The sequence below is a fragment of the Phocoena sinus genome, chromosome 18 (genome assembly GCF_008692025.1).
Source record: "Phocoena sinus isolate mPhoSin1 chromosome 18, mPhoSin1.pri, whole genome shotgun sequence".
NCBI classification, from domain to species: domain Eukaryota; kingdom Metazoa; phylum Chordata; class Mammalia; order Artiodactyla; family Phocoenidae; genus Phocoena; species Phocoena sinus.
In genome coordinates this window covers 15,472,633-15,616,811 of record NC_045780.1, presented here as the reverse complement: position 1 = coordinate 15,616,811, position 144,179 = coordinate 15,472,633, and the positions used below count along the sequence as shown (strand labels likewise).

The window sequence follows — 144,179 nt, the reverse complement described above, 5'->3', positions numbered from 1 at the left end:
AATGCTTTCGGTTTTTCACCATTGAGAATGATGTTTGCTGTGGGCTTGTCATATATGGCCTTTATTATGTTGAGATAGGTTCCCTCTGTGCCCACTCTCTGGAGAGTTTTTATCATAAATGGGTGTTGAATTTTGTCAGAAGCTTTTTCTGCATCTACTGAGATGATCATATGGTTTTTATTCTTCAGTTTGTTAATATGGTGTATCACATTGATTGATTTGCGTATATTGAAGAATCCTTGCATCCCTGGGATAAATCCCACTTGATCATGGTGTATGATCCTTTTAATGTGTTGTTGGATTCTGTTTGCTAGTATTTTGTTGAGGAATTTTGCATCTGTGTTCATCAGTGATATTGGTCTGTAATTTTCTTTTCATAGTATCTTTGTCTGGTTTTGGTATCAGGGTGATGGTGGCCTTGTAGAATTAGTTTCAGAGTGTTCCTTCCTCTGCAATTTTTTGGAGGAGTTTGAGAAGGGTGGGTGTTAGGTCTCTTCTAAATGTTTGATAGAATTCACCTGTGAAGCTGTCTGGTCCTTGGCTTTTTTTGTTGGAAGATTTTTAATCACAGTTTCAATTTCATTGCTTGTGATTGGTCTGTTCATATTTTCTATTTCTTCCTGGTTCAGTCTTGGAAGGTTGTATCTTTCTAAGAATTTTCCATTTCTTCCAGGTTGTTCATTTTATTGGCATAGAGTTGCTTGTACTAGTCTCTTAGGATGCTTTGTATTTCTGTGGTGTCCATTGTAACTTCTCCTTTTTCATTTCTAATTTTATTGATTTGAGTCCTCTCTCTCTTTTTCTTGATGAGTCTGGCTAAGAGTTCATCAATTTTGTTTATCTTCTAAAGGAACCAGCTTTTAATTTTATTGATCTTTGCTGTTGTTTTCTTTGTTTCTATTTCATTTATTTCTGCTCTGATCTTTATGATTTCTTTCCTTCTACTAACTTCGGGTTTTGTTTGTTCTTTTTTTCTCTACTTCCTTTAGGTGTAAGGTTAGATTGTTTATTTGAGATTTTTCTTGTTTCTTGAGGTAGGATTGTATTGCTATAAACTTCCCTCTTAGAACTGCTTTTGCTACATCCCATAGGTTTGGATTGTCGTGTTTTTGTTGTCATTTGTCTCTAGGTATTTTTTGATTTCCTCTTTGAGTTCTTCAGTGATCTCTTGGTTATTTAGTAACATATTGTTTAGCCTCCATGTGTTTGTGTTTTTTATGTTGTTTTCCCTGTAATTTATTTCTAATCTCATAGTGTTGTGGTCGGAAAAGATGCTTGATATGATTTCAGTTTACTTAAATTTACTGAGGCTTGATTTGTGACCCAAGCTGTGATCTATCCTGGAAAATGTTCCATGTGCTCTTGAGAATAAAGTGTAATCTGCTGTTTTTGGATGGAATGTCCTATAAATATCAATTAAATCTATCTGGTCTATTGTGTCATTGAAAGCTTGTGTTTCCTTATTAATTTTCTGTCTGGATGATCTGTCCATTGGTGTGAGGTGTTAAAGTCCCCCACTATTATTGTGTTACTGTCGATTTCCTCTTTTATAGCTGTTAGCAGTTGCCTTATGTATTTAGGTGCTCCTATGTTGGGTGCATATATATTTATAATTGTCATATCTTCTTCTTGGATTGATCCCTTGATCATCATGTAGTGTCCTTCTTTGTCTCTTGTAACATTCTTTATTTTTAAGTATTTTATCTGATGTGAGTATTGCTACTCTAGCTTTCTTCTGATTTCCTTTTGCATGGAATATCTTCTTCCATCCCCTCACTTTCAGTCTGTATGTGTCCCTGGGTCTAAAGTTGATCTCTTGTAGACAGCATATATATGGATCTTGTTTTTGTATCCATTCAGTGAGACTGTGTCTTTTGGTTGTAGCATTTAATCCATTCACTTAAGGTAATTACTGATATGTATGTTCCTATTACCATTTTCTTAATTGTTTTGGATTTGTTTTTGTAGGTCCTTTTCTTCTCTTGTTTTTCCCACCTAGAGAGGTTCCTGTAGCATTTGTTGTAGAGCTGGTTTGGTGGTGCTGAATTCTGTTACCTTTTGCTTATGGGTAAAGCTTCTGATTTCTCCACGAAATCTGAATGAGATCCTTGCTGGGCAGAGTAATCTTGGTTGTAGGTTCTTCCCTTTCATCACTTTAAATATATCGTGCCACTCCCTTCTGGCTTGTAGAGTTTCTGCTGAGAAATCAGCTGTTAACCTTATGGGAGTTCCCTTGTATGTTATTTGTCATTTTTCCCTTGTTGCTTTTAATAATTTTTCTTTGTCCTTAATTTTTGTCAATTTAATTACTATGTGTCTCAGCGTGTTTCTCCTTGGGTTTATGCTGCCTGGGACTCTCTGCGCTTCCTGGACTTGGGTGGCTATTTCCTTTCCCATGTTAGGGAAGTTTTTGACAATAATCTCTTCAAATATTTTTTCAGGTCCTTTCTCTCTCTCTTCTCCTTCTGGGACCCCTATAATGCTAATGTTGGTGCATTTAATGTTGTCCCAGAGGGCTCTTAGGCTGTCTTCATTTCTTTTCATTGTATTTTCTTTATTCTGTTCTGTGACAGTGAGTTCCACCATTCTGTCTTCCAGGTCACTTATCTGTTCTTCTGCCTCAGTTATTCTGCTATTGATTCCTTCTAGTATGTTTTTCATTTCAGTTATTGTATTGTTCATCTCTGTTTGTTTGTTCTTTATTTCTTCTAGGTGTTTGTTCTTTAATTCTTCTAGCTCTTTGTTAAACATTTCTTGCATTTCCTCGATCTTTGCCTCCATTTTTTTTCCAAGGTCCTGGATCATCTTCACTAACACTATTCTGACTTCTTTTTCTGGAAGGTTGCCTATCTCCACTTCATTTAGTTGTTTTTCTGGGTCTTATGTTGTTCCTTCTTCTGGTCCATAGCCCTCTGCCTTTTCATCTTGTCTATCTTTCTGTGAATGTGGTTTTCATTCCACAGGCTGTAGGATTATAGTTCTTCTTGCTTCTGCTGTCTGCCCTTTGGTGGATGAGGCTATCTAAGAGGCTTGTGCAAACTTCCTTATGGGAGGGACTGGTGTTGAGTAGAGCTGGGTGTTGCTCTGGTGCTTAGAGCTCAGTAAAACTTTACTCTGCTTGTCTGCTGATGGGTGGGGCTGGGTTCCCTCCCTGTTGACTATTTGGCCTGAGGCGATCCAGCACTGGAGGCCACAGGCTCTTTGGTGGGGCCACTGGTGGGCTCCAGGAGGGCTCATGCCAAGGAGTACTCCCCAGAACTTTGCTGCCAGTGTCCTTATCCCCATGGTGAGCCACAGCCACTCCCCACCTCTGCAGGAGACCCTCCAACACTAGCAGGTAGGTCTGGTTCAGTCTCCTATGGGGTCACTGCTCCTTCCCCCTGGGTCCCAATGTGCACACTACTTTGTGTGTGCCCTCCAAGAGTGGAGTCTCTGTTTCCCACAGTGCTGTTGAAGTCCTGCAGTCAAATCCTGCTAGTCTTCAAAGACTGATTCTGTCGAGGTTCCTCCGACCGTTGCCAGGCCCCCAGGTTGGGAAGCCTTATGTTGGGCTCAGAACCTTCACTCCAGTAGGTGGACTTCTGTGGTATAAGTGTTCTCCAGTTTGTGAGTCACCCACCCAGCAGTTACAGGATTTGATTTTATTGTGATTGCACCCCTCGTACGGTCTCATTGCAGCTTCTCCTTTGTCTTTGGATGTGGGGCATCTTTTTTGGTGAGTTCCAGTGTCTTCTTGTTGATGTTTGTTCAGCAGTTAGTTGTGATTCCGGTGCTTTCGCGGGAGGGAGTAAGCGCACGTCCTTCTCTGCCATCTTGAACCAATCTCCTCCTACATCTGCCTCTCTGATGCATGGCTTCTGGAGTGGTGTCTAAAGGAAGCTTACCCCCAAAAGAGCTCACAACAAATTTATTCACTGTATTCCCTACTAACAGATTCACGACTAACATTAGTGCGGTGTGTGGCCTGGTTCATTCATCGAGATGCCCTCTTCAGCCTGCCTTTGTGTGGGGTACAGTCTGACTCCCACCTGCTCAGCCCTCAGGCTATGTCTACTGGCTCCCTGGGATGTTCCAACCAGCAGTGTGAACATTAGCTTATCCTTTGGATTTGTTTTCTAGTTCTTTCTGGTCCTCTTACTATTTTTGTCTCAGTCTAGCTCTTAAAAATATGCTTTCTGTTGTAGTGTATTTAGATTTTTCAGTAGCAGCATTTTTAGATATTCTGTACTGGGAAAAGTGACTCTGAATGTTTACTCCTCAGTATTGCCATCAATTATCTGAAATGCTCTTCTCTAATATTACTGTGAAACAGCTTGGATTCATGAAGACATAAATACATCACCCAACAGCAAAAGGGATTCAGGCTAGTAAGGAATGGTGGGCGTTACTGCTTTGCAGAGGCATACATTAACTAGCGCAATGCTTCTTAAAGTGTCTGGGAATCATAATCTTCTGGGGAACTAGTTTAAAATGCAAATCCTAATTCCTAGCCTCCTTGAGATTGAGATACAGTAGATCCAGGGTGGAACCCAGGAATCCCCATTTGAAACAAGCACCCCCAAATGCTTCTGATACAAGTGGACAGCTGATCCACTTTTGAAAAACATGAAACTAGCAGAAGGTTGGGGAAAGCATATTAATATGGAGAGAGAACTATAGAAATTACATCCATGGACTTCAGGAGATGCTTGCTCTTTGGGAGGCAAGAGCACGGACTTTGGAACCAGACCAACTGATCTGAATCTTGTTCCATACTAATTATCCATCCAACCTTGAGTAGGAGTTGAAAACTCCTATGTGTACCTTGGTTTCCTTACATTAGGTGAAGCTAATAATACCCTTCACATAAGGTTGGTGTAAGGATTGAATGTGATAACAGAATAGAACATCTTGTAGACTTTTTGCTAAAGAAAGCTTTTAAATGCATGCATTTATTTCTACTCATGCTGAAATCACACCAAATGATAATAAAGGAATACAACAAGGCATATACACTTAAGGACAAGCAGAATGGGAGGAGCCAACAGTAAACAAGAAATGTTGTCAGAGTTTGGAGACAAAAAAATGGATGGAGGCAGAGCAGACAGTTGAATGGTCCTCATCACTTGACCCTAGTATGACCCTATTGGTTGTTTATAGGCAGTGTCCATTCAGCGCTCATGCTCTCCTAGTGGTTGAGTATTTTCATGGTCACCCCTGGATGGAGGAACAGTAGTTGACTTGATAAGCTGGAAGTTGAACCTAAGTGCCTGAGGAGAGTGAGGCCAATAGGAAGAAGCCGATTTGCTCCAGAGAACACTGGAAAAGCTTAGGATTTGGCAGTACCAAACACCATGCAGAGCAGGGGTGAAGAATAGGGGCTAAAAATGGAGACAGGCTAAAAAATGTGTTGGGGCAGATTAGACTCAAAATTAGACTTCTTAACTACAAATCTGAAGTTAATAAGACAATGAAACAACTATTGAAAACGTAGAGGAAAAAAAGTTTTTCAATGAAGTATTCTATATCAAATTAAATATCAATCAAGACATTTTCAGACATAAAAGGTCTAAAATGTTTTATTTCCTATGATTTCTATCTCAAGAAGTTACTGGATAATGTGCTTTATGAAATGGGCAAGTAAACCAGGATAAAGGAAGACACATAAGGGCAGGAAATGAAGACTCCAATATCGAAGAGAAACAGAAGGAATTCCCAATAGATGCAGAAGGGAAGTGCCAGGACAACTGTGCATAAGGCCTTGATTGGAGCAGGACAATAGACAGCTCTGGGAAAAAGTCCCCTCAGCCCCGAAAAATGGAATTGATAGATCATCTGATACATTTGACCATGAGAAAAATAATATTAAGAGAGATTTTACAATGATTTTGAGAGTTTGGAAATAACAATTGTAAATACATTGAAAACTTAAACAAGGCAATTAATAACTCCAGGAAAAACAAAATTTGCACAAAAAACCCCATTGTGATCATAGGCCTCTTTGGCTCAGTAGTAAACAAAATTGTCATATACCTTACTGAGAGCATGGGGGAAAGAAATGAAGGAAGTGAGGCTGAATTCTCATTGTCCATAATAGGAAGTTAGTAAAATGCTGTCTGAAATAGAGAAATCAAGAAATAGTAGCATAAGGATTTTATTTATAATTTTGGATGTAAATATTAGAAGATATTTAAATGAACTGAGGTCGTTTCCTCTCGGGAACAGGGTGGCACTAGAGAAGGGTGAAACGGGATTCTGTTCTTCATTAGAAGTCTTGTAGTACTATTTGCTTTTTTTAAAAAAATTAATTTATTTATTGGCTGTGTTGGGTCTTCGCTGCTGTTCGCAGGCTCTGTCTAGTTGCGGTGAGTAGGGGGCTACTCTTCGTTGCGGTGCGTGGGCTTCTCATTGTGGTGGCTTCTCTTGTTGCAGAGCATGGGCTCTAGGCGCGTGGGCTTCAGTAGTTGTGGCACACGGGCTCAGTAGTTGTGGCTCACGGGCTCTAGAGTGCAGACTCGGTAGTTGTGGTGCACGGGCTTAGTTGCTCCGAGCCATGTGGGATCTTCCCGGACCAGAGCTCAAACCCGTGTCCCCTGCATTGGCAGGCGGATTCTTAACCACTGTGCCACCAGGGAAGCCCATACTATTTGATTTTTAAAATTTGTGTACAAGTATGACTTTAACGACAGTGATTAATTTAAAATATAAATGCTCTTCATATATAGATATACATATACAGTGCTTGTCACTGGTAAATACTCATTAGTTGGTAATTATTTTTATTGTTTGTGGTGAACTGTAGGTGAGAACTAGGGCACCCTCAGAGGCTTCTCCAGAATTTCTCTAGGAGAGATTCAGAGACAGCAATCAGATTGACAGGTGGGGGTAATGGGTTGAATTATGGTTCCAAAAATATATGCCCCAGTCCTAGCCCACATATCTGTGAATGTGACCTTACATGGAAGTAGGGTCTTTGCAGATGTATAATAATTAAATTAAGGATCTCATGATGAAATCATTCTGAATTTCAGGTGCACCCTAAATCCAATGATGAATGGCCTTATAAGGAACAAAAGAAGGAGAAGAACAGAGAGATACAGAAGAGAAGGCCACGTGAAGATGGAGGCAGAGACTGGAGTGATGCGTCTACAAACCAACAAACACTAAGAATTTCCAGCAGCCACCAGCTAGGTGAGATGCAGACTCTCCCGCAGAGACTCCAGAAGGAATCCACCATCACCAGCATCTTGATTTTAGACTTCTGGCTTCCAGAACTGTGAGAGAGTAAATTTCTGTTGTTTTAAGACACTCAGTTTGTGGGAACTTATTACAGCAGCCCTAGAAAACTAACTCAGTGAGGTTAGCAGATAGGTCTGGAACTTCATTTGTAGAGCACGCATCTTATTCTTTAGATTGTATATTTTGGGGGAATTTGATGGGGTCAGTGTAGGAGATTATGGGGGTGACTAAAGCCTCCTTATACTACCCTTGGGCACTGCCACTGGTAGATCCCGGTTGGATGAGCCAATGAAATAAATGTGTTTTATTATTTTTTCCAGCTTTATTGAAATATAATTGACATATAACACTGTATAAGTTTAAGATGTACAAGTGTTGATTTGAAATGCTTATTGCAAAATGATTACCACCATGGAATTAGCTAACACCTGCATCACATCACATAATGATCATTTCTTTTTTGTGGTGAGAACATTTGCAATCTACTTTATTAGCAACTGTCAAGTATATAATAGAGTATTATTAACTATAATCACCATGCTGTACCTTAGATCCTCAGAACTTACTCATCCTGTAACTGGTATTTTGTACCCTTTGACCAACACCTCCTTTCCCCCCACCCCCCTTCAGCCCCTGGTCATCACCATTCTAGTCTGTTTCTATGAGTTCAGGTTTTTTAGATTCCACATATAAGTGATATCATATACTATCTGTCTTTCTCTGCCTGACCTATTTCACTGTAAAAAAAAAATTGTATTTTAAAGTGATTTCAGATGCATACGTTCGTGTTATGAAATGTATTTTGGGGACAGCAGCATTTCTATACCACTATGTGGTAAAGGGCTTGAATGTTTCCCTATTTCATCAAAGAGGCAGATGTGAAACCAAGAGAAGAAATAGGTCTCCTCTGAGCCCATCCTTTTAGAAAACTTAATGAGACTTGGCTACAATAAGGTATCATTCATTGACATTCCACTTCTCTGTTTTAGAACTGGCTTCCTAATCCTTGAAATTAAATGAGTAATCTCTTTTTCCGTCCTATTCTTTGCTTTTTTAATTTACCTTTTCTCCTTAGTCTCATTTCTTTTAGCTGTCCTGGCCACACCTTTAATGACTCACAGAAAATTAGCCCACACCAAAAAAATGGTAAACTTAAGATTTCAAAAATAGTGCTTGGAAATTTTCTTGAAATTTTGATCTATTTTTTTTTAACATAGAAATTCATTTGATAGATGCCGTGAGTTCAAATTCTGTTTCCGAATGTCTCAAATAAGCCCATGTTTCTCCATCTCTAGCCCGACTAAGGCCATGCCCATCTCTCCAAAACCTTGCTCAGGAGATGTGTCTGCTTCTTCCTTTATATACTTCCATCTCTTCCCTTGAAACAATGGACAGTGTAAATTGGTCTCCTAAAATCATTAGTTGGGTGCACTTATCTTAAGATAAAATCTACCTTTTTTTTTTTTTGGCTGAGCAGCTTGTGGGGTCTTAGTTCCCCGGACCCTCGACAGTGAAAGCACAGAGTCCTAACCACTGGACCACCAGGGAATTCCCAAATCTAGCATTCTTAATGCAGCCTACTAAACCCTGCATAATCTGACCCCTGCCATCTTCACAGCCTCGTCCTCTACTATTGAGTTGGCCAAAAGGTTCGTTCGTTTTTTTCCCGTAAGATGGCTCTAGTAGTGCTTGGTTGTCTTTAAATTCATTTGAAACAATTTTGTTACATTGTACTGTGACAGCTGCCATATCAGCAACATGCATTAAAAAAAACATCAAAAGTGGTGAATTTTTGTGTAGCCGTTTTAATGTTGAAGACGGACGGAAAACAACATTTTTGGCATATTATGCTTTATTATTCCAAGAAAGGTAAAAATGCAACTGAAACGCAAAAAAAGCTTTGTGCAGTGTATGGAGAAGGTGCTGTGACTGAGCGAACGTGTCAAAAGTGCTTTGCGAAGTTTTGTGCTGGAGATTTCTTGCTGGATGATGTTCCACGGTCAGGTAGACCAGTTGAAGTTGACGGCGATCAAATCGAGACATTAATGGAGAACAATCAATGTTATACCACTCGGGAGATAGCCGACATACTCAAAATATCCAAATCAAGCACTGAAAATCATTTGCACCAGCTTGGTTATGTTCATCACTTTGATGTTTGGGCTCCCCATTAGTTAACCAAAAAAAACCTTTATGACCGTGTTTCCGCATGCGATTCTCTACTTAAACATAATGAAAACATTCCATTTTTTTTAAAAATAAATTTATTTATTTATTTTTGGCTGTGTTGGGTCTTCGTTTCTGTGCGAGGGCTTTCTCCAGTTACGGCGAGCGGGGGCCACTCTTCATCACGGTGCGCAGGCCTCTCTCTCACTGTCGTGGCCTCTCCCGTTGCGGAGCACAGGCTCCAGATGCAAAGGCTCAGTAGTTGTGGCTCACGGGCCTAGTTGCTCCGCGGCATGTGGGATCTTCCCAGACCAGGGCTCGAATCCATGTCCCCTGCATTGGCAGGCAGATTCCCAACCACTGCGCCACCAGGGAAGCCCGAAAACATTCCATTTTTAAAACAAATTGTGGGGCTTCCCTGGTGGTGCAGTGGTTGAGAATCTGCCTGCTAGTGCAGGGGACACGGGTTCGAGCCCTGGTCTGGGAGGATCCCATATGCCGCAGAGCAACTGGGCCCGTGAGCCACAACTACTGAGCCGGCGCGTCTGGAGCCTGTGCTCCGCAGCAAGAGAGGCCACGATAGTGAGAGGCCCACGCACCGCGATGAAGAGTGGCGCCCGCTTGCCACAACTAGAGAAAGCCCTCGCACAGAAACGAAGACCCAACACAGCAAAAATAAATTAATTAATTAATAAACTCCTACCCGCAACATCCCCCAAAAAACAAAATCAAATTGTGATGGGCGATGAAAAGTGGATACTGTACAATAATGTGGAACGGAGGAGATCGTGGGGCAAGTGAAATGAACCGCTACGAACCACACCAAAGGACGGTCTTCATCCAAAGAAGGTGATGCTGTGTATATGGTGGGATTGGAAGGGAGTCCTCTATTACGAACTCCTTCCGGAAAACCAAACGATTAATTCCAACAAGTACTGCTCCCGATTAGACCACCTGGAAGCCGCACTCAACGAAAAGCGCCTGGAATTAGTCAACAGAAAACACATAATCTTCCATCAGGATAACGCAAGACCACATATTTCTTTGATGAGGAGGCAAAAACTGTTACAGCTTGGCTGGGAAGTTCTGATCCCTCCACTGTATTCACCAGACATTGCGCCTTTGGATTTCCATTTATTTCCGTCTTTACAAAATTCTCTTAATGGAGAAAATTTCAATTCCCAGAAGACTGTAAAAGGCACCTGGAACAGTTCTTTGCTCAAAAAGATAAAAAGTTTTGGGAAGATGGAATTATGAAGTTGCCCGAAAAATGGCAGAAAGTAGGGGGATAAAACAGTGAATACGTTGTTCAATGAAGTTCTTGGTAAAAATGAAAAACGTATCTTTTATTTTTACTTAAAAACCAAAGGAACTTTTTGGTCCACCCAATACTATTCCCTTCATACGTTATGCTCCAGCCACATGGCTTTCACTTCGCTCCTCTAATACATCAACTATTTTCCTCCTAAGGCCTTTGCATGTGCTGTTCCTTTTACTTAGTATGCTCTTTTCTCCAATCTTTTCTTTCTTCTGTAACTATAGCTACATTTCACTTGCTTTCTTTATAGATTAACTCTAGAAATTAAAAACCAATCAATAACATTTAAGAAATGATTATGTATATGTAAGTTATTATAAAAACAAGTAGTAAGATTGGGCCTATTAAAAAAAAATTCCACTCTTAGGTATTTATCCAAGAGAAATAAAAACATATGTCCACAAATGACTTATACTTAAATATTTTTAGGGCTCTATTTATAATAGCACCAAGCTGGAAAGAAACCAAATTCTGTCAACAGAAGAATGGACAAACAGATTGAGTTATATTTGTGTAATAGACTACTACTCAACAATAAAAAAAAACAAGCCACTAGTGCATGCAACAACTTGAGCCTCCAAAACATTTTATTAAACAAAAGAAGCCAGACATAGAAGAGGATATATTGTATGATTCCATTTATGAAAAGTTCGAGGGCAGGTAAATAAATACTGTAGCAACAGAAATGAGAACAACCACTGTCTTTGGGGGTGTGTGGTGGGGCAGGGAGAGGCATTGTCTTGAAAGAGAGCAAAGGAACTTCTGAGGTGATGGGACTGCTCTGTATCTTGCTTTGAGTAATGGGGTTACACAGGTATACACATCTGTCAAAACACACTATACACTGAAGCTATGTGCATTTTATTGTGTATGAAACACACCGTAATTAAAGAACAATGCAATCTTATATTTTTGTAATCTAGCTGCTCAAAGAGACTTGTCAATAATCAAGTCCAATGCTTCATTTTATTTTCTTTCTAGCTTCTTTCACCTCTTCTGAATCACACTCAAATGTCATGTATGTTAATAACGTGAGAGGTTATCAGGCCTCCCTCCAGATCCATAGACTTATTTTACCCGTGGCATTATGGTTCCAGACATCTCATCCCCACACCTACATCAGATCAGAAGTAGCTGAAAAGTACACTGGAAGGCACACTGGTAATAGTGACACCCTGACAATGAAGGAGAAAAAGAAAAACTAGAAGTATGACGTAAGATGGGACTTCCCTTATAGTTCAGTGGCTAAGACTCCATGCTTCCACTGCAGGAGCCGTGGGTTTGATCCCTGGTCAGGGAAACTAAGATCCCACATGCTAGCGTGGCATGGTCAAAAAAAAAAAAAAAAAAAAAAGTATGACCTAAGACTCCAAAAAGAGTGTGAACCTGGAATAAATGAAACAAAATCAGACTATGGTATACATTTCCTTAGCTGTAGGGCATCACATTTTATAATAGGGTTCATCTGGAAACGTTAAGTCGTATGCAGTATATTCTATTTTAAAAGCAAAGAAGGGTAAATACACGAACATTTCAAATCATATTTTTGTTTTGGCACACGAAGGGATAAATTTTAGGATAGCCAGGTAAATCCAGTCAGGAATGAAAGCCACTCCCTGCTAGAACAAGGACTGGTGGCAAAGGAGCCACCTTTGGGCAAATGGCTAGTGTTAAACCACTTGGTGGAGCCCCAGGCAACCGAGAGGGTCATGTAATCCCAATAAGCTCTGATTTGACACCATTACCACCAACATGGAATTTCCTGAACGCTGTAAGGAGGCTGAGAAATGCTGCAAGAATGTGCTTTGTCTGGGCCACATGGTTGTGAAAACTCCATAGGTGAAGACCCATGAAAGTGTCGTGCTAGCTCTTCTGAACGTAAATCATTCTAAATGGGCTCGTAGAGCGCTTTCTGAGTAATTTCCACTCTACAGAGATTTGATTGCAGAAAACTTCCGGTAAACTTAAAACAAAACTCAGTTTCCTATAACACTTAGAAAGTGTACCAAGCTGGGCACTTGTACCAGGGCAAGTGTACCAAGTATTAAAAACACTGGGTTTGGGGCTTCCCTGGTGGCGCAGTGGTTGAGAGTCCGCCTGCCGATGCAGGGGACGTGGGTTCGTGCCCTGGTCCGGGAAGATCCCACATGCCGCTGAGCGGCTGGGCCCGTGAGCCATGGCCGCTGAGCCTGCGCGTCCGGAGCCTGTGCTCCACAACAGTGAGAGGCCCGCGTAAAAAAAACACAAACAAAAAAAACTGGGTTTTTGTTCTATTGAGGGAGACCCTTGATGAGTAGTAGAACTTTGAAATTTCCGAAAAAAAAAAAAGGTAGATAAAGAAGATGGACATTTCTGATCATCAGTGACTAAACAAAACCTTGCTGAACTTGGAAAGTATAAAGAAAGAGGGAATACCTCCTAGCTTGAGGTATTGTATCCTTGAGTTCAGATTCATGCTTGAATTGGATGCCATGTATCCTCAGGGATGAAGGGCCCACGGGAGAATGAGAAAAGTGAGGGGAATGCTGCTGGAAGGAGAGAACATGGAATGTCCTAGTGGTCAAGAGGAATGCGTTTGTGGGTGTGTGGGAGGATATCAAGGGAAAAGAACACTGAGAAGCTGATTTGTTTTGTAACTGCCAAAGCATTCCTGGGACGTTCTTCCTAGATGCTGGGATTAGAGAGGTGGGAACTTTCAACAATATGTTTCTCCAAGTACAAGCATTAAAAGAATTTTTTTGGCAGATGTATTTTTTAATTCGAAAAAGAAAATGGTGACATTAAGGCAACTTTGAAACAAAATGACTTCTCATAATTCCACTACTCTTTAACAGCTAATATTCTATGTCTGTGTTTTCTTCTAGACTAAAACTCTCTTTCTTTAGCAATACTTTTGGGCGAGTAAGTTTCCTCTTGGCATGATCTCTATTGAAGCAGCTTCTGACCCCTAACAAGCTGGGAACAATCCTCCAGTCCTGTATCATTCTGCTTTAAATTGGAAACTTGAACTGCAGAGGGGAATTACCTGCAATTATCATTTCACGGCTGTTTGTAAGATTCCCCCCTTTCAACATCTGCTGCATGTGGTCTGTGGAAGTAAAGGAAGTCAAGCACTGTGGGTAAGAAAGCAATTCTGTAGCTCCTCTAGAATGGGTTTAGGGAACATCCATTCTAACTCTCTGTTTAGTAAGAGAAATGAGGCCCAGAAAAGGCCACGGAGCTAGTAAACGCTGTAGCTGAGATTGGACTCAAGCTCTTAAAAAACCAAAACATTTAAATTTTAAATAACTTTAGATCTATAGAAAAACATTTAAAATAGCACAGAGAGAGTTCAAGTCTACCCTCATCCAGCTCCCCCTAATGTTAACAATTACACAACCATAGTTCGGTTATCAAAACCAGAAAATTAACATGGATACAATACTATTAATTAAACTACACACCTTATTTGAATTTCATCAGTTTTCCCTTTAGTATCTTTTTGTCTGTCATTCTGGGATCCAGTCCAGAATCTCACATTGCATTTAATCATTATGTCTCCTTAGTTTCTTCCAATCTGGGAGAGTTGCTCAATCTTTGTCTTCCATGACCTTGAAACTTCTGAAGCGTACTGGCCAGGTATTTTGTAGAATGTCTCTCAATTGGGGTTTGTGTGAGGCTTCCCCACGATTAGATTGTGGTTGTATATTTTTGGCAAGAATAACACAGGGAAAGTGTCCTTCTCAGTGCATTATAAGAGAAAATACACAATGTTGGTATGCCCTATTACTGGTGATATTATCCTTGATCACTTGGTTAAGGTGGTATCTGTCCGGTTTCTCCACTTTTCCCTTTGTAACTGATGAATATTTTAGCAGATATTCATTGAGACTGTGCTAATATCCTAATTTTCCTCAAACTTTCCATCAATGGATCTTGCCTGCAGCAATTATTGCCTGCAGGATCTTGCCTGCAGCAATTATTATTGTGATGTTTACCTAGTAGTGATTTTGTCATAGATAGATGGATAGACATAGATATAGATATGTATGGACTCATGGATATTTATTTAATCCTATGGACAATAACCCCATATTATCATTATTTACTTTGTCGCTCAAATTGTTCCAGCTTTGGCCATTGGGTACTCACTCCTTGAGGTTGACTCCTATATCCTTTTGTCAGGCCTCGTCATTGTGGGCATTCTGAATTTTCTGACACAAGACTTTCCAGGCTCGATTAGATTCTCCCTACCCCAGCCCTAGAATCAACCACTTCTGTGAGGAACCCTCTGAACCAAGACCTTTAGATATAAACCCCTCATGCCCCTTCCACCAGCTCATGTTATATCTTAAACACTTTTGACTTGAACCTTTTGCACACTTTTCTGAGAAATATACTCTACGGGTAGGTGAAGTTTGTATTGGTTGGGTTTGGTCCAGTCATTCAGCATCGCTTTGTGGTTACTCCCGATGCTTCTCTGTCCACTTTAATTGTCCGCAGGGATGATCCAGGCATGAGGTGGCAGGAGGGTGAGAAGACAGAGAAGTGGACTGGAGTGTAGATAAGGGGATAATGCGGATAGAGATGAAGATATGGAGAGGGAGCCTGGGAGACTCAAATATACACATCTAAATTTTTCCTGCTTCACGACTACACAAATAAAACAGACATACCCACACACACACACAAATTTCAAAAAAAGGAAGTTAGAAATTTTGAAGTTTTTTTTTTTTTTGAAGTTTTAATTTAAGTTTTCTAGTACTTGATCCACTCTGCCTGTGGGGAAGGTGCTCTGTGACTTTGGCTTCTCTTCCTTCTCTCTCTTTCTCTCTCCCGTTGCCTCTAGCAGCTGTCCAGGCTGATTTATAGGGTCATAGCAAGTCAGCTTCCGGCTGAGTCTCACACGCTCATTGAGTATGTGTTATTACACTCCCTGTGTTAGGGGATGGATAAAGTTACCCATAAGGATGTTAACCGAAAACAGAGCTAAGTTTGCAGTGGACATTAAGAGGCACACTGGAAACAGAAACTTGAAAATCCTAGGTTTCTAATCCTTTGCCTGAAATAATAGGACTTAAAAAACAACTTAGAAAACTATTCCTAATAGATGAATACGTATCATGTTGTAAATACCTGCAGTAAAGCCCATGTTCCATTCCAAGACTCAAGAACACTGAAGGGTAGCGGCTGCAGTTTCTTGGGGTTTGGTATGAGTGTGGGATTGTTTTTCCTGCTATCTGAATAGTTATTCTATTTTTTTAATTTGTAACTTTCTACAAACGACACTACACTTTTTTCTACATACTTGTCCCTGGGTGTGCGTGTGTGAAGGACAGAGAGATTGAAAGAGGAGAAGGAGAGAGAGGGAGAAGAAGAGGGAGAGCGAGAGACATGACACACTAGTTTCTTACTGTTACAGGAAATTTAATACATGTCAGCACAAATCTGAGACTGACTCATTTGGCAGGAAGAACAAATCCACACACCACAGTAAACAGAGAATGAGGTGAGATCTCAAGAATAGGGGAAGGGTGGGGAGGCACTCTACAATTTAAGATATGAATAGAGGTGCTTTATTAAAATTATTTTCAGTTTCTGATAGTCACGTTGAATTTTTATCCTGACCTCCACAGGACTTGTCTTAAATGGTTTAGGAAATTTCATCCTTCCCTCTGATAGCTCAATCATTTAGCCATCGAGTCCAACGTATCCTACCTCTTGTGCATCTTGTAGGCCACACCATCTCCTTTCTGTCCCCACGTGTACTCACTTGGTTCGGGCCTTCACCGAGTTTTGTCTAGACTATTGCTCAAGTTTTCTTTCCATCTTTGAATGTCTCTGAATTATTCACCCCTTAAAACTCATTCCAGGCATCTCTTCCTACCCCATCAGGGCTAGCTATTTTCTTGATGCCACCACTGAACCTTGTGTTAACTCATTCTATTATTCTGCTCCAAATGGATTGTAACTTCTACTGTATATACTCATTTCCCTACTAGACCAAGGCTGTGGGCTCCTTGAGGAATGGGATTGTGTCTACGTTCCCAGTGGGGTTTATTTCTATATCCCCAATGCCTGGCAGTGTTGGGCACACTCGGTGCTTGATAAATGCTTGGTCAGTGAATGAAAAAAATAAACAAATGACCAGGTGAATAAATGAAGGAGTCCACTCAGTTCACCAATGAACTATTTTTAACTAGTAAACCCCTCACTGTCAACCCCAAGCAAATGTTTCTCCCTGGAGCTGACAATTCATAACAAGTCATATGATGGAAGATTATATCCTTTAAGATGACATCTACAGGCAATAGTTTCTCCTCTACAGCTAGCGGTCTTCTCAAGATAAGTTATTTTTACTTTTTTGAAGGCATTTGTAATTATTATGCCTCATATCGCCATCTAGTGAAGCAAACTGGTAATACAGCAATTAAGCTATCTATGCATGAATGTGAGAAACACACTTGTGAAAAATCATTTATAGAAAATGATCCTTCCTTCTCCAGGTTCAAAAACCTTCAGTGATGTCTACTTTGTACTTTCTAGAGTTCAGCAACTTTTTTCTTGCCAAAATAACTTATTTCTAGATATCTGAATGGTGTCATGCCACTGGAAAATAATGTGGATATATGGAAAACATTTACAGCAAGCCTGTGTTTCACGGCCTTTAAATCAAAGAGCCACTGATATTTATTAACACAGAATGCTCTTTTAGATATGTTATAGAATAAAATTTTTTGTGCTCGCTTCGGCAGCACATATACTAGAATAAAATTTTTGTAAGCTATACAAACAATCCCAGCAATTTAATTTAATTAATATTTATCGAGTGTATTTTAGTGATCAAAATGTGCTTCAAAGTAAGTATCATTTCACTGTGATACCCATCTTTGTAAAGCTTAAAAATAAATACTATAACAAAATACTGTATTGTTTAAATATCTGTCTTTTTTTATTCCTAACATCTTTATTGGAGTATAATTGCTTTACAATGTTGTATTAGTTTCTGCTGTTGTCTGTCTTTTATCTATCTATCTAGACTGTAAAGAAAAGCAAGGGGGTCATGAACATAAAAACCTTCAGAAGAATGGTCACCTCAATGGAGAGACAAGGGGAATGAATAAGAGGAGAACCCCCAGTAGCTTCCACAGGATTAGAAATGTTTTTGTTCTATGTGAGGTCATGGATTTTTATTTTATTGCTTGCTTCATAATTTAGATGCATATATTTTTGATCCAGTAACCCCGCTTTTTAGAATTCTTCTGGTAGAAACAAAGCACCAGTATACAAGTATATGCATTTAAAAAAGGGAGAAGAAAGAAAGAAAAAGCAAAATAAAGAAATGAATACAGTTACCACATAAGCTTCATGTATACTCTACTTTTGGACTCATATTCGTTTTTCATAAAAGCAAAATTTGATCATAAATATGATAAGCATTATCATATGATATGCTTCAATAAAAACTATTTTTTAAAACTTAAAAAGACCTTTCAGTGATATTTTAATAAACATATAGTTTGTTATAAATAGATACATATGCATAATTATAATAAGGTTATTATGCTAATAAAAGAACATTGACAAAGTGGAGAAAGTCTGATAGCATAAAAAACAAGTAAATGAATTACAATGCTTTCATATGGGGATTTAAGAACATGTTTTCTAGTATTTTCTTCAGCCTAAAACTTTAGTATGTTTTGGTAGCTGTTCCCCGAACAATATTTTATCTTATTTATTTTATTTTTACTTTTTAAGGTTTTTATATATCTTTATTTTTATTGAGGTATAGTTGGTGTACAATATTATAGGAGTTTCAGGTGTACAACATAGTGATTCAATTTTTAAAGGTTATATACTTCATTTATAATTATTATAAAATATGGGTTATAGTCCCTGTGTTGTACAATATATCCTTGTAGCTTATTCATTTTATGCATAGTAGTATGTACCTCTCATTGCCCCTCCCCACTTCTTTCTCCCCACTGGTAAGCACTAGTTTGTTCTCTATATCTGTGAGTCTATTTCTTTTGTGTTATGTTCACCAGTTTGTTTTATGCTTTGGATTCCACATATAAGTGATATCACATAGTATTTGTCTTTCTCTGTCTGACTTGTTTCACTAAGCATAATATTCTCCAAGTCCATCCATGTTGCTGCAAATTCCATTATTTTCTTTTATGGCTGAGTGGTATTCCATTGTATATATGTGCCATATCTTCTCTCTCCATTCATCTGTTGATGGACACTTAGGATGCTTCTGTATCTTGGCTATTATAAATAATGCTCCTATGAACATTGGGATGCATGTATCTTTTTGAGTTAGTGGTTGTTGTGTTGTTGTTTTTTTTTTTTGTCTTCTTTGGATATACACCCAGGAGTGGAATTTCTGGATCATATTGTAGTTCTCTTTTTGAATGTGGTGTAAATTCAAATTTCAGCATGAGAGTACAGCTGATTACAAAACACTGGGGAAGATTATCAAAATTAAAATTATTAATGTTTTTAAATCCAATGCCAGCAGAGACAGACTGATTTGCTTGTTGGTTCACTCTGCCCCACCTATAGATTTTTCCAAGTTTATCTTTTCAACCAAATATATAGCCAGTTGGAGTGCCTGGATTTATGTGTAGGTCTCATTGAGCTGCCCACTTTGTCAGGTTCAGATCCTGTTACTTGGTTAACCAAGAAAACTCTATGTTCCCAGGAATATGTCAGACCTTTTCAAAGTCCTCTCTTGACATCTTATTTCACAGCTTTCTTTTTTTTTTTACAAAGTATTATGGTTAGCCTATTGTTTTCCCCAACTCCTATCTACCACTTCAGTCAGCCACAATGTTGACCAACAAAACTCTAGATTTTTGGTTTTGGCAAACTTCCAGGGCATCCCTTGTTTCTGTGTTGGTTTATCACTTTAGTTTCAGTGCTAAAGTGTGTGAGTGTGTGTGTGTGTGACGATTTAGTGCTTCCCTTACTTTCTTGTGAATTTAGCAATGTATTTAAAAGTACATTTGGAAGTAATATCAGTAAAACTGGCAGAGACCTCCAAAAACTCTTCCCTTCATAAAAGCAGAAGAACACTGGCAAAAATGGTCAGAATCAACTTTTTCAGAACTCTGGAAACTAACCAAAGTCTTACAGCAATCTGCAGAGCATTTATTCGAGAACATAGGCTGAATTTTGATGAGAACGGTGAGCTTTGGGGTCCTCTAACTTGCCCTATTCCTAGTCACACCCTCCTCAGCCCCATAGGAGCCTTGAAAACCAACATCTGCAATCCCGGTGTTGACCTAAAATAGACTGCCAGCTATTTCTCCAGCAAAAATGGGTTTATATGGGGTCAACAGAAATGTGCGATTCAGGGTCTGCAACCATGGCGAGCCATTTGCAAGTTCCCACACAGCAAGGGAAAGAGAACTTTTTGTAGAGTAGAAATGGAAGCTGGGAGAGCTGTAGTGAGAAAAAAGAAAAAAAAAAAAAAAATCCATGCTTTTCACTGGTTGAGTCCTTGCCAGGAAAGGAAAGGAGGTCTTTCTTCTTCTTGTTGGGCATGAGAGCGCCCCCTTCTGGTCTCCTGACTATTTAATTGAGGTTTCTGTTGATTAATTCTTTACCTTTTCCCCTTTTGATCAAGCTCTTTCTCTGAAAGCATCACTGATCAAGAGTCAGGTTTTCCAGTTTCAGTGGCTTTTTATCTCTCAGTGCCAGGAAGGACCTTTCCTGGGGGTAGTGTCTCATGTGGGAGAGAAAGTGTACAGATTGGAAACCTACTGAGGTTACACTGGGATAACAAGGCGGGATGGGAGAGAGCAACTCTCAGCACTTTTTTCTTTAATTTATTTTTTTATTGATAGATTTTTTAATTGTATCATGTTTTTTACATCTTTATTGGAGTTTAATTGCTTTACAATGTTTTATTAGTTTCTGCTGTATAACAAAGTGAATCAGCTATACGTATACATACATCCCCATATCCCCTCCCTCTTGCGTCTCCCTCCCACCCTCCCTCAAGCACTTGTAATCTAAAGTTTATATGTTATCAAGATCATAGACATTGGAGAGCCTCTGAAGCATTACATCATCATCAAAGGTTTAGTGACAAACTTCCAACAGCCCTGGTTTGGATATCTTTACTTCCAGGTCACCAGATGATGTGCAGGTCCAGTTGGGGTTTGGTGCTTTCTTTAGGTGTGTCATGTGAATCGTAAGAGTCTATTCCCTAGAGTCTGGTGGCACAAGGATTGGTTAGTAGTACCTGATGGGGGCCTTTTCAGAGAGGTTAAATGGAGTCTTTCTGGAAGTATCTTTTCCAATTGAAGAAATCTCCAGTTTATAAGCTGTGATGCTCGAGGGCTTCATCTCCCAAGAGTGCACTGTGAAAAGATGGCTCTACAAAACATGGTTTTTTTTTAAATAGAAGCAATTAGGCCTTTGTAATATTGGTGTATCTCTCCTTTTGTCAGTTGTGGGTCAAAAGAGGCAAAAGCCAGTGCATTGGGCATCCTGTGACTATTTCAAAGGGTGAGAGTTCATGAGTTCCAGTAGGGGTGAATCTAAGATCAACAAGGTATTTGGAGGGCCTCTCCAAGACTCAGGTTTTGCCAGTTGAGTCTTAATAACGTCATTAGTGCTTTTGACTAAACCAGAGGATTGAGGGCGGCAAGTGCAGAGAAAGTGTTGTAAACCTGGCCAAATAGCACAGACTTGTTGAAGTATCTGACAAGTAAAATGGGTTCCTCGATCACTGTGAAGTTTGAGGAGCTCCCCAGATAGGAACAACCTTTTCCAGAAGGACTTTAGCCACAGAAGAGGCAGTAGCATGTCTGCAAGGGAAGGCTTCAGTCCAGTGTGAAAACATGCAGACCGTGACTAAAACATATTTATATGCATGAGACAGGAAGTTGTGTGGAATCCGTTTGCCAGACCCCACAGCATCCGTTAGGCAGTTTCAAATGCCCAGGAACAGTACAAACAGGCTTCTGTGAGTTAGATTTAGGACAAGTGGGACAAGCGATGTAGGCATTTTTGTGGTCTTGTTAATGTTTCCCCGCCAATATTGATTCATGAAGGCTATCATTTTGTCAGTAGACCAATGGTTTAAAGCATGAACTGTGGTGAGGTGTGGGAATTTTAGAGTCTCTCGCAGGACTGGGTTGTTATTTGGTCCAAACCAGAACTTTCTCTTTTTATCAAACCAACAGTTGTTGAATTTCCGGTCTTGTTTTTCCTTTTCTGAGGCCAATTTTTGGGCTTCTCTAGCCAGGTTTCCTAAGTTATCATTTGTGGAAATAGCCCTTTTGATCATGACAGAGGTTTGACTGCTGTTGGTTCCTTTAAGGACAGCATGCCTTGCAGTAATGTCAGTAAGATGATTTTCTTTAGCTTCCAGAAAGTCAAGTTTAGAATGCCCTGGAATCTTAATGATAGCTAAAGCAAGCAAGTAAAATTATTGCACCCAAGAATTCCTAAACATAGGGGGCTTTTATTGGCATTGGAATTAAGGAAGTCACATTGCTTACACAACATTCCGAAATCAGGAGCCGTTCTGAAAGCATATTTACTATCAGTATAAACATTGGCAGTTTTGCTCTTGGCTAAAGTGCAGGCCTGTATAAGAGCATATAGTTCAGCCTGTTGGGTCAAAGTAGCCATAGGTAAGTGTGCTGCCTCAACAATATCGAAAGGAGTTGCGCTAGCAATACTCAGCCCAATGTTTGCCATTGTCACCGTTTAAGCAAGAACCATCAGTGAGCCATGAGAAGTCAGCGTTACCCAAAGGAATTGCCTGCGGATCACCACGAGGAGTCAGGAGGTGACCCATCGGCATTAAGCAGTCAGGAGGGACTTTGTCGGGGACAGAGGGGAGAATGGCAGCAGGGTTAAGGTTATTGCCATGTAGAAGTGTCATGTGAGGAGAGTAAATGAAAGGACTTCATAGGAAGTGAGCGACTGGCTGAGAAATGTTGAGTATGAGAATTCAGGAGGGCTTTTACTGCGTGAGGTGCAAAAGTGGTTAAAGGGGATCCCACAACGATATTCTCAGTGGTCTTAACCGAAAGGGCAGTGGCTGTAAGGCAAGAGGGGGTATCCCAGTGTCACAGGGTCAAGTTGCTGGCTATAATAGTCAATGGAGTACCCCAAAGGCATTACATTACTTTTCTTATACGAAAAAGGAAAAAGGGAATCTGAAAATTGGGATGCCCAAGGGCAGATGGGTTCATCAAACTCTCCTATAAGGCCTTAAAGGCTATGTTTATGGTTTTTCCCATAAAATTGGGTCAGTGTTGTTACTATTTAGTAAAACATACTAAAGAGGTTAGGCTATAAGAAGGAAATTCGGAATCTAATTTTAGCAATAACCAACTAGCTTTGGTGCTTTTAGTTTGGGGTTTTAGGAAACTTAGGACAACATGAAATCTATCTGGATCTGGGTGTAGCCCTTGTTCTGATAGTAGATGCCCTAAATATCTAAACTGGGTTTGGGCAAACTGTAATTTTTCCTTGCTGACCTTATGTCCCTTTAAGGCTAAAAGCTTTAGCAGGTGGCTGCTGTCTTCCTGTGAAGGGGCTTGAGAAGGAGAGCAGAGAAGCAGATCATCCACATATTGCAACTAAGTGGAACCTCTCGGGAATTTTTTATCATCAAGATCAGCCTTCAGGATTTGTAAGAAGTAAGTAGAACTCTCAGTAAACTCTGAAATATTACTGTGCAGGTGAATTTTTCTTCTTCCCAAGTGAGGGGAAAAGGTATTGGCTAGTTTCATCAACTGGAATACTAAAGAATGCACTGCATAAATCAATTTCAGTAAAGAATGTGCTTCCTGTAGGAATGGATGTTAGCAATATATGAGGGTTAAGAACAACAGGGTGTTCAGGGATAACAATGTTTTTTCTTGTTCAGAAGTCCTAGACAAACCCCCACCCTCGCCCTTAGGTTTTCTCACAGGGGCAATAGGAGTAATACAGGGATTAGTAAAAGGGATAATGAGACCTTGAGCCTGTAATCTTCTATTATGGGCTTTATGCCTTGAAGGGCTTCTTTACTTATACACTCTTGATTAATTCTGGGAACAGGTTTTGAGAGATCTCTCTGAATCTTGATGGGAGGTGCACTGTGAATTTTGCCAATATCAGTGGAGATTTTGCCTGTAAGGAGGGTGGTAGCTGATTCAATAGGGACAAATGATTAGTGTTTCCAGGATCAGCTGTAGACAGAGCAAATAAAAGATGTCACAGGGTCATTTAATTCATCTGATTGGCTGCTTTGATGCCTACTGTTAAATTCTAGAATTTCCCCACCCCACCCCCAATTCTCTCCTGGTGGTCCTGTGGTTAAGACTCGGGCTTTCCCTGCTGTGGACCTGGGTTTGATCCCTGGTCTGGGAACTCAGATCCCACCAGCCACAGTGTGGCCAAAAAAGAAAAAAAAAAAGAATTATTCCCCCCTTCTGAGAGAAGGAAATTCTGGCATGATACTTCTTTAAGGAGTCACAGCCTTACAAATGCATAGGGGTGAAGGAACTAAGGAGAAAAGGGTGTGTGTCTCTCAAAGGGCCTAAACAAAAGGAAATAGGTTCAGAGACAGAAGCATCTTGAGGTTCATTAGAGGTCCCTGCTGTTTGAACTGTTCTAGTACTCCAAGGCAGGGGCTGCTGCTTTATAGCAGTGGGGTTGATAACCAAGAGTGTGAATCTGATGTCACTTAGGACTGGAGGAGATTCAGCCCCAATCTGGAGAAATGTTTCTCCAAGCCAGTTAGAGAGAGGATTGGAAAAAGCCCCCGTAGTTCCTCAGAGCCCCCTCACTGAGAATTGAGAGCCTGTTCAAAGGCTGCTTAGAGGGCTGCAGGTGCTTGAAGAGCTCAAATTGCCAAGTCTCTTTTCCAATGTCTCTGCAAAAATAACAGAAACTAGGAGGGTTTTGCTTTTCAATTGCTGGAGTTGAAGATTAAGAATCTTGGTGATCTTCCTTTTAGGTGACTCATCTAGCACGCAAGAGAACTGCTTTGCCAGATTAATTAAATTTGGAGTGGACATAGTTTCCCATTTCATCCTGGTCCATTTTACTAGAAGGAAAAGGTCCTGGTTTAGCCTGTAAATAAATACAGAGTTAAAAGCTACCTGAGTGGAATCAACATCTGAAGGAAGATCAGAATTTTCATTTAAAATAATCTGAAATTGACCGTAATAGTCATGAACAGGCTTCTCAGATTTTTGTGTGCAAGGCTGAATTGTGTTCCCATCAACAGGCTTCGGAAAACCCTAGAAATTACCCTAGGAAGCCACCTAGCGATTGTTGAGCCTGATCATATAAATTAGCAGGCTGGTTTTGAAGCTGAAAGTAATCATCAGTTAGATCCATTACACCTGTAATGATCAAGCTCCCTTTAATTGTTTTTACAAAAACGTGCAGGTCCTCGAGTAGCCTGAACAATAAGAGGTTGGCCTGAGTTGTTTTTCAGGAGCTTGGAGTCAGCTGTGTCCAGTTTGAGCTCCAGCTGGTTAAGACCACCGACCCTCCAACTGAGCATGCTCGGTGACCTTTTGACATCAGAAGGCAGGAAAACGCCATCCTCAGAGCATGCTAATACCACTATTTTCTGAGCATGCGTACTGGGAAGAAGCCGGTAGCTTAGGTGTATCTACGCAGAAAGAAGATCACCTCACCTTTTTCTTATTTCCAATTAGCTTTCCCCATGCTCCCCACGCCTTAGTTTTAGCCCATAAATACCCCTAGCTTCCAGGCTTTTGCGGAGGTGGTTTTCAGACTTGTTCTCTTGTCTTCCTGCTTGGCTGCCTTGTGAATAAACCCCTTCGCTGCTGCAAACTTCGGCGTCTCAGCATTTGGCTTGCTGCATGTTGGGCAAACAAACCTGATTCGGTAACGCTTTTCCAGTTGTATTTTTAGGTACCTTTCAGGATTTTCCCAATTAGCAGTCTTTATTCAGTGTTGGGACTGGCCTTTGCCGACCAGCATATGGACTAGCTGATACAAGTCAGAGAAAGTAGGCTGATAAGTTGAGTATCAATATGAAATTCCTCAGCAAATCTGTGAGGCTCTTCAGTTACTTTGGGGAAAATCTGTGACTATGGCTCAAAGTTCAGCTTTAGCTCAGAGAATAGAAGAAATTAAGGGTTTAGGCTCGGGATCCTCAGTAGGTTTAATTTATTATTTTTTTTTGCCGTACGTGGGTCTCTCACTGTTGCGGCCTCTCCCGCTGCGGAGCACAGGCTCCGGAGGCGCAGGCTCAGCGGCCATGGCTCACGGGCCCAGCCGCTCCGCGGCATGTGGGATCTTCCCGGACCGGGGCACGAACCCGTGTCCCCTGCATCGGCAGGCGGACTCTCAACCACTGCGCCACCAGGGAAGCCCAAAATGAATGTTTGTTAATTTACAACTAATACTTGATTGTTTCTTCTCAATCCTATGAATTGATACCTTGAGTAAAATCATTTTGTTTCCTCCTCATTCCTGTATCAACCTTGCTTATTTTACTTAAAGTTAATATTAGCCAGAAAATATTCAGCCCTCTGGTCATTCTCTCCAGCCTATAGGGGAAGCCAAAAGCTCAATGTAACCTTTTTTAGAATCAAAATATGTAACAAGCATCCCCTCCATTAGATGCAAAAGAAAAAGTAACAGGGGAGACAGTCTGCCCTGAGATGATTATCCTGGGCTCTTTGGTCTTCATACCCCACCCCTGTCCTTAAGGAGAACAGCGTCTTTTTTTTGTTTTAATTATTTTTTACCTGTTTATTGGAGTATAATTGCTTTACAGTGGTGTGTTAGTTTCTGCTTTATAACAAAGTGAATCAGTTATACATATGTTCCCATATCTCCTCCCTCTTGCATCTACCTCCCTCCCACCCTCCCTATCCCACCCCTCTAGGTGGTCACAAAGCACCGAGCTGATCTCCCTGTGCTATGCGGCTGCTTCCCACTAGCTAGCTATTTTACGTTTGGTGGTGTATATATGTCCGTGCCACAGCTTACCCTTCCTCCTCCCCTTATCAGCGTCTGTTTTTAAGTCCTTGCAGCCTGGAACCAAGTTCATTGTATTCCCCACTCTGGTACATCTCGGGACCACCTGGAATCTGTTGTTTAGTGTTGCTATGGACACGGAGTTCTTATTCTAGTGTTGGCTTGTTAGCAGCACCAGGTAAAGACCTAGGGTGGAGGCCTCTGGCCAAGGACGTCCCGTCCCATCCCATCCTCTGCCGTTTATGTCGCTCATGTTGCCCTTTCACCCTCACAGAGTGAGAAGAGTATAACGTTTTAGAGGGACAGCTGGAGGGTGTGGGGAGGAGGAAGGAGGGGGAGAAGGGACCGGAAGGGGGTCTTCGGACCCCGTAGACAGGAAGGTTTGCCTTGTGCTCAGCTGTGGGGAGCCCTAATTAACGCTCCTCTCCCCTCCGGCTGATCCTGCAGAGCCCCGTCACCATCAGGGCATGGGGACGTGGGACATGGAGGGGGAGGGGGCACTAGGCCGATGTAGGACCAACTAGCGGTAACTTTGTGGCTGGCCAGGACCTGGGCCGAGATTTCACTTAACGGGCTTGATTTGGGGAAATTAAAAATAAAGAATGGAAAAGAAAGAAGGAAAAGGCATTATCCTGAAAGGCAGCGGGAGAGAAAACGGCTGTCAGGATCTTGAGGAAAGTTTGCTCCCGCTTAGGAAAGGCTGTACCCGAGTCACAAAATGCGCCCCACTGCCCCGCAGCCCCTTCCGAGAGGCAGCGCCTCTGCCCTTGTTAAAGCAGCCTTGCCTGCAGATAAGTGGGTCCAGGGCTTGCAGGGAGGGGGCCCAAGAACCCGGCTGTGCCGTGGCCGCCCTGGCTCTCGGGTCCACCCCGCCCCTGGAACACAGGCGGTACCTCTGAGCTTTGGGCTTCCTACTCCCACTTCCTACTCCCATGAGCTGGTATGCCTCGAAGGTATGGGATTCACAGGTGGCTGGGCCCCAAGTCCAAAACTCAGAATCAACATTTATGCCCAAATGGGTGTTTTTGAAAAAAAAAAAAATTGTTTTCTATTTCTTTTCAAATTTCTCTCCTTGCCCGGAATTTAGGGGCTGGTGGCACATTTCTGCCTGTCTCACGTGGACGTAGTATTACTGCTTGTTACGTTGGCAATCTACTTGGCACTGTGTTACTGTCCAGTGACTTCCAGTTTTCATCCATGAAATCTGCTCTATGAAATGCTGAGGGTCACATCTCTGAGCTTCCCCGGTTCTTTCATGTATTCTGCAGAGAATACTTCAGGATGGAAATATCCTAAGTCACTATGATGATGTAAAATTGGTTTGCAGTGGGTTTTGTTTCACTTCCTGGGTCCTGTCTGGCAAGTGGGTAATCTTTAGAGAGTCCTGTGCTTGAGCTAAACTTGAATTTTATTGAGCACAAGAAATGTTTTTCTCTTTCTTGAGCTAAAATGCATGTTTCACAGGATTGATAAAATTGCAGATTTTATGTTTGTGGAGTCAAGACTTTGGAAATGCTGATCCAGATGTGTGACTTTCTAACTGGGGGGACATCATATGTGTTTTAAGCGTATCGAATATATAATGCATACATGCTTTTCCTTTTCTTAGATTAATTGTAGATTAAATTCAAGAACAAAACAAACCATGCAGAGATTAAAGAAGAGTTCTTTATGTGCCTGGTTCATGCCTCAAAAAAATAAGTAAGTGATAAGATTCAAATTTACTGAATTTTAAGCATAATTCTCAGCCTTGGTTAACAGAATGGAGGGAATACACGTGTACCTTCTTTCATAATAAATGTAAGCTGTATGCAAATGAATTAGCAAACTCCAAATTTAAAGCCCTTGTTTTATGCCTGTAATTTCCTTAAATACTACAGGTTAGGCAGTATGTCAGTAATAGTATGCATGTGACAGTCATGGTCCCTTTAAACTTGTCCTTTAGCAGTGGCCGGTTGCCCTAATGGAGGATGTTCTGTCCATGGGCGGTGACCACTTTCTAGGGACGGCCACTACAAGGGCTTCAGTTGTCACATCTCCGTCAACACCTGAAATGTTGCTAATTACCACAGTGAAGATCACAAATGCATTTTTATTAGTGAGATTAGTGGTTTACAAATCGGCATGATGGATATTAGAAATACAAAAATATTCAAGATCTGTGAACTGGTGAAAATAAATAATAGTAACTATCTCGAGGAATGTAATGAGGACCAACTGAAGTAGTATTTGTGAAGCATTAGCACAATGCCTGGCCCTTAGTAAAGACCATTTAAATGTTTGTAAGGTGAAAGATCACTTTGTGATATTTCTTTAATATTGGAAATTTTATCCTTATTTTTTTCAGCTTTTTCTTTTCCATTTTTTTCTCATTTATTCTCAGATGTCTATAATCCAGATTTTTTTTTATTGGAGTATAATTGCTTTACAGTGGTGTGTTAGTTTCTGCTTTATAACGAAGTGAATTAGTTATACGTGTTCCCATATCTCTTCCCTCTTGTGAATCCAGATGTTAGATATGATTTTATGCTCCATATCAATTGGCTTTTCCTTTGTATGTTCGCCCTCTATATTCTTTTTTTTTTTTAAATAAATTTATTTTTGGCTGTGTTGGGTCTTCGTTGCTGCACGCGGGCTTTCTTTGTTGTGGCGACCAGGGGCTACTCTTTGTTGCGGTGTGTGGGCTTATTTCGGTGGCTTCTCTTGTTGCAGAGCACAGGCTCTAGGCACGTGGGCTTCAGTAGTTGTGGCTTGTGGGCTCTAGAGTGCAGGCTCAGTAGTTGTGGCACACAGGCTTAGTTGCTCTGCAGCATGTGGGATATTCCTGGACCAGGGCTCAACCCGTGTCCCCTGCATTAACAGGCGGATTCTTAACCACTGCGCCACCAGGGAAGCCCTCTCTATTCTTTTCTACTATTTTCTGGGAGAGTTTCTCAGTCTCATCTTCCAACTCTAATTTGCTTTCCACATGTACCCAAACTACTCTTTATCCCATGAATGGATTCTTTATTTCAACAATTATACTTTTAAACTTAAGATTTCCTCTTGGGTTTTTTCCTTATGGTTTCTTATTCTCATTTCATGTTACTAACATCTTCTCATGTATCATTAAGTGTGCTTCTCATGTGTATTTAAAAATCTTACTACAGTAATCAAGACAGTATGGTACTGACACAAAAATAGAAATATAGATCAATGGAACAGGATAGAAAGCCCAGAGATAAACCCACGCACATATGGTCACCTAATCTATGACAAAGGAGGCTAGAATATACAATGGAGAAAAGACAGCCTCTTCAACAAGTGGTGCTGGGAAAACTGGACAGCTACATGTAAAAGAATGAAATTAGAACACTCCCTAACACCATACACAAACCCTCAAAATGGATTAAAGACCTAAACGTAAGGCCAGGCACTATAAAACTCTTAGAGAAAAACATAGGAAGAACACACTTTGACATAAATCATAGCAAGATCCTTTTTGACCCACCTCCTAAAGTAATGAGCATAAAAACAAAATAAACAAATGGGACCTAATTAAACTTAAAAGCTTTGGCACAGCAAAGAAAACTATAAACAGAACAAAAAGACAACCCCTCAGAATGGGAGAAAATACTTGCAAATGAAGCAAACAACAAAGGATTAATCTCCAAAATATACAAGCGACTCATGCAGCTCAATATCAAAAACAACCCAATCCAAAAATGGGCAGAAGATCTAAACAGACATTTCTCTAAAGAAGCCATACAGATGTTTTGTTCATCTCTGTTTGATTTTTCTTTAATTCTTCTAGGTCTTTGTTAAACATTTCTTGCATCTTCTCGATCTTTGCCTCCATTCTTTTTCCGAGGTCCTGGATCATCTTCACTATCACTATTCTGAATTCTTTTTCTGGAAGGTTGCCCATCTCCACTTAATTTAGTTGTTTTTCTGGGGTTTTATCTTGTTCCTTCATCTGGTACATAGCCCTCTGCCTTTTCATTTTGTCTATCTTTCTGTGAACGTGGTTTTCATTCCCTAGGCTGCAGGACTGTAGTTCTTCTTGCTTCTGCTGTCTGCCTTCCAGTGGATGAGGCTATCTAAGAGGCTTGTGCAGGCTTCCTAATGGGAGGGACTGGTGGTGGGTGGAGCTCAGTAAAACTTTGCTTGTCTGCTGATGGGTGGGGCTGAGTTTCCTCCCTGTTGATTGTTTGGCCTGAGGCGATCCAGCACTGGAGGCTACAGGCTCTTTGGTGGGGCTAATGGTGGGCTCCAAGAGGGCTCATGCTAAGGAGTGATTCCCAGAACTTCTCCTGCCAGTGTCCTTGTCCCCACAGTGAGCCACAGCCACCCCCCACGTCTGCAGGAGACCCTCCAACACTAGCAGGTAGGTCTGGTTCAGTCTTCCCAGGGGTTACTGCTCCTTCCCCTGGGTCCCGACGTGCACACTACCTTGTGTGTGCCCTCCAAGAGTGGAGTCTCTGTTTCCCCCAGTCCTGTTGAGGTCCTGCAATCAAATCCCACTAGCCTTCAAAGTCTGATTCTCTAGGAATTCCTCCTCCTGTTGCTGGACCCCCAGGTTGGGAAGCCTCACTTGGGGCTCAGAACCTTCACTGCAGTGGGTGGACTTCTGTGGTATAAGTGTTCTCCAGTTTGTGAGTCACCCACCCAGCAGTTATGGGATTTGATTTTACTGTGATTGCACCCCTCCTACTGTCTCACTGTGGCTTCTCCTTTGTCTTTGGATGTGAGGTATCTTTTTTGGTGAGTTCCAGTGTCTTCCTGTGGATGATTGTTCAGCAGTTAGCTGTGATTCTGGTGTTCTCGAAAGAGGGAGTCATTTTGTTTACTTTTGGTTCAGTGATTAGTTAGGAATCAACGTTTCTATAAAGAAGACATACAGATGGCCAAGAGGCACATGAAAAGCTGCTCAGCGTCACTAATTATTAGAGAAATGCAAATCAAAACCACACCGAGGTATCACACAGGTCAGAATGGCCATCACCAAAAAATCTACAAACAATGCTGGAGAGGGTGTGGAGAAAAGGGAACCCTCTTGCACAGTTGGTGGGAATGTAAATTGATAGAGCCACTATGGAGAACAGTATGGAGATTCCTTAAGAAACTAAAAATGGAACTACCATATGACCTAGCAATTCCACTATGGGGCATAGACCCAGAGAAAACCATAATTCAAAAAGACATATGTGCCCCAATATTCATTGCAGCACTCTTTATAATAGCCAGGATATGGAAGCAACCTAAATGTCCATCAGCAGAGGAATGGGTAAAGAAGGTGAGGAACATATATGCAGTGGAATATTACTCAGCCATGAAAAGGATCAAAATTGGGTCATTTGTAGAGACATAGATGGACCTAGAGACTGTCATACAGATTGAAGTAAGTCAGAAGGAGAAAAACAAATATTGTATGTTAATGCATACATGTGGAATCTGAAAAAATTGGTGTAGATAATCTTATTACAAAGCAGAAATAGAGACACAGACGTAGAGAACAAATGTATGGATACCAAGGGGGAAAGCGGGGGTGGGATGAATTGGGAGATTTAATTGACATATATACACTCTTGATACTCTGTGTAAAGAAGATAACTAACAAGAACCTACTGTATAGCCCTGGGGACTCTACTCAGTGTTCTGTGGTGACCTAAATGAGAAGGAAATCCAAAAAAGAGGGGCTGTATGTATACATATAGCTGATTCACTTTGCTGTACAGTAGAAACTAACACAATATTGTAAAGCAACTCTACTCCACTAAAAAGGTTTTTTTAATTAGAAAAAATATCTTAGTCATTGTGTTGCAATGGTTCTGCTTCAGATGGTATATGATGTTCAGTTTGTTGTATTTTTCAGGAGTCGTACTCCTCAGGTATCTATTTTGACTTGTGAGTTCACATTCCTTGTGCCCATTGGCCCCTCTGTGGTAACTTGCATTAGGAAAGAGCTGAAGGTTGGGGACCGTCTCAGCATAATTATTAATAGCGCATTCTTTTTTTTTTTTTTTTTTTTTGCGGTACGCGGGCCTCTCACTGTTGTGGCCTCTCCCGTTGCGGAGCACAGGCTCCGGACGCGCAGGCTCAGCGGCCATGGCTCACGGGCCCAGCCGCTCCGCGGCATGTGGGATCTTCCCGGACCGGGGCACGAACTCGTGTCCCCTGCATCGGCAGGCGGACTCTCAACCACTGCGCCACCGGGGAAGCCCAGCAGCACATTCTTGTCACTTTCAAACGTATCCTGGCTTGGATGACATATTATAATGTCACTCTTGTTGAAAGCTAAGATCCAGGGTGTGTTTTCCTCAGTAAGTTTAACATAAGTGGAGGTGATGAGCCTGGGCACAGAGAGTCTCAGGAACCATGAAACACTGTGACCAGGCAAATCCTCTGATCAGGGTGTCGCCTTTCAGCTCCTGGGCAAGGCAGCATTGGGGGAGACAGTCACCCTAGGTTGTCACCTGGGGCTTTGGAGATGGGGCGTGGATGAGTGAAGGCCCAAGGATCGCTCTTCAGCCCTTTCCTGTTTTCATCAGCTAACCTGATCCTACCCTAACTTTATCCTAACTACATCTGGGTAGTTGCTACTGGGTTCTACTGAAGAGGCACTTAATGTCTCCAAGCAACTCAAGGGAAAGGCAGGAACCGAACTTAAAATTTCCCCTCCCACTGAGCCCCTCCAGGCTGCCCTGGGCAGCCCTTTTCCTCAGTCTGTCCACCAGTTAAGGGTCGACTCTTTAGAGTCTTCCAGTTTTGTGTTATTTCTTGGAATCCATACTTCCATTCGTCTTTTATAGTTTTGGGAGGAAGGCTATTTCTCATCTTGGATAGGAACCCAAGATTTCCCAGGGAATTACTCTGAGAATGGCAGGCCGCCTAAAAACCAATAATATTTGTGAAATGGTGAATATTCAGCATGATCTTATGAGGTTGACGGATGCAAAGTGCATTTTTATGTGTCTTATTTTACAGCTGAGGAAATTGAGTTGTAGAGAGATTAAATTATCCAAGCCAGTGATTTGGTGGTGGGGAGTCTTGGTTTTGGATAATATAACCAAATATCTTTGAAATAAATTCAGAGAAAAATAACAAGGAATCATTCTAAACATGCTCTACTTCTAGTTGAGAAAAAAAGTTTAAAATATTATATAGGCCGCCCTTGATCTACCTACCTGTTTCCTCTCTACTGAATGATGACCAGTGACTAGTCCTTGGCGTTGGAATATTCGTTGTTCTGGCATTTTGGTTTTTTTTTTTTTTCCTGTAACCCTTCATCCACCTCCTCGTCCCTATACTCTCGGCTCTTTCGTGTTTCCCAAATTGATTCCAGAGTGTGTGCATGGTTGGCAAAATGGGGAAGGAGAAAGGAGGTTTAATAATGAATGCTACGTCTCCTTTGCTTCTTTCCCTCGCTCTCCAGTGGATTCACAAACACACACACAGCCCAGAGGCTGTCTCAGAGAGCCCAGTGCTGTACTCAAACGGTTTGTTTAGGTTTTTCCCATATTCATGATTTTACTTTTCATGTCTTGAAATTCTATTGGGAAAAAGAAACTAATTGCCTTCCAAACTGTCTGACGTATTTTTTGTATGATTTTTACTCTTTGGCAGAGTTATGGATGCCTCTTTAGTTATGGATGCCTCTGACGACGTTGAAAAGGGGTGAGTTGACTGATATGGGTGGTGAAAGGTATCGGGAGCACTGACCGCAAAGGGAGGTCTCTTTCCATGAGAGACTGGAAGCTTCTATAGGTAACTTTCTTTTGGGGTCTAGATGGAAAAAAGAAGAGGTCATAAGTGGGAGAATCCTTACTCATAGTCTCTTTGTGACCTTTACTAACTAGTAGCCAGAACTCTTAGGAAACTGTCAGAATGTCTGTGTGTGTCTCTGCTAGCATGGGCCAGGAAAGGAGGAAGGATGGGGCAGAAGAGAGCAGCCCTGCTCCATCTCGGCTCTGGCCCTCACCCTCCAGAGCTCTGCTACCATCTAAAGCTGGTGTCCCAACTGTAAACCCACCATCATATTGGAGAGAGCCCCTGCGTCGGGCTTGTTGTTCTTTGAACCAAACTGAGGAACAGCAAAGGAGTACACAGTACAAGAAAAGTAGGGCTGCAGGGGAGGGAAGGATAACCAGGAAGTTAGAAGGGGCTGGAAGTTTGTAGATCTACAGGCTGAAGTTGAATTTTGAAGTAAATGCGACCTCAGTGCAGTTACACATGAGAGTTAGGTTTAGAAATCAAGAATTGTACTTTTCTGGGTTTGTCAGTCTCCTTGGACGGGCGTAAGGTCTTCATTACAACTAATAAAGCCCTATTTCTTGGGAAAATTGAAATACTGATTGCCAAATAAGTAACTTCCATGTAGATTTTTAGGGTCCAACCAGTTTAAAAATTGAAGGCTACTTGTAACTAATTAACTCTATGAAGTCATTTGGAGTTTGATCGTGTGTTTTTAATTCCTTAGAAATGACCCATATGAAGTGACATCAGGAATCTGTGACGGAGCCACCTGTGAAAGGTGAGGTGTATACTGAGGGGTGGGGGGCCAGGGGAAGTGAAGTGGAGAAATTTAGTCTCGGGATTATCCATGGCAATGCAGAATTTTCTGGACAGCGATCTAAAATTCTTTCTAAAAACATAGGAATTTTTACTATGAGTTGTTATGTTTACTATGTTTTTTAGATTCAAGGAATCCTTACTGTTCAGATAAACTCTTTATATCACTATTCCATACAGAATATCACTAATGATAAATTTCTGCATACTAGTGAAGTAAAATAGAACAATTCTTGAGGGTCCATGGTGGTAATAAAGATGTTAACTTTGTTAATTCATATGATAAGTCAGTGTGAAGTTTGAAAGGAGGGAACTGTTGGTGGATCTCTTATCATTGGGAAGATAGGGTTTATACTGACACATGAAGAAAAGGGAAAACTATGGAAAGTAAAGATATAGTGGCACTGAACAGCACCTTCAATCAACTAGACCTAATTGACATTTATAGAAGAGCTCATGTAACAAGAGCAGAATATATATTCTTCTCAAGCTCACATGAAACATTCACCAGTATAGATCACATTCTGGGACATAAAACACACCTTAGCAAATTTAAAAGAGTAGGAATCATACAAAATTTGCTGTCAGACCACAATAGAGTTAAAGTACAAGTCAGTAACAGAAAGATAGCTCGGAAGTCCCCAAATCCTTGAAGGTTAAACGGTGTACTTCTCAATAACACATGGGTCAAAGTAGAAGTCTCAAGAGAAACTTTAAAGTCTTTTGAACTAAATGAAAATGGAAATACAAACTATCAAAAATTGTAGGATGCAGCAAAAGCAGTGCTTAGAGGGAAATTTACAGCCTTGAATGCATATATTAAAGAAAGATCTAAAATCAATAAGCTTCCAGCTTAGGAAACAAAAGGGAAAAAAGACCAATATAAACCTAAAAAAGCAGAAGAAAAGAGATAATAAAAGAGCAGAAATCAATGAAATTGAAGACAAGAAAACAATAGAGAAAATCAACAAAGCCAAAAGCTTGTTCTTTGAAAAGATCAATAAAATTGATATCTGTTTGGCCAGGCTAACAGGAACAAGAGTCAGAAGACACAAATTGCTAATGTCAGAAATGAAATGGGGGTTATCATGACTGATCATATGGACATTGAAGGGATAATAAAGGAATATTATGAACAACTCCAAGCCCACAAAGTTGATAGCTTACATGAAGTGGAGTAATGCTTTAAAAGGTACTACCAAAACTCCTACAAGGAGGAATAGATCATCTGAATAGACCTGTATGTGTTAAAGAAATGGAACCAATAATTAAACCTTCCAAAACAGACACTAGGCCTAGGTGGTTTCACTGGTCAATGGTCAACGTTCCACCAAACACTTAAGGAGGAAATGATGTCAATTTTCTAAACGGTTCCAGAGAATAAAAGCAGAGAGACCACTTCCTAACTCATTCTCTGAAGTCAGCATTACCATAAACCAGACAAAAATGTTACCAAAAACTAAAAGCACAGAACATAGAAGCAAACATTCTAAACAAAATACTGGCCAATTGAATCCTACACTGCATGTAAGAAATTATATACCCAGACCAAGTGGGATTTATCTCAGATAGGCAAGGCCAGTTCAATACTTGAAAATTGGTCAGTGTAATCCATTATATCAACAGGCTAAAGAAGAAAAATTGATGGATGCAGAAAAAGCATTTGGCAAAATCTAACACTCATTCATGATTTAAAAAAAAAAAAACTTGGCAAACAAGGAATGGAGGGCAATGTTCTCAACTTGATAAAGAACAGCCATAAACCCCCTACAGCTAGCATCATACTTGATGGTGAGAAACTCGAAGCTTTTCTGTGAAGACCAGGTACAAGGCAAGGATGTCCCCCCAACATCACTCCTTTTCAACATCATACTGTAAATCCTAAGAGGGATTATAGTAATGAGCAATGAGAAGGCAATAAAAGTATGCAGATTGCAATGGAAACAATTAATGAAGAAAATCCAACAGAATCAATTAAAAAAAAAATGGGCTTATTAAGCTTCTGTCCTGTAACCTTGTATAACTGCATAATATACAAAAGCTGATAACTTCCCCATACGCCAATAATGAACAGGAGGAATTTGAAATTAGAAGGACACCACCATTTAAATTAGGACCCCCAAAATAGATTTATACCTAAGTATTTATCCAACAAAATGTACAAGATCTATATGAGGAAAATAAGAAATTCTTATGAATGAAATTAATGAACTAAATAAATGGCAGAGACTTTGCGTTCATGTGTAGGAAGCCTCAATGTTGTAAAGATGTTGAATTCTTTCAAATTGTAGATTCAATGCGATCTGAATCAGAATCCCAGAAAGTTATTTTGGGGATATTGGCAAACTGATTCTAAAGTTTATATGGGAAGGCAAAAGACCCAGAATAGCCAACACACTATTGAGGAAGAGTAAAGTCAGAGGACTGACAAGACCCAACTTAAGTCTTAGTGTAAAGCTACAGTAATCAAGACATGTGGTGATGGTTAAAGAATAAACAAATAGATCAAAGGAATAGAATAGAGAACCCAGAAACTGGCCCACACAAATATAGACAACTGGTCTTTGATGAAGGAGCAAAGGTACGACAGTGGAGAAAGGATAGTTTTTCAACAAATCATGCTGGAACAACTGGACATCCACATGCAAAAAATAATCTGGACACAGATCTTACATGCTTCACAAAAATTATATCACAGACCTAAACATAAAATGCAAATCTCTAAAACTCCTAGAAGGTAACACAGGAGAAAAGGTGGATGACCTTTAGTTTAGTAATGACTTTTAGATACAACACCAAAATCAAGATGACGAAAGAAAAGTGATAACTTGAACTTCATTTGAATTAAAAACTTCTGCTTTGTGAAAGATCTTGTTAAGAGAATGAGAAGACAAGTCAGCCACAGACTAGTAGAAATTATTTGCAAAAGACACATCTGATAATGGACGGCTATCCAAGTTAAACAAAGAACTCTTAAAACTCATCAGAAAATGAATTATCCAATTAAAAAAATGGGCAAAAGATGTGAACAGACACCTCACCAAAGAAAATACACAGGTGGCAAATAAGCATATGAGAAGATGCTCAACATCACATGTCACTCAAGAATTGCAAATTAAAACAAATTTTATTGCATGCCTCTTAAAATGGTCAAAATCTGGGACACTGACCACACCAAATGACGGTGAGGGTGTGGACAGCAGGAAACTTCATTCACTGCTGGTGGCAGTGCAAACTGGTGCAGCCACTTTGGAAGGCAGTTTGGCAGTGTCTTACAAAGCAAAATGTAGTCTTGCCATATGATTCAGAAATTATGCTCCAAATGCTTTGGAAACTTGTCTACACAAACACCTGCACACAACTATTTTAGCAGCTTTACTGATAATTGCCAAAATCTGGAAGCAACCAAGATGTCATAGATGAATAGAAAAACAAACTGTGATAGCTATATATAATGGAAAATTATTCCACAATTAAAAGAAATGAGCTATCAAGCCATATAAAGAAACAGAGGAACCTTAAACGCATAAGTGCTAAGTGAAATAAATCAGTCTGAAAAGGCTACATACTATGTGATTCCAACTATATGACACCTGTGGCAAAGGTAAAACTATAGAGACAGTAAAAAATATTAGGAGTCGGGATTGGGGGGGCAGAGGGATGAATAGGCAGAGCATAGGAGATGCTTAGGGCAGGGCAACAATTCAGTATGATGCTGTAATGGTGGATACATGGCATTATGCATTTGGCAAAATCAGTAGACCTGTACAACACAAAGGGTGAACACCAGTTTCAGCTATGGACATTAGTTAACAATAACAGATCGATATTGGTTCATCAGTTGTAACAGATGTACCAGACGAATGCAAGATATTAATAATAGGAGAAACTGTTAGGGAGAAGGAGGTATATGGAACTCGCTCTATTTCCTGCTTAATTTTTCTATAAACCTAAACTTGTTCTAAAAAATAATTTTTAAAAATTTACAACCACAAAGGAGTATCACCTCATGCCTGTTAGAATGGCATTGTTGGGCTTCCCTGGTGGCACAGTGGTTAAGAATCCGCCTGCCAATGCAGGGGACACAGGTTCAAGCCCTGGTCCAGGAAGATCCCACATGCTGTGGAGCAACTAAGCCCATGCGCCACAACTACTGAGCCTGCGCTCTAGAGCCCGCGAGCCACAACTACTGAAGCCCACACGCCTAGAGCCCGTGCTTCCCGACAAGAGAAGCCACTGCAATGAGAAGCCCGCGCGCTGCAACGAAGAGTAGACCCCGTTCACCACAACTAGAGAAAACCCGCGTGCAGCTACAAAGACCCAACGCAGCCAAAAAAATAAATATAAATAAAATAAATTTAAAAAATATGTATGTATAGAATGGCATTGTCAGAAAAATAAAAAATAACAAGTGTTGACAAGGATGTGGAGAAAAGGGAAGGCTTGTGCACTGTTGGTAGGAATGTAAATTGTTACAGCCACTATGAAAAACCCTATGGAAATTTCTCAAAAAATTAAAAATAGAATTGTTATATGATCCAGCAATTCCGCTTCTGGGTATTTATCTGAAGAAAATGAAAACACTAACTTGAAAAGACATTTGCACCCCCGTGTTCATTGCATTATTTCCAGTAGCCAAGACATGGCGACAACGTGTCCGTTGACCAATGAATGGATAAAGAAGTTGTGGTATATATGTATACAATGGAATATATTCAGTCATAAAAAAAAGAATGAAATCTTGCTATTTGCAACAGCATGGGTAGAACTTGTGGACATTTACGCTAAGTGAAATAAGTTAGAGAAAGATAAATATCATATGAGCTCACTTGTATGTGAAATCTTAAAAGAAAAAAAGGTCATAAGAGAAAAGATTGGTGGTTTCCAGAAATGGGGGGTGAGGGCTGCGTAGCGGGTGGGTGAAATGGGTGAGGGAAGTCAAAAGGTACAAACTTCCAGTTATAGAATAAGTCACCCTGGGGATGTAATGTACAGCATGGTGACTATAGTGAGTAATACTAATAATACTGTATGAGGGATGGTACCTGCAAACTACAGTTGAATTTGAAATAATTGCAAACACAAAAACCAGTTACACCTTGGGATTAGGTTCAGAAGTAAAGAAATGCTTTTAAATCTTGATCCAGTAAGGATTCTTTTACAGGCCTAGGAATTTCATTGCCACCATGTAAAGCCACATTTCTAGGGTAAAATGAAATACTTATTTCCAAATAACCAAATTACGCATGAATTTGTAATTTTCAATTCATAATTGAAAATTTGTTTCTCTCTCTACAACTTAGCTAATTTGAATGAAAAAAGTAAGTCTATGAAATCGCATATGATGTTTCTGTACATTTTAATCCTTAAGCTATGAGCTGAATGAATTGATATCTGTAACCAGTAAGGAAGCCATCACTGAAAAGTGAGATTATATACAGATAGATAGATATGTAAAGATGCACACACAGAGATATTTAATACTAAGTTTCTTGTATGCTTTTTCTAAAATGTTGGCATGTTCTGTATGTAACATTCTTTTTTTTGATCTAGTTGGATAAAAGAGAAACAGATCAGAAGAGGGAGACTTATTCCCATCTGAGTGACTAGTAGCCAAAACTCTTAGAAACCTGTTAGATTGCCTGTGTGAGACTCTGCTAGAATGGGTTGTATTAGTTTGCTAGAGCTGCTGTAACAAAATATCACAAATCTAGTGGTTTAAACAACAAAAATTTGTCTCAATCCTCAAGGCTAGAAGTTGGTATCAGGATGTTGGCAGGGTTGGTTTCTTCTGAGAGCTGTGAGGAAGAATCTCTTCCGTGCCTCCCTCCTAGCTTCTGGTGGCTGCTGTCAATCACTCCAATCTCTGCTTTCAACTTCACATGGCATTCTTTACTTTTGTGTAAGGACATCAGTCATACTGGATTAGGAACCCACCCTAACCAGTAGGACCACATCTTGACTAATTACTTCTGCAGCAATGCTACTTTCCATAAGGTCACATTCTGAGTTAAAGGGGATAAGACTTCACCGTATGAATTTTAGTGGGACGGTGTTCAGCCTACAATGTGGGACAAATGAGGAGAGATTCATATTTGGAAACAAGGGGAAGGCTAGCAGTGGCCTGGGAAGAGATGAGCCCTCAACAGAAGGGAATGGAGCTAACAGACCCTAGATCTGTCCCACACCCTCCAGTGCTCTGCCACTACGTAAGGGTCCTCAAACCCAAACCCATGATGGCAGTGGAAGTGGCTGGAGCCATCACTGCCTCAGGCCTGCAGTTGTTGACCCTGTGTGAGGGATCAACATTATGTAGTGTCCTTCCTTGTCTCTTGTAACATTCTTTATTTTAAAGTCTATTTTATCTGAGTATTGCTACTCCAGCTTTCTTTTGATTCCCATTTGCATGGAATATCTTTTTCCATCCCCTCACTTTCAGTCTGAATGTGTCCCTAGGTCTGAAGTGGGTCTCTTGTAGACAGCATATATATGGATCTTGTTTTTGTATCCATTCAGCGAGACTGTGTCTTTTGGTTGGAGCATTTAATCCATTCACATTTAAGGTAATTATGGATATGTATGTTCCTATGACCATTTTCTTAATTGTTTTGGATTTGTTTTTGTAGATCCTTTTCTTCTCTTGTGTTTCCCACTTAGAGAAGTTCCTTTAGCATTTGTTGTAGAGCTGGTTTGTTGGTGCTGAATTCTCTTAGCTTTTGCTTGTCTGTAAAGCTTCAGATTTCTCCGTCGAATCTGAATGAGATCCTTGCTGGGTAGAACAATCTTGGTTGTAGGTTCTTCCCTTTCATCACTTTAAGTATATCATGCCACTGCCTTCTGGCTTGTAGAGTTTCTGCTGAGAAAACAGCTGTTAACCTTATGGGAGTTCCCTTGTATGTTATTTGTTGTTTCTCCCTTGCTGCTTTCAATAAATTTTCTTTGTCTTTAATTTTTGCCAATTTGATTACTACGTGTCTCGGCGTGTTTCTCCTTGGGTTTATCCTGTATGGGACTCTCTGTGCTTCCTGGACTTGGGTGGCTATTTCCTTTCCCATGTTAGGGAAGTTTTTAACTATAATCTCTTCATTTATTTTCTCTGGTCCTTTCTCTCTTCTCCTTCTGGGACCCCATATAATGCGAATGTTGTTGCGTTTAATGTTGTCCCAGAGGTCTCTTAGGCTGTCTTCTTTTTTTTTTATTCTTTTTTCTGTATTCTGTTCTGCAGCAGTGAATTCTACCATTCTGTCTTCCAGGTCACTTATCCGTTCTTCTGCCTCAGTTATTCTGCTATTGATTCCTTCTAGTGTATTTTTCATTTCAGTTATTGTGTTGTTCATCTCTGTTTTGTTCTTTAATTCTTCTAGATCTTTGTTAAACATTTCTTGCATCTTCTCGATCTTTGCCTCCATTCTTTTTCCGAGGTCCTGGGTCATCTTCACTATCACTATTCTGAATTCTTTTTCTGGAAGGTTGCCCATCTCCACTTCATTTAGTTGTTTTTCTGGGTTTCATCTTGTTACTTCATCTGGTACATAGCCCTCTGCCTTTTCATCTTGTCTGTCTTTCTGTCAGTGTGGTTTTGTTCCACAGGCTGCAGGATTGTAGTTCTTTCTTCTGCTGTCTGCCCTCTGGTGGATGAGGCTATCTAAGAGGCTTGTGCAAGTTTCCTGATGGGAGGGACTGGTGGTGGGTAGAGCTGGCTTTTGCTTTGGTGGGCAGAGCTCAGTAAAACTTAAATCCACTTGTCTGCTGATGTGTGGGGCTTGGTTCCCTCCCTGTTGGTTGTTTGGCCTCAGGCAACCCAACACTGGAGCCTACCAGGGCTCTTTGATGGGGCTAATGGCAGACTCTGGGAGGGCTCACGCCAAGGAGAGCTTCCCAGAACTTCTGCTTCCAGTGTCCTTGTCCTCACGGTGAGACAGAGCCACCCCCCACCTCTTCAGGAGACTCTCCAACACTAGCTGGTAGATCTGGTTCAGTCTCCCCTGGGGTCACTGTTCCTTCCCTTGGGTCCCGATGCACACACTACTTTGTGTGTGCCCTGCAAGAGTGGAGTCTCTGTTTCCCCCAGTCCTGTGGATTTGCAATCAAATCCCACTAGGCTTCAAAGTCTGATTCTCTAGGAATTCCTCCTCCCGTTGCCGGACCCCCAGATTGGGAAGCCTGACGTGGGGCTCAGAACCTTCACTCTAGTGGGTGGACTTCTGTGGTGTAAGTGTTCTCCAGTTTGTGAGTCACCCACCCAGCAGTTATGGGATTTGTTTTTACTGTGATTGCACCCCTCATATCGTCTCATTGTGGCTTCTCCTTTGTCTTTGGATGTGAGGTATCTTTTCTGGTGAGTTCCAGTGTCTTCCTGTCGATGATTGTTCAGCGGTTAGTTGTGATTCTGGTGTTCGTGCAAGAGGGAGTGAGAGCACGTCCTTCTACTCCACCATCTTGAACCAACTTTGAGTCATTAACTTTTTGGCGGGTCAAAAATATTCATTACAATGTATATAGAATCATTTCTAGGAAAAATGAGATATCAAGTTCCAGATAACTGATTTACATGTGAATTTCCTAAGAGCCAACCAGTTTATAAGCTTAAGTGTAATTGTAGCAGGGAATTCTCTGGCGATCCAGTGGTTAGGACAGCACACTCTCACTGCTGAGGGCCCAGGTTCAATCCCTGTTTGGGGAACTAAGATCCCACAGGATGCACAGTGCAGCCAAAAAAAAAAAAAAAAAAGAGTAATTATAGCTAATTTGAACTAAAAATGTAAAAGTCTAGAAGTCATGTGGTACCTTACTATGTCTATTTTTAATACCATAGCACAAAAACAAAAACATACCATAGCACTACCCTGAGTGAATTGGCAGGAGGATTCTTCATGGCAAACTAAGATATGATAAATAAACACATGTATAATATGTACACACATACAAACACACAGAACATAACATATTCAGAGAGACTGAGATTTGGGATGTTTACCCTTAGGAGCACCCATGGGAATATAGAGTTCCCTCGATACTGTTTCTAACGTCCGCTCATGGTAAGATTCTATGTGGAATAGTCTTTGTCTTTTGAATTGAGGTAGAAAAAGAGGCACAAGACATAGAGGGAGTCTTCTTACTCCCAGTCTTGACTCTCAGTTACTAGCAGCCAAACTCTCGGGAAACTGTCCGATTGCCTGTGTATGAGACTCTCCTGGAGTGGGTGTGGGGAAGATGAAAGCCGTCTGGAGCAAGGAGAACAATAATAAATTGTATCAGCTACTATGTGAGGCCGATAACCCAAATCCAGACCCATGTTCACATCAGATGGAGCCCCTGACTCAGGCCTGTAGTTACTTGACCCTATGTCAGGAGCAGGAAAGACGAGCGTGCTTCCTGTGGAGCACAGACGTGGTCAGGAAGTTAGATTGGTCAAGAAAGTTGGGTACCTACAGCCTGAAGTTGAATTTGAAATAAATTCCACCCCAAAAGGTTGTTCCACATTGGATCAGGTTCAGTAGTAAAGAACTGTACTTCAATCTTGAGTCATTACCTTTTTGACAAGTGTAAGATATTCATTCCAAATACATAAAGCCTCGTTTCTGGGGAAAATGACCTACCAGGTTTCAAGCAATCGATTTACATGTCAGTTTTTAAAGGGTCGTCTAGTTTATAAGTGAAAGCATTAATTTAAACTAATTTGAACCAGAAAGTTTAACTGAGAAAATTATAGGGTGTCTGACTCTGTGCCTTTTTAATCCTTTAGCACTGCTTTGAGTGAATTGACAACAGGAAGACCTGATGGACCCACCACTAATACGTGAGATAGAAATAAAGATAGAAGAATGTCAACAAAAAAATATATATGTATATAAATGCAGAGAGAGAGAGCATGTGAGAATGAGAGGAAAGGGGAGAGAGGTTGATTATATTTGGGAGGTTCATTTTTAGGAGTATTCATGACATAACAGTGTCTTTGACATTGTTTCTAAATCTTTTTACTGTAGCCTATGTAAGTATGTTTCTTTCTTTCTTTTTTTTGTATCTAGTTGGATAAAACAGAAACAGGTCATAAGAGGGATGCTTTTACTCATCTGTTTATCACCCTTAGATGCAGCCGAAACCCCTAGGGAAACTATCCAAATGCTTGTGTGTGAGGCTCTACTAAAATGGGCCAAGAGAGGAGAGAAACTTATTTTGCGAGGAGAAAGTTGTACTCCTGAAGGGGTTCAGGAGTCAAGAAATGTCTATAAACTTGATTCATGACTTCCCCCCAACCCAGGACTTAAGATTTTCATTACAAATGTATAAAGCTTCACTTACAGGGGAAAATGAAATACCAGGTTTTAAACAACTGATTAGAATGTTATTTTTAGGACAACTAGGTTATAAATTGTAGAGCAATTGTAGCTAATGGGCACTTAAAAATAAGTCTAGGGAGATGTGTGCGTTTATAATCCTTTAGCTATGACCAGAGCGAGGTGGAAAAAGTAACTTGTGTTGAACCCTTCGATGAAAGGTGAGATATAAATATATATAGATAGTGTAAGGGGGGATATTGAGATTTGTGAAATTTATTCTGGGGACCATCTGTGGCAATACAGAGTTTCTTTGATGCTTTATCTAAGGGTTTTGTTTGTTTGTTTTGCCAGCCTCAATATGTTACTGTCTTTCTTTTTTGGATCTATTTGGGGGAAAAAAAAGAACAGGTCATAAAAGGGAGTGTTCTTACCCCTAGGCTGTTTGTTACCCTTAGTTAGGAGCAGCCACTATCTGATACTTTCCTTTAGGAAAGTATCAGATTGCCCATGCATGGGCCAAGAGAGGACAGAATCATAATAGGAGTTAGGAGAAGGTCTCAGTGGATAGAGAGCAGAGGGGGAACCCTCAGCAGAAAAAAATGGATCTGATAGACCCTGGATGTGTCCCTCACCTTCCAGAACTCTGCCACCATGTGAGGCTGGTGCCCCAAACCCAAACCCACCAACATTGGAGGGAGCCCCTGCCTTGTCTTGACCCTGTCTGAAGGGCAGCAAAGACATCTATGATTCGTGAAGGGTTACTAGGTGGTGTAGGGACTTGAGAAGGCAGAAAATTATAGGACAAGTGAGATGAGTACCTACAAACTCAAGCTGAATTTGAAGTAAATTTAATCACAAAATGGTGTTACACTTGGGGGTTAGGTTTGGGAGTAAAGAAATGTACATAAATTTGATTTATTAAGTTTTCCTACAGGACTAAGATTTTAATTACCAACATATAAAGTTCATTTCTACAGAAAAATTAAATACCAGGTTTTAAATAACTGATTAGAATGTTATTTTTAGGGCAACTAAATTGCAGAGGAATTATAGCTAAATTGCATTTAAAAATAAATCTATAAGACACATGGAGTCTTACTATGTACATTTTAATGCTTTAGCCCTGACTCATGTGAATTGAGAGGCAGAGATGAAAGGTGAGATATAAATATAGAGAGAGGGGAAAAAGGGAGGACATTGAGATTTGTGAAACCCAATTAGTTATGGAGTCCTTGTCTCAGGCAGTGATTTGAAACCTATTCAAGGAGAAAACGATATCCATAGTATGTGAAAAGTAGGTGTTGCAGGGACCCAGGTTCCAAATAACTGACATATAAGCTTTTTAGAGTTCAACCAGTTTGTAAGTTCTAGAGCAAGTGTATCCAATTTCTGCCCAAAAAAAGTGAAGTCATTTCGTGCTATGTACATTTTTAATCCTTCACAGTGACCCAAATAAATTGACATCAAAGGTCTTTGACTACTTTGATATATCTTGCCTTTTAGTTATGGTGCCTTCCAAGGCTGCTGATATAATTTACTTGCATCAGTGCTATCTACATATTATTAATCTCTGTCTTTATAGAAAGAGTGAGACAGAGAGAAGCAGAGACAGAGACATAGGGAGAAACAGAGAGGGAAAGACTTGCAAATTTCAGTCTTAGAAGTATCCATAGGAATACAGCGTTTTCTAGACAATGATTCTAAATTTCTTTCTGTAAGATTGGGTCATCCAGTGAGCTAAGTCATGGTTCCTTTAGATTTAAGGAATTCTTTTTCTTCAAATAAGTTTTTCATATCACTGTTCCATGTAGCAAATCTCTAATGATATATTTTTGCATTTGTTGGCGGTTAAAGTATGAAGGAACAGCTGTCCAAGATCGATGATGGTGATGAAGACATTGACCTTCTCAATTCACATTAGTAAGTCAGTTTGAAGTTCAGAGGGAGGGAGCTGTTGATGGATTTCTTATCTTTTAGAATATGGCGCTCATGCTGAGGTGAAAAAAAAAGGAGCTATGGAAAAGATAGCAAAATGTTTGGGAGGGAGGGTATAAAATGATTCCATTTGAATTTGTATATAAGTACCGTACTTGAAAAAATATTTCCACATATTCACAAGTGTTCGTCTAGTTTGAAAATGTGAAAATATCCTTAGTAGAGACTAATTTTATTACAAAGTTTCTTTCTAAACAGGATTGCAGAATGCTACTTGCTCTTCACTTGTGTTCCTTTCTCATTTTTCTTGGATATGTTCTGATTCTTAGTTTTGTTGATTTTGTCTATGAGCAAATGGGACTGAGAGCAAAAGCAAACATGTTTTGCTGATTAAAGACCTCTTAATGTCCATTGGGATTTTATGAATTTTGAGTAATCTCACGAGAGTACTTCCTGTTGCACTGATCTGAAGGCATTTTTACCTGTACTCAATGACAGGGACACGATACCTTCTTAAAATCACATACGTCTGAGTCTCCCTCCCCCAAACTACTATGTATAAAATAAGCATCAAGGATATATTGTACAGCACAGGGAAATATAGCCATTATTCTGTAATAACTTTATATAGAATATAAGCTATAAAATTATTGAATCACTGTGTTGTACACCCGAAACTAATATAATATTGTAATTCAATTGTATTTCAAAGAAAAGCCCATATGTCTGGACTGCAGAATTATGCAATTTTTCTTCTGCTACTCTCTTGGCCAGTTACTTAACCATTCACCAACTTGAATTAATGTTGGGGAGTGAGTATCGCTAAAGAGGCAATGAATTGGTTACTGTTGTAATCTGTTGGTGTCTAGACAAAAACAACATGAAAAATAAAGGGGCAAGTAATGAATACAAGTAGTTCTTCAAATTACCCATGAATTTCCATTTTCTGTTTTTTCATCATGGGCCATCAGTGAAGAGTTCACTCTGCTACTTAATTAAATGATATGTCTGCATATTAACTATATATTTTCTGCAATGAGGCTGCCCAGGGCGGGGGCAAAATTTGAATAGACTGAGGAAGGCAAGCATTTCCTTCTTCTTACAAACAAAAAGTGTTAGTTTAGTTTTGTTTTTTAAATTACAAATGCTTATGGTATAGATTTGGGTGGCATTTGCAATAGTCCCTGTGTGAGAGACACTGGTGTTTCAGACTGGGGGATGGTATTAGATTTGGAGTAAGACCTGGAATCAGTGCTTGGCTTTGGCATCTAATATGCACTGGACACTTGGCAAAATACTAAACTACCTTAAATTTTAGATCTTTTATCTGTAAACTGGTAATAATGTTATCTACAATATCTATCTACTGGGTGCTAGGTGTAGTATAATAAAAAACTAAAAATAAATGTGGAGTAATATGTACACACATATTATTCAGTGTGATTTTAAAACTCTAAAGCACCATAAAGAATTTTTATACTAAAAACCAAAAATAAAGCAACAAAATTTCACTATTAGGAAAATCAGAAAATACAAACAAGCAATAAATCCTCCCATTAATAGGCATTGCTAATGTTTAATAGATGCCCTTCAAGGTTCTTTAGGCTTTTTGTTTATGGATATGGTATCATACATTGTTTTAAAAATAACCTTATTACTTAGTGACATATCATGACTATGTTTCCATGCATTTACATTTGCATTTACAACATTATATATTTTTTAATTTCAGATTTTTTATTGTTGCCTGAAGTTCTGCCTGTATTTGACTTTATTGATTTTTAAATTTGCAACATTCCTTTTGACAGCTGTATAATATTTCATGGTATAGATGTTTAAATTGTCATTCATTTAAATTGTCAGATATTTCTGGACATTTAAGCCGTGACTTCTTACAAAAAAAATGATGAATAACTTTGAGACCAAACCTCTGTATATTTTATTTCTTTATAATAAAAATTCTCAGAGGTGGAAATTCTGTGTCAAAAGGAACGTGTGTGAGGCTATTGATTTTGATACTTTCCACACCAAGATGCAGTGCACATTTCTTCCCCTTTCACGCTAGCCATCGCTCATCTTTTCAATGTTAGTAAATATGTTTGTTCTAATGCACATTTGACATTGTTTTTGTTTATACTTTTTTTCATAGAACTTGTATTTCATTGTTTGCAAACTACCTTTGCCTGTTTAAAATCGGGGTGTTTATCACTGCCATTGGATAGAAAAGTTAAATATATCCTTTTTATATCATAGATAGGGCAAATATTTTTTCCCAGGTTGCCTAGCTTTTCACTATATAGAAGTTTATAATCCTCATACAGTTGAGTACATCTGTCCTTTTCTTTATGATTGATGCCTTTAGTGTCAGAAAGTCTTTCTCTACCTAAGATTTTAATATATTCACCAAAATTCATCTATGTTTTGAATTTATTTTCTATATTTAAATAAAACATCTGCCCAGGATTTATTTTGTATTAAGGTATAAAATGTAGGAGTCTACTTTTCTCCCAGGTGACTACTTAGTTTTCCCAGGATCAAAGTTGCATCCCCCTCCATTGTCCTTACCCTAATTTATTGCATTTATCACCTTATAACTTACTACCTTATTTACTTATTTATTATATTCATGGTCTGCACGAGACAGAATTTAAACATCATGATGGAAGAAAATTTTGTCCATTTTTTTAACTGCTGTATCTCCAGTGCCTCAAACAGTGCCATGGCACATAGTAGGCACTCAGTGAGTTTGGTTGAATGAATGAACCCATTATTGAAAACATTTATATCTTGTTCAAAGATTTTAAAATCCATCTCTATTATGTTATGAATCTTTATACACTGGGTCTTTCCAGAATCTATTTAATCATTTTTCTAGCCTTCTGATTTCAGCATGCTTTTCACACATTATGATATAATTTATAGTGAACTAAAACATTTTTTAAAAACATAAGTTCCATCTTTTCCTCTTTCCCTTTTGTTTTTGTAGTCACAAATTACCTGTTTTTGTTTAGTGAGTTTGTTAGCAAACTATAGATAGCTATAGTTATTTTTCTACTTTCTTTTTTTCTCTCCCTTCAACCTTTATACTATAATAAAGTATTTAAAAACCTATCTTGGTAAAGAGTGGCAATTTTCTGGTTCTATTTATCACCTTGCTCAAAGTTTTGTGTATTTTTGTCATTTTGTTTCTGATAGAAGAGTTCCTTTCAACATCTCTTGTAAGGCAGGTCTAGTGTTGATGAACTCCAGCTTCTCTTTGTCTGGGAAAGCATTTATTTCTCCTTCATATCTGAATGATAACTGTGTTATATAGACAGTTTTTATCTTTCAGTATTTTGAGAATGTCATTCCACTCCCTCTTGGCCTGTATGTAGGGTTTCTGCTGAGAAATCTGCTGATAGCCTAATAGTGGGGGTTCCCTGGTAGGTTACCATCCTTTTTGCCCTGGCTGATTTTAAAATTCTTTGTCATTCACTTTTAACAATTTTAATATTATGTGTCTTGGAGAAGGTCTTTTTGCATTGAGGTAATTAGGTGTTCTCTTAGCTTAATGGACTTGTAACTCCAGTTCCTTCCCCAAGTTTGGGATGTTCTCAGCTATTGTTTCTTTAAATAAACTCTCTGCTCCCTTTTCCCTCTCTTCTCCTTCTGGGATATGCACTATCCTAATGTTGTCCTTCCTGAAAGAGTCAGATAACTCTCTCAGGATTTCTTCCTTTTAAAAATCTTTTTTCTCTTTCCTCTTCCACGTGTAGCATTTGTAGATTGCTATATTCCAGCTTGCTAATTCTCTCTTCCATATTGTCTGCTCTGTTTCCAATGCTTCTAATGTGTGTTCTTCATCTCATTTATTGAGTTCTTCAGCTCCAGAGTTTCTTTTTGGTTCCTTTTTATTTATTTATTTATTCTAATTATTTTTTATTGACGTATAGTTGATTTACAATGTTGTGTTAGTTTCTGCTGTACAACAGAGTGAATCAGTTATACCTATACATATGTATCCACTCTATTGAGTAGAGTTCCCTGTACTACACAGTATTCGTTATCTATTTTATATATAGTAGTGTGTATATGTCAATCTCAATCTCCCAATTGTTTCTTTTTAGAGTTTCAGTCTCTTTGGTAAAATATTCTTTCTGTTCATTCATTTTTATTCCTGAGCTCATTAAACTACCTTTCTGAGTTTTCTTATATCTCATTGAGTTCATGGGCTGTGCCACTGCAGGTGGGGGAGTGGCAGTGAGGTTGTGGTCACCTCGACGGCTGGAGGGACAGGATCCCAGGCTCCACTGTTGGTCAGTTACATGTAGCCATGGGTGCTGGTGTGGTCTGGAGCCTGTAGTCATGTGTCCTGCTTCCCCTGCTGCTACTGTGTTCTCTGAAGCTGTGTGCACAGCTGCTGTGGTCAGAGGGCCAGGATTGCAGGCACTGATTCCACTGTTCCCTCGTTCCATCTCTTCTAAGTGTTCCAATTCACCCGCCTTTAGATGTACAGATGTGTGGAGTCCTCTGGCAAACTGTTGTGTTGGACAGTGGCACCTTTGTTGAGTTGTGGGTTTTATTGGTTGTAGATTGAAGGGGAGAGACAGAGGCAGTTTTTCACTCTGTCATGTTTCTGACATCACTGGGAATGTACCGTATTTTTTTATCCATTCACCCATTGATGGGCATTTGGATTATTTCCAGTTTTGGCCTGTTATGAGTAATGTGGCTATGAACATTTATGTACAAGTTTTTTGTGTGGACACAACTTTCATTTATCTTGGGTTAGTGCCAAGAAATAGGATTGCTGATACTTATGGTAAAGTGTATGTTTAATTGTATAAGAAATAGTTTCCAAAATGGCAGTACCATTTCACATCTCTTCTTATCTTTAGGTTTTCATTTTCTTTCATCAAGTTCTGTAATTTTCAGCATACAGATCCTGCACATATTTTGTTACTTTATAAAAAAGTATTTCATGGGTTTTGGTGCTAATAGAAATGGTTCAGTTGCTTAAATTTCTACTTTTCAATCATTCATTGCTAGTATATGGAAATATAGTTGAATTTTGTATATTGACCTTTTATACAATAACTATTAAACTCACTTATTAGTTCTGTTAGCTTTTTTGTAGATTCCTTGGGATTTCCTAGGTAGGCAAGCATCTCATCTACAAATAGTGAGAGTTTTATTTCTTCGTTTTCAATCTATAGGCCTTTTATTTCCATTTCTTGCTTTATTACATTGACTCCAATATAATTTTGAGTGGAAGAAGTGTGAACTGACATCCTAGAATCCTAATCATTGGAAGAAAACATTCAGTCTCACCATTAAGATTGATATCAGCCATAGGTTTTTTTGTTTGTTTGTTTGTTTTGGGGGGACATAAATGCCCCTTGTCAGGTTAAGGAAGTTTCCTTTTTTCCTAGTTCACTGAAAGTTTTTATCATAAATGGATGTTAAATTTTGTTTAAAAATTTTTTTACCTCTATTGAGATTATTATATGGTTTATTTTCCTTAGTTTATTGACATGGTGAATTACATTATTTGTAGAATGTTGAACCATCCTTGAATTCCTGGAACAAACACCAAGTGGTCATGAATTTAAAATATATATATACTGCTGGATTCAATTTATTAATGTTTTGTTAAGGATTTTTGTATCTATATTTATGAGGGATATTGGTAATTTTCTTGTCAGGTAATGTCTTTACTGGTTTTGGTATCAGTAATGCTAATCTCCTAAAATGAGTTTGGAAGCAGTCCCTATTCTTCTGTTTTATGGAAGAGTTTGTTTAGATTTGTATCTTCCTTAAAGAATTAAGTAGAATTCTCCAGTGAAGTCACTTGGGCTTGGACTTTTTTGTTGTTGTTGGAAAGTTTTAAACTACAAGTTCAATTTCTCTACTAGATATATTACCTTTTAAACTATTCAGGTTATCTATTTTTTCTTGAGCACATTTTAGTAGTTTGTGTCTTTCAAACAAGATCTCCATTTAATCTAAGTTGTCATGTGCCACCTTTAAAATTTCTGTAGTGATAAAATGCAATTAAATATCTTGTATAGTACTCTTCCACTTCACTGGTTTTATTAAATCGTGGTCAGAAAATGTAGTCTGAATAATTTTTATATTTTAGAATACCATTAAAGTTTTTTTTATCTTGTAGGATAAATTTCTTTTAAAATTTCATAGAAAGTCTTTAAATATGTTTTATCTACACAATAGAAAAAAAATATATATATAGTTTTTAAATAAATATATATATATATTTTAAAATGGATAGTGTTTGACCAGGGACACTCAGATCTTATCCTTGCTACCAACACCCCACTCCAAAGGGAAGTATATCCCTGAGGACCAAGCTGGGCAAAGGACACTCCTAGGTACTTTGGAGGTTCCTCTCTAAGTCCCAGTAAAGAATCCTAATGAGCTAACTTAGGTTGGACTCAGATCTAAAGCCTGACGCTGCTCTCTTCAACCTGAGTTTAATCTAGGAATATAGCCTTGTCTGTTGTGGATAGTTTGGTGGTGGTGGTGGGGGGACCCAGAGCCCTGGAGTGAGAGCAGGAAAACCAAAGAATCATCCCAGTGCTTTAATGCTTTGAGTATGACCACATGCCTCCCTCCACCATCTGTGCAGAGAAATAAGTGTCCAATGGGAAAGATAGGACCTGCCCCCAATGCAGATCCCACCCCTGTTCAACATGGTCTTAATAGTATCTTATAGAGTCTACCTTCTATCAGTATAAAATAAGTCATTGTCATAGTTAATATTTTTGCTTTGAATTCAACTTTGATATTAATATTACAACTTTTAATGTTTTGAGATTTAACATTTGCATCTCATATCTTTGTCCATCTCTTTATTTTCAAACTATCATTTTAATTTAGTTTTTGTCCTTGTATACAGCATATAGTGCCTTTAGTTTTTAAACTTATCTAAAAGTATTTGTCAGTATTTGATATGAGAGTAATGTGTTTGTATTTATTATCATTTCAGGTATGTTTGGTTTTATTTGCTATCATTTTACTTTGTTTTCTGTATTAAACACTTCTTGATATTTTTCTTTAAATTTTTTTTAACATTATGCTATTAGTTGATTTGTTTTTATTCAAGTTTTAATAATATGAAAGTTATAAACCTATTTTTAGAAAACATAATTGTACCTTTGTTTCTCCATCAATATCCAGTTTAAAACTGGACTTGTACCTGGGAAGATAGAAATGCAACATGCTTTTACTTCTGTCTTCTGAGAAACCTAAATTAATGTGGGAAAACCCTGCAAATGTAAATCCATACTTTTATCGAGAATTTTGTTATTTATCTTTGCTTTTAGAATCATTTGTTTACATTTCCACGTGCTACATTAACAATGATTATTTGGACTTAGTCCTGAATTTTTATGACTTTATTTCTTGACACCTTTTCTCTATAAGGCATCTTCCTTATTCTTGCCTCCTTCATTTTTATTCCTTGCTCAGTTGGCTCAAACACTTCTCTGAGTAGTCATTTTTAGGAAAGTTACATGGTTGCACTGGGTGCTGGGGAGTGTATGTCTGTTGCTCCCAAATATGAATAGTACTTTTTCTAAATGTATAATTACCAAGTTATAGTCCTTTCCCAGCAAACTCCACACACATTGTTTGAAGCTGCATTTATATAGCACACTCTTTTTTTTAAAAAATCTCAATTCTGTATTTACTTGGGGTAGTTTTGGGAGGCACTGAAAGTGATAGTAGAGCCTAAAGCCACCCCAAGCCATCCTTTTTTGCCCCAATGATTCTGTCGGGCATGGTTCTGTAAATTCACTTTGTCAAGTAAGTTCTGATTTGTTGTAACATTTCTTTGCTACCCAGAGATCTGATAGTCTGTCTGGGATCAGAAAGGGCTTGTATTAAGAGAATGGCAACCTCAGGGGAGGTTCACCTCTTTTGGCCAGTCAGTTCCCCATCCACATCCACCTTTGCTCGCTAAGCCTGGGCAGAGGTAGTGGGTGCAGATGGAGAAGGGAGAAATTAGAGGGGGTGGGGAGATCTTATAGCTCAGCTTAGCCCAACAGTATCCATCTGTGGCCCGTTCCATTTGGCAGTGCCCCAGTTCTATTCGGCATATATCCTCCCTCTTCTCCAGTCTTGGGCACAGTCTGTGAGCATCGCTTTGGGATTAAATCCCACTTGGGGTGGAATTTGGGTCACGTGTTGGAGGCTTCAGCAGGGCAAGAAATTGCTCCTCAATGACTACCTTGTCTCCAGCCATAGGGCAAAATGAGGCACAACTGCTGGCGCTATAAAACCGTCTCCTCCTCCTACTAACAGAAGGAGCCCAGCCTCCAGTGTGTTTCCGCTTTGAAATGTATCTTACTAACATTCCTCACCTCCAAAGTGCACTTCCCACCCCAGCTGTGAGTCTCATTAATGTTTAACTGTCTTATTCACGGGGTGACTTGTTTCAAGAAATGAATATTACAAGACGAGCTTCCCTGAAGTCCCTTATTCTATTGCTGTAGAACAGGTTTGGCCATAGTTTGATGACTACTTGCCCAGGATCCCACAGCTCACTCATGGGAGAGCGGGAACACACATCTCTTCTACCATTCCCTTCTGTCTCCATGCTCTGTTGCTTTAGTTGATGACCCCAAGCTTAATCTTACCGTTAAGTTGGGATTAGAGCTTTACAGTGAAGGGAAAGTTTAATGGTTTTTTTCACATATGTTCTACATAGGAAAGAAAAAAAGAATCAGGTGAAATTTTTTTTTTTGCGGTACGCGGGCCTCTCACTGCTGTGGCCTCTCCCGTTGCGGAGCACAGGCTCTGGACGCGCAGGCTCAGCGGCCATGGCTCACGGGCCCAGCCGCTCCGCGGCATGTGGTATCTTCCCGGACCGGGGCACGAACCCGTGTCCCCTGCATCGGCAGGCGGACTCTCAACCACTGCGCCACCAGGGAAGCCCCAGGTGAAATTTTTACAGTTATTAGTAAAAAGCATTTTGTTAGGCAACTTCTGGAGACTTTAAAAATTATATTTATTAAAGGCCTTTGTTGGTTAAATTCATACTATATGTTAGGAAAAATCTGATACACTTGAAAGCTCTGAAATTTTATTTTTACTTCTTATTGCAGCAGCAAGATTAAGAGAATTGTGTACTTGATTGTATCATCCTTCGCTTTCAGGTATGTGAGACTCCAGAAAAGGAGGTAATTAAGTATGTATTACATTTAATATCAATATTTTTTAATGGCAAAGGATCTGGGAGGGAAAAAAAAAGCATTTCCACTGTCAGTATGTCACTAAATAACCTTTTTGCCTCATTTAATGCAATCTAATTTATCTTGGAATTTTAATTGAAACTAAACATTAAGAATTGCAAAGAAATGGCATGTACGGAGTCTAATATCAACATATTAACATGTTTTTTTCTACCTGTAAAAGTAAAAATAATGAAACATGCATTTCAAAATTCTATAGTTATAAGGAAAGTGTTTTAGTAAATATTAATAAATACTAGGTGTTTATTCACCTAGAATTACTCCTTAATTCTGGAAACATTTTACTTAGATCTTTCTTCTCTACACGATAGTAAGATTTCATACTATGTTACAGATTCACACAATGTACTTGCTTCCTTTTAAATTGATATTTTAATTTGCATTGCAATTGTGAAAAAGTGCTTTAAGATTAATTTATCTTCATAGAGTATACAAATAGTATAATCAACTTATAGAGAATGTGTTTAGCATATACAGGAAAAAGGCTTAGGAGTTAGAGTTCAATTATATATGTATTTATTGAATTGAATTCCTTCTTACATGCCCAGAACTGTGCCAGAACCATCCATTGATATGTAATCTTATATTTGTTGATAAACTCACTGATAAGCCTTACTGGTCAAAGTAGTCTTTTAAGGGCTTATGTTAGTCATGCTTTCACTTGGTTTTTATTACTAAATTCTTTTAAAATATCAAGATTAATGAGGTTTAATTTATTGTGGGAAATGGGTAGAAGACCCTTCTAAAGTTCTTAAATTTTAAGAAGAGTTTACAATCGGAAACATGTAATTTTAATGTAGTTTGCCTCTTCTGTCTTGGAGTGTTGGTCTGATGTGTCTTAATATAAAAGGGCATGACACCATGAAGTGGTTTAGTGGGAAATTTATTTCCCTAACAACTGCTTCTATTGGGTGAAAGCAGAGTCATTTATGTTGAGATTCTAAGGGCAGTTCTCCCTACCACTGAACAGTTTAACCCAAAATAATGACATTTTGATATCAGATCATTGGGCTGAAGTTAGTCTACCTATAGGTGTGAAAACCACTTTATCCTTATTTGATTTATTTGTTTGTTGTAGAATATTTGGAATTTTGCTGACCTTTGTGGATCTGTCCCTCATCATTACAGACATAGTTGTCTCTGATAGCATGATGTATATTCCTTTGGAATATCGTTCAGTTTCTTTAGCTATTGCTTTATTTTTTTTCATGGATGTTTTCCTTCGAGTATTTATAGAAGGGTAAGTTTGATTAATTTTTTAAAAGCACATAGAGCTATTTTGTACTGCTATGAGAAGCATCCCAAGGAATTACCAGGTCAACCCAACTAAATATGCCCCTCTTTATCAAAATAATTCTCCTTGAAGGGCATACTCCACAAGAGAAACAACAATCCAAATCCCAATTTCTATCAGATTGAGCTTTGATATCACTATTGCAACTGGCACTCTAGTCTCCAAACCATGTATTCTAGATGGTTCCTTCAACAGGTAAAGCTTAAAGGGTTTGCAAAATGGGGCCAGGCAGCTAATATGTCTACATGCATGTTATTAAGAGGAATATGTATGTGAAGTATAAATATTGATATTTTTATTGAGTTCAATGTAAATAAAAGCTGACAGTATATTAAGTACTAGATAATAGATCATGAGCAAACCCTACCTCAGTTAAAAATTTGTGGTACTTCCCTGGTGGTCCAGTGGTTAGGACTCCATGCTTCCACTGCAGGGGGCATGGGTTCGATCCCTGGTCGGGGAACTAAGATCCTGCAAGCTGCACGGCCAAAAAATTTTTTTTAAATGAGAAATTTAAAAATAAATGAACAAAAACTTGTGTTAAGCTCTATGGGAGAGCGAGTCAGGGACTGAACTCCCCAGCCTCACTTCATCCACAGCACTTTGGAACATGCTTGCCTCCTTTCTGGCTGAATCTCTGTCCTCGTGCCTCTGAGCTGAGGACAGTTGCCCACTCCCAGGTTACTCAGAGCCTAAAGGGGCTATCCCAGGATTAGAAGATTTCCCTGGAGCCCCAGTGCCAATGGCTGAAGGAGCTAGTGTTGAGGAGGTGCCAGGGCTGAAAGTTCAGCTTTGCACAGAGGAGGCCACACCAGCTCACTGGGATTCCACTGTGGGTGCAAAGCCAGGTGATGAGTTTGCAGGCCAAAGTAGTGGACCCATCTTCCTCTCACAAGCTCCTTTCATGCACGTCTTACAGCCCGTTTCTCTAGAGCTGTGACACGTTCAGCTTCCATTGTCCGATAGCATCGCTCACCATCCCATCTCTCTCTCCCACCTGTGTGAAGGCAGTGCTTGTCTCTTGTTCAATGGCTTGGTTATATCTCTTACTATACTATGGCCATACTTGCCATATTGATGTTCTTGTCCTATATAAGTATAAAATGAGTATGAATATTTTTTTCCTTAATCTACTCTAGTAAATGCACTTTAAATCATTCATCAAGGGCTTCCCTGGTGGCGCAGTGGTTGAGAATCTGCCTGCTAATGCAGGGGACACGGGTTCGTGCCCTGGTCTGGGAAGATCCCACACGCCGCGGAGCAACTAGCCCCGTGAGCCACAACTACTGAGCCTGCGCGTCTGGAGCCTGTGCTCTGCAACAAGAGAGGCCACGACAGTGAGCGGCCTGCGCACTGCGATGAAGAGTGGCCCCCGCTCACCGCAACTGGAGAAAGCCCTCGCACAGAAACGAAGACCCAACACAGCCAAAAATAAATAAATAAATAAATAAATCATTCATCAAAGCTGAATTCCTTTTTTTAAAAAATATTTATGTTGGCTGTGCTGGTTCTTAGTTGCAGCATGCGGACTCTTAGTTGCGGCATGCACGTGGGATCTAGTTCCCTGACCAGGGATCTAACCCGGGCTCCCTGCATCGGGAGCGCAGTCTTACCCACTGGACCACCAGGGAAATCCCAAACCAGAAATCTTAAGGGGGATGAGTCAAATAATTTGTGCTTTTAAAATATCCCTACCTCTTCTTTGGGGAAGCATAAACTTATATATATATATATTTTTTTGTTACAGGATACGACGGTATTTTTCTGATATATTTAACTCCTTAGATGCTGCCATTATTGTGGTGACTCTACTGGTCAATATTGCTTATATTTTCTATGACTTTAAGGTTCTTAAAGATTTCCCCAAGTAAGAAACATATGCTTCCCTTCTCTTAAAGTTTTTCTTTCTTAAAAAATATTTTCTGTGGCTTTCATTCTGTGTAATCTTTTTAACTCTGAATGTGCTAATTCTGTGCTAAATGAGCTGCTTGAAAATGAAACGTTGAGATAAATTTCCACATATCTGGAAACTAAAGGATGGTGGTGTTTAGGGACCAGTGAAGGGTGTCCACACTGAGTACCTTTAGTTGAATGAAGAAGATGATGCCCCCAAAGAAGAAACTGGGGACTTGCCTCTTGTCCTAACTTGAACTTCTCTACATTTTGAAATTCCCACTTGCGCTTCAACCACAAATTTCTTACACGTGAAATTCCTGGGTTTTTCCTATAACCAAGAGAGTACTGGTTTGAGTTGATGAAAAATTTGAGTGCCTCCAATGATGATTCTCTAAAAAGGAACAAATGGAAGAGAAAAACGAGGTGCCATGGGTGGAAACACAGAGGTACAATTTTGGCAGTATAGTTAACATGATGAAAGCTGAGGCAAGGTTAGAATTGTTAGGGATCAAACAAAAATGTGTATGAGAGACCGATGGCTTTTTTCTTTCTCCTCCTCTTTCTACTGTGGCAGCGAGAAGAAAAAGAGCAGAAGTGTTCTAGGATGTAGCTGTTGGGTGGCTCCCTAGGCTTATTCCTTAGTCAGATAGCTTGCCACTTCCTGCACTCCAGCTTCTCAGGACTTTCCCTCAGGTCCCAACAAAACTTGATGTGACAAGCTTTCGGAGTTTTTGAAAATAACCAAAACCAGTATGGTCTTCAGACAGGCAACCTTAGCATCACCGAAGAGCTTGTCAGAAATACAAGAAGAAAAACACCTCAGGACCCACTCTAGACCTACTGAATCAGTATGCACACTCAAGCTAGAGAAGCGCTAGCCCAAACCATCAGTTCTTTGCCATCGTGTTTCTTCCTGATGGTCGGAGACACACTTGGGAAGTAACTCATCTGCTACCTGCCTGATGTGTGTTCACAGCTCTAGTGAACCCCTGTTACTCATGGGAGTAACAGAGGGGAATAAGAATTCTGTTTTGATGGGACAAAGATTGAAAAATGCTTGTCTTAAACCACAGAAGTTAAACCCACAAATTCTGAGAGTCTACCATATGACTACTTCTTTAAATCAGAGTTTCTCAACACCAGCACTACTGATATTTTGGACAGATACATTTTTAGTAAGGGAGCTGTCCTGTGCATCGGTACTGAACAGCATCCCTGGCCTCTAACCACTAGATGCAAGTAGCAGCCCCTCACAGGCAGTTGTGACAACGAAACATGTCTCTGGACATTGCCAAATATGCCCAGGGTGGGTGGGGTGGGTGGGAGGCTTGGGCCAGGGGGTCGTGTGCAAAATTGCCCCTGGTTAAGAGCCACTGCTCTAAACTTAGTCCATACTGACAAATTCCTCTGTTTCTAAAGCAAAAATGAATCTTTTTTTGTTAGATTGACAATTATTTTACGACCTCTACGACTTATCACTCTGATAAGAGTTTTTCATCTGGCTCATCAAAAAAGACATCTTGAAACGCTGACCAGGAGGATGGTAAGTGGGCAAAATATGTTTATGATTCAGAAAAAATGTTTGTGCTTCAGGAAATACTGGCAGGGGTTGTAGATATCTATATATTGTTCTTTTTTTATGTTGATTTATGTTTTACAAACGAATGATTGTTTTAAACCCTCAGGTTTCAGGAAACAAACGGCGATACAAGAAGGATGGATTTGAGTTAGACCTCACTTACATTACTGGTTTGTGAAGTTTTCCTATATTAATATCACATTTTTCTTGTGTGTGAGTAAGTAATTATATGCTAATTTTGTTCTTTCCCTGTCTGAGGCATGTTCTTTCAAAGCATTTTTTATCCACAAAGACATAGGCCACTATGATAGTGGGACATATTTGGAGTTTAACCCTGAAAATGGAAAAATCTTAATTTTCATCTCAATTCAGGGCTACTTGCTTATAGTATAGGAAGTTGAATGGATTTTCAGCTGACTGCATTTGTTTGGTTTAGAATTTATTGAATTCTAGTAGTTATCCTCGGTCCCAAGGATTTCAGAGAGGCCTGTTCTCTTCCTAGAACGCTGAAGTCATTGCTTTGTAGGTCTGAGTTTCTGAGTCAGGGGAACACTGGAAAACATCCTAGGAGTTCCCAACATTGCTGGAGCCCAGATCTCTCATTTTTCTTTGGTGTTTAAATAAGAAATCAATTCCCACCACAGGGGGCCCTCCAGACTAAAGTCAACGCAAATCTGTTGCATAAGGTTAGAACCGGTTGAGACTTGGGAACACTGAATGTAACGGTCAAAATAGTGGATACTTTAATATCCAGTATTGGATATTAAAGTTGATTATCCTGAGGGTTAGTTAGCTTTTTTCCTGTCATTCTCAATCCTGACAGTTCTTTTCTATGAAAGCAGTCTGATTATATGTAAGTCGAGTTATCATATATTGTTTCACATCTATAACATTTGTTAATAGTGACTGTTTTGACTTCCAGAGCGAATTATTGCCATGTCATTCCCATCTTCTGGAAAGCAGTCTTTCTATAGGAATCCCATTAAGGTAAGAGTTTTTATCTAACAAATGCTCACATTACTCAGTAAACATAGACTGTGGAATTGTGAGATAATGTGGGCCCAGAGATGACAGTGTTCTCCTAAAAATTTACTCTTTCAGGTAAAAAATTATCATGGATTGCTATCAATTAGCTTTCGCTCTGTGATGAATCACCCGCAAACTTAAATGACTTATAACAGCAAACATTTCCTTTGCTCGTGATAATGTGGTTTGTGAATTTGAGTTGGGCTTAACTGATCAGGGACACGCTTAACTAATTTCAGCAGAGCTAACTCATGCATCTGTGGGCAGCAACTGGGCATCTGAGGGTTGGCTAGTCTAAAATGGCATTGCTGGATGGCTCCAAGTGATGTCTCATTCTGTAACAGGCTAGCTCAGGCTTGTTCACATAAGGCAGTGGCGAGGACCTCACTAGCATCAAGCAAAAGAATGCAGAGACCCTGGCTCTCAACTAGTATAATGTGGCTTCTACCTTATCCTATTGGACAAGCAAACTACAAACCCGGTTCAGATTCAAGCAGACGACAGATGCCGTCTCCGGAAGGCAGGAATTGTGGTGAATTGTGGGTGTTTTTCATGGTCTGTCATAGGGAAGAAGATTGAGAATTCTTTAACTAAAATGTGTATTCTTAGATTGAGATGCTAAATTACAGTGGATACATACTGCTTTAGGTCCCGTAGATTAAATAAAGTTCAAACATCAAGTGATGCTTACTATGAAATGCCAGTTAAAAGTCTTTGTTTAAGAAGTTTGCATATGTGTGTGGGTGTGTATACATTAGTGCAATTTACAGTATTTGTTCTATCTCAATAAAACTGTAATTATGTATGTATATATGTCTATATATAAGTATGTATATATATAATTATACTTTGAGGCATGTAAATTGTACTAATCTCATGTATATCTTGATAAAATTATATATAGGTATATATACAGCCAACACCCCTATCAAAATATAGAACATTTCTTGCTCTTTTTCAGTCAATACCCCAACACACTGGAGGTAATTACTATTCTCCCTTGTGTCACAACAGATTAGTTCTACTTTTTCTTGAATTTCACATAAATGGAATCATAGACTACATCTTCTGTGACCAGCTTTCTTTGCTTAAAATGAATTCTGTGGGATTTATCCAATATTGTTGGGTGTACAGTAGTTCTTTCTAAATAGTATAAAATAATATTTATTGCTTCTAGAATACTGATTGAAAGCTCAAGCATTCAGTTTACTTACAGAAATTATACAATTATACATTGCTTCACAAAGTCAGCAAACACATTACACTCTAAAAAGTCTATTTTACAGAAAATTAAAAATTCTAAATATCAAAAGGTACATCTGAAGAAACAAGTATAAATTTGGCAGCCAGTAATTTTGACAGGAAGTTGTACAGCTTGCGTGACTTTAATCTGTGAATATGGCCTTCAGTCATTTAGCTCAAGTTCATCATTAATTTATTTTTCCAGTGTAATTGTGTTTCATACCATTGACATTTGCATACTCTAGAATACGTTAGAAAGAAATGTGTAGTATTCACAAATGTTCAGAAAAGCAAGCAAAAGTTCTGTGAATCTGCCCAGTTCTTCTGAGACGGTCTCACATCAACTTCATAAGCATATTCAATCCTACAAAATAGTAAGCTAATGTTTGAACACAATTTCCAAGATAAAGCACATTTTCTTACAAATAGTGAAGTCTTTTTCTCAAGCACCACAAAAGTATACAAAAGAATTTTAGTTTGAACAGATCTCTCAGAACGTGTTTAACCTGATATTTCAACAGACTTAAAGTTTCCATGGTTTCACAAGGACCAGATTTTTAATTACTTAGAGGAGAAAGAAACAGCCTTGAAAGATGTGGACTCGATCATTACCAGTAGAAAAAGTATCCAATGCATACCTTATAGAGACAGAAAAATAGAACATTTCCCCTCTCAGAATAATGTGTATATAATTATATGTAATATATATTATATATACTATACTATACAGCATATATAAGATAATGTATAGTTGTACATGGAATTATATAATATATAATACATTTCCTTAAAATAGTGTATATTTAAATAAAATGTATATTATAGTATATATTAAATATATATTAATATATAATGTATAAAATATAAAATTATAGTAAATGTAATATATATCATATGTTATATATAATTATATGTTATATATTACTGCATATAAATTTTATATAGTATAACTATTATTCTATTTATAAATATATATCTTATCTCTTATAGAAACAGAAAAATATAACATTTCCCCCTTAGAATAATACATGTATACTTATATATAATATATATTATACAGAATAATATATAATTACATGTATAAATTATATATTATATGTATATGTCTTATATAACATGTAAATATATTATTCCATTTATAAATATATAATATAAACTCATCTCTTATAGAAACAGAAAAATATAACATTTCCCCCTTTATAATAATATATTATATTTATATATAGTATATTATGTTACTATATATAATTATATATAAATTATATAACTATATATTACACATCATATAATTATATAACAATATAAGTATGCATATATTATGAATGTATTAACATCATAAATATATAATACTATAAGTAGATATGTAACTTATATAAATTTATATATTATATAATTTATATTTTGTATGAATGATATGTAAATTAAAATTTATATATCATTTATGCAATATGTAATTCTGTTATATATAATGTATGTTATATTACTTTATTTTATATGATATGTATTATATTACATATGTTATATAACATTATAAAATATGTTACACATAAATATACATATATTATTCTAAGGGAGCAAATTTTTAATTTTTCTGTTTCTGTAAAAGATGAACATATATGTAATTTATATTTATAAATATAAATAATATAACTACCATGAAACCCTTTAATTCATATGGTAAATGTTGAAACTATGACCAAAATATGAAAACTACCAGAGCTGTTAGAAAAAGACTAGAAGCCTCTTCACATATGTATAATCTAAGCATGATACTCTCCAAAAAAAAAAAAAAAAAAGAATTGTAATTATTACCTTCCAGTTTGAAAACTTTAATTCTAAATTTAAAAAATCTATACACAAGCCACTGATTTAACCAGATCCTCACCCGCGCCCCAAAAAAGGTGTTTAGTAAGCAGGACCCGGAAGAGCTGATATTCACAGTTCCTACAAGAACAACTCTTTCAGGGTTTATCCCATGAAGTACTTTATTTTACAACCTTCTTCTCATGCAAAACTAAAGGTCCATTTGATTACACAGAAATTTCATACAGTGTAAAACTAGAACTGAGTGTGAAATACTGCATGTAAGTATTTCTAAATAGTCTTGTTCTATCGGTTCATCAGTGACTTCTGTGGCTTTATAGTCATTTTCTGTGGAAGATTCTGAGAGAATCTCTCCAGTTCTACTGGAATTGGAGCCTCCTAATTCTTCTGTTTCATGGCAGTCGGAATCCTACTTGCAGGGCCTCTGTTTTCACTGTCTTCTGAATGTAAATCTGTCTCATCCTGAGACAGATGAGATTCCTCTATTTGATTATTTTCCACAGAATTCTCTTCATTTATAGTTAAGGCATCATCAGATTCTTTCTCTTGAATTTTTTTTTCCTGGAATCATTTCTGTTGTTAAAGACACTCGTCCTCTTCATCCTCTTCTCTTCGTCTTTATTATTAGATGAAGCTGGTTCTTCTGTTTCTTCTGTCATAACTGAAGAAGTATGACTAGAAGTTGTTTGGTCATCTCTGACTTCACCTTCTTTGTCAAACTTGAGTTTTTTAACCTCATGTCCCTCAGCTCCCAGACCATATTCATTTGGATGTTTATTTTCTATACGGCTGACTGAGGAACTCCTGATCCAGATGTCAGAGTCATTGTGAATTTTGTCCTAGTCATGCTGTAAGTTTGTAAAGACTCTTTGCTCACTGTGCTCTGAGGCAAACCATTCCTCCCTCCCTTCCTCCTTCCCTTCCTCCCTCCCTCCCTTCCTCCCTCCCTCCCTTCTTTCCTTCCTTCCTTCCTTCCTGCTCTCTCCCTTCCTCCCTCTCTCCCTCCCCACCCCATTCTCTCTCTCTCTTTGTTTTTGTATAAGTTGCAGGAGTACAGCATTAAAATTTAACATCTGTATACACTACGAAGTGATCACCAGTACAAGTCTAGCTGCCGTCTGTCACCATACAGTTGACACTCTACCTATTTCAGCCACACCCCAAACCCCTTCCCCTCTGGTAACGAGTAATCTGTTCTCTGTATCTGGTTTTGTTCACTTTTGTTTTATTTTTTTAGATTTCACATATGAGTGAAATTGTATGCTGTTTGTCTTTCTCTGCCTGACAGTTTCACTTAGCATAATACTTTCAAGGTCCATCCATGTTGTTGCAAATGGCAGGACTTCATTCTTTTATGGTTGAGTTGTATTCATTGTGTGTGTGTGTGTGTGTGTGTGCGTGCACACACACACGTATTTATCACATCTTTATTCATTCATCAGTGGACATTTGGGTTGTTTCCATATCTTGGCTGTTGTTCATAATGCTGCAGTGAATATAGGGGTGCATATATCTTTTGGAATTATAGTGGTTTTTTTTGTTCTTTGGCTAAATACCCAGAAGTGGAATAGCTGGGATCATATGGTATTTCTAGTCTTAATTTGGGGGTAATCTCCATGCTGTTTTCCATAGTGGCTGCTCCAATTTACAGTCCCACCAACAGTGTTTGAGGGTTCCCTTTTCTCCACATCCTCTCCAACATTTGTTACTTCTTACCTTTTTGATAATAGCCATTCTAATAAGCGTGAAGTGATATCTTATTGTGGTTTTGATGTGCATTTTCCCCTAATGATTAGTGATGCTGAACATCTTTTCTTGTGTCCATTGGCCATCTGTATATCTTCTTTGGAAAGTTGTCTATTCAGGTCCTCTACCCATTTTGTAATTGGGTGGTTTTTTTGTTTTTAAGTTGTATAGTTCATATATTTTGGATATTAACCCCTTATTGGGTATAGAAATTGCAAATATTTTCACCCATTCACTAGGTTGCCTTTTCGTTTTGATCATGGTTTTTACCACCGTGCAGAAGCTTTTCAGTTTGATGTAGTCTCATTTGTTTACATTGGCTTTTGTTTCCCTTGCCTTTGGAGTCAGATCCACAAAAACATTGCTCAGGGCAATGTCAATGAAATTACCAGCTATGTTTTCTTCTAGGAATTTTATGTTTTCACATCTTTCATTCAAGTCTTTAATCCTTTTTGAGTTAATTTTTGTGTATGGAGTGACATAGTGGTATAGGTTCATTCTTTTGCATGTGGCTGTCCAGTTTTCCCAACACCATAGATTAAAGAGACTATCCTTTCTGTATGTCCTTTGCTCCTTTATCATAAATTAATTATCCATATATGTGTGGGGTATTTTCTGGGCCCTCAGTTCTGTTCCGTTGATCTATGTGTTTGTTTTTGTGCCAGTACCCTACTGTTCTGATGACTTCAGCGTTGTATCAATAGTATAGTTTAAAATCGGGGAGCATGATAACTCCAGCTTTGTTCTTCTTTCTGAAGATGGGCTATTCAGGATCTTTTGTGGTTCCATACAAATTTTAGAACAAATTACAATTTTCTTAAAGCTTGTTAACCGCCTACTAACTTCCTTCTCTGGTAGCTTTAAACAATGTGTATTTACAGTAGAGGCTAATCAGAGTAGTCATCACAACTTTTGTGGGCTATCTGAAAACCATCAGTGGGTTAGATGTGACTTGGAATGTATGTACCTTTTTATTCCCTGAATCTCCCATAAAAGGTGCTAAGTGACGGACCAGTGAATAAAAGGGTGATAATCATTTTAGGTTAGTCCTAGGAAAAGGCTTATGTTGGTGCCACGTGGAATATGTAAGGTATGTGTCCATCTTTTTTAGGAAGTTGTACGGTTCCTGGATACCAAGCATCAAAACCACTACCGAGTCTATAATCTCTGCAGTATGTACATGACTTGATATTTTGCTATTATAGATAGAAAACAGGTCACTCACTGCATGTAAGAAGGTGACTCAGTTTTTACGTTTCCTTTAATCGTAGGTATTTGGTGGTGGTGGGAAGTGAGTTTTAAAAAGTCTCCATCTTGTGCTGGCTCCATTTGGTAGGAAAAGAAAGTGCAACAGCACACAGTACCCCGTGAGGTAGGCAGGAGACTGGGGGCAGAGCTCTTTTAGGAGACTCAGGTCTAGTGGTAGTAGGTTTTGGAAAATATTTGTTTTTTCCTGCCAGCTCGTGTTTTGAAGACAATTCAACAAATGCATGCTCTAACCCACTAGGAATGAGGAGTGAGGAGACCAGGGCCCTGCATGGGAAGAAACCCCAAAACCCTATAGCAAACAAACTATAGCCCAGCTGACCCTCTTCCTGTATATTAAATGGACATTTTCAGGAGGAAAGTATCTTGGTTGGTTGCATTGGCTTCTGCTCTGTGTAACCATCTGATAATGGAGTGAGTAGCCTGCTAGAAAAGTACAAGTAAGGCCTATTAAACCAAAATAATTTGGGCTTATGTTACTCAAGACGGACAAAACACTACTCTACTTTTTTTTATTATTATTATTATTTTATTTTTTTTGCGGGACAGGGGCCTCTCACTGTTGTGGCCTCTCCCGTTTTGGAGCCCAGGCTCCGGACGTGCAGGCTCAGCGGCCATGGCTCACAGGCCCAGCCACTCCGCGGCATGTGGGATCTTCCCGGACCGGGGCACGAACCCGTGTCCCCTGCATTGGCAGGCGGACTCTCAACCACTGTGCCACGGGGGAAGCCCCTACTTCTATTTTTGAGACCCTTACGTTTCTTTTAGAGCAGCAGGAGCCAGACAGAAAGCTCCTTTTAAAGGTAGAGGAGGAATTTCAAATAGAAAAGTATAACTTATTTATACCTTGACCATTTACTGTGTTTATTAGGGTTAGAGATACGACCCGTGCATCATTTATTTCAGGTGAAAGAGCTTATGATGCTAAGTACTTCCATGATAGGGTCCGTCGATACATGATTGACGATCACAATGTCCCCTCTTTGAGGTAAGTTTGATGCCAAGCTGGCTGTCAGAAGGGGGCTAAATACAAAGGGCTTGATTTTTTGGGGAAGTATTTTCATTCAACTAAAAATCTTTCACTTGGAATCAGTGAGATGGTGGCGTTCTCCAAGGAAGTAAAAGAGTGGATGGCTCAAGATGAGGAAAACATCACAGTGATTCACTGTAAGGGGGGCAAAGGTAAAAAACATTTTTCTTTTTCTTTCTCTTCTTCTAAAGAAATTTGAAAAATATATTAAAGTACACCAACAAGATACGTTCTGCTATTAACCGGTATTAATCATTGTTAACATTTTTTCTATTAGCTTCAAGACTAAAGGAAGGGGAAGGAAAGGGAGGAAGTGGGGAGGAAAGGAAGAAAGAGTAAAGAAGAGAAGAAAGCAGGAATAGAAGAACTGAGGAAGGTTAAGTGTGTTTTCCCTTGTTTATTGACTATTTGGGTTTCTTCATTTTTGATTTGCCAAAATATCTGTCAAAATACAAACACTGTTTAACTTTAGAAACCATCAGAGCACTTTTCATTTTATTTAAGGTTATTCTTAAACTTTGTGAGGACCTTTTAAAGTTAAGAGTGTCGACAGCAATGCCATTTCAAAGACCAAATGTTATACTGGAATTTTTATAGTGTCATGATACATAGAAGTTGATTTTGGTGGGGGGAAAATGGGGGTGGTGGGAAAGCCAGTTGTAAATTCAACCAATTTAACTTGAGTCAGATTTTCTCTCATTCAGATTTAGGCTTTTAATAATCATCTAGGCATATTTCACAGTTTTTGACAAGTAAGGAATTATGGTTTCGTTGGGCTGTGAAACAGTTTTTTATATTAAATTCCAGGAAAACACACTTTAAAACTGCCTTCTGTAATTGAGTAGAATAAAGTTTTAGTCTTATGTGAAAAGTAGTTCCAAGCTCATGAGTTAGTAGGCAAGTTCTATCTTTAGTTCCACAGGTCGAAATATTCTGTATGTACGGCAGTTTACAACATTGTGCGTAAATGAAGAATACAGAGGTTGAACCACATGGAATTGCCTTTCTTTGGACCATCTTTTGCTTTAAAAAAAAGGCCATTTAATATGGCTCAACCAAAATATTATAATCTAAGAGTTGGCTTTAGTTTTCTTTTAATCAGGTTAATTCCCTGCTTAAAGGAAAACCTTCATTTCAAATTTAATTATTTTTTCTGAGGGCAGACTCACACTATTCTGTGTCCATGTGCGTTTCATTGCTTTTCCTTTAGGATTGTTTGGAAGAGGCTAGTATTCAGTTGGTCTGTACCAGAACAGCTCCTTTTTTCAAGTTTTCATTCATCTTGGTTTTGCTTCTTTTTGTTGGTTGATGCCTGCACATTACCAGTAATATCATGATAGCCCAAATATTTTATTATTGATTTATAGGACTTCTTTAAATAATCTGGGTGCTAATTTTTTGTTAGCAGTTTGTATTGCAAATATCTTCTTCCACTGTGTTGTCTGTTACATTTGATTATGAGTTATTTTGTCATGTAGAAGTTTTTAATTTTTAACGTAGTGAAGTTTATCAATCTTTTGTGTGTGTGTGGTTCGTGCATTTTGGTCACGTTTAAGAAATCCACCCACACCCTGAGGTGGTGAAGATATTCTCCTTATAAAATAGTAAAGTTTCGCTTTTTACATTTAGGTCTTTAATCTAATTGGAATTTGGGGAGGGAGATTTTTTTTCCATATGGATAGACAATTGTCCTAAAACCATCTATTACATGCTCATGTAGTCCCCATCAACTTGTAGTCCCTTCTCAGTCATATACCAAGTTTCCGTATGTATTTGGGACTGTCTGTGAATTTTCTATACCACACTATTATAATTTTTATAGCTTTATAATATATCTTGATAAAGACAGAAATCTCTTGACTCTTCTTACATTTAATTTTAGAATTTTATCAAGTTCTACAAGAAAACATATTTGGGATTTTTATTGGAACTGCATTGAATCTATAGATTAATTCAGAAGCATTGAGAACTTTGCAATATTGAGCTGTACATGAATAGTTTTCTATTTATTTGAATCATCTGATCTTTCAATAATATTTTGTACTTCTCTTCATGATGGTCTTGTATATCTTTGCTAAATTCATCCCAAGACACATTGCTACTGCAAAAGGAAGCTTTTTTCTATTACATTTGGATTGGTTCCAATTTCTACTATTATAATGCTGCTATGAAATACATTTTTCTTGTTGCACGTGTGCCCACATTTCTGTTGAGTGTAGACCTTGGACTAAAATTGTTTTGTCTTAGATAATGAATCTCAAACTTTAATAGATGATGTCATCTGTTTTCCAAAACAGTTGACAATTTACACTCCACTGGCATTGCATAAAAGTTCCAAGTGTTCCACATCCTTACCAACACTTGGATTTCTCAGTCATTTTATTTTTAGCTGTTGGGTGGGTATGTAGTTGTATCTCATTATGGCTTTCATTTGCATTTCTATGGTTACTAATAAGATTGAGAAAGTTTTCATAGGTTTATTATGATATCCTTGCATATTCTTTTTTGTGAAGTATCTGTTTAATTTCCTTGTCTATTTTTATCCTGGATTGTTTGTTTTTCTCCAATTGACTTGTAGGAATTCATTATATATTCTCAATTTCAACTCTGTTGTTTGTTATATGTATTATACAGTATTACAAGATAGCTTTTCTGCTCTGTGATTTGCCATTTCTCTCTGAGTATCTTTTGGTTAACAGCACTTCTTTTCTAACATAGTCAGTGTACATTGTTCTGTCTCTTCTTAAGGTTAGTGTTCTGTGTCCTAATTAAGAAATCTTTCCCTGAGTTTAAAAATACATAGTCCTATATTATCTTATATAACTTTTATTTCGTTTGGAATTGATTTATGTGTGTGGTGTGAGGAAGGGGTCAAGTTTTATCATTTTCCATTTGGCTGTCTAATTGTTTCAGCACACTGATTTCATTTCCTTGCTGTTCTGCAGGACATGGGTCTCTTTCTGAACTTTCTAATCTATTCATTGCTTTTTCATCTATCTGTGTGCTAGTAGCACAACTCTCTTACTTGTCTTAGCTTTCTAATAAGTCCTGATTTCCTTTCAAGGGAGTCCACTCATCTTGTTCTTCACAGTTGTTTGGGTTTTTTAGGTCATCTACATTTCCGTATACATTTTGGAATCAGTCAAGTCACACACACACACACACACACACACACACACACACACACACGATGGAACTTTGGAATTTCATTGAGGCTGTAGACAGAGGGGAATTGAAATCTTTACAATACTGAGTTTTCCAATCCATGAATGGAAATATCCATTCATGTAGTTAAGTCTTCTTCAGTCTCTCTTTATAATGCCTTTTCATTTTCTGCATAGAAAGCTTGTATATGTGTGGTTAGATTTATTCCTAGATATTTGATATCTTGATATTTTAACTTATAAATTATATCCCTTGGAAATTTTTATGTCCTAAATGTTTTTTTGTTGATGCTGTAAATGCTGTTGATTTTACTAACCTTGCAATCAGCAAACTTAACTAAATTCTTCCATTAATTCTATTAACTTGTCTGTAAATTCTTTTGGATTTTATGGCACATGATTATATCGTATGAAATAATGAACTAAATTCTTCCTTTTCAATCCTTTTTTTCCCTAGCACTGGCTAGAACCTTTGGTACAGTGTTGAATTATACGTGATGATCGCAGGAATCCTTGTTCTCCCGCTCTCACAGGAAAAGCTTTCAGCATCTCGATTACTTTAGGGTGTGTGTGTGTGTGTGTTAGTGTTAGATATTCTCTATCAGATTAAGACATTCCTTTAATTGCTAAGAGTTTTTATAATGAATGAATGTTGAATTTTATCGGAAGCTTTTTCTGTGTCTTTAAAATAATATGATTTCTTACCTTTATTCTATTAATCTGGTTGATTACATTGATTATAAAGTAGTAAACTAACCTTGAATTCCTGGAATAAACACAATTTTGTTGTGCTCTATTAGTTTTTAATAAATTGTTGGATTCTGTTTGCTAATATTTTCTTAAGGATTTTTGTATCTATGTCATGAGTAAGAGTGGCTATAGTTTTCAAATTTTGGCTTCATAAACCAAAATTAAGTTGTACTTTTTTTTTTTAAGTCTCTGGATGAGTTTGTATAAGTTGACATTTTTTTCCCTTACAGGTAAGGTAGAATTCAGTAGTAAAGCCACATTGGCCTCAGTGGGGGAATTGGCCTTAGTTTCTCTGTGGGGAAGTTTTTAAAGTATGGTTCAATTTCTTTATTAGATATGGGATTATTTATAATTTTATTTCTTCTGCGCATTTTGGGTATTTTCCCAAGCATTTGTTCATTTTATCTAAATTTTCAAATGTCTTGGCATCAGATTGTCTTAAAATATCCAATTCTAATGTCTACAGTGGTGTTCCCTTTTTCATTGCTTACATTGCTATTTTTGGTGCCTTCTCTCTTTTTTCTTTTGATTAGTCTCACCAGGAATTTACTAATTTTATTAGTCCTTTCAAAGCACCATGTGTTTTGGCCTGACTGATCTTCCCTATTATTTGTTATTTCATCATTTACTTTAGTGTTTCCTTTCTTCCACTTTCTTTGGTTTAATTTGCTGTTTTTTTCCTAACTTCTTGAGATGGATGCTTAACTCATAGATTTTCAGCCTTTCTCTTTTCTAGTTAGCGTTTAAGGCTATAAATTTCCCTCCAAGAATAGATTTAGCTTCATCACACAAGTTTTTATGTATATTCATTATTATTTAGTTCAGAATATTTTCTAATTTCCATTGTGCTTGTTTCTTAGACTCATGGGTTATATAGAAATATACTGTCTTATTTTCAAACATGAGGATTTTGTAATTATCTTCTAGTTATTCATTTCTGGTTGTATTGCATTGTGGTCAGAGGACATACGCATCTTTTTAGTTCTTTGAGACGTATTTAGACTTGCTTTATCGCCCAGAATTTGGTTAATTTTATCAAATGTTTTCTGTGCACTTGACAATAAAGTGTATTATGCATTGTCCTGAACAGTGTTCTATATGTGCCCCTTAGGTTGTTTGTTAATTGTTTTATTCAAATCTTCTATATCCTTACTGATATTTTATTTTGGTTTGCTTGAATTCTTTGCAGCATAATTCCTTCCTCCCACCCCCACCACTTGCTTGGAAGTCATATACTCTTTTTATATTCCTTAGTAATTTCTCTAAAGATTTCAACCAACATCCCTTATTTAGCTGTCAGTTTTTGCTTTTTTCTTAGTGTTGACCTTGTATCTTCCTGAACTCTTTCATTAGTTTTAGGGGTTAGCCTATAGATTTACTTGGACTTTTCTAGTCTGCAAATAATGAGAGTTTGTTTCTTCTGTTTTTAATCCCTATACATTTTGTTTTTCTTATCTTACAATACTGGCTAAGCCATGTAGTAAATAGAAGCAGTGAATAGTGGATAGTTTGTTTAGTTCCTGGCTTTAAGAGGAATGTTATCATCATTTCATCATTAATATGATATACCTGGTAGGTATTTTGGTAGATTTCCTTTCACCATAGTTAAAAACTTAAAACCTTTGTCCAATAGCAAAAGTTTAGTGAATGAATATATGTTTATGTTTTAAGTTAAAATACTGAAGACAAGTATAAATCATTTTAATGATTCCTTGCATACCTGACTTGACTGGATGAGAAGGCATCTACTTTGTCTGTGGTTGTGCTTACCCATAGCCACTGGGACATGAATCTGCAAGTTTTTTTTCGAATGGGAATATATAAGAGCTGTAAAGACTCAGAGATGTCCTCCAGAATTGAAATGTTAACCATCCATGCTAGAGAGCTAGATTGTTAATGGTCAGTAGCCTCCTTTAGCAAGAAGCTTTTACTTATCAGAGCACAGGGTGGTACAAAGTCCTCTTTGGAAGTACTTGGCTTAGAATATTTTTCAAACTATGGGTTGCAAAATAAATTTAGTGGTTCATTTTTTTAAAAGGATAGAATAGAAAATAGGGTGCATCTTAAAGTAAAAGGATAAGTTTGGAATTACATAAAATAAAGTTCAGCATATACTGGCTAAGACAAAAGCTACAGTTCATTGTAGAAAGAACAGATGCAATGTACTTTTTAACTCACATTTTGTATGGCAGGACAAAAATATAAATTAGAAAAAAACCATGAGACTTTGAGGATAAAGTGACATAAAATCAAGGATTTGCTTTAACATGCTGGTGGGGGGCTGGGGTGCGTGTAGAGAGGGGGAGGGAAAGAAGGATGAGGGAAGAAAAGGAAGAAACAAGTATAACAATTAATATGATAATTATCGAATCTGGGGAACAGGTATATGGGGGCTCATTATTCTGTTATTTCTACTTTAATATATGTCTTATAACACAAAAAAAACCTCTAACTAAAATGGAAGGAATAATAGGTATGGCAAATGCTAGGTGGTGTTTTGGGTTCTGTCCACGTTTTATCTTTTATAGTTTTTTATTTACATTAGTAGGAAAACAGGATGTGTAATTAGCTCTTAATTGGTAGGTATCTCTTTAGCTTTAGAGTCCTGGAGCAGAGCTCACTGCCTCTGCCTGTTACTGCAGTCTCCAGGGGCCATGATTCAAGAACAACATACACGTGCCCATCCATGCACACAATTAGCACAGAACTCCAGGTAGAACCTCAGAGCAAGCAGTGTAAGGGCTTTGTCTATCTCTGAATTGAAATATTTTGAACCAGCACTTTCAGAGTGGAAGAAAATCAATCCAAAATGAACTCTAAATACTTCTGAGAGTAGTTTTATACCAAGTGCTGCCATGGGCAATGGTTCACGAACTAACTTCTTTTCTAGGAAGAACTGGAACTATGATCTGTGCCTACCTTCTTGCCAGTGAAATATTTGCAACCGCAGAGGTATGAAAGATGCTCCTACCAGTGCTGTCTTAGGCTGATTGAATTTGCTAGCTCTGAAACCTCGCTGGTGGGATGTTAACATGATCCCTGAGTCACGGTAATCAATGGAGTTATAATTGGAGAGGTGATTATTAGAAAGCCTGGTTTGGATACTTTCTCATTTAACTGGCACTCTTAGTAACTGACCTCAGGGCCTCTTTCTTTGGGACGGGATGAGGGTGAGGTCAATGAGGCGCTCACCTTGGACACAACGTTTAAGGGAATGCCAAAAATCTCAGTAATTAAGATAAATAGTATCCCAGTGCAGCATTTAAAAAATCTAAGTTAATGCCAAAAAATCCATCGTGGATACAATATGAATATTTTAACTAAAGACAGGACACAGCAGAGTCCAGATTAATGTGAAATGAGTAAGGTCAAGTTGTGAAAGTTCAAGAAAACCTCAGCAATACAGAAGCTTGACTTGCCTCCCCCAGACCCATAATCCCACCAGCTCCAGGCCTTCCTCCTTTCTCACGAGAATAAGAAGATGGGTTAGGGAAGTTTTCTAAAGGACCTTGAACATCCTTGCAAGTGCTAGGTAGGTAAAAGGCATCGTTTTCCGACTCAGAACAAAGTCTCTCCTGGATGTTATATCTTTGCACAGTCAACATCTGTGGCCTGTGCCCTCTGGAAATTTCTGAGAAGACAGGATGGGCTGTTGCTATGTCTTAAAGCAGGGTTCCCACTCTTTTTCTGCCATGGTCTTGCTGAAAAGCCACCTACCTCTTAGAGGGCACGCTCCCAGCAGCTCTGCTTCTCGCTCAGCCTGCAGCCCAGATAAGAGAAGCTGGGGGTTCTGATCTGGGCCAGCACCCTGATTCCACCGTCTTCTTATTTCAAATTTGAGACACACAAGTTAGGAAAATGGATGCTCTAGGACAGTGTTTTTCACACTATGGATCACAGTTTATCAGTGAGTTGTGAAATCAACTTATTGGGTTGTCACTTGCATTTTTTAAATAAAATGGAATCGATTAGAATAGGAAATATCAAAAGGTAAGTATTGTTTTTGAAACTTTTGTTTCAGTTCTGTGTGAGTGCGTGTGTATGTGTGTGTGTGTGTATGTGTGTGTGTGTATCTCCCAGGTTTATGAATGTGGATTGTAGCTTTAAAAATAAAAAGTTTGAGGGACTTCTCTGGAGGTCCAGTGGTTAGGACTCTATGCTTTCACTGCTGAGGGTTGAGTCCCTGGTCAGGGAACTAAGATCCCATAAGCCATGTGGCGTGGCCAAAATAAGTAAATATATAAATATAAAGTTTGAAAGCTGTTGGTCTGGAGCCCTAGACAGAGCCAGAGGCCGGTGCTCAGGCCTTTGCTGTCTCTGACGGGCTGCATGCATCTCCATGGCAGGTCACTTGGCTTTCTTTTGGTCCTAATCTTCTCCATTTGTAAAATAGAAAGATAGGAAGAAGGACCAGATTATCTCTAAAGTCTTCCAGCTCTAAAATTGTCTGTCTTTATGAATCTTTGAATGAGAGTAGGCCTTGATGTGGCTTTGTTAATTCTGTTATTTCGGGTATAGCCTCTGCCCAAAGACCACTGACGTAAGGAAATCATGTGCCCTTAGAAACTTCAGAATGCCTTATACAGGAAAGGGACGTGCAGATGACCCATGACTGGACTGTCCCCTTTTTTATAGGACAGCCTTTATTATTTTGGAGAACGACGAACAGATAAATCCACCAGCAGTAAATTTCAGGGAATAGAAACTCCTTCTCAGGTAAGTGCTCTTTCTTTAAAAGGGGTCACTCTGGGTAATTAGGTTAAGATTGGCATCTATTACCTGGTTTCATTTTAGACTCTCTTCCTTAGGTGATTCCTTAGGTCATCTTCTCCTTGGGTGGTCTTCTCCTTGGGTGCCCTGTGACAGGCCTTGATCCCTTCCAGAGGTCAGGAGCCCTGCCTCAGGTGTTGGCTTGGCTTTGCACCTTTGCTCTGAGTTCTCCCCAGAGCGCCCTGCCTTCCATTTTAACTGGTTATTGTTTGCAGAGTTCAGGAGTTGATTCCCTTCCCAAGGTAGGAAGGTCCGATTCCTAAGGTTTCAGACCCCCTGAAGATTATCTGAAGTCACTAGCCTTTTATTTCCATGTAAAGAGGAACTGAGTCTTTCACAAACCGCTATTAGGGCAATTCAGCCCTTGTAGAACATTGTGTGTGTGTGTGCGCACGCATGGGCACACACGTGCACATGTGTAAGGGAGAGACAGACAGTGACAGAAAAAGAGACAGAGTCGGTGGGAGGGGGGGCTGCACTTCAAAGGAGAAAGGAAAGGGAAAAGTAACATTTTTCAAAAACCTATTTTATACTAAACACTATTATACTTTTACATATATTGTCTCATTTAATACTCAGACATTCCATGTGACCCATGTTATTACCTTATTTTTTTTCCTTTTTAAAACATTTTATCATGGACTTTTTCATAAAAAGTCAAGACAGTCATACAATAAATCCCCTTATATTCATCATACTGCTTCAGCAATCATTTCGTCATGTGGCCAACCATTCATTCCCTCCCCACTCTACACACACACACACACACACGCTTCATTTTCACACTAAACTTGGATTATTTTGAAGGAAATCCCAGACATCAGAGCATCTTATCCCCTAAGCATTTTAATATGACATCTAACATAAAGACTCTAAAAAAAAAAAAAACCCTTAAAACCATTGACATACCTAACAATGTTATACCTTAATAGTATCAAATGTCTAGTCCTCGTTTAAATTTCCATAATTATCTTAAAATCTTTTTAAAACTTAGTTTCAGTCAGGATCCAAACAAGGGCACACATTTCATTTGGTTGCTATGTCTCTTTTAGTTTATAGGTTTCCCACCTCTCTTTTTTTTCCTTGTAAATTGTTTATTGCAGAAACCAGGACGTTTATCCCATAGAGTTTACAACAATCTAGACTTTGTTGAATCCTGCTAAGGGTTTTGCATTCATTATCTAATTTAATATTCTCAATAACTCAATGAGTGTGCCCCATTGTGATTCCCATTTTATAGACTGGGAAATCGAGGTTCAGGGAAACTAACTTTTTGAACTAAGAACTCAAATCCAGATCTTTCAGACTCCAAAGCCCGTTATTCCCATCCTGTGCACAGCTTCTCATTTGGATTGCCTTTCTATACGGCCCCTCAAACCCCAAGTGAGAGATGGTTGGGAATTCTTAAGTAAATGTGGATGTGGCCATGAAGGAGAGTTTCTTTGAGTGAAGTGACGAAAGCTGATACCCTTGGCCTAGTTAGCAGAACACTGTAACTGCTGGCTCTAGACATTCATTTGGGATCAAAGAACTCAGCCTTATCCATTCATATTTTTCTGCCAAACACAAGCAACACAAGAAAAAAAAATAAAAGATAGCCATAGGCTATAAGTAATACATCAACTTATTGAAGCCCAGCTCGAATCATGCCATTTCACGCTCAAAATCCATAATGGCTTCTGACTGCCAATGGCAACAAATATGTTTTAACCTGGCACTCCCAATCTAGATTTGATTTTTCCAACCGCTTCTTCCGCTATGTGCATTCACACGCTCTAACGCGTTTGGATTGCTCGCCGTTTCCCAGCCTGTTTATACTTTACACCCATGTGCTCACGAGGGCCCCTTGTCCTGGAGTCCCTTTGCCCTCCCAGCCTGAAGTAGTCTCCTGCTTTTTCGGGAGTTCTTATTGCCCTTTGTGTTCCTTTTAGGGACTAAGTTGCTTTACATTATTTTCCAGCTATTCGAAGTCGTGTCTTCTCTACCCTTTTTGCACGCCCATGTCTTGCCCATCTTTCCACCCTGGCAGCCCAAAGTGCCTCATATAGTATCTCCTTTGTCTGTAGTGAGTGCTTACTAAATAGATGTTGGTTTTATTAACTTCTGCTACATGCGCCTGTTGTTCTGGACTTCAGCATTTTTTTTTTTTTTTTTTTTGCGGTATGCGGGCCTCTCACTGTTTTGGCCTCTCCCGTTGCGGAGCACAGGCTTCAGACGCACAGGCTCAGCAGCCATGCCTCACGGGCCCAGCTGCTCTGCGGCATGTGGGATCTTCCCGGACCGAGGCACGAACCTGTGTCCCCTGCATTGGCAGGCGGACTCACAACCACTGCGCCACCAGGGAAGCCCGCGCCTGTTGTTCTGGCTGTAGGGAAGAAGAGTGAGAGCAAACGCAGCTACAGGGCCATGGTAGGTTACAAGCCTTTAGTGGAAGGTCAAGAATCTGGTGGCAGGAGCCAATGGGACGTTAGATGTAGCTCCTTCAGGCACATCTTCCCTTCCCCATTTCTCTGCAGTCACGTGCAGTGTCTCTAACTTACTCCAGGACTGGCATACCCTAGGCCGCAGCTGAGTCTCTTCTGATTCACTGGGCTAGCAGCGCAGGGGCCCGGCCTCAAGGGCTGTGTTGGCGAGGCCCCAGGACAGAGTTCCCTGTGTGTGCGGCAGTAATTCTCAGACACCACCCCCTCCTGATCCTGCAGTGTGGCCATTCAATGCACTACATACATTTCATCCACCCTGAGTTAAGAGCTTGACTGGTCCTTTCCAATGCAGAGGATGGTGGTTATTTTCTTAACACTTCCCAGTGGATGGGAAGACTCTATGAACTTTTCAGTCCGGTTGATTCTGTACCAGAACTCTTCTTAACTTCTAGAAGAAAGGAGAGCCCTTGTGAACGGCTTGCCACAGGAGATGGACTAGGCTAAGAGAATCCCCAGGCTTCCTTGCAAAAAGGGAATTGGGGAAACGGGAAGTGGAGAGATGCTCACTGGCTGGGACTGGAGAAGAATGTGAACGTACTGCTGGCCTATGGCGCTCTCCCGCTGAGCTTTTCCATCTTCCCTTCTCTCATGCCGAGAAGGCTACTGCTCCCCAAAGCACAAACCTTCCTTTAACTCAGCCACAACGAAGCTTCCATCCCAGGCCGACCTCTCCCGCGTTTGCAGCTAATGGCATCCTGCTGTCCTGTTGTCCTAGCTGTTTTGTTGGCTCTGGTCAGTTGCACTCAGTCCCAGCAGCCTCTAAGCAACACCTGGCTCCTTTCTTGTTCCTTGCCTTTTGCTCTTCATTCAGTATTTTTTTTCTAAGGTAGATATTTAGTCATGAGGCAACAAATGCCTAGTTCCATAATGGCACCCGATCAATGTTTCCTTCATCAATTATTTTCCTTAAAAAAATCAGGACTTTTTACCTCCACTTAAATCGAGACTTCTGTTGTTTTGCAGAACAGATTTGTTGGATATTTTGCAATGGTGAAAAATACCTACAATTTGACTCTTCCTCCAATGAAAAAACTCACGATGGAAAAAATCATTATTTATTCAATTCAAGGTAAGTGCTTTATGTATAATTGGAGAATTGGCAGGAGGGCCAATGTTCTTACTGTTCGGAAGGGTTTTCTCATGGTTATATACAGAGACAATCCCAACGCATAGCTGTCTTTTTGTGTAGCCTCACGTATAAACCCCTCCCCCTGGAATTGCCCATCAGCCCAGCGCTGCTGTGGCCACGTTACCACTGCTTAGGTGTCCTCTCCTTTCCTTTCCTATCACCAATTTGGGGGGCTCCATCCCCCCTTCCCTTTCTCCTGCTCTCATTGCTACTCTGGCCTCAGCCCAGGGTGTCCTTTTCAGAGTAGAGCCTCTGAGAGTAAAGGGAGGGAAGGTCCCATGAGACCTGGAGACCACTTCTTCCTCATGCCCATCTCTGGTTCAAGGTTGTCTTGGGAGATGCATCCCTGTATCATTTTCTTCCCTAATCCTCTCAGAAACCTTTTTTTTTATTCTTATCTCCTGATCTCTCCCTTTCCCCACCCTCTTCCCCCATAGCCCCCTCTCCCCCAGCAACTCCATCAGGATGTCTTAAATACCCGAACAGCAAATGAATTTTGTTGCCACAAATTCTTTTTGCAAATAACTACTGAGAACTGCTTTGGGCCAGGCCCCCTGCTCGTGTTTCTTTGCCCTTCAGGAGCCCCTGAGTGTAAGCAGAGGAGAGGAAGGTACACGGATGAAGAGCTGACCACAGTGTTGGACAGCTTCCTAGAAGAACAGCACTTAGGTCTTCCGAACCTACAGGAACACGAAAAAAGGGTTGGGAGAAACCTGGCCTCTGGGTGGGGTGGGGTGGGGGGTCTCTCAGCCCCCTAGCTGTTACCAGTTCTTACCAAGAGTAAAAATCCTTATAAACTTGAAAAGAGCTGACGATGCTTCAGGAGTTGTAAGCTGCTTCAGGAGTTGTAAGCTGCTTCAGGAGTGTAAGGAGAAAGTGTAAGGAGAAAGAGGGGACCTGCCGTTGCCCCGAGAGGCAGAGATATTGGTCAGATCGTCCACCTCTGGGACTTGAAAGACAAGGAAGGGGAGGGGAGAGGAATGGGCCTCAAGGCCATGTCTCTATTTCTCTGTCACCCGCCTAGCTTCCCTGTACAGCTCACCCTCGGGGAGGTGGAAACAGGGACCCCTCAGTGTGGAGGCGCAGCAGGAGGTGATGCTTCTGATTCCCTAAAGCAACAGCAGCTTGTGGAGCGCGAGGCGCGGTGCTGAGTGCCGGGCCTCTCCTGGGCCCGGCTGCAGGGCGAGGGCGCTGGTGTCCACCCAGACAGCCTATTGCCTTTAGCCCTCTGAGGAGTCACACAAAATAAGATCTAGATGTGTATTTTTTTAACGCTTCGTCCAATTATTCAGAAATAAGAGAACCCTTTAGAATATGTGTAAAAACTGCATAGTCAAAAAAAAATTACGTTAGTTAAAATATAAAATGCTTTTTTCAAATTATTTACGTATTTCTCCCCTCTCCACACGCCCGCATCGCCGCCACTGCTTGGCAGGGCTGAGGAATTGTGAGAGTTACCAAGAGCAGATTGCATGGGTTTCTGGCTTCTGGAAACAAACTTCGGCCCAGCAGCATGGTTTCTGTGGGAAATTTTGGTCTAGATTTCCAAACAAGCGTTGTGCGGGCAGACCCTGGAAACACAGCCTGTTCCAGCAGGGGGCTGCCTGTGTGTATAAAGGAGCAACTGCGAAGCCTTCGTGGGCTGCAGAGTGCTCTACGAGGTGCATTCTGACTGTGATGTGTGTGTGTCATGTACGAGGGACAGGGCTGGAGTGGAGCCTCGCTCAGCACACCATCTGCCTTCAGACGTCCCCAGGGTAGAGCCAGGCTTGTCCGGCAGCTGGTGGGTGGGAGGGGACAGCAATGTCTTGTTCCCCATTGTTTCCTGCAGAAAGTGCAGTGTGAGAGGCAACCCAGGTGGCTGTTGGAGCAGTGTCTTCCTCTAGGAAATTGAAACTCAGCTCTAAAGCCAAGTTGGTGGCGTGAGAGCCTGTTTTGTACCTGAGTGTATCTTCTCCCTCAGGGTCCTCTTGGTTAACAGTGGGAATCCAGGCATCCCTCGTTTTATTGCTCTTTGCTTTATTGTGCTTCAGAGACATTGCACTTGTTCAAAAAATGAAAGGTTTGTGACATTTCTGAGTTGTCAGATGATGGTGAGCAGTTTTTTTTTTAGCAATGTGGCAATCAAGTTTTTTTATTTAATGGTTTGTGTTAGAATTTTATGTATTTATTTATTGGCTGCATTGGGTCTTTGTTGCTGCTCGTCGTATTTCTCTAGTTGTTGCTCTTCATTGTGGTGCACGGGCTACTCATTGCGGTGGCTTCTCTTGTTGCGGAGCACGGGCTCTAGGTGCGCGGGCTCAGTAGTTGTGGCTCGTGGGCTTAGTTGCTCTGCGGCATGTGGGATCTTCCTGGGCCAGGGTCAAACCCGTGTCCCCTGCATTGGCAGGCGGATTCTTAACCGCTGTGCCACCAGGGAAGTCGCGATCAAGTATTTTTTAATGAAGGTATGTACATAGTTTTCTTAGACATAATGCTATGGCACACTAAACAGACCAGTATAGTGTAAACATAACTTTGTGTGTGCACTGGGAAAGCAAAACGTTCGTGTGACTCGCTTTGTTGCGATATTCGCTGTATTGCAGTGGTCTGGAACCGAACCCACAGTATCTCCGAGGTAACCCTAAAACAGTATCTATACAAACCTCTGTGAGTATTATACTATTCCAAACAGGCAAAAAGGCATTTAGTCTGATGGAGTTTTGATGCATTTTCTCTAACGTGAACAATGAGAATAGGAATAGTTTCTCAAACTTCTAAGCTTAAAAATGGTTTTAATAAGTTCTAGCATTTCATATATTGTCCCAGTCTGATATCATATCCTAAGACTGTGACTTCTCTCTTCATAGTTTGAATTTTACTTAACCTCTGTGGAGATATTGTTTAGTTAAAACTGTAAAGTGATCTAGAGAACAGAGGAACTAACACAAATTTATAAGTACTGCAGGTGAAAACTGGTGGAGATTTTATGGGTTTGGTTTCCTCATCTCAGGCTAACATAAAATAGGGGATTTTAAAAGTCTAATTTGAGATCCCTCATAAAGGCTTCCAGACAGAAAGTTGTGCCCTTTGCAGCTGTTCTTACGGTGTGGGCCTCGGCTGGCAGACCCAACTTAAGGCCTGCCCGGTCCGCCAAAATTCTTGCTGTACCCACGTAAATAAGCAGGCCAAACCCAATGAGAGCAGCCTTCTTTTGGAATAAGAATTATCCCCTTTGAGGGAGATCAAGGTGGTGAAGTAAGAGGATGCTGAGCTTACCTCCCCCCATGAACACATGGAAAATACAACTACCTGTGGAGCTACCTGGAGGCTGGCAGAAAGGCCCTTCTGCGGCCAAGGCTGTAAAGAAAAATCCACACGGAGTCTGGTAGGAAGGGAGGAGAAGTGATCTGGTCGAGACCTACACCCTTGGTGGGGGACCCAGATGTGGAGGGGGGTGTCATGGGCTTGGGGAGCCTCCCTGGGGAGCAAGGGGTTTGAGCCACACATCTGGCACTCCAGCCCTGGGGTCTGACACCAGGAGGATGAGTGCCCTTAGCTGCTTCGAAAGCCAGTGGGGCTCATGGGAGGCTGTAAAACACTGAGACCTCACTCAGAGAGTGAGTGCTTGTTTATCCCCCCATCCTGGCAGACGCAGCAGCCTGAAAACTCTGACCAGGGAGAAAGCAGCCTTGGCCAGTGCTCGGTCACTGCCCACATTTAGGAGGAGTGAAACTACTCCAGGGCAGGGACTGACATTGCCAGCAGGAAAGAAACCAACTCAGCAGTGAGGCACCAACCCCTCCGGCCCCGACCCAGCCTCTAACCAAGGGTGCACAGTGGGGAAAATGTAAAACCAGCACAGAAGTGCAGCCCCAAACCCTTGAGCCCCTGCTGCATCCCAAACCAAGGTGGAGACTGCCATCTCTCTCACACACAGGGTCGCACCTGGCTCCGGCTCCAGGCCCTCCATCTCCAGCCCCGCTTCCCACCAAGGTGGTGGCTGCCACCGCACCCCAGGGACCCATGGGACCTGTGCTCGCTTCTCCCACCAAAGCCACTGAGCATACGCAGGCTGCACAGTCCTGCACAAGGGCACACCTTCAAGACTGGGATAGGTAACTGATTCACTTAATTTCATAGAGACAGAGACAGGTAAACAAAATGAGAAGACAAAGGAGTATGTTTCAAATGAAGGAACAGCAACAAAAAAACCCTAAAGAATCATCTTCCTTTGAGATTATGATCACAACAGACTGTCAGGAAAAAATGTGATAGATTCTGAAATGGGCAGTGTCTTCTCTAGGCCCACCTCCAGGGTTACCTTCACCTCTCATGGTCTTTAAGCTATTTTACAACTCTAAGTTGTAGAAAACTGACAATAATGCAAATAATTTTTGTACATAAAAAATGCAAATTAGTTGTGTCTAGCAGAATGCACTGATTATGACCTGTTTTGTATTTATTTGTAAATTCATTTCATCATTCCTTATCTGTCCATAAATGTGCAGTACTTTGAAACAGCTGTAGCATTTTACTGGTTTCCTTAGTAGTAAGTTAAAATTTTTGACGTGTTAAGAAATGCATGTACAGGACAGTGCTATGGCATGCAACAATTTCTGTAAAACAAAAGGAGAATATATTTGTTCGTGTGTATATACACATATAAAACCTCTGGGAGAATATATATTCATATTTGATTATACATGCATAAAAAACTAGAAACTAGTAATAGGGGTTAGCTGTTTGGGGCTGGAGAACTGAACAGGTGGGAGATAGGGAAAATGGAGACTTTTCACTTCATGCCTTTTATACCTTTTATTTTTAAATCATGCAAATATACTTAAATTATTTTTAAAAATTTTTAATTGTGTGGGAATTAATTTAAGCTCATAAAGCAATGCCCTTTTCCTGTCATGTGATAAGTGTTCGACTTGGTTTAGCTCTACATTTCACTGACTTCTGTTGACATCCGTAGAGAGAAGTTCTGCAGGTGGATGGGACAGAGGGAACTGAGGCAAAGAAACCATGATTCCTCAAGACAAATTAATTGTGTTAGTGAGAACAAAATTAAATGAACACAAAACAAACTTAATATAACAATTAAGAATGATGGATATATGACTTTATTAGAGTATTTGTTTTAGTTCTGTACCTTTAGTTCTGTGCATATTTAAGTGAAATATGCAGGGTGGAAAGGAAAGCCGGAAAAATTAATTGGAGGCTTGAGAAACCAGCCCTTTCATGAAATGCTGAAGTAAGTGGGTCAATTAAATTGAAAAAAAAAAAAGGGAGAAGAAACCATTTGTCTGTGAATATATGCTGAACATAGCAGGAACGTTTGGATACAGCTCTCCTATATTTTCCATAAACTGGATTTAAACTAGGGCAAGAGGAATCTAGACTATTTATTATTAAGAAACATCACAATTAGAAGTCTGAAGAAAGCAACACATCAACAAGAAAGGTTGCACGTCCCCTTCCCTAATTTTTTTTTTTCTATGAAGGTGAAGCGATGGGATTCTAAATCTTAGAAGCTGAACAATGTCCTTTTTTTTTTTTTTTCTCCAGCCTTATAAATTCTGCTTTAGGGGACAGAACTGAACTTTTGAAGCCTTGTCTTTCAAAGACAAAATCCATACAAGAGCCAGATGATTCAATCTTGACACATTGTTAGCTGGGATAATTTTTTCTCTTTTTAATCTGTATTGTTAATTGGTGAGACATTTTGATCTTTGCTCTAACCAGCCTAACTTTTTAACTTCATTCAGGTGTTGGAAAAGGCAATGGAAATGATCTAAAAGTACAAATAATAATGCAACGAAAGCCTGTCTTTTTCTGTTCTGCTTCCAAAAACTCTAGGGTAAGAGACAGCATGGAAACTGAAAATTCTAGTGTTTGTTTTAAATCTCAATGTCAAATCAGCATGTTGCCCTCCCCAAACCATCACTCACCACAGGGAGGGGCCGTGTTGCTTTCTGGTTACCATCCAACTTGGTGTCCCTGGGTTTGGATTTGAGTCAAGAGTTAAATTTATTGTTCAAAATAGTTTTCAGGGGAAATAGTTTTCCAGAATATATTTTCAGTTCAGAGTGGTGCTTTGCCTTTCCCTTTTCCACAAATGCCAAGCATGTTCCCAGGAATCTGTCAGAGTTTTAAATTCATGTATCTGGTCACTTTTAGCCATATTCTCTTCTTCTTGGTCATTTTTATTATATGGCACTGATTCTGAAATTTTAATGTGCATGAAAATCACCTAGAGACTGGTAAAAATGCAGATTCCTAAGTTATACCCCCAAAGTGTGATTCAGGAAATCTGGAAAGGGGCCCAGGAATCTCTAGACTTAGCAATGTCTCAAGTGATTGGAACTCAGATATCCTGTGGGACTGCACTGTGAGAAACAATGCAGGCGTGGGGAGGAATCTCTTTGGGACCAAATAGTCAGTTTTCTTAAAGGCTGAAGAAATGGTTAAGACTACAGACCTTTTCTGGAGCAACAGGAAAGTTTCCTTCATGGGTGTAAGAAATATAAACTTTTAAGATTCTTTCTCAGGCCTTGGTCTCTAGTTCTCCTATTACCTCTCCTCTTCCTTCTTTTTACTCCCCTGACCCCCGGGAGGGGGCACTCCCCCCAAGCCTCATCCCTGGCTTTCTGTTCTTATCTCCACACATACTCTATTCTTGGTTCTACACATCCGTTCCCCTACTTTAAATTATAATATCTTCTTTCATTCACTTGACACATATTTATGAGCCCCGTACACGGGGTAGACGCAGGAGCTGCAACGTGGGCATTCTCTACCCCAGCAATTCAAACACAGTTGTCAATCCAAATTTATCCAATGAACTTTTCATCTGCTTCTGCAAACGACACCAGCATTCTCTTACTCAGACTTTCAAATCTGGTATCATCTTTGATTCTCTCTTTGCCCGCGGCCCCTAAATCCAGTTAGTCACCAATTCCTGCTAATGAGACCACTGGAATCTCTCTTCACTCGCTCCCTTCCTGTCTGTTCCCATTGCCACTACCCGGTCCAGGACCTCATTTGCTCATGCCTAGACTTCTACAACGGTCTCCTTACCTCTGCTTTCTCCTTATACAGGGCAGTATATAGGGTCCTGCAATACACATCCTGAAATACTGCTCTCATTGTAAAAAGCTGTAGCTAGAGCAGAAGACACACTGTGTACCCACGGTCAAAGCTAGTTAATATCTTTGGCGCAATATTCTTTTTTTTTTTTTTTTTTTCTGGCTGTGAGGCATGCAGGATCTTATTTTCCCAACCAGGGATTGAACCCATGCCCCCTGCAGTGGAAGCGTGGAGTCTTAACCGCTGGACCACCAGGGAAGTCCTTCTGGCTCAGTATTCTTATCTGTAAAATAAAGGTTACATCTCAAGTGTTGTGAGGATTGAATTAGATAATATATGTGAAGTTGCTCTGTGAGTCATACGTCACTAAATAAATGTTAGATGTGATAATTACCAGGCCAGCTTCATCACCTAGGAAATGCTCCACTATAACCTTCAACAACTTCATTCTTATTTTCCTGGGTCTTGAATTCTCAAGATACAGCCCTATCATACCTGAGCTTATTCGCATTTGTAACATGGCCTGCTGTCTCCATGCCAGGTAGACTGGGTCCCCTCTGGCCCTTGGAACACAACACTCTAATTTCTGCTTCCTGTTTTTGCTGGTCTTTTTCCCCTCCTCCAGCCCTGCCCTCCCAGTCCCCTGTCTGAACTGGATTCTCTTTACAGAGCTCCTCTTTTTTAAAAATTGAAGTATAATTGACATACAATATTGTATTAGTTTCAGGTGTACAACATAGTGATTTGACATTTTATATACATTATGAGATGATCACCGTAAGTTTAGTTACCATCTGTCACCATTTAAAGTTATTACAACATTATTGACTATATTCCCTATTCTGTGTATTACATCCCCATGACTTATTTATTGTATAACTGGAAGTTTATGCCTCTTAATCCCCTTCACCTATTTCACCCATCCTCCTATCCCCTGCCAACCACCAGTTTGTTCTCTGTATGAGTCTGCTTCTGTTTTGTTATGTTCATTTGTTTTTTAGATTCTACGTGTAAGTGAAATCATGCAGTATTTTTCTTTGACTTAATTCACTTAGCATAATACCTTCTAAGTCCATCCATGTTGTCACAAATGAAAGATTTCATTCTTGTTATGGATAATACTCATATACATACATGTGCGTATATATATACACACATACACACATATATATACCTCACATTTTCTTTATTGATGGACTTAGGTTGCTTCCGTATCTTGGCTATTGTAAATAATGCTACAGTGAACATAGGGGTGCATATATCTTTTCAAATTAGTGTTGTCAATTTTTTTTTTTTTTTTTGGATAAATACCCAGAAGTGCAATTGTCCAATCATGTGGTAGTTCTATTTTTAAGTTTTTGAGGAACCTCCATACTGCTTTCCATAGTGGCTGCACCAATTTACATTCCCACCAAGAGTGAAAGAGGGTTTCTTTTTTTTTTTTTTTTTTTTTTTTTTTTTTTTTGAGGGTTTCTTTTTTTCCACACCTTCACCAACATTATTTTTTGTCCTTTTGCTAATAGTCATTCTGACAGGTATGAGGTGATGTTCTGAATTGCATTTCCCTGATGACTAGTAATGATCATTTTTTCATGTGCCCGTTGGCTGTCTGTATGTCTCCTTTAGAAAAATGTCTTTTCTAGGTCCTCTGCCCATTTTTCAATTGGATTGTTTCTTTTTTTGATGTTTCCTTTTCAAGTTGTATGAGTTATTTTTATATTCTGGATATTAACCTCTATTGGATACATAATTTACACGTATCTTCTCCCATTCAACAGATTAGCTTTCCATTTTATTGCAGGATTCCTTCACTGTGCAGAAGCATTTTAGTTTGATGTAGTCCCACTTGTTCATTTTTGCTTTTGCTGTCCTTGCCTGAGGAGACGGATCCATAAAGGTATCGCTAAGATCAAAGTCAAAGAGCTGACTGCCTGTGCTTTCTTCTAGAAGTTTTATGGTTTCAGGTCTTACATTCAAATTTTTAATCCATTTTAACTTTATTGTCATATGTGGTGTAAGGTAGTGGTCCAGATTCATTCTTTTGCATGTAACTGTCCAGTTTTTCCAACACTGCTTATTGAAGAGATTCTTTTCCACTTTGTATATTCTTGTCTTCTCTGTTGTAGATTAATTGACCATAAGTGTGGATTTTTTTCTGGCCTCTCTATCCTGTTCCATTGATCTATGTATTTGTTTTTGTTCCAGTAACAACTGTTTTGAATACTATAACTCTGTGATATATTTTGAAGTCAGAAAAACTGATACCTCCAGTTTTGTTCTTTTAAAGATTACTTTGCCTATTTGGGGTCTTTTGTGGTTCCACACAAATTTTAGGATTCTAGTTCTGTGAAAAATGCTATTGGTATTTTAATAGGGATTACATTGAATTTGTATATTGCTTTGGGTAGTAGCATAGACATTTTAACAATATGAATTCTTCCAATCCATAAGCACAGTATACCTTTCCATTTAATTGTGTCACATTTACGTCTTTTATCGATGTCTTATAGTTTTCAGAGTTCAGGTCTTTCACTTCCTTGGTTAAACGTATTCCTAATTATTTTATTCTTTTAGATGCAATTTTAAATGGAAGTTTCTTAATTTGTATTTCTGATAGTTCATTATTAGTGTATTGAAATGCAACAGATTTCTATACATTACTTTTGTATCCTGCAACTTCACTGAATTCATTTATCTGAATAGTTTTTTGGTGGAGTCTTTAGCATTTCCTATATATAGTACCATGCCATCAGCAAATAGTGAGTTTTACTTCTTCCTTTCCAATTTAGATTTGTGTTATTTCTTTTTACTGTCTAATTGCTGGGGCTAGGACTTCTAATACTTGGTTCAATAAAAGCAAGAGTGGGCATCCTTGTCTTGTTCCTTATCTTAAGGAAAAGCTTTCAACTTTTCAACACTGAGTATGATATTAGCTGTGGATTTATTACATATGGTCTTTTTTTTTTTTTTTTTTGCGGTATGCGGGCCTCTCACTGCTGTGGCCTCTCCTGTTGCGGAGCACAGGCTCCGGACGCGCAGGCTCAGCGGCCATGGCTCATGGGCCTAACCGCTCCGTGCTATGTGGGATCTTCCCGGACTGGGGCACGAACCCATGTCCCCTGCATTGGCAGGCGGACTCTCAACCACTGCGCCACCAGGGAAGCCCTACATATGGTCTTTTTATCTTATTGAGGTACGTTCCCTCTATACCCACTTTGCTGGGAGTTTTTTGTTTTTTTTTTTTTTTATAAATGGGTGTTAAACTTTGTCAGATGCTTTTTCTGCATCTATGGAGATGATCATGATTTTTATCCTTTGTTAACATGGTGTATCATATTAATTTCATTTGCAGATGTTGAACCATCTTTGCATCCCCAAAATAAATCCCACTTGGTCTGGTGTATGATTCTTTTAATGAGTTGTTGAATTTGGTTTGTTAATGTTTCACTGAAGATTTTTGCATCTATGTTCATCCAGGATATTGGCCTGTAATTTTCTTTTTTTTGCAGTGTCTTTGTCTGGTTTTGGTATCAGGGTAATGCTGGCCTCATGGAATGAGTCTGGAATTTTTTTTTTTTTTTTTTTTTTTTTTTTTGCAGTACGCGGGCCTCTCACTGCTGCAGCCTCTCCCGCTGCTCCGGATGTGCAGGCTCAGCGGCCATGGCTCACGGGCCCAGCCGCTCCGCGGCCTGTGGGATCTTCCTGGACCGGGGCACGAACCCGTGTCCCCTGCATTGGCAGGCAGACTCTCAACCACTGCACCACCAGGGAAGCCCCAAGTCTGGAATATTTTGATGAAGGATAGATATTTACTCTCCTTTAAGTGTTTGGTAGAATTCACCTGTGAACCTGTCTGGTCCTGGACTTTATTGGGAGTTTTTTGATTACTGATTCAATATCATTATTAGAAATCTACCTATTGGATTTTCTATTTCTTCTTGATTGTTTTGGAAGATTGTGTGTTTCTAGGAGTTTATCTGTTTCTCCTAGGTTTTCTAATTTGTTGCTGTAGTTTCATATGATCCTTTGTATTTCTATGGTATCAGTTGTAACTTCTCTTTCATTTCTGATTTTATTTGGGCCCTCTCCCTTTTTTTTCTTGATGAGTCTGGATAAAGGTTTGTCAGTTTTGTTTATCTTTTCAAAGAACCAGTTTAGTTTAATTATCTTTTCTATTTTTAAAAAATCTCTGTTTCTGTTCTGATCTTCATGATTTTTTCCATTCTACTAACTTTGGACTTTGTTCTTTTTCTACTTCCTTTAGGGCTAAGGTTAGATTGAGATTTTACTTGTTTCTTGAGTTTTGTCTGTATTGCTATGAACTTGCTTTTTAGAACTCCTTTTGCTGTGTCCCAGAGATTTTGGAATGTTGTGTTTCCATTTTCATTTGTCTTAAGGTGTTTTTAAAATTTTCTCTGATTTCTTCAGTGACCCATTGGATTGTTTAGTAGCATGTTGTTTAGTCTCCACGTGTTTGTGTGTGTGTTTTTTTTCTAGTTTTCTTCTTAGAGTCAATTTCAAGTTTGGTACTGTTGTGGTCAGAAAAGATGCTTGGTATGGTTTTAATCTTTATTTAGACTTGTTTTGTGGCCTAACATGTGATCTATCCTGAAGAGTGTTCCATGTACACTTAAAAAGAATATATATTCTGCTGTTCGGTGTAGAATGTTTTTTATAATCTATTAAGTTCATTTGGTCTAACGTGTCATTTTTGACTTTCTGCCTGGATGATCTTTTCATTGCTGTAAGTGGGATATTAAAGTCCATACTATTATTGTATTACTGTCAATTTCTCTTTTATGTCTGTTAATATTAGCTTTACCTATTTAGGTATGTCTATGTTGAGTGCATAAATATCTACAAGTGTTATATACTCTTGTTGGATTGAACCCTTTATCATTATGTAATGCTTTTTTTCCCTTGGTCTATTGTTAGAGCCTTTTTTTGTTTTGTATACATTTATTTTATTTATTTATTTTTGGCTGCATTGGGTCTTCATTGCTGTGCATGGCTTTTCTCTAGTTGCAGCAAGTGGGGGCTACTCTTTGTTGCCGTGCACGGGCTTCTCATTGTGGTGGCTTCTCTTGTTGCAGAACACAGGCTCTAGGCACGTGGGCTTCAGTAGTTGTGGCACGTGGGATCAGTAGTTGTGGCTTGCGGGCTCAGTAGTTGTGGCTTGTGGGCTCTAGAGCACAGGCTCAGTAGTTGTGGCACATGGGCTTAGCTGCTCCACGGCATGTGGGATCTTCCCAGACCAGGGCTCGAACCTGTGTCCTCTGCACTGGGAGGCAGATTCTTAACCACTGTGCCACCAGGGAACTCCCACAGCCTTTGTTTTTAAAAATTGGTTTTATTTTTGGGGATTTTTTAAATTGAATTATAGTCGATGGACAATATTATATAAGTTACAGATGTATAAACACAGTGATTCACAATTTTTAAAGGTTATACTTCATTCACAGTTATTATAAAATATTGGCTATATTCCCTGTGTTATACAATATATCCTTGTAGCTTATTTATTTTATACATAATTTGTACCTCTTAGTCCCCTACCCCTATCTTGCCCCTCCCCCTTCCATCTTCCCACTGGGAACCACTAGTTTGTTTTATATCTGTGAGTCTGTTTCTTTTGTTATATTCCCTAGTTTGTTTTATTTTTTATATTCCACATATAAAGGATATCATACAGTATTTGTCTGACTTATTTCACTTAGCATAATACCCTCAAAGTCCATCCATGTTGTTGCACGTAGCAAACTGTTCTTTTTTATGGCTAAGTAGTATTCCACTGTGTGGTGTATATGTGTGTGTATATATATATATATCTTTATCCATTCATCTGTTGATGGACATTTAGGTTGCTTCCATATCTTGGCAATTGTAAATAACGCTGCTGTAAACACTGGAGTGCATATATCTTTCTGAATTAGTGGGTTTTTTTTCTGTATACAATTGTAAATAATGCTGCTGTAAACATTGGAGTGCATGTATCTTTCTGAATTAGTGGGGTTTCTTTCTGTATACAATTGTAAATAACGCTGCTGTAAACACTGGAGTGCATATATCTTTCTGAATTAGTGGGTTTTTCCTGTATACAATTGTAAATAACGCTGCTATAAACACTGGAGTGCATATATCTTTCTGAATTAGTGGGTTTTTTTCTGTATACAATTGTAAATAACGCTGCTGTAAACACTGGAGTGCATATATCTTTTTGAATTAGTGGGTTTCTTTCTGTATACAATTGTAAATAACGCTGCTGTAAACACTGGAGTGCATATATCTTTCTGAATTAGTGGGTTTTTTCCTGTATACATACCAAGGAGTGGACTGCTTGGTCACATGATAGTTCTATTTTTTGGTTTTTTGAGAAGCCTCCATACTATTTGCCACAGTCACTGCACCAATTTACTTTCCCACCAACAGTGTATGAAGGGTCCCTTTTCTCCACATCCTTGCCAACGTTGGTTGTCTTTTTTTTTTAAATCTTTATTGGAGTATAACTGCTTCACAATACTGTGTTAGTTTCTGTTGCATAACAAAGTGAATCAGCCATATGCATACACATGTCTCCATATCCCCTCCCTCTTTAGCCTCCCTCCCACCCTCCCTATCCCACCCCTCTAGGTCATCGCAAAGTACTGAGCAGATCTCCCTGTGCTATGCTGCTGCTTCCCCACCCGCCAACTATTTTTACATTCAGTAGTGTATGTACGTCGATGCTACTGTCACTTCGCCCCAGCTTTGCCCTCCCCCCGCCACATTCTCAAGTCCATTTTCTATGTCTACCTCTTTATTCCTGCCCTGCAACTAGGTTCATCAGTACCATATATATATATATATTTTTAGATTCCATATATATGTGTTAGCATACAGTATTTGTTTTTCTCTTTCTGACTTACTTTGCTCTGTACGACAGACTCTAGGTCCATCCACCTCAGTACAAATAACTCAATTTTTTTTCTGTTTATGACTAACATTCCATTGTATATATGTGCCACATCTTCTTTATCCATTCATCTGTCAATGGACATTTAGGTTGGTTCCATGTCCTGGCTATTGTAAATAGTGCTGCAATGAACATTGTGGTACGTGTCTTTTTTTTTTTTTTTTTTTTTTTTTTTTTTTTTGGCTGTGTTGGGTCTTTGTTGCTGTGCATGGGTTTTCTCTAGTTGCAGTGAGCAGGGGCTACTCTTCATTGTGGTGCATGGGCTCTCTTTGCAGTGGCTTCTCTTGTTGCAGAGCACGGGCTCTAGGCGCCTGGGCTTCAGGAGTTGTGGCTCGTGGGCTCTGGAGCGCAGGCTCAGTAGTTGTGGCACACGAACTTAGTTGCTCCACGGCATGTGGGATCTTCCTGGACCAGGGCTCGAACCCATGTCCCCTGCATTGGCAAGCAGATTCTTAACCACTGCACCACCAGGGAAGCCCCATGTCTCTTTTTGAATTATGGTTTTCTCAGGGTATATGCCCAGTAGTGGGATTGCTGGGTCATATGGTAGTTCTATTTTTAGTTTTTAGTTTAGTTTTTTAAGGAACCTCCATACTGTTCTCCATAGTGGTTGTATCAATTTACATTCCCACCAACAGCGCATGAGGGTTCCTTTTTCACCACACCCTTTCCAGCATTTACTGTTTCTAGATTTTTTGATAATGGCCATTCTGACTGGCATGAGGTGACCTCACTGTAGTTCTGATTTGCATCTCTCTAATGATTAGTGATGTTGAGCATCTTTTCATGTGCCTTTTGGCCATCTGTATGCCTTTCTTGTGAAATGTCTATTTAGGTCTTCTGCCCATTTTTTAACTGGATTTTTTTTTGATATTGAACTCCTTGAGCTGTTTGTATATTCTGGAGATTAATGCTTTGTCCATTGTTTCATTTGCAAATATTTTCTCCCATTCTGAGGGTTGTCTTTTCATCTTGTTTATGGTTTCCTTTGCTGTGCAAAAGCTTTTAAGTTTAATTAAGTCCCATTTGTTTATTTTTGTTTTTATTTCTGTTACTCTAAGAGGTGGGTCAAAAAAGATCTTGCTGTGGTTTATGTCAAAGAGTGTTTTCCTATGTTTTCCTCTAAGAGTTTATAGTGTCTGGTCTTACATTTAAGTCTTTAATCCATTTGGAGTTTATTTTTGTGTATGGTGTTAGGTAGTGTTCTAATTTCATTCTTTTATATGTAGCTGTCCAGTTTTCCCAGCACCACTTATTGAAGAGGCTTATCTTCTTTTTGATGATAGCCATTCTGACAGGTTTGAGGTGATATCTCATTGTGGTTTTAATTTGCATTTATCTGATGATTAACAATGTTGAGCATCTTTTCATGTGCCTGTTGGCCATCTGCACGTCCTCTCTGGAAAAATCTCTATTCAGGTCTTCTGCCCATTTAATTGCCTTTTTTTTTTTTTTTTTTACTGTTGAGTTGTAGGAGCTGCTTATATATTTTGGATATTAACCCCTTATCAGTCATATCATTTACAGATATTTTCCCCCATTCAGTAGGTTGTATCTTCATTTTGTCATTGGTTTCCATTGCTATGCAAAAGCTTATATGCTTAATTAGGCCCCATTTATTTATTTTTGCTTTTGTTTCCTTTGATTTAGGAGACAGATCCAAAGAATTATTGCTATAATTTACATCAAAGAGTGTTCTGCCTATGTTTTCCTCTAGGAGTTTTATAGTATCCAGTCTTACATTTAGGTCTTTAATCCATTTTGAGTTTTTGTACATGGTGTTAGAGAATGTTCTTTTACATGTAGCTGTCCTACAGCCTTTGTTTTTAAAGTCTATTTTGTATAAGTATTGGTACCCCAAATTTTTGCTTCTATTTGCATGGAATATATTTTCGTATCCCTTCACTTTCAGTCTGTGTGTGTCTTTAGATCAGAAGTGAATCTCTTGTCGGCAGCATATAGATGGGTCTTGTTTTTTTTTTTTTTAATCCATCAGTCACCCTATGTCTTTTGACTGAAGAATTTACATTTAAAGTGATTATTGATAGGTTGTACTACATACCATTTTGTTAATTATTTTCTGGTTGTTTTTACAGTTCTTCTATGTTCCTTCTTCTCTTGCTCTCTTCCTTTGGAATTTGATGACTTTCTTTAGCATTATGTTTGAATTCCTTTTTCTAATTTTTCTCAATATTAGGGTTTTGGTTTGTGGTTAATTTGAGGTTCGTGTATAGCAGCCTATGTGTATAGCAGTCTATTTTAAGTTGATTACTTAAGTTCAAATCGTTCTAAAAACACTACATTTTTACTACCCCCACTCCATGTTTTATGTTTTTGATACATTTTACATCTTTTGATTTTGTATACCTGCTAATTATTGTAGTTATAGTTGATTTTACAACTTTTGTCTTTAAACCTTATAACCTTTGTAAGTGATTGATCCACTGCCTTTACTATACGCTTGCTTTTACCAGGGAGATTTTTCCTTTTACATGTTTTCTGATTTCTAGTAATGGCCTTTTCTTTTTTTCTTAAAGAAGTCCTTTTAACATTTCTTGTACGACTGGTTCAGTGGTGAACTCCTGAAGATTCTGCTTGTCAGGGAAACTTTATTGCTCCTTCAATTCTGAACAATAACCCTGCCAGATAGAGTATTCTTGGTTATAAGTTTTTCCCTGTCAGTACTTTGAATATATTGTGCTACTCGCTTATGGCCTGTTTCTGCTGAAAAATCAGCTGATAGTCTTATAGGGGTTCCCTTGTACATAACTAGTTGTTTTTCCATTCTTTTGCACCTAATATGCTCTTGATTCCATCTACTGTATTGTTCCTTTCAGTTATTGTATTCTTCAGCTCTGGTTGGTTCTTTTTTGTATCTCTTTGTTGAAGTTCTCACTGTGTTCATTCTTCTTCCAAGTTTGGTGAGTATCTATCTTTATGGGTATTACTTTGAACACTTTATCAGGTTGATTACTTATGTCCATTTCGTTGGTTCTTATCCTGAAGTTTTGTCTTGTTCTTTCATTTGGAGCATATTCCTGTCTCCTCATTTGTTTCTGTGTATTAGGTAGATGAGCTACATATACTGGTTTTATAGAAGTGGCCTTATGTAGGAGGTTTCCTGTGGGGCCCAGAAGAGTAATCCCTGCTAGTCACCAGAGCCAGGGATGTTTTCTATGTGGGCTGCGTGTGCCCCTCCTGTTGTACGGTGCCACAGATGCTGCAGTCACACTAGTGGAAGGGGCTGGCCCCCAAGCCAGCTGCCTGTGTGGCCTGGCCACAGCTGTCGTGCATTCACTGGTGGGCAAGGCTGGCCCCAGTGTGGCTGGCTGTGGGGCCCAACCACAACAGTTGCAGGTACAGTTGTGAGTGGGGCTGGCCCCCAGGGTGGGAGCTTCTTTGGGCTCCCACCCTGGGAGGAGGGGGACTATAACCAGCCAAGGACTCCCACTGGATATGGCAGGAGGGGTGGCAGCTGGGAGGAGCTGCTTTGGGCAGGGCAGGTCTGCAGGGGAATGCTGGGGTTGGGGTGAGTGGTGTTAGCAAGGTAGATGGCAACTGTTTTGAAATGGCGCCTGCCAGTGCTGGGCCAGCCTAGGTAGAAGGAGAATTGTTTAAATGATGCCCGCCAGCACTTTGCTCCCCAGAGGCACACCCTAAAGTTAATGAATGTACTTCGCATATGGCCTGGGCACTTTGCAAAGTACTGCCTCTGTCCTGGGACTCAAAGTGAGTGAATTTGTGTGTGTGCCCTTTAAGAGCAGAGTCTTGGTTTCCTACAGCTCTCCTGGATACAAGCCCTGCTGGTGTTCAAAACCAGATGTTGTTATGGGGGCTCATCTTCTTGGTGCAGGTCCCTAGGGCTGAGGTGCCTGACGTGGGGCTCGAACCCCTCTCTCCTTAGGGAGAACCTCCATGTTTGTGAGGTTCCCTCCCGTTTGTGGGTAGCCATGTTGGGGGTATGGGTCCTGATGAGACCACATCTCTGCCCTCCTACCTGTCTCAATGTGTTTTTTTCTTTATATCCTTAGTTGTAGGAGAGCTGTTCTGCTGGTCTTCAGGTCATTCTGAGAGAGCTGTTGCACACGTAGTTATAGTTTTGGAGTGTCCGTGGGAGCATCTTCCTACTCCACCATCTTGATCCTGCCTCAGTGCTCCTCTTAATTTATACAAATCCTTCCATGTCCATCTCAGTTTCTACCTCCTCAGTGACACTTTCTCATTCTACACCTCCTGTTAGCCTCCCTGAAGCACACAACGGCACCCTTAGTCTTCATCATACAGCTTAACACGTAGTTCTGTGCTATTCTGCTATTGTTCCTGATGTGTTTTACTCCCTGAAGCATCAACGGAGTCTTCACTTGCTTTTGTATTTTTCACAGGGCCTAGCATAGACCTTTCTCACTGTGGGTGTCATTATCATACAAGGGTGTACCCGTAACAAATAATCAGTATAGCTTCAAAGTCGTTCATTCTAGAAACTTGGCCTACCTTTGGTCACTCCATCCAGCAGTCTGCTACAGACAAGGCCTATGATCCCATCAGCAAACACATTTTTGATAAAATGTGAGCAACTAGGCACTGCTTTTTAAATACGCATACTAACTATAACACTGAGCTTCTTATGTATTCCCAACATATGAAAATTAGCTGACACACATTCAACACTATTGTTTGCTTGGTTAAAGTCTAATAGAAAATTGAATACTTTGCGTTTCAAGTGTTCCACCATAACCCTCAACCATGATGGCCTGTTAAAAATGTTAACAACGGTATTGCAACTTTATAGAAATAAATATTAACATTTATACATGTAGTCATTGGTCTATGAGACCAAGAGTACTTGATTAAATAGAAGAAGCCTCAATGAACTTCACTGCTGTCTCGTTATCAGTTAGGTTTATAATTCTGAATTCCATGTGTTCATCCACAGATAGTTCATGATGCTGAAACAGACAGAGTAATAATTAATCTATCCAACTGTCCACCTCTGTATGATGAGGTGAAAGTGAAATTCCTCTCTTCTTCGGTGAGTAATCAAGAAACAGTTTATGCTGCTAATCTTGTCTAGTCTTCTGAATGATTCTGGTTTGGGATTTCCTTTGCTACAATTCCCAACAAGGGAGATGATAGGAGATGTCAACCCCTAGTCAGGTATGGGGAGACAAAACAAGTCAGATTTCTATACTGAATTTTTTTTTAAAAAGAAAATATGTAATTATATTTTTGCTCATTTGTTTTCTAAATTGTATACAATTTACATGTATTAATTTTCAAATAAGAAAAAAATACAAAAACCCTGATGTTAAAAAAGATATAAACTACATAGCAGTGATCATATTTTGGGTATCTTTAAAACACATTGCCCCCCATAACTTATAAAATACGTGAAGGTGAGGGAGATTTTGCTTTCCTCTCAATTGACGTATAATTCATTTAAAATAGTATATTTAATCCAATATTTATGAAAAATAAGAATATCTGCCATTGTCATTACAGTATAATTTATGCTGACCAATTATCAAATGTATGTCTGATTATTCTGTATATAGCAAATTTCTAAGTAAGCCCCAGTAGTTTCATTTTCCTATTAAATCATCAACCAGAACTGCCAACATGTAACTGTGTTTGCTCAATTTAAAGCTTACTTCCTGTGCCCGCCTGCATCCCATGCTTGCTCCCTGTTGGCGGAGAATTTACTAAGTTTGAAATGGTACATGTGTTGAAGCAAGTGGCTGGGATAGCTCCCCTTGAATAACTGAGCCAGTCTGAATTCTCTTAATCAGTGGTCTCTAAGCAGAAGCACCGGTGTAGGGGTGCTAGCCAAGGGGATGTTGGTGACTTCTGGCCTTTGTGATTGTCAAGGGTCATGAGATGAAAGCACTTTCAGAAATCTTAGGTATTTCTATCATCATCAATCATGGTTAATTATCCAGTGTAGCTGCTCCTTGTAGGAACGGATGATATTATTGGGGCAGAAACAGACATAGGTCCTTAGTAGATTCTGTTTAGCACTATCCAAACCAGATTAGAAGACCAGTGTCTAAATTTATAAATATCACAGAGAAAATACATTTTTGCTAGAAATGGCGAGAGAAAGGAACAGCAATCTCTTAAAGTCTCTGTCTTGGTGTCTTGAGTATAATATTGACGGTAAGTGCTGCATATTCAACAGCTACAGTTATCTGATGAACGTACAGATGAATAAGGGAATTTTAATCCCTTTGGAAAGATTATTTTTCACAGTAAAATGGATATGAAGAACTAATTTTTTTTTAACCATGTCTTTTTAGGATCTTCCTAAATACTATGACGACTGTCCATTTTTCTTTTGGTTCCATACATCTTTTATACAAAATAACAGGTATGGCTATGGTATAATCCAGTAGAAACAGCTTAGTCTCGAATGTCTATGTAAGAGGTAATGACAGGTCTTTTGCTAATTGCCGTAAGCCCAATTTATAGAAACCAAAAAATCCTTGAGTCACCGTTCTTCATTGCTTTCCTTATTGTGATTTGGTTATTTAAAAAATATGGCTATTTTTAACATCTTTATTGGAGTATAATTGTTTTACAATGTTGTGTTTCTGCTGTATAACAAAGTGAATCAGCTATATGTATACATATATCCCCATACCCCCTCCCTCTGCGTCTACCTCCCACCATCCCTATCCCACCCCTCTAGGTGGACATAAAGCACCAAGCTGATCTCCCTGTGCTATGCGGCTGCTTCCCACTAGCTAGCTATTTTATATTTGGTAGTGTATATATGTCCATGCCACTCTCTCACTTCGTCCCAGCTTACCCTTCCCCCTCCCCGTGTCCTCAAGTCCATTCTCTATGTTGTGTCTTTATTCCTGCCCTGTCCCTAGGTTCATTAGAACCATTTTTTTAAATTCCATATATATGTGTTAGCACACAGTATTTGTTTTTCTGACTTACTTCACTCTGTATGACAGACTCTAGGTCCATCCACCTCACTACAAATAACTCAGTTTCATTTCTTTTTATGGCTGAGTAATATTCCATTGTATATATGTGCCACATTTTTAAAAATACATCTTTATTGGAGTATAATTGCGTCACAATGCTGTGTTAGTTTCTGTTGTACAACAAAGTGAATCGGCCATATGCATACATGTGTCCCCATATCCCCTCCCTCTTGAGCCTCCCTCCCACCCTCCCTATCCCACCCCTCTAAGTTGTTGCAAAGCACTGAGCTGATCTCCCTGTGCTGTGGCTGCTTCCCACTAGCTATCTGTTTTACATTTGGTAGTGTATATATGTCAATCCTACTCTCACTGCTTCCCCCTGCCACCCCCATGTCCTCAAGTCCATTCTCTACATCTTTATTCCTGCCCTGCCACTAGGTTCATCAGTACCATTTTTTTTTTTTTAGATTCCATATATATGCAATAGCATACAATATTTGTTTTTCTTTCTGACTTACTTCACTCTGTACTATAGACTCTAGGTCCAAACACCTCACTACAAATAACTCAATTTTCTTTTTATGGCTAATATTCCATTGTATATATGTGCCACATCTTTTTGTTGTTTTTTTTAACATCTTTACTAGAGTATAATTGCTTTACAATGGTGTTAGTTTCTGCTTTATAACAAAGTGAATCGCTTATACATATGTTCCCATATCTCTTCCCTCTTGTGTCTCCCTCTGTATCCCACCCTCTAGGTGGTCACAAAGTACCGAGCTAATCTCCCTGTGCTATGTGGCTGCTTCCCACTAGCTATCTATTTTACATGTGGTAGTGTATACATGTCAATGCCACTCTCACTTTGTCACAACTTACCCTTCCCCCTCCCCATATCCTCACGTCCATTCTCTAGTAGGTCTGTCTTTATTCCCATCTTGCCCCTAGGTTCTTCATGACCTTTTTTTTCTTCTTAGATTCCATATATATGTGTTAGCATATGGTATTTGTTTTTCTCTTTCTGAGTTACTTCACTCTGTATGATAGACTCTAGGTCCATCCACTTCACTACAAATAACTCAATTTCATTTATTTTTATGGCTGAGTAATATTCCATTGTATATGTGCCACATCTTCTTTATCCATTCATCTGTCGATGGACACTGAAGTTGCTTCCGTGTCCTGGCTATTGTAAATAGTGCTGTAGTGAACATTGTGGTACATGACTTGTTGAATTATGGTTTTCTCTGGGTATATGCCACTAGTCGGATTGATGGGTCATATGGTAGTTCTATTTTTAGTTTTTTAAGGAACCTCCATACTGTTCTCCATAGTGCCTGTATCAATTTACATTCCCACCAACAGTGCAAAAAGGTTCCCTTTTCTCCACACCCTCTCCAGCATTTTATTGTTTGTAGATTTTTTGATGATGGCCATTCTGACTGGTGTGAGATGATATCTCATTGTAGTTTTGATTTGCATTTCTTTAATGATTAGCGATGCTGAGCATTCTTTTATGTGTTTGTTGGCAATCTGTATATCTTCTTTGGAGAAATGTCTTTTTAGCCTTTCTGCCCATTTTTGGATTGGGTTGTTTTTTTGATATTGAGCTTCATTTTTCATATTGAGCTTGTATATTTTGGAGATTAATCATTTGCCAGTTGCTTTGTTTGCAAATATTTTCTCCCATTCTGAGGGTTGTCTTTTCATCTTGTTTATGGTTTCCTTTGCTGTGCAAAGGCTTTTAAGTTTCATTACATTTCATTTGTTTATTTTTGTTTTTATTTCCCTTACTCTAGGAGTTGGGTCAAAAAGGATCTTGCTGTGATTTATGTCATAGTGTTCTGCATATGTTTTCCTCTAAGAGTCTTATAGTGTCTGGCCTTACATTTAGGTCTTTAATCTATTTTGAGTTTATTTTTGTGTATGGTGTTAGGAAGTGTTCTAATTTCATTCTTTCACATGTGGCTGTCCAGTTATCCCAGCACCACTTATTGAAGAGGCTGTCTTCTCTCCATTGTATATTCTTGCCTCCTTTATCAAAGATTAGGTGACCATATGTGCATGGGTTTATCTCTGGGCTTTCTATCCTGTTCCATTTATCTATCTTTATTTTTGTGCCAGTACCATACTGTCTTGATTACTGTAGCTTTGTAGTATAGTCTGAAGTCAGGGAACCTGATTCTTCCAGCTCCATTTTTCTTTCTCAAGATTGCTTTGGCTCTTCGGGGTCTTTTGTGTTTCCATACAAACTGTGACATTTTTTGCTCTAGTTTTGTGAAAAATGCCATTGGTAGTTTGATAATTGCATTGAATCTGTAGATTGCTTTGGGTAGTATAGTCATTTTCACAATATTGACTCTTCCAATCCAAGAACATGGTATATCTCTCCATCTGTTGGTATCCTCTTTAATTTCTTTCATCAGTGTCTTATATTTTTCTGCATACAGGTCTTTGTCTCCTTAGGTAGGTTTATCCCTAGGTATTTTATTCTTTTTGTTGTAGTAGTGAATGGGAGTGTTTCCTTAATTTCTCTTTCAGATTTTTCATCATTAGCGTATAGCAATCAAGACATTGCTGTGCATTAATTTTTTATCCTGCTAATTTACCAAATTCATTGATTAGCTCTAGTAGTTTTCTGGTAGCATCTTTAGGATTCTCAATGTATAACATCATGTCATGTGCAAATAGTGACAGTTTTACTTTTCCGATTTGGATTCCTTGTCTTCTCTGATTGTAAAAATATGGCTATTCTTGAGACCCACTGTTGCATTATCCTCAAGGTCCATGCCATAGGACTGCGTTATAAAACATACTATAAGCAGATCTTGAGTGTGGCAACAAATCCCTCCCATGTTTGTTCAGTACCTTGAATATGGTAGGTCCTCAGTATGTGTTGATTTACTGATGACTGACCAACACCAAATTCTATGCCACAGGAAGGTGTCATCCAGGGAGGCTTCAGCTAGTTTAAAAGGTAGTTGACACACTTACATCTAGGGCAGAAGTTATAAGACACAGTAAGTATCAGTGAAGACAGCTTTCAAAAAATTAATGGTCTCCCATTTAAAACTGCTTTTCTTATAACTAAATCGGATAATCTATTTTTAAAAAGTAATTGAAGAGTATTCCAAAGAACCTCTATCATATCTGAAGCTCATTCCTAAATCTAGAAGTTCTCCACATCGTCTATTCTGTGGTGCTGAAAATTTGAGATTGGTATCACCATACCATTCAATACAAAAGGAAAGATAATATTCAAAAAAATCATAAAGAGTTTTGAAGAAGTGGTTATGATTGTATGTGCCATGAACTGACAGTTCCCATGACATACAATCCTAGCCTTTTCTTCAAATGTAGATTGCATCTAATCCCACCTCAAGTCCACTAAGGTGACAGGAAATAAAAACCTAGCCTAAACATCTACAATGCACACACATTTAGTGGATATTGATAGTGAACTTTGGACTTGATGGAACATTTTTACCAATTTTTTCCCCTGGATGTATACAGACAGACGTCTAGGTGGAACTTCATTTGGTACTACTTCTCAAAAGTGGTTCTTGCTAAAGGGCACAGTTTTTTCCTTTAAAACACCATGTTCATATTAGGGAAGCAACCTGCTCAATCACTTTTCTCCTCACATAGTTTCTGAAGATTTAACGTGTGAATTTCCATACTCCTTGGTAAAGCTGTTTTTATTATGAGACTTAATTTACCCAAAATGCCAACTTCATCATTTAAAAGACACTTGTTATTACTGGGTTTTAATACACATCTAGTCTGATTTCTCACATATAGAAATTTAATTTATTAAATATTAATTCCATAAAAGGCAACATTAAAAGGATCAGTGACACGTTGTTACTGAAGGTCATGATATTTTTGTGTCTTAAGAGAGAAAGTGGGAGAGCTGGTTTTTGAAAGCTAATTAGATGCAGAGGGAGGGGTCGAGACTGATGCTGGCCAGCAAGGCTTGTTCTTTTAAAGCTCTAACAAGGGTGTCCTACAGCATGGCTTTTCTGTTAGCCCTACAATAAAATGTAATTTTTTTTCTATTCTAGGCTTTATCTTTCAAGAAGTGAATTGGATAATCCCCACAAACCAAAAGCATGGAAAATTTACCGTCCAGAGTTCGCAGTCGAGGTCTATTTTGATGACGTTATCTAAGTGTAGTTCCCCTTCTAGGCTAGAATCATGTTCTTCCCAATCCTTGCTACCTATTTATATCTTTTAAACCTATTTCCTTGCTGATATATTTACCTATATATACATATGTCCTTGAGAACTCTATTAAATATATACAAAAGTGTCAATGGCAATAGTTTTTTTTGAAAGAACATACGTCACAGTTTTCATTTGTATTGAGATAAATTTGAAACAGTACACGGGAACGTTAGTTATCACTTAACAACTCAGAAATAAAACTTTCCTATCAAAATAACATTTAAAAATTGTGATTGTCCCCCAATACTGTGGGTTTATTTACTTATGTATTTTTGGACAAGTATTCATTCCCTACTTTGGTTTACATTTGTAATTTCAGATTTGTTAGAAAAGTAATTTCTAATTCCTTCTTCTACTTGATTTACAAACTATTAACGAGCATCAGAATGGCAGCAGAGATCGTTTTAAAACCCATCACCCCTGCTCACAACCAGCTTCACCTAAGCTTGGGGAACTCTGAAGTAAGGTCAAGTTTTCATTATAGACACTGGTTAGTCCTGTGTCCACAGGGAATCATTTTCTCTTTGGTACCAGGTGCTACTTTATTCTAAGTACTTTCACTGCCACTATCTTAAGGCCATAATTGTCTTTGAAAACAGTTCTATGTTGGCTTTACTATTTGAGTGATTTTCCTTTTATTGGCAAGGCTCTCAACAATCTAGCCCAAGTTGAATTGATCAGGAAATGAAAAGTAGCAAGTGATGAGAACCAGTGCCTCTGCTAAAACACAGACTACTCGTTCCTGAAAAACCTTGCACTTTGCAAAAAGCACACGATAAAAAAATAGGGTTTGTGGGGTTGGGACAGACCATTCCAACTAAGCAGTGTTTTAACAGCGCACTAACCACTGGCCACTTGGGTTGGCAGCCCCACGAGGTCTGGAGGTTGCCACAGTCAGTATTTTTTAAGGGAAACAAGAGCAACAGTTTATAGAGAAGGGTTGGTGGGTGCCGACCTAGCAGGGATGGGAGGAGAGCCCCGAGCCGCCAGCGTCGTGGCGTGGAAGTCCATGCAGGGGCTTCTCTCCGCCTCAAAATAGCCCCCAAAAAGCGCAGCTGCAAAGGTTATTCTACTCCCCTTAATCTGACTCCCCTTGGGGGAAGAGCTCTTGGAGACACAGCCTTTCAAACTCCTTCCATGTTATGACTGCATTATTCCCTGTAATTTGGGTTACAGAAGTGTACTGTGGCAGCCCAGGTTATTTCCTTTAAAACTCCTGCAGCTGTAATCCGTGGAGGGCAGACCAGTGGGCAGGCCTAGGTGAATGGGAAAAAAAGCGAGGAGTAAGATCTACTTTTAACACGGGCAAAAGCTGGGAAACCCTAGTTTTCCAGAATTTTGCTTTTTGAAATAAAGGAAATTACAGCTGGGGGTTTCTCTTCCCTAGCCCTCCCAAATGGATGAAAATTTCTGGCAATTATAAGCTGTCACACTAGTCTGCTTTTGCTCATAAAGAGAACTTGTTCAGGGCCTCCAGCAGGGCTGCTTTCCTAGAACCCCGTGCAAATAATTCATTAAACAACTTGAGAAACTTAGATCATCATATATCAGAACGATATTGGTTTTCTTGAATAGAATTTACTGACCTGGAAAACTTGATATCCAGAAGTTTATTTTAAAAAATAGAATGGCATCCTGCCAAATCAGTCACATCGCATACACAGCCTGGTGGAGGGAGAGTAATTCTAGTGGGCCACGTTTCGCAACTGCAGTGTATACAGAATGTGCATTTATATCAGTAGTTATTTGACATCAGGAATCTTGCTGACAAAAAAAACAACGCTCGTTGCAATAAAACCATCACCTTGAAATATCACCATACATAACTCAAACATTCCTGACGGTTCTTACCCCATAAAGTACTTAAACAAATCATACAGTCAACTATTAGGCAAATTTAATGATAGAACATGAGAATTTCTTTAAACACAGTATTTCAAGTTACTCTATTTTTGTCCGGAGTACAGATTTGAAATGGTACAAACTGTACCCAAATACTGAACCATGAATTAAGCAAAGACAATGAAACGTTAAAAAAAAAAACAACTCTCAAGTTTCCATTCATTACTCCCACGCACTCTTACCTGCCTCAGACAGTTTCTGTTGAAGATATTCAGTTAAATCTTTACAGGACAACACGTGAGAAGACCTACTGCCAACAGGGCTTAGACAACAGGGGCCCGGTGGGCTCTGGAGCAGGTCACTTCCTGGGGGAAGCCAGTCCCATTTGCTATTTTTGCTTCAATCCAGGCCTGTTCAGAAGAAGCACCACTCAGTAGCTACCGACCATTTAAGTACGGACAAAAGTAAGGTAGAAAAATTGCTTTTCAAGAAAAGGCAAACGGAAGACCAGGCATAGCTCTGGAGCCCATCGGGCACAACACCGGGCATCCCCCCTCCGCTAAACGTCTGCCAACAGCTGGCCTTCCCGACCCTCTCCGGCTTCTGGCCGGAGTCACCACCGAGGCTGCAGGGAGAACAAAAGCTTGTGGAAACTGGAGGTCTCACACACAACGCTTCCGTTCTGCCGACAGGGGTGGACAGACCAGTGTGGATCATTATTAACACATCAGCCGCAGGTACGGATTAAGAGCTCTTTATTAGAGGCCTGGGGGGTCTCGGAGCAGCACAGAATGAGGCGGCTGACTTCACTGGTGACGACAAGGGCTCCCGTGAGCCAGACGGCCAGGGAACGGCTGCCCATCCCAAGTCTACGGGAGTCAGATGAACCAGGGTTTGTTAGTAGTGCATACATACAGCATAGTTTAATGAAATTACCTTTGCTTCACTGATTAAGTCACACCCCAGAGACCACCATCACTGAAATTCATGACAGCCAGTACCCCATATTAAAGGCTCCAGCGTGGTAAGGAGTGAGGGATCCCGAGACAAACTTCAGCCTGGGTCAGCCCTGACACCACTCACGGGGAGTGCAAGCACGACACTCTGGTTCCCTCTGAAAGGAGACCGCTTTGCCCACAAGCACCACCACTCTGTCCCCAGACGAGGAGCCAGGGCCTCTCTTGGCTTTGGCACTCTGCTCCCTGGAAGGGCTTCCGATTGGCAGAGGCAAGGAGGGCGTGGTCCAAAGTGGATCAGCAGCCCATCGGTGGTCCAACAGACTTCCCTGGAATCCCGCCCAGGCCAGGACACAGAGGCAGCAGCTCAGGGCAGCTGTCAGCCAGTCTTCACAAAGCACCACAGGCCCCTCCCCTCAGCCCCTGCCTCGAGCTCAAGCCCAGCAGAGAGGAGCTCCCTGGGACAGGAGGAGGGGCTGGCACAGGCGAGGGCTGTGCTGCTTCCCCAAGGCTCTAGGCCACACCCAACAATATGTCCAGGCGTGGAATGTGATCCCACCTGGAAGAAGATGGATGGCACTGTTTCCACAGAGGAGCACCTTGGGAAAATCCAGGATGCTTACTCTGAAACTTAAATCAAGAACATGGAAGCCACACCGGTATGCAGGTATATTCTCCTCTTTAGAATCTAGACAGATGCCTTAGTTTTCAAGCACCACAGGAAAACTTTTTAAAAACTTTAACCACTTATTAAAGGGTACGTGCTAAGTAGATTTTAAAAGAGACCCACATCTAGAATGGATGAAGCATTTATAACCATCCTCATGAAACATGGTTACCTCTGGTTTTTTCTAGTGAGATCTGAGATTAAACATGGAACTAAATTGTGCTTCACCCACAACACAAAACCATCTACACTGCACGTACACATACAGGTTTACGCAAAAGCCCTTGATACAGCTCTACTTAGCCTTTCAGATTAGGTACCTAGGGCCAGCAGCCCACCCTGTATGTCCCACCAAGGACAAGAGCAGCAACTTTTCCACTTCACTACAGTTATGCGCAGAAATTATATAAAAGAGAAGCTCTTCTATAAAGTTCAAGGTAGAAGATAGAAAAATGGAAGACAAAAAAAAAATTCCCACAAAATCAAAAAATTCCACATTGGTCTTGTACTCCTTGAAACCCTGAGAACTGCAGTCCTCAAACAGCTTCATTTGGATCAAGGTTTGCCAGAACACTTCAGTATGCTTCAAACTGACTCATCATCAACTTCCTGCTGTATTCATAGGCCAAAAACAGTGCCCCGTTGGCAGGGAACGCGCGAATCATGGTAGGTTTCAGTCCAGAATATAAGGCCGTTATTCCTAGAAAACAAAAGGGTGACCAAAGACTGAGCTCCCCCTCCTTGGAAATATCCCACGAACCCACACAGCACAGATATTTTTACAGTTACAAATCCAGACAATAGCGCTAAAAACCAGCAGCGATGGAACAGGTTTCCCTGGACTACTGGAACTAGACTAGTAGAAACAAGGGCAAGGGCAGGTCTGCCAAGCAAAGCTGGTGAGGCTCCGGGTACAGTCACCGATCCCGTGCCTGTTAACCTCCTGGTAAGCGGATCAGTCAGAGCAGGGGGCCTCACGTGGGCAGACGGGAGGCAGCCACAGAGCCACGGACAGCAGCAACTTCGCAGCTTCACCTGGGGGGCGAGGACCACGAGGCACTGGGCCAGAACACAGAGCACTGACATTGATGTGGAAGACCTGTTTCTAGTATTAGCACTGCCCAAGGCAGTTCTGAAGATCCAGGCAGATAAGGGAGGTGTAAGTACTTTGGAAAACTACAAAGTATAATGCAAATTTAAAAGGGGTTACTGTTAGTAATATGCAAGATGTCTGTGCTCTATTTGGGGTTAAAGCAGTTTCTGCATGCTGTTACTCTGCTTGCTTTCTCTCAAAATCAAGACAGAAAAGTGCACATTCAAGTTTTAAGACGTATAGTGGATGCTGGAAGGACAGGTCTTTACTCACTAGTGGCATAAAATTGGCTTTATACAAACACTACTTTTAAAAGTCTTTATCTAGCTGTATAACTAAAAACTGATAGCCAATCACCTTCAGAAATTGCTTAGTGCCTTTCTCATTGCAGAAGTCTTATCATTAAGGATGTACATTCTTTTAAATGCCTTACTGATATGCTGTTAGAGCTCATCTCCTGATGATATTGTTTAAAACAAGTGGTGCAGGACTTCCCTGGTGGTCGAGTGGTCAAGACTCATCCACGCTTCCACTGCAGGGGGAATGGGCTGGATCCCTGGTTGGGGAAGTTTCACATGCCACAGAGTGCAGCCAAAAAAAAAAAAAAAAAAAAAAGTGGTGCTAACTCTGAAACATTTGTCCTCTTAGACAAAACACATACTTTAAAAATTCCCACCAGGCTATTTAGAAACAAAATCCTGGCCCAAAGCTTAGGAATCAGAGCTTTAAACATTCCTGAGGGGACTTCCCTGGTGGCACAGTGGTTACGAATCTGCCTGCCAATGCAGGGGACCCAGGTTCAATCCCTGGTCCAGAGGGATCCCACGTGCCGTGGAGCAACTAAGCCCGTGCACCACAACTACTGAGCCTGCACTCTAGAGCCCGCAAGCCACAACTACTGAGCCCGTGAGCCACAACTACTGAAGCCCATGTGCCTAGAGCCTGTGCTCCATAACAAGAGAAGCCACTGCAATGAGAAGCCCACGCACCGCAATGAAGAGTAGCCCCCACTTGGCACAACTAGAGAAAGCCCGCGCACAGCAACAAATACTCAACACAGCAAAAAATAAACAAAATAAATAAACATTCTTGAGAATAATGAAGCAAGCTAAAGAGAGGGGTCTGGAAACAAATCCACAAACGTGAATTACATACACTGTTAGAAAAGTGAGGTGGTGGAAGAGAGCGATCACCCATCTGATCAACTTCGACAAGACGAGCAGCCGAATGATCTCTCCCTATACGTACCTCCTCTGTTTCAGCAATTGGCAGACTCACCTTCATTCTTCACGATGCTTATGAAAGTTCCAATAAATCCTGCCTGTTTTCCAGACATAGAGAGAACTTGAATTCTGGATTTGATACAATCCACTGGGTAAACAGCAAGCCAGAGGCAGATTCCACCAAATCCACCACTTAACATCAAAGGGACAGGGCCTAGAGAAGAAAATGAGCAAACAGTGTTTTGTCTCAAGAACAGCTGATGTGATATGTCCAGAGGTCAGTGTAGTAGTGGCTGCAGGTAGGCGCAAATACAAACACTAAAGCTGCGGAACACAGTCCTCTGGGGCAAGTGTCAAGCTGTCTAAGAGCACAGGTTCTGTGTGGTAGCCTGGGGCTGTCCCTCATGACTCTAGGACAAGGGGCAGCCCTAGTGCAGGTCAGATTTAGGCTGGTCTCTGTGGCCCTCCTGCCCCGTCCTCCAGAGGCCTGGCCCCCCAAGAACCAGCAGGCCCCCAGCAGCAATGGCAATGCCCTACCATGAGGAGTGAGAACAGAGGCCACTGAAACACAGGCTGCATCTTTTTCAACTTTCCCTTAATTATTTTAATATATTAATGTCCCACAGCTCTGATTCTTCCTTTGCCATGAAAAAGCAAAGTTATTAAACGTAACAGTTAAGCCTAGGAGCTTGACTATCCCCAGAATAGGTCCCAAGCACTGAAGGGAGGTATTTAAGAAACAAGTAACCACTCATGTGAGCCGAACATCGATACAGTTGTGTCAAGCAGTTAATTAGGATAAACTAGAAAGAAGTACACTTCTCACTGCTCTCAAAACACTATCAAGATTTATTACTAAGCTTATTGCAAGATGATTTATAGGTGATTTCCCCAATTGTTGGTGATATCCTACAGGGAAGATAATGTCTGTATTCTCTGCTAAAATAGACCCAGAGCAAATGAACAAATGTTATTCCAGTAAAACCTGGAATTATCATTATTAAATATTAAAATAACTGGAATTATTACTTGGTGGGGGGGAACCTTCAAGATGGCAGAGGAGTAAGCCGTGGAGATCACCTTCCCCCCCACAAATACATCAGAAATACATCTACACGTGGAACAACTCCTACAGAACACCTACTGAACACTGGCAGAAGACCTCAGACCTCCCAAAAGGCAAGAAACTCCCCACATACCTGGGTAGGGCAAAAGAGAAAACAGAGACAAAAGAATAGGGACGGGACCTGCACCTCTGGGAGGGAGCTGTGAAGGAGGAAAGGTTTCCACACACTAGGAGGCCCCTTCACGGTGGGGCTTGGGGTGGGGGGAGCTTCAGAGCCACAGAGGAGGGCACAGCAACAGGGGTGCGGAGAGATTCCCGCACAGAGGATCGGTGCTGACCAGCACTCACCAGCCCGAGAGGCTTGTCTGCTCACCTGCCGGGGCGGGCAGGGCTGGGAGCTGAGGCTCCGGCTTTGGAGGTCAGACCCAGGGAGAGGACTGGGGTTGGCGGCATGAACACAGCCTGAAGGGGGCTAGTGCACCACAGCTAGCCGGGAGGGAGTCCGGGGAAAAGTCTGGACCTGCCAGAGATGCAAAAGACCATTGTTTCAGGGTGCGCGAGGAGAAGGGATCCCCCTTCCCTGTCTGCCCACAGAAGGCAGAGCACTGCCTAAACGAGCTCCAGAGACAGGCACAAGCCGTGGCTATCAGCTCAAACACCAGAGATGGGCATGAAATGCTAAGGCTGCTGCTGCCACCACCAAGAAGCCTGTGTGTGAGCACAGGTCACTATCCACACCCACCCCAGGAGCCTGTGCAGCCCACCACTGCCAGGATCCCGTGATCCAGGGTCAACTTCGCTGGGAGAACACACAGCACACCTCAGGCTGGTGCAACGTCACGCTGGCCTCTGCCACCACAGGCTCGCCCCACATTCCAATTATAACTACCGTACCCCTCCCTCCCCCCCAGCACGAGTGAGCCAGAGCCCCCTAATCAGCGCTGCTTTAAACCTGTCCTGTCTGGGCATGAACAGATGCCTGAGGGCGACCTACAGGCAGAGGTGGGTCCAAATCCAAAGCTGAACCCCAGGAGCTGTGCGAACAAAGAAGAGAAAGGGAAATCTCTCCCAGCAGCCTCAGGAGCAGCGGATTAAATCTCCACAGTCAACTTGAGGTACCCTGCATCTGTGGAATACCTGAATAGACAACGAATCATCCCAAAATTGAGGCGGTGGACTTCGGGAGCAACTGTGGACCTCGGGTTTGCTGTCTGACACTGACTTGTTTCTGATTTTTATCTTAGTATAGTTTTTAGTGCTTGTTATCATTGGTGGATTTGTTTATTGGTTTGCTCTCTTTTTATTACTTTTAAATTTTATTTTAACTATTTTATTTTATTATTTTTCGTTCTTTTTTTTCTCTCTTTTCTTCTGAGCCATGTGACTGACAGGGTCGTGGTGCTCTGGCCGGGTATCAGACCTGAGCCTCTGAGGTGGGAGAGCCAAGTTCAGGACATTGGACTACCAGAGACCCCCCGGGCCCACGTAATATCAATCGGCAAGAGCTCTCCCAGAGATCTCCATCTCAATGCTAGACCCAGCTCCACTCAACGACCAGCAAGCTACAGTGCTGGACACCCTATGCCAAACAACTAGCAAGACAGAAACGCAAACCCACCCATTAGCAGAGAGGCTGCCTAAAATCATAAGTTCACAGACACCACAAAACACACCATTGGACATGGCCCCGCCCACCAGAAAGACAAGATCCAGCCCGACCCATCAGAACACAGGCACCAATCCCCTCCATCAGGAAGCCTACACAAGCCACTGAACCAACCTTAGCCACTGGGGGCAGACACCAAAACCAAAGGGAACTACGAACTTACGGCCTGCAAAAAGGACACCCCAAACACAGTAAGTTAAATGAAATGAGAAGACAGAGAAATATGCAGCAGATGAAGGAGCAAGGTAAAAAACCACCAGACCAAACAAATGAAGAGGAAATAGGCAGTATACCTGAAAAAGAATTCAGAGTAATGAGAGTAAAGATGATCCCAAATCTTGGAAACAGAATGGAGAAAATACAAGAAATGCTTAACAAGGACCTAGAAGAACTAAAGAGCAAACAAACAATGATAAACAACACAATAAATGAAAAGAAAAGTTCTCTAGAAGGAATCAATAGCAGAATAACTGGGGCAGAACAACAGAAAAGTGACCTGGAAGATAAAATAGTGGAAATAACTACTGCAGAGCAGAATAAAGAAAAAAGAATGAAAAGCATTGAGGACAGTCTCAGAGACCTATGGGACAACATTAAACACCCGAACATTCGAATATAGGGGTCCCAGAAGAAGAGAAAGAGGAAGTGTCTGAAAATATATTTGAAGAAATTATAGTTGAAAACTTCCATAACATGGGAAAGGAGATAGTCAATCAAGTCCAGGAAGCACAGAGTGTCCCATACAGGATAAATCCAAGGAGAAACACTCCTAGACACATATTAATCAAACTATCAAAAATTAAATACAAAGAAAAAATATTAAAAGCAGCAAGGGAAAAACAACAAATAACATACAAGGGAATCCCCATAAGGTTAACAGCTGATCTTTTAGCAGGAAGTCTGCAAGCCAGAAGGGAGTGGCAGGACATATTTAAAGTGATGAAAGGGAAAAACTTACAACCAAGATTACTCTACCCAGCAAGGATCTCATTTAGATTTGACAGAGAAATTAAAACCTTTAAAGACAAGCAAAAGGGCTTCCCTGGTGGTTCAGTGCTTGGGAGTCCACCTGCCGATGCGGGAGACGCGGGTTCATGCCCTGGTCCGGGAGGATCCTGTGTGCCGTGTAATGACTGGGCCCGTGGGCCATGGCCACTGAGCCTGCACGTCCAGAGCTTGTGCTCCGCGATGGGAGAGGCCACAGCAGTGAGAGGCCCGCGTACCGCAAAAAAAAAAAAAAAAAAAAAGACAAGCAAAAGAATTCAGCACCACCAAACCAGCTCTACAACAAATGTTAAAGGAATTTCTCTAGGCAGGACACACAAGAAAAGGAAAAAACCTACAAAAACAAACCCAAAACAATTAAGAAAATGGTAATAAGAACATACCTATCAATAATTACCTTAAATGTAAATGGATTAAATGCTCCAACCAAAAGACAGACCAGCTGAATAGATACAAAAACAAGACCCATATATACGCTGTCTACAAGAGAGCCACTTCAGACCTAGGGACACATACAGACTGAAAGTGAGGGGATGGAAAAAGATATTCCACACAAATGGAAATCAAAAGAAAGCTGGAGTAGCAATTCTCATATCAGACAAAAATAGCCTTTTTTTTTTTTTTTTTTTGCGGTACACGGGCCTCTCACCGCTGTGGCCTCTCCTGTCACGGAGCACAGGCGCCGGACATGCAGGCCCAGCGGCCATGGCTCATGGGCCCAGCCACTCCACAGCATGTGGGATCCTCCCAGACCGGGGCATGAACCCATGTCCCCTGCATCGGCAGGCGGACTCTCAACCACTGCACTACCAGGGAAGCCCCAAAATAGACTTTAAAATAAAGACTATTACAAGAGACAAAGAAGGACACTACATAATGATCAAGGGATCAATCCAAAAAGAAGATATAACAATTGTAAAATATTTATGCACCCAACATAGGAGCACCTCAATACATAAGGCAAATGCTAACAGCCATAAAAGGGGAAATCGACAGTAACACAATCATAGTAGGGGACTTTAACACCCCACTTTCACCAATGGACGGACCATCCAAAATGAAAATAAATAAGGAAACAAAAGCTTTAAATGATACATTAAACAAGATGGACCTAATTGATAGTTATAGGACATCCCATCCGAAAACAACAGAATACACTTTCTTCTCAAGTGCTCATGGAACATTCTCCAGGATAGATCATATCTTGGGTCACAAATCAAGCCTTGGTAAATTTAAGAAAATTGAAATCATATCAAGTATCTTTTCCGACCACAGTGCTATGAGACTAGGTATCAATTACAGGAAAGAAAACTGTAAAAAACACAAACACATGGAGGCTAAACAATATGTTACTAAATAACCAAGAGGTCACTGGAGAAGTCAAAGAGGAAATCAAAAAATACCTAGAAACAAATGACAATGAAAACACAATGACACAAAACCTATGGGATGCAGCAAAGGCAGTTCTAAGAGGGAAGTTTATAGCAATACAATCCTACCTCAGGAAACAAGAAACATCTCAAACAAACAACCTAACCTTACACCTAAAGCAATGAGAGAAAGAGGAACAAAAATACCCCCAAAGTTAGCAGAAGGAAAGAAATCATAAAGATCAGATCAGAAATAAATGAAAAAGAAATGAAGGAAATGATAGCAAAGGTCAATAAAACTAAAAGCTGGTTCTTTGAGAAGATAAACAAAATTGATAAACCATTAGCCAGACTCATCAAGAAAAAAGGGGAGAGGACTCAAATCGATAGAATTAGAAATGAAATAGGAGAAGTAACAACTGACACTGCAGAAATACATAGGATCATGAGAGATCACTACAAGCAACTACATGCCAATAAAATGGACAACCTGGAAGAAATGGGCAAATTCCTGGAAAAGCACAACCTTCCGAGACTGAATCAGGAAGAAACAGAAAATATAAACAGACCAATCACAAGCACTGAAATTGAAACTGTGATTACAAACCTTCGAACAAACAAAAGCCCAGGACTAGATGGCTTCACAGGCGAATTCTATCAAACATTTAGAGAAGAGCTAACACCTATCCTTCTCAAATTCTTCCAAAATATAGCAGAGGGAGGAACACTCCCAAACTCATTCTATGCGGCCACCATCACCCTGATACCAAAACCAAAGATGTCACAAAGAAAGAAAACTACAGGCCAATATCACTGATGAACATAGATGCAAAAATCCTCAACAAAATACTAGCAAACAGAATCCAACAGCACATTAAAAGGATCACACACCATGATCAAGTGGGGTTTATCCTAGGAATGCAAGGATTCTTCAATATATGCAAATCAATCAATGTGATACACCATATTAATAAACTGAAGGATAAAAACCATATGATAATCTCAACAGATGCAGAAAAAGCTTTTGACAAAATTCAACATCCATTTATGATAAAAAGTCTCCAGAAAGTAGGCACAGAGGGAACCTACCTCAACATAATAAAGGCCATATATGACAAACCCACAGCCAACATCCTCAGTGGTGAAAAACAGAACCCATTTCCTCTAAGATCAGGAACAAGACAAGGTTGCCCACTCTCACCACTATTATTCAACATAGTTTTGGAAGTTTTAGTCACAGCAATCAGAGAAGAAAAAGAGAAGGCATCCAAATCGGAAAAGAAGAAGTAAAGCTGTCACTGTTTGCAGATGACATGATACTATACATCGAGAATCCTAAAGATGCTACCAGAAAACTACTAGAGCTAATCAATGAATTTGGTAAAGTAGCAGGATACAAAATTAATGCACAGCAATCTCTTGCATTCCTATACACTAATGATGAAAAACCTGAAAGAGGAATTAAGGAAACACTCCCATTTACCACTGCAACAAAAAGAACAGAATACCTTGGAATAAAACCTACCTAAGGAGACAAAAGACCTATATGCAGAAAACTGTAAGACACTGATGAAAGAAATTAAAGAGGATTCAATCAGATGGAGAGGTACACCATGTTCTTGGGTTGGAAGAATCAACATTGTGAAAATGAGTATACTACCCAAAGCAATCTACAGATTCAATGGAATCCCTATCAAACTACCACTGGCATTTTTCACAGAACTAGAACAAAAAATTTCGCAATTTGTATGGAAACACAAAAGACCCCGAATAGCCAAAGCAGTCTTTAGAACGAAAAAAGGAGCTGGAGGAATAAGGCTCCCTGACTTCAGACTATATTACAAAGCAACAGTAATCAAGACAGTATGGTACTGGCACAAAAACAGAAAGATAGATCAGTGGAACAGGATAGAAAGCCCAGAGATAAACCCACGCACATATGGACACCTTATCTTTGATAAAGGAGGCAGGAATGTACAGTGGAGAAAGGACAGCCTCTTCAATAAATGGTGCTGGGAAAACTGGACAGGTACATGTAAAAGTATGAGATTAGATCACTCCCTAACACCATACACAAAAATAAGCTCAAAATGGATTAAAGACCTAAATGTAAGGCCAGAAACTATCAAACTCTTAGAAGAAAACATAGGAAGAACACTCTATGACATAAATCACAGCAAGATCCTTTCTGACCCACCTCCTAGAGTAATGGAAATAAAAACAAAAATAAACAAATGGGACCTAATGAAACTTCAAAGCTTTTGCACAGCAAAGGAAACCATAACCAAGACCAAAAGACAACCCTCAGAATGGGAGAAAACATTTGCAAATGAAGCAACTGACAAAGGATTAATCTCCAAAATTTACAAGCAGCTCATGCAGCTCAATAACAAAAAAACAAACAACCCCATCCAAAAATGGGCAGAAGACCTAAATAGACATTTCTCCAAAGAAGATATACAGAATGCCAACAAACACATGAAAGAATGCTCAACATCATTAATCATTAGAGAAATGCAAATCAAAACTACAATGAGATATCATCTCACACCAGTCAGAATGGCCATCATCAAAAAATCAAGAAACAATAAATGCTGGAGAGGGTGTGGAGAAAAGGGGACACTCTTGCACTGCTGGTGGGAATGTGAATTGGTTCAGCCACTGTGGAGAACAGTATGGAGGTTCCTTAAAAAACTACAAATAGAATTACCATATGACCCAGCAATCCCACTACTTGGCATATACCCTGAGAAAACCAAAATTCAAAGAGAGTCATGTACCAAAATGTTCATTGCAGCTCTATTTACAATAGCCAGGACATGGAAACAACCTAAGCGCCCATCACCGGATGAATGGATAAAGAAGATGTGGCACATATACACAATGGAATATTACTCAGCCTTAAAAAGAAATGAAATTGAGCTATTTGTAATGAGATGGATAGACCTAGAATCTGTCATACAGAGTGAAGTAAGTCAGAAAGAAAGAGACAAATACCGTATGCTAACACATATATATGGAATTTAAGGGAAAAAAATGTCATGAAAAACCTAGGGATAAGATAGGAATAAAGACGCAGACCTACTGGAGAACGGACTTAAGGATATGGGGAGGGGGAAGGGTGAGTTTTGACAGGGCGAGAGAGAGTCATGGACATATACACACTAACAAACGTAGTAAGGTAGATAGCTGGGGGGAAGCAGCCGCAAGGCACAGGGATATTAGCTCGGTGCTTTGTGACAGCCTGGAAGGGTGGGATGGGGAGAGTGGGAGGGAGGGAGACGCAAGAGGGAAGACATATGGGAACATATGTATATGTATAGCTGATTCACTTTGTTGTAAAGCAGAAACTAACACACCATTGTAAAGCAATTATACCCCAATAAAGATGTTTAAAAAAAAAAAAAAAAAAAACTACCACTGGCATTTTTCACAGACCTAGAACAAAAAATTTCACAATTTGTATGGAAACACAAAAGACCCCGAATAGCCAAATCAATCTTGAGAAAGAAAAAAGGAGCCGGAGGAATCTGGCTCCCTGACTTCAGACTATACTACAAGACTACAGTAATTAAGACAATATGGTACTGACACAAAAAAGAAATATGGATCAATGGAACAGGGTAGAAAGCCCAGAGATAAACTCACACACATATGGTCACCTTTTCTTTGACAAAGGAGGCAAGAATATACAATGGAGAAAAGACAGCCTCTTCAGTAAGTGGTGCTGGGAAAACTGGACAGCCACATGTAAAAGAATGAAATTAGAACACTTCCTAACACCATACACAAAAATAAACTCAAAATGGATTTAAGACCTAAATGTAAGGCCAGACACTATAAAACTCTTAGAGGAAAACACAGGCAGAACACTCTATGACATAAATCACAGCAAGATCCTTTTTGACCCACCTCCTAGAGAAATGGAAATAAAAATTAAAAAATGGGACCTAATGAAACTAAAAGCTTCTGCACAGCAAAGGAAACCATAAACAAGATGAAAAGACAACCCTCAGAATGGGAGAAAATACTTGCAAAAAAGCAGCTGACAATGGATTAATCTCCAAAGTACACAAGCAGCTCTTGCAGCTCAATATCAGAAAAACAAACAACCCAATCCAGAAATGGGCAGAAGGCCTAAAAAGACATTTCTCCAAAGAAGATGTACAGATTGCCAACAAATACATGAAAGGATGCTCAACATCACTAATCATTAGAGAAATGCGAATGAAAACTACAATGAGATATCATCTCACACCAGTCAGAATGGCCATTATCTAAAAATCTACAAACAATAAATGCTGGAGAGGGTGTGGTGAAAAGGGAACCTTTTGCACTGTTGGTGGGAGTGTAAATTGATACAGCCACTATGGAGAACAGTATGGAGGTTCCTTAAAAAACTAAAAATAGAACTACCATATGACCCATCAATCCCACTACTGGCACATACCCAGAGAAAACCATAATTCAAAAAGAGTCATGTACCACAATGTTCACTGCAGCACTATTTACAATAGCCAGGACATGGAAACAACCTAAGTGTCCATCGACAGATGAATGGATAAAGAAGATGTGGCACATATATACAATGGAATATTACTCAGCCATAAAAAGAAATGAAATTGAGTTATTTGTAGTGAGTTGGATGGACCTAGAGTCTGTCATGCAGAGTGAAGTAAGTCAGAAAGAGAAAAACAAATATTGTATGCTAACACATATATATATATGGAATCTAAAAAAAAAAGGTTCTGAAGAACCTAGGGGCAGGACAGGAATAAAGATGCAGATGTAGAGAATGGACTTGAGGACACAGGGAGGGGGAAGGATAAGCTGGGACGAAGGGAGAGAGTGGCATGGACATATATACACTACCAAACGTAAAACAGATAGCTAGTGGGAAGCAGCCGCATAGCACAGGGAGATCAGCTCGGTGCTTTGTGACCACCTAGAGGGGTGGGATAGGGAGGGTGGGAGAGAGATGCAAGAGGGAGGAGATATGGGGATATATGTATACGTATAGCTGATTCACTTTGTTATACAGCAGAAACTAACACACCATTGTAAAACAATTATACTCCAATAAAGATGTTAAAAAAAATAATAATAAGTTGGGGATGTCCTGCTGCAGCCTCTGCCCTGAGGAAGTTACCAAGGCTGGAGGATGGTGCTCGCTGTTACCCGCTGCACGGTACTCCCCGGCATCCAGGAACTCCCAGTGCCAAGCGGAACCCCCACAAGGGGCGAAGTGCACAGAAGCCACCGAGACTACAGCACTGGGAAGCAGACACGGTCGAATCCACCTGCTGTCCCTGCCGACACACTTACCTAGTTCATCTTTTGATCTCCCCGATGCAAAAAACGATCGGCTCAGCTCATAGCCACCGAAGAAGAAGAAGTAGCCCGGTACTTCTCGAAGTAAAGTGCTCGAGAGTCCATGGTAGAAGCCCAAGGGGCCGTCCTTCCTAAGGATACTCTTCACGACAGACCAAACTGTGCTGGGGGGACACACGGGGTGACAGATAAGAACAGCATTCACACCCAACTAGCAGACCTGATGGAGCTCTACAAGGAAGTAGCTCATTTATAAACAGAGGAACCAGAATTCCAGCAATAAAAGGTTTTTGTGGGAAGGAAATATCTCCGAGAAAGACAGGTATACAATTACTTTGTAACAAGTTTTATTACTTGAACTAGTCTGTGTAAAGATATTTTATTACAACGAATGCATACATTTCTAGAAATCACTATCAAAGATCTAAAAGAGCCAATACCCATTTTTTCAATAGTAAGTGAAATTACAATGAGATTGTCCAAACTCAGAGAGAAAGAAAATGGCACCGTACGTGCCCAGTCCCTTACCTGCCTTGATTCCTATCTCCTCAGCCTTTCTTTTGAGCTTGTGTATTTTGAGGGAATTGGTTCAGGTGTTTAGGGTTTGTTTTGTTTTGCATTCATCCAGGGAAGTGAGCAACAAGCCTTAAATGTTACTTAAAGGCAAGACAAAAGAAATTCTCAGAGCTGAGCTATAGCTCCTGTAAGGCTCTAGACGCACCCAGTATTTAGTTCTTAGCGGGGTAGGTGTGTAAAAAATTTTTCACTTGAAGCAGATCAGAGCCTGCAGGAGCCAGAACACTGGCACTTTCTGTTGCAGGCTCCTCTTCCTGGTGGTGTAGGGGTGCAGGCCTATCCCTGGGAGGAAAAGCACCACAAACCACACCTATCAGCTTAGTGAGCCCCTCACTCCTCACTCTGTTCTCAGCAGGTGACCTGGCTTGGATCAGAGAAGGATCAGGCCCCCAGGGAACAAAGGCCACCTGCTTTTATTGATGATCTTCCTTCCCAGGCATCACCCCCTAGCCAGGCCCTGCCTGCAGTGCCCCCTCCTTCTATCAATACAATGAAGAAGTAACAAAGTCATCCCACTCCACACACTTAGCCTGCTTCCAATCCAGGTCTTAACCCCAAGCTACCAAATCCCAGGCTTGGGCACTGCTATACCTAAAATACAGTTAGCCAATATTTACTTTTGTACAGGGTGTCCGTCTACCTAAGTCCTTTGGATCTAACAATTGCTTTCTTTAAAGATACTTTTAAACGACTCTTTAAGGGACCCAAGGGCAACTTTCTGGGTGCTGTTCATGATCTATTTCTTTATCTAGGTACCAGTTTACAAAGGCAGGTTCATTTTGTCACTACTTGTGGAACTGCACACCTAGGATTTCCTGTGATTTCTGGGTGTGTTCCTGTTATTGTGTGTACACTGTATCTCAATAAAAAAGCATTGAAGACTTAAAGTTTTGAACTTCTAGGCTATAATAGATTTGAATTGGTTGTAATGAATCTCACAGGTGCAGGAAATAGGGCGCTATTATGAACCCATCCTCACTGGATGGAAAGTGGTGACTCGGAAAAATGGTCAGTTTACCTAATGGTTTTTCCCAGGAGATTTACTGGCTTTGAGTTAACTTCAGCAACAACCACGAGCAAACCTTTAGTTTAGATAAATAAGCAAGTTTTGAGATTAACAAGGATAATAAACTGATTTTCAGTTCAAATATATAATAAATCATATTGTATATGATACATACACTCACAAGGTAACTAGAATCTGTTTTCAAGACAGAGTTGGAGAGTGACTGGATCACTGAAGACTTGCTATGCTGACGAGGGTTTGCGTGAATGTTTTCAGAAGCTGGCTTGTTTGTAGGTACACTTGAAGGATTCGGGAGGAGGTAAAGGAAGTCACTGCTAGAATCTGGGATGACCAGCCTGAGCACCTGTGTGAAACTGGGGAGACTGGGGAGTGAGCAAATACTCTGCCCAGAATCCAAATTGGCAGTTAGCAAAAGCCCTCAATCCCAAAGCCGCTGCTACGTGCCTCCCAGTATAGTTGGGGGTCATGCCTTGTGCACTCCACAGGCCAAAAGGGGTGTAAGCCCCTGCTTCTCCACTTCTGGGATATTAAATATTTGCCTACAACATTCTATGGGGTGGATGGTGATTCCAACCACCACAGACAGTGTGTTCAGAAAATTATCCTCAGAGTGGTGGTGGAGAGGGGTGTTTGGACTAGATAAACTGTTTCTCTGCCACTTAATTTTAGTACAACATAAAATTTTAAATTTAAATTTAAAAAAATTTAAAAATTTAAAAATACTGGATACACCAAGGCAACAAGACCCCACGTTTGTGCCCAAGCAGCACTTACTTCTGGCTTTTGGCTATCTTTCCCGACATCTCCATTTCATACATGGTCTGCAGCCGGCACTTCACGAGCTCGGTGGGGCAGAGGACCAGAGCAGCAAAGGCAGAGGCAAAGGAACCAGCAGCTGCATTCTGCAGATCACTGGAAGGACGCAAGCACAGGAGGCCAGTTACCCACCCATTATTCATTCGCTCGGTCTCAGCATGCCGAAACACTGGTGGTAAAGGAGAGCAAGCTTGAGGGGAGAAGAAGACTTCCTCAGTGCCCACGAGGCACCTGCTGCTTCCTCTGAGGAGCCCACGACCCTGTGAGGGTGACAGCAGTACCCCAATTTTCACATGGGGAAAATGACGCTTAGAGATGCCACGAACTGTGCTCAGAGTCACACAGCTGCTAAGCGGCAACGCTAGGTTTCAAACCCAGGTCTGCCTGATTGCAAGCCCGTGCTCCTTTTATTAGGTATAGCTCTGTGGGCTGGATGTTTGTGCCCCTCACCCCCAGATTCCTATGTTGGAAGCCATAACCCCCAATGTGATGGTATTTGGAGGAAGGCCTTTGGGAGGTAGTTAGGTTTAGATGAGGTCAGGAGGGTGCAATCCTCTTGATGAGATTAGTGTCCCTGTAAGAAGAGACCAGAGAGCTGGCTGGCGCTCTCTCCACCATGTGAGAACACAGCCAGCTGTCCCTCTGCAAACCAGCAGGAGGACCTTCACCAGACACCGAATCAGCCGGCATCTTGTTCTCGGACTTTCCAGCCTCCAGAGCTATGAGAAACAAAGTTTTGTTGTTTAAACCACCCAGCCTGGGGTATTTTGTTCTAGCAGAGCCAGAACTAAGACAGAAAGTGACACAGAAAAACCAAACCAAACCAAACAATGTGGGGGAAAGAATTCCCTATGGTCCCACCACCCCAACACACACACTATTAATACTTCAGTGTGTTTGCCACTGAGCTTTAAATAAAAACAGATTTCGAGGCCATCCCTACGTGCCTCTGGATTCAGCCAGAACAACCACAAGTGTAATGTAACTGCTACAGATGAAAACCCAGGATACATTTTTAACCAAAATGTTGCTCGTTGAAAAAAGATTTCCCAGTTCAGCTGATGACCTCCTGGACCTCAGCTGCACAGAGGGCACGAGGTGGGCCAGTGGTGCTGCCAGTGTGAGTCAGCAAGCTCGATGGCTGTAGGGCAAATGGCGAAGCTGGAGATATAAACGGAAAATGAATGCACATAGTACAAAAATGCAAGAATTCACTTCATCTCACATGGGTTCAGTACCACCAGCCTCAGTCACCAGCAGGGGAGTGAAACTGGAAAGAATACGGGGGAAAGTACAAGAAACAAACTGCCAGGAAGACTCCTGAGAGCTCACGGGGGTCAGCAGAGGAGACCCTCTCCAAGCCCTGGGAGGACGTTCTATCACGAGAGCACAGCTGGCACCTACAGGGACGATCTTAGTTGCACAGAAAGGACTGAGATGCTCACAAGCAACAACTAGCTGTGACACTCACCTGTTAACTGCCAGCATCCGGCTGTCCCTGGACGACCAGAACAACTCACAGACCTCCAGAAGCCCCCAAAGGTAACCCCCTAGGCAGCCTGCCCAGGTGGCGAGGTCCCCTCACGATTTCTCTTCCATCTGTGAGCAGAGAAGCCTAACAGACCTACCACATTCAACTGTCCTAAAGTTACAATAAACCACCCCACTCACACCAATGGACAGATCATCCAGACAGAAAATCAATAAGGAAACACAGGCCTTAAATGACACATTAGACCAGTTGGACTTAATTGGTATTCGTAGAACATTCCATCAGAAAGCAGCAGAATACACATTCTTCTCAAGTGCACATGGAGCATTCTCCAGGATAGACCACATGCTAGGCCACAAAGCAAGCCTTGGTAAATTTAAGAAAACTGAAATCATATCAAGCATCTTTTCCAACCACAACACTATGAGACTGGAAGTCAATCACAGGAAAAAAACCGTAAGAAACACAAACACGAGGAGGCTAAACAGTATTACTAAACAACCAATGGATCACTGAAGAAATCAAAGAGGAACTAAAAAAATACCTAGACACAAATGACAACAGAAACACTACAATCCAAAACCTATGGGATGCAGCAAAAGCACTTCTAAGAGGGAAGTTTATAGCAATACAATCTTACCTCTCAGGAAACAAAGAGAAAAATCTCAAACAACCTAACCTTACACCTAAGGCAACTAGAGAAAGAAGAACAAAACCCAAAGTTAGTGGAAGGAAAGAAATGATAAAGATCAGAGCAGAGGGCTTCCCTGGTGGCGCAGTGGTTGAGAGTCCGCCTGCACGATGCAAGGGATGCAGGTTCGGGCCCTGGTCCAGGAAGATCCCACATGCTGTGGAGCGGTGGGGCCCGTGAGCCATGGCTGCTGAGCCTGCGCGTCCGGAGCCTGTGCTCCGCAACAGGAGAGGCCACAACAGTGAGAGGCCTCCGTACAGCAAAAACAAAAGATCAGAGCAGAAATAAATGAAATAGAGATGAAGGAAACAATAGAAAAGATCAATGAAACTAAAAGCTGGTTCTTTGAAGAGATAAGCAAAATTCATAAAGCTTTAGCCAGATTCATCAAGAAAAAAAAGGGAGAGGGCTCAAATCAATAAAACTAGAAATGAAAAAAGTTATAACCGACACCACAGAAATACAAAGGATCCTAAGAGACTACTACAAGCAACTATATGCCAATAAAATGGACAACCTAGAAGAAACAGACAAATTCTTAGGTACAACCTTGTAAGACTGAACAAGGAAGAAGCAGAAAATATGAACAGACCAATCACAACTAATGAAATTGAAACTGTGATTAAAAAACTCCCAACAAACAAAAGTCCAGGACCAGATGGCTTCACAGGTGAATTCTATCAAACATTTAGAGAAGAGTTAACATCTATCCTTCTGAAACTATTCCAAAAAATTTCAGAGGAAGGAACACTCCCAAACTCATTCTATGAGGCCACCATCACCCTGATACCAAAACCAGACAAAGATATAACAAAAAAGGAAAATTACAGGCCAATATCACTGATGAACATAGATGCAAAAATCCTCAACAAAATACTAGCAAACTGAACCCAACAATACATTAAAAGGGTCATACACCATGATCAAGTGGGGTTTATCCCAGGGATGCAAGGATTCTTCAATATCCACAAATCAATCAGTGTGATAGACCACATTAACAAACTGAAGGATAAAAACCATATGATCATCAACAGATTCAGGAAAAGCTTTTGACAAAATTTGACACCTATTTATGATAAAAACTCTCCAGAAAGTGGGCACAGAGGGAACTTAGCTCAACATAATAAAGGCCATATAGGACAAACCCACAGTTAACATCATTCTTAACGGTGAAAAGCTGAAAAGCATTTCCTCTAAGATGAGGAATGAGACAAGGATGTCCACTCTGGCCACTTTTATTCAACATAGTTTTGGAAGTCCTAGCCATGGCAATCAAAGAAGAAAAAGAAATAAAAGGAATCGAAATTGGAATAGAAGTAAAACCATCACTGTCTGCAGATAGCATGATACTAAACATAGAAAATTCTGAACATGCTACCAAGAAACTACTAGAACTCATCAATGAATTCGGTAAAGTTGCAGGATACAAAATTACTACTCAGAAATCTCTTGCATTCCTATGTACTTACTACAAAAGATCAAAAAGAGAAATTAAGGAAACAATCCCATTTACCATCACATCAAAAAGAATAAAATACCTAGGAATAAACCTACCTGAGTAGGCAGAAAATCTGTACTCTGTAAACTATAGACACTGATGAAAGAAATCAAAGATGACATAAACAGGGGAATTCCCTGGGCAGTCCAGTGTTTCGGACTCCATGCTTTCACTGCAGAGGGCCTGGGTTCAATACCTTGTTGGGGAACTAACATCCCACAAGCCATGTGGCACAGTCACAAAAAAAAAAAAAAAAAACCATGCTCTTGGATTGGAAGAATATTGTCAAAATGACATACTACCCAAGGCAATCTACAGATTCAATGCAGTCCCTATCAAACTACCAATGGCATTTTTCACAGAACTGGAACAAAAAATTTTTTCATCTGTCTGGAAACACAAAAGACCTCAAATAGCCAAAGCAATCCTAAGAAAGAAAAAAGGAGCTGGAGGAATCAGACTCCCTGACTTCAGACTATACTACAAAGCTACAGTTATCATAACAGTATGGTACTGACACAAAAACACAAATATAGATCAATGGAACAGGAAAGAAATCCCAGAAATAAACCCCCACACCTATGCTCAGTTAATCCATGACAAAGGAGGCAAGAATAAACAATGGAGAAAAGAAAGGCTCTTCAATAAGTGGTGCTGGGAAAACTGGACAACTACATGTGAAAGAATGAAATTTGAATATTCTCTAACACCATACACAAAAATAAACTCAAAATGGATTAAAGACCTAAATGTAAGGCCAGATACCATAAAACTCTTAGAGGGGACTTGCGCAGTGGTCCAGTGGTAAAAAAAGCCACCTTACAATGCAGGGGGCGTGGGTTCGACCCCTGGTCAGGGAACTAAGATCCCACATGCCACGGGGCAGCTAAGCCCGCACGCCACAACTACTGAGCTCGTGTGCCTCAACTAGAGCCTGTGTGCCACAAACTACAGAGCCCACATGCTCTGGAGCCTGCGTGCCACAACTAGAGAGAAGTCTGCACACCACAAGGAAGAGCCCTTGCACTGCAACGAGAGATCCCACATGCCGCAACTAAGACCCAATACAGCCAAAAATAAAATAATAAATAAATCTTTAAAAAAATAATAAAACTCTTAGAGGAAAACATAGGCAGAAACACTCTGACATAAATCACGGCAATATCTTTTTGGATCTATTCCTGGAGTAATGAAAATAAAAACAAAATAAACAGATGGGACCTAATTAAACTTAAAAGCTCTTGCACAGCAAAGGAAACCATAAACAAAATAAAAATACAACCTACAAAATGGGAGAAAATATTTGTAAATGAAGTGACTGACAAGGGTTAATCTCCAAAATATACAAACACCTCATGCAGCTCTATATCAAAAAAACAACCCAATAAAAAAAATGGACAGAAAACCTAAATAGACATTTCTCCAAAGAATACATACAGATGGCCAAAAAGCACATGAAAAGATGCTTAACATCACTAATTACTAAAGAAATGCAAATCAAAACTAAAATGAGGTATCACCTCACACCAGTCATAATGGCCATCACCAAAAAGCTCACAAACAATAAATGCTGGAGAGGGTGTGGAGAAAAGGGAATCCTCCTGCACTGTTGGTGGGAATGTAAATTGATACAGCCACTATGGAGAACAGTATGGAGGTTCCTTAACAAACTAAAAACAGAACTACCATATGATCCAGCAATTCCACTCCTGGGCATATATCCAGAGAAAACCAAATCAGAAAGATACATGCACCCCAATGTTCACAGCAGCACGATTTACAATAGCCAGGACATGGAAGCAACCTAAATATCCATCAACAGAGGAATGGATAAAGAAGATGTGGTACATATATACAATGGAATATTACTCAGCCATAAAAAAGAATGAAATAATGCCATTTGCAGCAACACAGAGGGACCCAGAGATTATCATACTAAGTGAAGTCAGTCAGAGAAAGACAAATATCATATGATATCACTTATATGTGGAATCTTTAAAAAAATGATACAAATGAACTTATTTACAAAACAGAAACAGACTCACAGACTTTGAGAACTTATAGTTTCCAAAGGGGAAACATGGTGGGGGGGGATAAATCAGGAGTTTGGGATTAACATATGTAACATATATATAAAATGGATAATCAACAAGGATGTACTGAGCACAGGGAACTCTACTCAATATTCTTTAATAACCTATATGGGAAAAGAATCTGAAAAAGAATGGATATATGTATAACTGAATCACTTAGCTGTACACCTGAAACACAACATTGTAAATCAATTATATTCCAATATAAAATAAAAAATTTTTTAATGTTTTAGAAAAAGTGTTTTGAAACCATAAAAAAAGTTACAATGAACTAATAGTTATAGAAACTGAGGTCAAACGTTACTACAGGCAAACCTTGTTTTATTGCACTTCGCTTTATTACTCTTTGAAGATACTGCATTTTTAAAATTTCTTTTTCTTTTTTTTAAACACCTTTATTGGAGTACAACTGCTTTACAATGGTGTGTTAGTTTCTGCTTTATAACAAAGTTGAAGGTTTGTGGCAACCCTGAGTTATCAGAGGATGGTTAGCATTTTTTTAGCAATAAAGTATTTTTAAATTAAGGTAGGTACATTCATTTTGGGACATAACACTATTGCACAGACTACAGTATAGTGTGAACATAGCTTTATATGCACTGGGAAACCAAATAATTTGCAAGATGGTCTGGAACCGAACCTCAAATATTTGACGTGTGCCTGCATAAAGCCAAGGGCTGCCTACAATCCCGGTCCCGATTTCCTATCCCTGGTGGTCTGGCCTTGGTGCCTCAGGTGGATGTGAAGTGGGTGCCCAGGGCTGAGCCGGCCTGTTAACACAGCCGGGCCTCAGAAGAGCTGGCTTGGAGCAGGCCTGCTTTCAGGAACAAGACACCGCCTGCAGTGTGGCCTTCCTTTCGATTTTAAAGAATGATGTGTCAGACGGTCACCAGGAGAGCCAGCTCCACAACTGTACTGGCACGTGGCTTTCTAGGGTTGGGAAGTGCCCGACGCCATCCCTTCCATCCTTCCCCCTTCACTCCTACTTAAATTGTTTGTCAAAACCAAAGCTTAAAGGGTTTGTCTCTTGGCCAGTCTGCAGATCCATACTTGGCCTCCCTCCGGGACTCTGTCAACCTGCTGACAGGCCGTAGTCAATCAGGGTCATTGACCAGAGTTTGCCAATCTTGCTGGAACAAAGGTGGTATCGACAGATACGGACGGCTGTTTCATCCGAGAGGCGGTAACGCCTGAACGAACCCCAAGCATGCTGATACAGGGCAACCCAGGGCCAAGTCAGATCTGCAGTGGACTTTGGCTTTCTAATAAATGCTTTCACCTACCAGTGCATGAGATGAGGGACTTGGGCCCCAGGCTGTGCCAATAGTAGAAACTTTAGAACTGGATCTCAAATGGCAATCGGCACAGGATGGGATTTTGTAAGAATCAACTGTTTTGTCACCCACTCAACAAACGTGTTCCTAAACACTCCTGCTGTGTCAGGGCCCGTCCAGCCAAAGGTGAAAAGAGAGCACTACTCAGGGAGTGTTCAAACCGAGAATATTTACTGTATCACTGCAGAAATTCACAACAGGTGATCACAAGCAGTTCCTTTCCCTGCTTCTGTGTAATTATTAATCTTTTCTCTAGACCTGACCCCTACAAAGTACTCCAGAGCCCCGCCTGTGGTCTTGAGGGAAGAATGCTGGATTGGGGGTGCAGAAGACACGGGCTGCAGTCCCGGCTCTGTCACTTATTAGCCCAGTGATCTTCAGCGCGTCAGTATCTGTACCAGAGTCTCCCCATCTATAAAACGGATACCATCACCTGCCTGGATCCTCGCGCAGGACCACGGTGAGGGCTAAGAAAGCACGACACGCACGTCAGAGCTTCGTAAGCTCTCAGGCAGCGTTTGCTCACTGGTAATGAGCAGCCACTGTTCTGCAGGATGAAAAAGCTGCAGCCCCCCTCCTGTCCCCCAAGTTCAAAGAAGACGCGGGTGCTGGGTTAGGCCGAGTGAAAGAGGAAGCTTTCTTCACTGCAGGACCTGCTCCAGAATCTCCTGTGGTTGCTCCATTTCCCTGTCCTTCTCCAAGGATGCTGAAGGAGACCTCAACTCCAGGTCTCCTCAGCTAGGACGTCTCTCACTCCAGTGCAAAGAGCTACAGTCACTGCAGTGTCCTTCTTGTCTGTCTCTACCACGGGACACCACATTCTCCTGGTTTATCTTCTGCTTATTTCTTTACTTCCTCTTTTTCCTGACCCCTCCCTGCTGGAGGGTCCTAGGATCTGTGCTCAGTCCTATAAACACTGTCTCCCTGGGGGATCTCATCCAGTCCCAAGCCTTTAAAAAACAAGTTCCATCTATCAAGATGGGATGCCTGCTATAAATGGGCACATCTCCAGGCACCCCCAAAGACTTCAGTACACAAGGAACCTACTTTAGCCACGTGGGACCTGTATTTGCAATAGGGTCTTGAATTCCCACCAAAACAACAGGCAAGACTGCCCTCTGCAACCACGAAGCTGATAACAATAATTTTAAATGATTTAAAATAAATCAATGGGGACTTTCCCGATGGCACAGTGGTTAACCATCCACCCGCCAATGCAGGGGACACGGGTTTGAGCCCTGGTCGGGGAAGATTCCACATGCCACGGAGCAACTAAGCCCGTGTGCCACAACTACTGAGTCTGTGCACTAGAGCCCGCGAGCCACAGCTACTGAGCCTGCATGCTACAACTACTAAAGCCCACACGCCTAGAGCCTGTGCTCCGCAATGACAAGCCACCACAGTGAGAAGCCTGCGCACCGCAACGAAGAGCAGCCCCCACTCGCCGCAACTAGAGAAAGCCCGCATGCAGCAACAAAGACCCAATGCAGCCAAAAATAAAATATTTTTTTTAAAAAAGAGTGAAAACTTATAAAATAAATCAATGTTCAAAGGAGTAAACATCCCAGTGGTTTCCGAATTCCTTTTAGTCTCGGTATAATAAACACCCAAGGAATGACCAAATACACACCCAAGTCTGATGTTTGGGGCAGACTCGACCAATGAAACAGTAGGTTCACCTGCATCTTCTCAGATGCTCTGACCCTTCCTAAAATTCCAAGTTCTTCCTCAAACCTATTTGGCTCTTCCAATACCCTGCATTCTGCTGATGACGTGAAACCCAAAACTCGGGTCACAAGTTGCATCTATGGTTTAAGTTCTGCACTTCTGCCCAGAGAAGTGGCACCAACAGCAGCATTTGAAAAGCATCTTCCCCAAATATCATATGATATCACTTATATTTGGAATTTAATTTTTTAAAATGGCACAAGTGAACTTATTTACAAAACAAACAGACTCACAGATCTCGAAACCAAATTTCAGGTTACCAAAGGGGAAACATGGGGGGAGGGGATAAATTAGGAGATTGGGATGAACATAAACACACTACTCTAAATAAAGCAGATAACCAACAAGCACCTACTGTATAGCACAGAGAACTCTACTCAATATTCTGTAATAACCTCTATGGGAAAAGAATCTGAAAAAGAATGTGTATATATATATATATATATATGTGTAACTGATTCACTTTGCTGTACACCTGAAACTAACACAACATTGTAAATCAACTATACTCCAATTAAAAAAAAGAAAAATAATAAAAAAATAATTTTTTAAAGAAAGAAAGAAAAGCATCTTCCTGAAGAATGGAAGGAACGTGAGGGTGGTTGTTTCTACGCGGTGGATTATGGGCAACTCTCCTTTTGCATAACACATGTGTGTTTCCCCAGTTTTCTATGATGGCAACATATGACTTCTTAATCAAAGGAAGTCATTATTGTAAAAACAGAAATGTTCTTCTCCATAAGGTCTCATAAAAAGCTTGACTACACAAGTGTTGTTTCTCAAAGAGGTCTCAGTGACCTCAACTCACCTCAGCTTCGCCTGCTTTTCCAATCCAACCACTTTCCGTACCACCTGCTGGCAGAATCCGTAGCACATGAAGAGGACGGAGTTCTCGGCGATGTTGGCAATCAGCGCTGGGCTGGTCCCCTTGTAGAAGCCCCGGAAGCCCACCTGGGAGTAGGTCTTCAGGCAGCAGTCGGTGAGGCCCCTGTACAGGTCGGGGAACGTCTGCATCTTCACTTTCATGGTGTCGAAGGGCTGCCCGGTGAGTACACATGCTGTGCCCCCTGCAACCAGGACAGGAATCCTCGTCCAGCACCAGTCTACAGCCACGTGGTAGAGTGCGGCCTCGAGGACCCAGGGAGATGAGGGACAGGCAGCCCACCACAGGGCTTACCTCTGGGTCACTTCATTTTGACCTCCTCCCCCCTCCCCCGCCAACCCTTCCAGCTCAGTCCAATAAAACTTCTAGGGGTCCTTCATGAGTCTGGCACCCCGCTCCAGCCCTGAAGGAGCTCAGCTCGGTAGAGGAGAGGACGTGTGTTTGACAGTCAAAGCCACCGGATGTGAAGGTGTGATGTGTGTTCAGGAGCATCGGTCAGAGGGACCTGGGCTCAAAGCCTGACTCTGCTGTGGAATCCTGGCTAAGCGATGTGACCTCCGAGCCTCGATTCCCTATCGGGTTAACGTGAGGATTAGGATAAGGCTCTAACGTATTGGCTGCTACACCACAAGTGGCTCATTTACAGCGGTTAACTGTGTCTGTGTGTGCGTCCACATAAAGGAAGGGGAAGGGAAGAGTCTGGTGTTAATCACTCTTTTGCCTGATGCTCAGTGGTCCTAATGACTATCAGGGAAATAACAGAGGAATAGGCCACAGATAAAGAAAACAAAAGGTCTAATTAGTCCCTGAAGAGCTAAATGTTTGACCCTATGGGAAAACATCTTATTTGGACTCTACCAATTAATGATTTGTATTCAGACAGGAAATGGATTGAAACTTACCCCTGTTTAGCATAAATCATATATTTATATGCTTTTATACGACAAAAGCATTGAATTGCATTCAATTACTTGGATAAAAATTCTGAATGTAAGGGAAAGAATGAACTATTAAACCCTGTAATATCTCCAGACCCTGAACTGGGTCAGCATTTGGGGAACTGTCTGTCACTGGTGAATGCTTCCACCTCCCCTTGGGCCTGGGACGTCCCGTGCTTGTGTCAGGAAACAGCCACTGGATGAGGTTACTAAAACCTCAGCAAAATTGAAGAGAAGGCTTACATATTTCAGAAATGCAATTTCATAACTTAGACATAATACACAGTTACTCCAATGAAGTTGTGGAAAGTAGAAATGGAGGGAGGGCTGTTAAGAATAACTCCCAAGGGGCTTCCCTGGTGGCGCAGTGGTTGAGCGTCCGCCTGCCGATGCAGAGGACGTGGGTTCGTGCCCCGGTCCAGGAAGATCCCACATGCCCCGGAGCAGCTGGGCCCGTGAGCCATGGCCGCTGAGCCTGCGCGTCCGGAGCCTGTGCTCCGCAACAGGAGAGGCCACAACAGTGAGAGGCCCGTGTACCGCAAAAAAAAAAAATAATAACTCCCAATTAATTATTGGTAGATGGACATTTCCAAAGACTCTGAAAACTGATCTCTTAAGCAAGCACAAGTGTGATCTCCATGATCCTATCACCACTGTCCCTTTCTTCTAGGACAGCAATGACACATTTCTGCTTTGTTTTGCCACACTATCCCCAGTTCTGAATTAGTGGAATATAATTTAATAAGATGTTACCATAATTAGAGTTATTCTCTCCCAGGTACTGATGGGCTAGAATAAAATAAGATCCTACTTATGTCAAAAATAATCATTCCGGGCTTCCCTGGTGGCGCAGTGGTTGAGAGTCCGCCTGCCGATGCAGGGGACACGGGTTCATGCCGGGAGGATCCCACGTGCCGCGGAGCGGCTGGGCCCGTGAGCCATGGCCGCTGAGCCTGCGTGTCCGGAGCCTGTGCTCCACAATGGGAGAGGCCACAATAGTGAGAGGCCTGCGTATCACGCAAAAAAAAAAAAAAACCATTCCAAAAGAGGTGAATGTCAGAATTTTTTAACTGGGTTCATAATTTTGACAACCTAGATGCATTTTAACTCTATCACAACAGATCCTACAGTCTATCTTTGATAGAGTGACTGAAGGATATAAAATTCCAAAAGCTGAGCATCCCTCATGGGGTAAAATGCCCTTTTGTTGCAGACACACAGACTGAGCCCAGGCATTCATGGGAAGGTAAGAGGATGCCAAGGGCAAGCAAGTGGGTCCAATGTTGCCAAAGTCAGCAGCCTCTGCAGTATGGCGTTGGGGGAGTGGGGGGTGGTGAAGGGGTCGGGGATGGTGCACAGGGCCTGGGGGGGCTTGATTCCACGGCAGGGTGAGGGGCTGACCCAAAGGCATTCAGCGCGTAAGAGGCCGTGGGGCGGAATCCAGGCAGCCCTTGGTTCCCCTGCTCCTTGTCGTCTCTGACCTGGGAGCACCCTCGCCTGAACTTATCAGTGTCTGCAGACTTCCTCATGAGCCTACTTTGGCCGATTTCTGGTTCATGGAAAAATACTTTGATCTTCCCTGAACCCATGATTTCCTTTTTACAATTAAGAAGACGACAGGGGACTTCCCTGGTGGCACAGTGATTAAGACTCCACGCTCCCGGGCTTCCCTGGTGGCGCAGTGGTTGAGAGTCCGCCTGCCGATGCCGGGGACACAGGTTCGTGCCCCGGTCCAGGAAGACCCCACATGCCGCGGAGCGGCTGGGCCCGTGAGCCATGGCCGCTGAGCCTGCGCGTCCGGAGCCTGTGCTCCGCAGCAGGAGAGGCCGCAACAGTGAGAGGCCCGCATACCGCAAAAAAAAAAAGACTCCATGCTTCTAACGCAGGGACCCCGGGTTCGATCCCTGGTCCAGGAACTAGATCCAACATACACGCTGCAACTAAGAGTTTGCATGCCACAACTAAGGAGCCCGTGAGCCACAACTAAGACCCGATGCAACCAAATAAATAAATATTAAAAAAAAAAAAAAAGACGACGACAGGATGATAGAAGGCAGCTCTGACTACTCTTGATCTGTTGACCCAGGAGGTCCCACCAGATAAAAGGACAATGGGCAACGGGCTCCTCTGGCCTCTTCACTCCAAGGAGCGGTGACCCAATGTAAGAACCGGTGAGGGAGGCAAGGGTAAGCCAGGGTCTGCATCTGGGAAGTATGGGCATTCCAGCGCTCCTCCAGCCCTAGAATCATCCAGGAATCTGGAGAACCAAGTAACCACCCAGGCACTTCCAAGTCTGTTGCTTGCCTCAGGCTGAATAAAGGTGACCTTTCTAAAGAGTGGCCTGCGGTGGCAGGTGCTGCCCAGAACTCGATGGTGCCTAGTGGGGCCAGAGTCCGCCCCAGCACTCGCCCCGCCCACCACTCCCCCGCCAATCCTGGGGCCCCTCCTTTCAGGGCTTTAAGACTCAGTCAAAAGTCAGCCTGATTTAACAATGACATTTCTAAGGGTATCCTTTCTCTCGCCCAGCAGTTGCAAGGACAGTAACTGGGATTTCCCTGGAGAGATGGCACTGTGTTATTTTTGCACTCTAAGGCCTCTGAAGACTGCCAGGCTTGGGGTGGAATCCGGCATACCCCAGCCACATGGCAATGGACGAGTGGCTTCAGCTCTGAGCTGTGATATGTTCCAGCTGTCACCCGGGGACACTCCCACACCATACCCCTGACTCATAGCTCTAATACAGCGGGAACTACTCTACCTTCTGCTGTGTTTACAACACAGTATTACACCTGTATTAAGTGGATTCATTCCAGGGTTAAGGCATGTTGCTTCTGGAGCTACAAAGGCAATGTCTTCACCAGAGCTCACTTGCAGAAGGTATTTGAGGAACAAAGGAGGGGTTTTCTCTGGGATTACCTGCGGCCCCCGCCGTAAGGTCAATGGCAGCTTGGATGGCAGGATTGGATTTCATGTTTGCCCACTCCTCTGCTGGGCTCTGCGGAGGGCAACTCTCACGAGCTTACAATGGGCACCTCATATCCCTAGAAGGAGGCAAGAGTTCACCATCAGTCGGGCCTCTGCAGCCCCCCTTTCTCTAGGCCTGCTGCCTAGCTACTGGACTTGAACTTCAGGGAACCAGGAAACTGTCTCTACGTTGCTCCAAAGGAGGGGGCTCGAGCTGTCAGAGTAGCTTAGTGATCAGCCTCCCCTTCTCCCTGCCCACCACCTCCCCATGAAAAGCACACAGATCAAAAACCTTGCTCACGTATCACTGCTACAGCCACAGGTGAGGGCACTTCAACCAACCTTTCTGAAACCCTCAAGAAACGAATGCCAATAAGCAAGCCAACCGCACATCCCAAGCCCCATCAAACCAGTTTTTCAGAGGCCTAAGTTAAACCATCAATCCACTGGGCTCTGTTCCAAATTCAGACAGCGGCCTGAGACCCTAAGAGAAGGTCACAAAACAGTAGCTCTGGAAAGGAATGGGTTAGGAGCTCGGCCAAGTGACACATGCCTGGGTCTGAATGCTTGCTCTGCCACTGGTATGGTGGCCCTTTGGGCCCCTAAAGCTAGAGGTCCCCGTCTATACAAGGTAAAAAATAAAAGTACTATCACTATAATACGAGGGCAATGAAACAGCCACATCGGACAAATACGATGATGAACTGTGAACACACACCACGAGTTCTTAGAACAACTACAAAGCACAGCACCAAACATTACTATCATCATAGGCCTCCCAGAACTTCTCAACCATAAAACGTGCACACGAATCACCTGGGGACCTTGTTAAAAGGCCGATTCTGATGTGATTGGCTTCAAATGGGACCAGAAATGCTGCCTGCCTTCACCTGCTCCCAGGTGAAGTTGATAATGCCTGGCTATTAACCATACTTTGAGAAGCAACCCCTGGGTCCATTGCGCCCCTAATTTGCTTGATAAGAATCACCTGGGACACTTGTTAAACATTCCAATAACCAGGCTGTTCTCCTGGAAATGTTGATTCAGTAGGTTTGAGCTGGAGCCTAGAAGTTTGGGAAAACCAGAGTCTACTCCTCTACTTTAGACAAAAAGCAACCATTGGCAAGGCATGGACTTAATTAATATTGACTAGAAAAGGAGAGGTGCTTCATTCACATAGAATAGATTAAAATAACCAATACAGAAACCAATTCTGTATGATTTTCAAGCTATGTCACTGACTTACACCTGAATAACAAGGAATGCTTTTTATCCATCATACTGAAGACCTGTGTGATCCCAGTCAGGACACCTCTCAGAGGAGGGGGTGGGCAGGCTGGATGACCAATGAATACCAACAGCTTCCTCATCAGCAGCGGAGAATAATTTTAGCCAAGAAGTTTTTTAACCACTTGAAGCATATCGTCAATGACTAGACACCAAGAATCTTTACAAAAAATGTGAAAACCAGCAACAACACAAGAACACTACTTAATAAAGCAACTAAAATTAGACACATACAATTAGATGTACAAAACACTGACTTTATGTTACTGATAGACCTTGGAGAGGCAGTACCAATTACTAAGGTTGATAAGACGGTGACCATCCAGTATCCAGAGAAGGGTATCAGGGTCCTAACCCAATCTGTTCCTTTTCCAGATGGAAAACTGAGTCCAGAGGAAGACAAGGACTCGTCCAAGGTCATACAACAAGTCCGTGGCAGAGACAGGATTCAACTCAAGTCTTGCCTTTTGGGTCTGTTCCTATCAAGCAGGGTATTCCCACCTGGCCAAGAAGAGAAAACAAAACACCCAACCCTGCATTTTAGAGGAAAATGGAGACAAGCGGGGAAAGGAGTCACAGACAGGGCACATCCAACGCAGCTCATTCCCTTGGGGGGTGGACATTGCTTTCTTAGAAGAGGCACAGCAGATAATACTGTGTCATCAATGCGAATTCAACCCTTTTAGATTCCACCCTTTTAGGCAAGTCAAACAAACACATCAACTCCTACAAATTACTTGTAGAATTATTAGAACAGTTAACAGTCCTAACAGATTAACTCAGAAGGGGCATCTGTTTCAAATTACGCGTAGCTTTGGCTTGAAGGAGGCATGGGGCGTGGAGGCAGCCAGACTGATCAACTTGAGTTAATTAAACTGATTCGTGAGCCTTCGGTACCAACTGGAAGAGAAAAACGGAATCCTTTCAGCGTCCCTTTACCTTTCCTTCAAACTACACCGTAGTCAAACTCCAAAAGAAACAACGCAGACCATGTATCTTTTTCATTCCTTCGAGAAATTAACTTCTCGTGTGGGAGAATCCGAGGAGGCCGCATTCCCCACTAGGTAACACGAATTGCTCCGGGAAGATTCGAGCTTCAAGGCCGAAGCTGGCGCCCGCCATCCGAGCGCCCAGAGCTGGTGGGGCCCACGGGCGCTGGGATGCAAACCAGTCTCGCCGCTCAGCAGCTGGCTCGGGAGCTCCTGCTCCGGGGCTCGGGATCCCGATCCGCACAAGGGTCAGCTTAGGGAGACGACTTCCAACTTTGTTGTCTTCCCGGCCCTAAACGTTCGCTGACTCTGCCACAACAACCTGCGAGGGTCTCTCATCCATAAGCGCCTCCGCCCTCCCTGCCTGGCGCGGAGCCGGCGTGACACTACGACCGGGCAAATGAGGGCAACCTTTCCCGGGACGTGACCACCGCGCGCAGGAGGCGGCGGGGCCCGAGTCTCCATGGAATCCCAGGCAAAGCGCGGGAAGGCGGCGCCCGCGGGTCCCCGGGCACGTGTGCGGCGCGGCGGGCCCGGGACCCCGGATCTCCACCCCGCCTCCCGGGAGGGTCACGCCGCCCGGGCGCGGAGGCCGGCCGGCCGGCCGGCCCGCCCGCTCCCTCTCCCTCCCCCTCCTCCCGGCCGGTTCCCTGCAGCCCGCGAGCGTCCGGCTGGGCTGCGCTCACCGCCGCGCCGACTGGCCACGTCCTACTCGCGCTCCGCCGCCCGCTCTCGACTCTGGCTCGGCGGCGGGGGCGGCCGCTTAACACCCACGTCGGCTACCGGCCGGCCCTCCGCCCCGCCTCCCGCGCCAGACTGCCGCCGGCGGGCGGCCCCGCGGGCTCAGGAGCGCCCCCTGCGGCCGGGACGGGCTGCGCTGGGGCTGGGGCTGGGGCTGGGGCTGGGGCTGGGGCCGGGGCCGGGGCCGGGGCCGGGGCCGGGGCGCCTCCCGCCCGCCCGCCGGGGAAGCGGAAGTCGGCGCGGTGCGGCGGCGCGCTCGGGCCGGGGGGCGCGCCGGGAGCGGGAGGGGCTGGCGGGGCCGGGGGGAGGGCTGGGAGCCGCGGCCTCCACGTCGCTTTCCTGCAGTTCGATTCCCGGAGGCCCTCGGTGAGCTCGTCTCTAGTTCGACCTCAGGCGGGGCGGGGGCGGGGGCGGGGGGGGTCCGGAGTGAGGACGAGGGACTGAGGTCTTCAGGCTGATTAGCTTTGCAGGGACTCGGGGCTCAAGGCTTTAATTTTATGTTATAATTGAGTGCGAAAGTACTGGAAAGGTAGTGATGAAAAATAAATTTGATTATTGCTGGTAAAAACAAAACCCCAAACATTTCCCATTCCGCCCTCCGCGAGGACATCCATCTCCACCGATGACATTTCGGAAACCACACCCACCAATGAAAACTGTAACTCTAAATGTCCTTTTAGTTTCCAGTGAATTATAGGCTAGTTCTATGGTTGTCTGGAATTTTATTAGAAAGCACAATTCGGGGAGTCTGTTGTGCACCGGGAGTAAAGGAATTTTCTCTAGTGCCCCAGGCAAGACCCGCACAGCTGTAAGTGTCTTGGTCTATTACTGACAGCTGCTCGGTGTTAACAGCCGCGGCCTTCGGAGTGCTTTGGTTCAAACCTCATGGATTTTCCTTTTCTACACCGTGTTTTCTTCCTTAAACCGTGCTGTCGTTTTCTTTTACAATTTTCTGCCCTGTTTGGATGTGGTGTTAGACTACGGCCAATGTAACTTCAGTGATTTCGGGTGAGGACCAGTGACAAATATTTGAGGTGACTTGTGTTAGTCCTTAAACACGGGTGCCAAGCTGAATAGACCTTGGGGGAGGGGGGACAGGGGGAGGTGCTGTGAAGGTTCAGAGCTCCTGATAAACAAGGGCCCTCCTCAACCCAGCCCAAGACCGTCTTCTGCTGCGCTTTAGAACTCAAGCTTCCGGAACATAATTTAATTACAGAAGCAAGCCAGGGCGTTTGAGTGACTTGCCCAAAGTGACATGTAACTTAACAAGTGGGAAGCAGATCAGGACAGAACCTATGGTATAACGTCCTATAGGACTAGGACTTTCAGTATCACCTGGCTTTTGCAAACCAGAAAGATGAGGCCCAAAGGAGCTAATTAGGACAGGCTTAGATCTCCTATTACAGATTAGAAAGAGCTGGACTTGGAGCCAGGCCACTTGTGTTAAAATCTCTGTGAACTTTAGTGAGTCATTTAACCCTTTTAAACCCCAGCCATCAGGTAACAGTATCTTGGCCTCCTGTGCACCCCACTGCTGTGGGAGCCTTGGGGGCAATCCATCATGGGGGCAGGGGAGGGCACTGCTACTCCAGATCTGGGTCTCCCTGAGGCATCAGCTCCCCCATGATACTTTGTCCTTTCTGGCTTTAGCACCTTCCTCTCCTACCCTCACAAGGGCTGTCCCAAACTCTCATCACTCTCCCCAAGCCTTTTACATTTCTTCTCTCCCTCGCCTCCCCTAAACAACCCTCAGCCTCACTTCTGTAAACTAAGAAGCAATTAGGAAGCTTCTGTGCAACTCTTTAACCCCTAATCTGCAAAGTTGCCTTTTTGCACAAACTTTC

At 40.8% G+C, this 144,179-nt stretch overlaps 2 protein-coding genes and 1 pseudogene across 12 annotated transcripts; 1 reads left to right on the top strand and 2 right to left on the bottom strand.

Annotated features, from left to right (window-relative positions):
* The first annotated feature begins 57,871 nt into the window (after positions 1 to 57,871).
* LOC116742988 (phosphatidylinositol 3,4,5-trisphosphate 3-phosphatase TPTE2-like) lies at positions 57,872 to 108,638 on the top strand. Of its 3 annotated transcripts, none has more exons than XM_032610937.1 (15): positions 57,872 to 57,918; positions 59,720 to 59,839; positions 61,312 to 61,411; positions 61,554 to 61,617; positions 62,370 to 62,434; positions 68,397 to 68,457; positions 69,458 to 69,539; positions 69,645 to 69,733; positions 76,386 to 76,447; positions 78,131 to 78,211; positions 81,712 to 81,817; positions 87,640 to 87,719; positions 100,834 to 100,929; positions 102,194 to 102,264; positions 106,897 to 108,638. In XM_032610937.1, exons 1-15 carry the CDS (start codon positions 57,887 to 57,889, stop codon positions 107,000 to 107,002), a joined length of 1,215 nt encoding a protein of 404 aa, XP_032466828.1. In that variant the 5' UTR covers positions 57,872 to 57,886; the 3' UTR covers positions 107,003 to 108,638. The 3 variants fall into 3 exon arrangements, with proteins under 3 accessions (XP_032466828.1, XP_032466827.1, XP_032466829.1); XM_032610936.1 differs by having other exon boundaries at positions 87,628 to 87,719; XM_032610938.1 differs by lacking the exon at positions 59,720 to 59,839.
* Positions 65,730 to 66,440, bottom strand: LOC116743290 (annotated as a pseudogene).
* Positions 103,350 to 142,449, bottom strand: SLC25A15 (solute carrier family 25 member 15). Of its 9 annotated transcripts, none has more exons than XR_004346641.1 (8): positions 142,281 to 142,441; positions 139,271 to 139,395; positions 135,342 to 135,600; positions 123,273 to 125,793; positions 114,280 to 114,426; positions 112,896 to 113,054; positions 108,646 to 111,224; positions 103,350 to 105,828 (listed from the first exon to the last, which is right to left on the bottom strand). XR_004346641.1 is itself a non-coding variant. In XM_032610940.1 (8 exons), exons 2-7 carry the CDS (start codon positions 139,323 to 139,325, stop codon positions 112,088 to 112,090), a joined length of 867 nt encoding a protein of 288 aa, XP_032466831.1. In that variant the 5' UTR covers positions 139,326 to 139,395; positions 142,281 to 142,439; the 3' UTR covers positions 108,654 to 111,224; positions 112,051 to 112,087. The 9 variants fall into 9 exon arrangements, 3 of the variants coding, with proteins under 3 accessions (XP_032466831.1, XP_032466830.1, XP_032466832.1); XR_004346637.1 differs by lacking the exons at positions 103,350 to 105,828; positions 114,280 to 114,426 and having other exon boundaries at positions 108,651 to 108,823; positions 109,144 to 111,224; positions 123,273 to 123,442; positions 125,656 to 125,793; positions 142,281 to 142,429; XR_004346636.1 differs by lacking the exons at positions 103,350 to 105,828; positions 114,280 to 114,426 and having other exon boundaries at positions 108,651 to 108,765; positions 109,144 to 111,224; positions 123,273 to 123,442; positions 125,656 to 125,793; positions 142,281 to 142,429.
* Between the last annotated feature and the right edge of the window lie 1,730 nt (positions 142,450 to 144,179).

Coding starts and splice junctions, on each gene's coding strand:
- SLC25A15 (XM_032610939.1), bottom strand. CDS start 139,325: ATGAAATCCAATCCTGCCATCCAAGCTGCCATTGACCTTACGGCGGGG. Junction 135,601..139,270: donor CCTTACGGCGGGGGCCGCAG/GTAATCCCAGAG, acceptor TCCTGGTTGCAG/GGGGCACAGCATGTGTACTC. Junction 111,225..112,895: donor AAGCATCGTGAAGAATGAAG/GTGAGTCTGCCA, acceptor TTTGTTTTCTAG/GAATAACGGCCTTATATTCT.
- LOC116742988 (XM_032610936.1), top strand. CDS start 57,887: ATGGATGTTTTCCTTCGAGTATTTATAGAAGG. Junction 59,840..61,311: donor GTTCTTAAAGATTTCCCCAA/GTAAGAAACATA, acceptor TTTTTTTGTTAG/ATTGACAATTATTTTACGAC. Junction 78,212..81,711: donor GAATAGAAACTCCTTCTCAG/GTAAGTGCTCTT, acceptor GTTGTTTTGCAG/AACAGATTTGTTGGATATTT.